The sequence below is a fragment of the Phacochoerus africanus genome, chromosome 2 (genome assembly GCF_016906955.1).
Source record: "Phacochoerus africanus isolate WHEZ1 chromosome 2, ROS_Pafr_v1, whole genome shotgun sequence".
Taxonomy (NCBI): Eukaryota; Metazoa; Chordata; class Mammalia; order Artiodactyla; family Suidae; genus Phacochoerus; species Phacochoerus africanus.
Window position 1 is genome coordinate 98392972 of NC_062545.1, and position 107320 is coordinate 98500291.

The following is a 107320-nucleotide window of genomic DNA, read 5'->3' on the forward strand; positions in this document are numbered from 1 at the left end:
CGCGAAGACAGAGATCCTTACTCCCTTTATTTGTCATCATGTCTTTCCAAGCCCAGCCCCAAACCAAAGCAGCATAGGCTTCTGGAAATGCTTATGGGAGAGAGGGGAGAAAGGAGGAAGGAAAGAAGGGTGAGGGGAAGGAGAGGGAGGAGGGAGGTGGCTCAAGATCCTCTAGCACTAACATTCCTACGATTTTGCAAAGCTAAGTTCTAAGGCAATTCACCAATGGTGCGTACTAGGCATAGCCGCAACCATGATGGAAATACCACGGGGGAAGCAAAGGGATGTGAGATGACACGTGCACTCCTTTCAGCCTTGGCACAGCTAACTTCCCAAAGCACAGGCCCTGTGGGTCCATAAGTGCAAAGGCTACCAGGCTGCGCACTGTGGGAAGCCCTGCCTTTACAGTAGAACCTCAGTGGTGCTGGTGTCGGAGACCATGGCTCACTATCATCAGCTAAGCTCACCCACCAGTCAGTCACATGTCAGCGCTCTCCAGTCTGGAGCCTTACAGTTCCAAATCAGGAACACGATACAGCAAGATTCTGCAGTATTTAGGAACATACAGAGGGATGGATTTTATAAATAACTCCTGGTTAAAACAGAGCTCAAAATAAGGAGACAAAAGAGGAAGCAAGTCGCTAAGCACTTATTGAGTTGATAACACTGGCTTGAAAACCTTAGTGCAAATGGCTGGTCTGGTTTATTTCCTTCTCATCAAAAGATCAAACGCAGGATTGAACCTGGAGGCACCAAGACTTGTGTGTGCATCTGAGGACGTGTTTGCAGGGTGTGGCTCTCCTCTGCCAGTGGTGTTTCAGCAAAGATCCAAACACACAGGCCTTGTATCAGATCTCACAGCGCCACTTAATGGCCTCAGTGGGTTAGTTAGTTATAGTTGGTTGATAATCTCTGGACCTGTCGGAGCCGCTGTACCCACAGAAAGCTCTGGCCACTGGTTTGGCCTCTAAGCTCTGAGATTCCAGATAACAATGCATGGCTGAGGCCTGGGAATAAGACACAGGAACCCAAAAGTCTGGGTTAAATCTTAGCCATGCTCTTATGTCCTGTCCCCCTCTTTTCAGTTCCTCCTTTGGTTTCCTTTAGCTGCAAAGAGACCATACAGTTTGTGCTCTCTCAGATGCTAAAACTGGAGAAGAAATGTGCTTGATTCAGGTGCAGGTCCCCAGGGCCCTGATCTCGAGGTGTGGCCCAGGAGCGTGCTACCCATGGGCAGGGCAGCCGCTCAGCAAGGGGCTGACTCTGCCCCGCCCCCACCCTTGCCTCCTGGCCTGCAGGACCCAAGCCCGAAGCTGAACATCCCAGGGAAGGCCAATTTGAGCGCCCAGGCCCTCGCCGTGCCCTGCCCGCGGGCGAGGACCGGCAAGGTTCCACGTACTGGGCAGGCAGGCGGGCGGGTGAGTGGCCTGCGCTAGCCTCAGCAGCAGCTGCAGGTGCCCGTGTGCACGCGCAGGATGCCGCGGCTGTGCAGGTGTAGGAAGTTGAAGATCTCGGAGGGCATGGCATGGAAGCCCGGGCGGGGCTTGACGTTGTCGTAGTAGTGGTGAGTGATATAGAGGCCCGAGGGGTTCATAGGGAAAGCCCAGAAGCCGAACAGGTGCACCTCCTCGCACAGCTCCAGCGCCGCGGTGGCCAGGATAAGGCCGGTGCTGATGCGCTTGGCGCGCACCCCCAGGCTGAGCCAGTAGCGCGACACGTTGACCAGGTACTGCGGGTGGAAGTAGTAGACCGCCTGCGGCGACTCGAAGTCATCCAGCACGTACTTGACGCGGATGGACACGTCGGTGTTGCGCGTGTTGTAGAAGGCAGGCAGCAGTACGGACGCGTTCTCGTACACCTGCAGCACCCGGTAGAAGGGCCGCCGCCACTTCTCCAGCTTGTGGAACCTGGTGGAGGGCTCAGGGTGAGAGGAAGAGTACCCGGGGCCCTGGCTCCCCCATCCCCACCCCCCCTTTGCACCCTGGAGTCTTTTCAAAGGACGAAAGGGACTCTCAAGGCCAGCCCCACCTCCCTTCATCTCACTCAACAAATGAATCTCCACCTTCCTCTGGGACGGTTATATTTTGCTAAGTGGGAGCAGGAGAGGGCAATCTAGACCCTCGTAGATTGTCCGCAAAGGGACAGGTATCTAAGTGTGTGGCTGCAGGGGGAGGGTAAGATGAGAGAGGAAGTGGGGAGGGGGGGAGTGGTGTCTTTCCCTGGAGCCCTCAGGGTGCTCACCTGTACTGCCTTCCCCAAGGTCAAAGTGAAGGACACCAAACCATCTGCCTGTCCTGTGGGTTCTTCCTCCCCTGCAGCCCCTCACTTATCTTTCCCTTAATGTTAAAAAGACCTCGGGAGTTCCTGTGGTGGCTTGGCGTTAATGAACCCGACTAGGATCCATGAGGACACAGGTTCGATCCCTGGCCTCACTCAGTGAGTTAAGGATCCGCCCTTGCCATGAGCTGTGGCATAGGTCACAGATCCAGCTCAGATCTGGCCTTATTGCAACTGTGGCATAGGGTGGCAGCTGTAGCTCCATTCAGCCCCTAGCCTGGGAACTTCCTTATGCCCTGGTTAAGGAGGACCCTAAAAAAAACCCAACAAAACCAACATTAAACAGCCCTCCCAGTTGGCTCACCTCTCCTAATGCTCCCTCACTCTGCTGACTCTGTAAATGTTCCTAGGCTTCTGGCATGATTTAACAGCTCTCCCTGCTCCTACCCTTCCTCTGACCCCAAGGTGTCAGGTCAGGTTGGAGTTTTAATGCATTAACCTGCTCCCCCAGGCCTCCCAGACAGACCCCGTAGGGGGTAGGTTGTTGACATCTTTGCACAAGGCTTTTCCCCAAAGCAAATTGGATACACTGTGTAGGAAGCAATCCCCCATTCACTCCTACCCCCCACGCTTCATCACACACTGGAAAGCTCTCTGCCTCATCTCTAGGGAAAGACAATCTAGACCAGCACTGTCCAAAAGAAATATAATGCAGGCCACAAATGTAATTTTCAATGCTCTAGGAAGCACATTTAAATAGTAGAAAGAAGCTGATGAAATTAATTTTTACAATTTTTTTAACCTCATGTACCCCAATACTGTACTTTTAATAGGTATTTGATATAAAAGCTTAATGAGGTATGGTCCAGCCTCTGTTTCATATTAAGTCTTTGAAATCAAGTGTATGTTTTGTACTTATATTTGGCACATCTCAGCCTGGATAGTGCCCAGTGGTCACATGTGATGAATGCCTGTCATCCTGGACAGCATAAGTCTAGAAAGAGGACTACTGACCTCTCTGTGATGATACTGGGGTTCACGGTGACCACATCTGTCTTCACTCCTACATCCATGGTGTACTTCTCCGAGATGGGGGGTAGGTTGCACCTGCAGAAGAGACAAGGCAGCCTAGCATTCTAGATGGAGCTGGGGAGCTGAGGCACAGGGAAGAGAGGGATGGTGATCATATAGGCAGAAGGACACAGAAGAAACCAAGGGGGTGGAATTTGTGGCCCGGGCTGAGAAGGGCAAGTTCAACCCCTTCCCTCACCAACCCTGAGTGACCCAATGGCTATAGATCCCCATGAGATCCCACTGCAGCCTCAACCTAAGTTTCTCTGCTTTAAGCTCTCATTTTCAACACATCCTCTTTAGCCAGGCTAAAGAGGTAAGCAAGGCACCCCAGAGACATGAGAGGGGGCTCTACAAAAGGAAGAAGAAATACGAGGGCCAGTGTCTAGCTTAGGTAAGGCCAGGATGAAGCTCATACTGGTTGCAGCCACAAGGATACCCCTACTCCCAGGAGAGTAGAACCCAACCAGAGAGGTGGCTGCCCAATTGACTTCACCAATGGATCTGCATGGCCCCCTTGAGTCCTCAATGTTTTCACATCCATTATGCTATTTGCTCCCATTCTGCAGATGTGGAGACTGAGGACCTGACAGATTCAACCCCTGGCCAGAGACAGAGCTGGAGGGGGAAGGAACAACCCAGAGCATGAGGGTCTGCAGGGGCAGGGAAGAATCATGTAAAGGTCAGCATTAGCAGGATGGGGCACCACTTAGGGGGACAGGCCCGGAGGGGGAGGGCTGTGGGGGTAGAAGCCGCAGGTGCAGACGCAGGGCGATTCCTACCGGAAGACAAAGTCAGCGCTGTTGATCTCCCTCCCGCAGCGGCTGTTCTTTAAGATGCCACCATTGCCCACCACTGCACACTTCTTAAACTGGGACCGGTAGTAGGGCATATCCTGAGGACACAAAGGCACAGCTGTCAGAGGCAGTGCCACCCCTGCCTTTATCTCTCTCCTCCGTGCCTGAGTTCCCCTCCACTCCCTGTGGTCTCATGAGACAGTCTGGTAGGGAATGCAGGAGAAAAGTGGCTATTCCACTTTGCAGATGAGAAGAGAGGTCAAAAGTCTCATTCTGAGTTCCATTGGCAATCAGGAAGTGCTGGAACTGGAAGCCGGGTCCCACAGCCTTTTTCAGATGCCTCTGGTTTCCATTGTGGCTCAGCAGAAACAAATCCAACTAATATCCATGAGGATGCGGGTTTGATCCCTGGCCTCATTCAGTGAGTCAAGGATCCGGTGTTGCCGTGAGCTGTGGTGTAGGTCACAGTCACAGCTTGGATCCTGCACTGTTGTGCCTGTGGTATAGGCTGGCAGCTACAGCTCCAATTCAACCCTTAGCCTGGGATAGGAACTTCCATATGCCAAGGGTGTGGCCCTAAAAACCAAAAAAAAAAAGAGAGAGAGAGAGTAACTGAGTCTGGTTGCCTCTCTGGTTTTCCCAATGTCTGGAGGCTCAGCTTCTTTGAGACGTCAAGGACACAGATTTTAATGGTTAATGCAGACATTCTGGGCACTGACAGTAGCAGAGGAAGGCAGAGGACCACCAGGGAGCAGGGCCCTAAACCTAGTTCTCACCACTTTCAGCTCAGGGTGAGCTGCAAATGCACACCCTCCCTCCACTCTACAGGAGGGCACAAGCCTAGGACAGATGCCAGGAGTTGGCAGCAAGAGGGACAAGAGACCAGGATTGAGCAAGCAAGGTCACATCAGGCAAGCAGGCTGGGACACTGGGATCTCTGCCAAGAAAGGGCGCTGGGGGCCAGGGAGCCCAGGACTACCTGATGAGGATGGCACCCATAGGCACTGGGGGTAAGCACCCACAGCTCTCTGACCAGGTACCTTGGGCTGGGCACTGGCTGCCCCTAAAGGCTCCTGAGCATGCTTTGCAGGTGATGATAGGCAAGTAAGCAGGCAAAAGCAAATGCTGGCCTGATTAGGAGAACTAGTTCTGCCATGTCCCCAGTCTAGGCCCTGAGAGCAACCTGAGGCAGGCGGGACCGGACAAGGTGACCAATCATCCCACTTTGCCGAGGATGCAGGACTTACATTTGGCCAAACAGGGAAAGTCTAGGACCCACCAGGATTGGGCACCTTCATCAAGAGACTCAATCAATCCTCGTTTTGCCCCATAATGACATGAAGGAACCATGGACAAGTTTTTTTACCTCTCAGTGACTTGGTTTTATAAATTTTGTAAAATTTGTTACAAATTAAAATTTTGTAACTTGCAAAAAAAGGATTGTAATGTGTTATTTCCTGTGATTCAATGAGATGATGTAAAGCAGAGCTTCTCAACTTGGCATTCTTGATATTTTGGACCAGATCATTCCCTTGTTGTGGGGGGCTGACTGTACACTACAGAATGTTCAGCAGCATCCCTGGCCTCTTCCCACTAGATGGCAAGAGTACCCCCTGCCCTGCCATCACCATGACGACCAAAAGCATGTCCAGATATTGCTGAATGTCCCCCACGTTGAGAACCACTGATGTAAATGAAAGGCTCACCCACTGCATTACTTGGCCCAGAGGTGTCTCCACAAGGGCACTGGGTGGTTATTACTGGATGGCCTTGAAGGTCCCCTCCATTCTCTGACACCTGGAGGCTACAGAACAGCTTTCGTCCTAGCTCTCACCAGCTGGCCAGCCCTACATGACAGCAGCCCGGGTCAGCTTCTGAGGCTTGTGCTGGGACCAACCACCAGACGAGCATCGTGGAAAATCCCACTGCAATGGGATCATCAGGAATTAGGCTAAATCTAAAGAAGATGCTGTACCCTCATGTGGAAGACTGTCATTTATGGCACATTTTCCCTGGAGGGATGGGCCACCGGGGACCAGGATCGGGAAAAACAAGGGCATCTCATGGCCAGTGGGGGAAAGTGCACCGTTTGATTTTTACCAGAGAAAGAGAAAAAAAGAAAAAACAAAGTCCCCTTTGGAGAGAGCATCAAAGGTGTTTTCTGTCCTGTGTCAGTCTTTCTTTCCCACTTCCAAAACTACCTGGGTACTTTTGGAATATATAAATTCTTGGGCTCCATCCCCAAACCACAGATTCAGAATCTTCAGGCTGAGTGTAGCAGCCTAATAAGATGCATTTTTTTTTAAACAAACCCCCAAAAATACTCACCTTAGGGAAGTTTGAGAAATACTTCTATGTCACATGCTCTAATTTGGGGGGTGGTGAATTATAGCCTGCAAGCACATCTGACCCACCATCTATTCCTGTACAGCCAGCAGGCTAAGAATGGATTTTCTATTTTTTTTTTTAAGAGTCAGAAAAAAAAATCAAAAGAATATTGTGTGATGTGTAAAATATATAAAATTCAAATTTCAGTGTCTAAGAGGAACTCAAGTGTTATTAGGACTCAGCCACACTTGTTTGCTTACTTGTGTCTGTGGCTGCTTCTTGCTAGAACTATAAAGGGGAGAAGCTGTGACAGAGACCATATGGTCTGCACATTTGGCAACCCCTCTCTCCTTCCCTGGGTCTCAGTGGTCCTTACCCAGGGCCCTCCTTGGATCCATATGTCATAACGGAGCTGTGTGTCACCCAAGGATGCATGTTCACCTGCTTGTCATCAGCCTCTCGTTCCAGGCCTTGCAAGACCCATCTTGCAAAACTGGCTTGAACTCTGTCGCCCTCCAGCACTGTTCTGGGAGGGTAGGTGTGACACCACGCCTCCTCCAGCTCCTCCCTGGCACCCCCCACCCACCCACCCCAGCCCAAGCCGAATCATACCAGTGCACTCTGGTTTGAATAAGAGGAATGCAGGGACCCCTGGGCTTGTTTCCTTAGCACTCCCCCTAAGCACAGAGGTCCAAGCCCTCACATTCCATCCAGAAAGACCTGAACACGCTCCCTCCTTCAGCAGTTCTGCAAACTGGACACACTAAGCCCTGCCCTGGGCTGGCACCCTCCAGGAGATGCTTAGGAACCCGGTGCATGGAACCTCCCTCCTCTTCCGGTGGTAACCATGACAATCAGCTGAGCATACAGGCTCCCAGGTCCCTTCTCTGCAGGTCTGATGCAGCGATCCGGCCAGAAGTGAATACCTGTGCCTGAGCTCTGTGATCTGAGCACTTTGTTTCTGGGGGTCACTCATTCCATGGCCCACCCGGACCTGGGAGCCACGTGCTGGCCCGGAATGAATGGCCTACCTCCAGACTTCTTACATGCGAAGGAAAAAATAATAATAAATGTCTCGCTTGTTGAAGTCTCTGATATTTTAGATTTTCTGTTCTAAGCAGCTTAACCTCTTCCTAATCCAAAACTCCTATGTGACAGACAGGGAAACACAAAACAAGGACTGCCCAAGTTCATCCAATATGAGATCAATCTTTCAGGGTCTTGCTTTGTACAGTTTGTGATTTCTTGTACACACAAGCCTTGCATGTACATTTTTGCACCTGTGCCTCCTTCGGGTGGGGTACAAATGCTTAATCACCCTCCCAGATCATCTTTAGGAGGCTCTTTGCAAACAAGGCAATAGCCAAAACTTTACAACCTCTTTCTTGCCAAAAGGCATTCAAATAACAGCTAGTTGGCTTCACCGTGCTCAGACAGAGCCACCACCCAGAGGACATTCTACTGAGCCTAAGAGAATGGCCAGTCAGGATCCAGACAACTGGGTGCAGGGCCACCGCAGAGTGATGCCAAGCTGCACGGTCATGGGTGAGGAGGGCCCCACTGGGTTGGCTGCACTTGGCCCCGCCCTCACCCAGAGGCCACCCAGCCCAAAGCATCACCTTGGGAAACATGCGGAAGATCTCCTGGTTGATGTGGTAGATGCCGCTGGTGTCCACCTCATACTTGAGCTTCGTCCCCAGGGGCGTGTTCTTCTGAGTGGTGAAGAGGAAGGAGGGAGCATTGCAGCACCTGGACAGAGTGGACCTGCCGAGCAGGGGACAGACAGGGAGAGACTAGTGACACGGGGCCGAGCAGAGCTTCTTAGAGAACAGAGGGGTCGTGGAATTGCAACCCCTCGGGGGAGGCCCAGGAGCACCATCCTTTCCCACCCATCCCTCCCCATCCTGCACCTCTGCCCATGCATCCCCTATGTTCCATACTCCTCCCAATGCCAGAGCCTCTCAAGGTCCAACCACGTCTCCCTCCATGAGCTCCCAGCTGCCCCCTCCCCACTGGCCACACTGGCCTCTGAAGGCCTGGAGCACTGACTGGGTATCACTCACTTCACCATCTGCAACTCCCTCCCTGCTTCTCCAAACCCTGCACGGCAAGCACAACCAGGTCCTGCCTCATGTGAGTTTTCACGAGAGCCCATAATCCTTCTAGCACTCCCCAGGAACATGCTCCTTGTCCAGCTTGACAGAAAACCCAAGGATGAGAGTTCTTCCTTGGCTTTTGGCCCCATATCTGGCTCTAGACAAGGCCAACCCTGCCTGATGGGGTCAAAAAGCAAGACACACACAGTCAACAGAAATGTGCCATTTAGGTGATTCAGAAACTATCCTAAGGATAGAGGGTCAGGAATCAGGATGGTGGGTTGACATTGGGTGATTTCCTGCAGAAAGTGAAAACTGGTTTCCAAAAGAAGTTTTTCAGGAGGTGTCTTTTCTTTTCTTTTCTTTTCTTTTCTTTTCTTTTCTTTTCTTTTCTTTTCTTTTCTTTTCTTTTCTTTTAAGGGCTGCATCCACGGCATATGGAACTTCCCAGACCAAGGGTCAAATCAGAGCTGCAGCTGCCAGCCTATACCACAGCCATAGCAACACCAGATCCAAGCCATGTCTGTGACCCATACCACAGGTCATGGCAACACCAGGTCTTTAACCCACTGAGTGATGCCAGGGATTATACCTGCATCTTCATGGATACTAATCGAGTTCATTTCCGCTGAGCCACAATGGGAACTCCAGGAGTTCATTATTAAAAAAAAAAAACAAAAACCCTGTAGTTTCCACTGACAGAAACATTCAAACATGAGCTACAGCAGGGCTAAAGCTTGGACAACATAAGCAGACTTTAAAAAAACAGCCTCTAAGGGAGAGCATGGCCGATGATGCAGGCTTGGGAGCCAGCCAGGCTGGAGAAGCCTGATATTCTCTTCTCGGCAGCTGGTGTTCTGCTCCAGTGCATTCTGTGAGGTGTGCCTGTGAGGCTTGGTGATGGAGTCAGATCCTAGGCACATCCTGCTCCCCTACGGGGGAGGGGGGGGGACCCAAAGCCCCACCATGACTGCAGAGGGGCCGGACTTGACAAAGGGTGCCAGCTGCCACCCTTACACATGGGGGCTGTGGCTTTCTCCAAAAACAGCAGCAGTGGGCCAAGTACATACTGGCCTTCTCCCCCCAGCCCTCCAGGCACAGTTATATCCACCTCCGGGCTGCCCTGAGAGGCATGGAACACCTTCTCCATGGAGCCCGGATGAGGACCAGCTGAGGACGGGTTTCTGGAAAGTCCACACCTAAGGAACAGGATGGAAACTTGGGCTGCCAACCTGGTGTCAAGAGGCCTGGCTTCTAGTTTCTGCTCTGTCCCCACCAGCTGTGGGGTTCTGGGCAGGTCCTGTCTCCTCCCCGGCCTCTGTTTCCTCATCTGTAGAATGCAGGGCAGGCTCTTCCAACCCTCTGTAATTCTGGACTCCAGGTTACCAAAGCCAGGAAGGTTATACACAGTATTTTTTGTGACTTTATCTCTTGCAGAAACTTCACTGGGGAGCTCAGTTGGCTGTTGGCCATAGAGAGCAACCCACCCTGGGGAAAGATGGGTTTTAAAATGTGACTGAGTCTTCCCGGAGACAAGGCCCGAGGCTGGCCAGGGAGGGGTCATAGGTCAGTATTACAAACCAGCACCTGGCAGATCCAGAAACTCCATCTTGTCAGTCCAATGGCAAATACCCTATTAAGACAGACTGACTCAGGAGTTCCCGTCGTGGCACAGTGGTTAATGAATCCGACTAGGAACCATGAGGTTGTGGGTTCAATCCCTGGCCTTGCTCAGTGGGTTAAGGATCCAGCGTTACCGTGAGCTGTGGTGCAGGTTGCAGACGCAGCTCAGATCCCGCGTTGCTGTGGTTCTGGCGTAGGCCAGCAGCTGCAGCTACTATTAGACCCCTAGCCTGGGAATCTCCATATGCCACAGGAGTGGCCCTAGAAAAGGCAAAAAGACAAAAAAAAAAAAAGAGAGAGAGAGAGAGTCGCACTAACCAAGCTCACACGCAACTGATATATAAACCAGAATGTTGGTGTGTCCATTTGCAAGCAGAAGGGGAGGGGAGGGCCTATGTTACAGGATTCCTTTCTTCTAACTGGAATGCTCATGCCTATTCTAGCACATTCCCTCAACCCACCCCACTTGACTGCACCAAATTCTTAAATTAAGAATCTCATCATCATTCAATGAGCTTGTAATGAGAGCAAAGGGTTGGGGGGCAACCAACTGGCCTTGAAAACCTTTCTCATCTACAGCATGGCAAGACCCAATGTCACTTCTCTTTCCCATACCTGAAACCATCCCTCCACCCTCAGAAGGGTCTCAGCTCCCCCAGAACCTCTCCCTGGAGAGCACTGGCTGATCCCTGCCAAAGGCTCCCACGCACACCCCAGTTTTCTCTTGCTACATCATCTTCCCGTTGCTTCATTAGTTCCTTAGATATGTGAATCCCACTGATGAAGCTTCTGTCTAGCTTTCAGCCTGGACAACATCCTATGGCATCTCATTAACCAAGTCTATGCAGAGCACTTATCAGCTGCACCCTTGGTGGGCTCAGGTAGCCCTGCCGCGCACTCCCCACAGGCTTCTCTCTACAGGCAGATTTGGGGCTGTGTTCATAGCACAGATCTTGGACCTGTTCCCCACATTCTACTTGTATGAGGGTTAGGTTTTTGCGGTCTTACAGAGACCTGGCACCTGCAGCACATCTCCAAAACATACCACTTAAATCAACTCTCTGCCTCTAGACTTGGCCCAGAACTGCAACTGGAACAAACGACTTATAAAGAAAATACAAAATACTTAGTGTTCTTTGCTTTTCACAGCTTCCCATGCAGGATTCCTGCATGCAGATGGCTCCACAGAACATTCAAATTACGAACTAAATTGCTGACATCCAGTTTATTTATTTTGTTTTTATTTTGTTCCCCTGTTATGGCCACACCTGTGGCATATGGAAGTTCCCAGGCTAGGGGTCAAATCAGAGCTACAGCTGCAGGCCTACGCCACGGCCACAGCAACACTGGATCCGAGCCGCATCTGTGACCTACGCCAAAACTCGCAGCAACACTGGACCCTTAGCCCACAGATGGAGGCTAGGGACCAAACCTACATCCTCATGGGGACACTATGTCTCATTCTTAACCCGCTGAACCACAATAGGAGCTCCTGAAATACACACTAGACACACATTCCCAGGATCCTGTCCATTCCATTCAATGAGGTTTACCTGCATGAAAGTCATACCATAAACTCACAGAATTTTAGCAGACACTACAGGTCACCACTAATCACAGAGACTGGACTTTGCTCTCAAAGACAGATTCAGCTTTTGCCTCCTGGGAGCTTATACTCCGTCCATTTCATTTAGAGAGCAATTAGAGAATCACCTACGGCAGGGCTCAAACACCTGGTCTGGGCTGTAGGAACCCAAGTGCTCCAAGCAGGAGAGGTGAGTTAGAGCAACTGCCCCAGGAACTGGCCTGGGATGGGGGAAGGCCATGCAGGATGCTGAAGGTGCTTAATGCCCCAGACCTTGAGCACCTCACCTCACCATCAGGGGCTGCACTAGAGACAACAGCACCGGCCATGCAGGGCTGCTGCCAGGATTAAGGGCGGGAGTGTGGGGAACAGCACCCAGCAAGGTGCCCGCCTCAGCCTGCATGCTGGGCCAGAACCTTCCCGCTCCCCGATTCCAAAGCCCAATCAGGGCCAGCTCCAGGGAAGATGCCCCAAGGGGCTGGCCTTGCAGGATGAGGAGGATCTGAAGAGGTGGCTGGGAGAACCACACAGGCAGAAGGGCTGGGGAGGGCACACGAGTCATAGATACTTGAACTGGTTGGCTTCGGAGATGTTCATCGCCCATTTGCACATCTGGAGGCTCTTCCACCTGTCGAACAGCTCCGACTGCTTCACCCTTGGAAGCGAAGGACAGAGAGGGCATGAAAGGGCCAGGCTGAACAAAGGGTCATCATCCCCAAACAGGCTCCCTTCCCAGTCATCCCTAAGCCAAATTCTGGGCTGGTCCTTCATATTAACTAACTGTCTAATTTGCTACATTCTCTCTCTCTCTCTCCTTTTTTTTTTTTTCCGCTTTATAGGGCCACACCCGCACAGCATATGGAAGTTCTCGGGCTAGGGGTTAAATCGGAGTTACAGCCATTGGCCTGCCTATGCCACAACCACAGCAACCCAGGATCTGAGCCAAGCCTATGACCCATACCACAGCTCACAGCAACACCGGGTCTCCAACCAGGGATCAAACCTGCATCCTCATGGATACTAGTCAGATTCATTTCTGCTGCACTACAATGGGAGCTCCTAATTTGCTAAATTCTTGATGCTCTGTCATCTGGGACCTTGTCAATTAATTCCTAGAGAGAGCAAATCACTCCCCTGAAAGCATGCTTTCCATATACATAAGAGCCCCACACCTTCAAACACCTCTTGTTTATTGTTTTTGTTTTTGCTTTTTAGGGCTGCACCTGTGGCATATGGAGGTTCCCAGGCTAGGGGTCTAATCAGAGCTACAGCTGCCAGCCTATGCCACAGCCATAGCAATGCCAGATCCAAGCCACATCTGCAACCTACACCACAGCTCATGGCAACACCGAATCCTTAACCCACTGAGCGAGGCCAGGGATCAAACCCACAACCTCAGGACAAACACTTCTTTAATGGCACTAGCCACCTGCACTTCTCAGCCCAGGGCCAGGGATCAAATAACAAGGGCTCAATGCCTCTGAGCCCACCATAAGTATTCAAACTGGCCAACCCTAAATCTTTTTACCCCAAAAAAGCCACAAAAAAGGATCTCATCTGTGCTTTCCCCTCTCCCCACCTGCCCCCTGACCAACCCTGGAGCTTCCCTGTGTGTCCCTGCGTGATGTGCCATGCCTCCTGTCTCTACGGATCTGTGAGCCTAAGAACATCTTTTTTCACAACAGTCATTTGCATGGCTGTGTGTCTTACCATATTTGATCAAAACAAATCCTAGTACCTTTGAAAACATCCTTCCTCACGTGCCCACCTCCAAAGGCCTGCATGGTTCTCCCAGGAACATCTTCCACAGAGGGTGTAAGACCACTTCCCTGACAGAAGGTTTGTGGATCTCCCCTCATTGTGCTCGGCACACAGTAGGGCTCGCTGCAAGGGCATGATGCCCATCTCTTTCTCTTCTCAAGGGCAGATCACAATTTCCAGTGACAGAGAGGAAGACATGAGAAGCCTCTGGTCTGAACCACCATCTGCAATGCTTTATTCCAGTTGGGACTGGATGTCTCAGCACTGTGCTATCCCAAAGCACTCCCTAGAAAGGGAATGTCTACATCATGTAGTATTCTTTTTTTTTTTTTTTTTTGCCTTTTTAGGGCCACACCTGCAGCATATGGAGGTTCCCAGGCTAGGGGTCATATCAGAGCTGTGGTACCAGCCTACACCAAAGCCACAGCAACGCCAGATCCGAGCCTCATCTGCCACCTACACCACAGCTCACGGCAATGCCGGATCCTTAACCCACTGAGCAAGGCCAGGGATCAAACCTGCATCCTCATGGATGCTAGTCAGATTCGTTTTGCTGTGCCATGACAGGAACTCAGTAGCATTCTCCTCTGAAACCAACAAAAAGAATTGGATCATGGGACGCTTTTCCCTTTGAGCAGTGCCTCTGGCTGGAGTTCTCAGCAATACTGGGAGATACTGGATGATCATAAATTCCTCAAAGGCACAGCCATGACTTTTTGCTCCTGACCTCACACAGACCCTAACCCATGGTCAAACATTTTTGCAGCTGTCCTGGGTCACGTGGCTGTGGTTCAGTTCAGAAGCTGGCTGATCTTGGGCAGTGATGCCGAAGGGAGTCTTTGAAAGGGGGTCATTTCAGGAGTTCTTGTTGTGGCTCAGTGGTAACAAACCCAATTGGTGTCCATGATGATGCAGGTTTGATCCCTGGCCTTGCTCAGTGGGTTAAAGATCTGGCGTTGCCATGAGCAGTGGTGCAGGTCACAGAAGCGGCTCGGATCTCTCATTGCTGTGGCTGCGGCATAGGCCAGCAGCTGCAGCTCCGATTCAACCCTTAGCCCAAGAACTTCCATGTGCTGTGAGTGAGGCCCTATAAAGAAAAATAAGAAAAAAGAAAGGAGCTCATTCTGGTTTGGTCATGAATGGGGACATGACCAGCCCCCAGAAGCTAGGTATTATCAAAAAACTACAGTAATTATGGTTCTACCCTCAGGTCCACCAAAGATCATAAGGGAACCCATGCATCTCCTGAATTATAGGCAAAAGCCTATGTCTGTTCACCCATATGCACAACTTAGGGAAAATCTGAAGCTTTCATCAGCTTCCCAAAAAGATGCATGATTCCAAAAAAAGATGAACACTCATTTAACTATAAAGTAAAAAATAGGTCCATTCTGTCCCCCTGTGTTTAACTAGAAAGGTAAGTAGTTGTTCCCAAACAGAGAAAGCCTCATCTATGGAGAGAATACATGACTGTGCCACAGGGAGGGGGTGATGTAGACAAAGTCATACAGGATAGTGACTAAGAACATAGATTTTGGAACCAGAAGGGGACTTGGGCATCAGACCCAATTTAGACACTTCCTAACTATGAGATCTCAGGCAGGCTATATGACTTCCCTGGGTCTCAGTTTTCTCATCTATAAAATGAGCACAACACTTGGAGTTTCTGTCATGGCTCAGTGGTTAACAAATACGTCTAGCATCCATGAAGACGCAGGTTCAATCCCTGTGGGATTAAGGATCCCACTCAGTGGGTTAAGGATCTGACATTGCTATGGCTGTGGTGTAGGCCAGCAGCTGCAACTCCGATTCAACCCTTAGCCTAGGAACCTCCATATGTTGCCAGCGCGGCCCTAAAAAGCAAAAAAATAATAATAATAAAAATAAAATAAAATGAGCATAACATTAGATTATTGCTTACCCTACTCAAGTTTGTTAACACTTAATAAGATGATGCAATAAATGACTAAGCGTGGTACCTAACACATGGATAGTACTCGGCAGGAGTAAGATAGTTACCATTGTTGTTAAACTGACCTGCCTTGATGATGCTTACTCACAGCCCCTGTACCTTCCCCTTCTGCAAAACCCATAACCTGTTGTTACCTATGCCTGATCTTTCTCACTAAATTATAAATATCCTGGGGCAGGGGATCATGCCTGAGTTCACTAGTGTGACTGCAGTACTAAGGTACAGAGCAGATGAGTGGTAAATATTTGTTGACTGTATCAATAAATGAATGAATCAATTAATCAGTAAGTCTGAGTTCAAATAAATCCTGTAACTACTCTTTGAATTCCTTGATGCGGCAGGAACTGGAGATACAGTGGTAAAAAAAAACACTTCCTGCCCATAGTAGTGACAACATTGGTTTAAGGCTCCAACATTGTCACTGTTGCAGCTCAGGTTCAATCCCTGGATCCTTAAACCGCTAAGCCACCAGGAAACTCCCTGAGCAATCTATTCTTATTTTAAGGATGTAAAGTCTTATTTAAGGATGACTATTTTAATCTCTCTGGGAGATGTATAGAACATTTTTAAGTTCTAATTTATTCCTCTAGCAGTTTTTTACTGTGGCCATTTTCTGATGGTTTATCTTGGCCTGTTTCCTGCAGGTTGACCAGGTAATCCTTGGCTATCTATTCATATTTAAACTTAAAACAAGAAAAAGCTGATAGGAACTCTGTGTCTGAGAGCAGACATTACCTGAAAATAGTTCAATCCCATGAATGGCAAAAAAAAAAAAAAAAAAAGGAAGAAAAAGAAAAAAAGAACAGATGGTTCTTGGAGAAAAAAGTTCATTAGAAAAGTTGGAAGGTAAAGTCAAGGAATTTTCTCAGAAAGTAGAAGCAAAGGGCAAAGAAATGGGAAAGATGAAATTAAAAGATATGAGAGTTAGAGTTCCTGTTGTGGCTCCGCTGTAACAAACCTGACTAGTATCCATGAGGATGCAGGTTCAATCCCTGGCCTTGCTCAGTGGGTTAAGGATCTGGCGTTGCCATAAGCTGTGGTGTAGGTTGAAGATGAAGCTTGGATCTGGCATTGCTGTGGTATGGGCCTTTGACTGTGGCTCCTACTTGATCTCCAGCCAGGGAACTTCCATATGCAGCAGGTGTGGTCCTAAAAAAAGAAAAAGAAAAAGACTACATAAATAAATGAGAAGCAATCCATAAGTATTCAACTCTTAGGAACAGGAAGTGGAAAAAAATGGAGAATAAGAAATACAAAGAAATACAAGAGAAAGTTCAAGAGTTTTGAGTGGGCTCCATGATTAAGAGGTCTCCATGGGTATGTATACTGAGGCACACCATCAGAACATTCCAGAACTCTCACAGTCTGGAAAGACTGCAGACAGAAGAAAACAGATGCCTTCCAAAGGAACGAGGAGTACCATGCCATTCAGCCCTGGGCAGCAGAAGATGATGAGAAGGTCTTTAGCATTCTGGGGGTAAATGAGTTTCACCTAGAATAAAAATCCCATCAAACCAAGAATTAAGAGAAGAATTAGGTCATTTAGAAACAGAAAGACTCAAAACCTTACTTTCTAACCTTCATTTTGGGGACATTTACTTGAAGATGGCTGGAAGCAAAATGAAGGAGTAAACCGAGAAAGGAGCAGCTGTGGGTGAATCCAATGAAAGGAGGCAGAGAAGGGAAGTCCCAGGACGGGGGCATGTCACCAAGAGGGCAGCCTGTCCAGGGTCAAGCAAGAGGATGACAGGAAACCCTGGAGAGAATGCCTGGTCAACAAAGAAACAGGAAAAAAAAGGGGGCATGATAGAGACAACGAGAGGGAAAAGATTAGAAGCTTTGGGAAAAAGCGTCGGGGGAATGTACAAGAAATGAGATGAGAATCACTATTTTCTGATCTTTGCATTTTATCTTTTTTTTAGGGCCGCACCCACAGCACATGGAGGTTCCCAGGCTAGGGGTCTAATCAGAGCTGTAGCAGCCAGTCTATGCCACAGCCACAGCAATGCCAGATTCAAGCCGCATCTGCAACCTACACCACAGCTCACAGCCACGCCAGATCCTTAAGCCACTGAGCGAGGCCAGGGATCAAACCCGTGTCCTCATAGATGCTAGTCAGGTTCACTAACTGCTGAGCCACGACAGGAACTCGTGATCTTCGCTTATAGAGAAAACCAAAAAGAAGGCTAAAATAGAATGTAAATGTTATCAGCCCAGACATTTTAAAGGTCACCTCACAGATGACTGAAGCCAGAGGCTAGAACTAAAAAGCTGCAGTAATTTGAATAGCCTCATCTTCCCAAGCACAAGGTTGAAAGATCCTACCAATATTTGGTGGAACAAGAAATAGGTTACTTAGGCAATCCATAGATAGAAGAACTAAAAACAGCAGTACCCCTCAGCCGGGAAAAGCAGTGAGGGGTTGGGGTGGGAGAAGAGAGAGCTGAATCCTCACTCACCAGAGCAGGATGTCAGTGAACACTAATGTGACATATGCAGTTCTGAGAGGCTCGGACGTAATGACCACAAGAAACAGGCAAGAAGCAGGGCTGGGTGTGGGGCAGGGGACTATCACTTTTTTTTTTAATTGTTATTTATTTTTGGTTTTATTATTTTATTATTTTTTTATTACAAACTTTTTGTTTTTAATGGCTGCATATGGAAGTTCCTGGACCAGAGACTGAATCCGAGCCACAGCTGTGACCTACTCGGAAGCATGGCAATACTGGATCCTTTAACCCACTGCATCAGGCTGGGGATCAAACCTGAGTCTCCAGATTGACCTGAGCCAATGTAGTAGGATGCTTAACCCACTGAGCCATGGCGAGAACTTCTAAGCTGTTTTGAGTTGTGTTTGTTTGGTTTTGTTTTGTTTGCTTTTTTTGGCTGCACCCTTGGCATATGGAAGTTCCTGGGCCAGGGACTGAATCTGAGCCGTAATTGTGACCCATGCCACAGCTGCAGCAGTGACAACATGGGATCTTTAACCCACCGTGCTGGGCCAGGGGTTGAGCCCTCAATGCCACAGAGATGAGCCAAATCATTAGCCCACTGTCCCACAAAGGGAACTCCGAAGTCCTAAACTTTTGTATTCTGCTCGATTCTTCTAGCCGAGTACGAGATGATCACCATCATCTCACTCTCCTTCTTTCTCCCCCTTTTCTTCCATGGCCTCTTCAGTTCCCACCCAGATCTCATTCACTTTCTCATTCATTTCACAAACGTGTCCTGAGCCTGGAGGGTCAGACAAGACTCAGAGAAGCTTGGGCACCAAGAGGGCTCCCAGGCCCCAGAGCCCTGCCCAGCCAGCCCTGGCTCCCGGCCCCTCCCCTGGTCTCAGGAGGGAGCTCTGTGCAGGGTTTTCCACCCTAGAAAGATGGAAAAACAGTACCAGGAGAGGATCCAAGATAAAGTTCCAGGCATGGCCCCCATCAGGGTGTGAGCACAAGCAGCAACTGATTTAAAAATAAAGAGGCCCTGGGTTAACAGATGCAAACTATTGCCTTTGGAATGGATAAGCAATGAGCTCCTGCTCTATAGCACTAGGAACTATATCTAGTCACTTATGGTGGAGCATGATAATGTGAGAAAAATAATGTATATATGTATGCGTGACTGGGCCACCTTGCTGTACAGTAGAAAATAGACAGCACACTGTAAACCAGCTATAATGGAAAAAATAAAAATCACTTTTAAAAAATTAAATTAAAATAAAGAGGCCCTGGAATGGCTAAAATTAAAGCATAAATAATTGTTACAAGTATTAGGGACAATGTGATTTCATGACAAATCATCACAGAGTGATTCCTCATTGTATCTGACATTGCCTGGGAACAAGACCTTTACCATGTGGGAATTTTCCAGCTGACTTCTTTTTACCACTGATTGGAGCAATTCTGGATCAGACTCAGTGCCAGATGAATCACGCACACCCCTGTCTCCTTGGACAGAATGCCAGCTGACATTCATGTACCAGAAGGGCCTCTGGCCACATGCATCCAGCTCCCTCCCTTCACAGATGGAGATTTAACCTTTTCCCGATGACTCAGGTTCTCCACAGCTCTGAGCCAGAGCACAGGGAAGCCCACAGGTGCCCACGAGGCATCAGAACCACTTGGATCAGAGACCAGCCTCTGGCCATTCCCATTTCAGCCCTGGGGGAGCCCACTGACCCTCAGCTCGAGGACTCAGGAAAGGAACCACGGGGCTCACTGCTCCCTGATGACCCAGCAGCTCACATGCCCCATGAAGAGCCCAGCCTTTTCTCTCCTCTCCGACCCCCAGTACCACCAGCGCCCAGACTCCCAGGATCAGGGGACCAGGGGAGGGCAACTGACATAGAAGAGACAGTTGGTGCAAGGCTGAGGGGTCACCAGATGGGATGGCTGCTCAGCTCAGAAGATCAGAGGGGGTGCCCCAAAGGCAGAGAAGAGAAGTAGAGCCAAACACACAGAGGACTCACTGCCACCAACACGAGTCTTTGACAAGAGACAAAGGGACGGGCACAGATGATGAGGGAAATGAGGTTACCATCACACCCCACAAGGTTTGAGACTTAGGCTGAAACAAAGGGCCCAGGTAACTTCTAATACGGACCCTAAATGGAAGCTGTGATAAAGGCTATTAAGGCTAAATTGTATTTCCCTCAAAATGCATGTGTTGAAGACCTAAACCCCCAAATCTCAGAATGTGACTCTCGGGAGTTCCCTTCGTGGCACAGCAGAAATGAATCCGACTAGCATCCATGACGACGAGGGCTCAATCCCTGGCCTCAGTCAGTGGCTTGGGGATCCAGAGTAGCCATGAGCTGTGGTATAGGTTGCAGGTGGGGCTTGGATCCCACCGTTGCTGTGGTTGTGGTGTAGGCCGGCAGCTATAGCTCTGATTCAACCCCTAGTCTGAGAACTTCCGTATGTCGCAGGTGCAGCCCTAAAAAGCAAAAAACAAAACAAAACAAAATAAGAATGTGACTCTCTTTGGAGACAAGCCCTTTAAAGAGGTGGTTAATCTAAAATGACATCACTAGGATGGGCCCCATCCAATATGACCGATGTCCTTATAAGAAGAGGAAACTAGGATACAAACAGGTACAGAGGGAAGACCCCGGGAAGACAGAGGGAGAAGATGGCCACATACCAGCCAAAGAGAGAGGCCTCAGGAGAAACTAATCCTGCTGACTCCTTGACCCCAGAACTCTAGCCTCCAGACTGAGAAAGTAGGAGTTTCCGTTGTGGCTCAGCAGTATCGAATCTGACTAGTATCCATGAGGATGAAGGTTCAAACCCTGGCCTTAATCAGTGGGTTGGGGTTCTGGCATTGCTGTGGCTGTGGTGTAGGCTGGCAGCTGCAGCTCCCATTCGACCCCTAGCCTGGAAACTTCCAAATGCCACAGGCGCGGCCCTGAAAAGCAAAATAAAATGAAAAAATAAAATAAAATAAATAAAATAAGTGACAAAAAAAGAAAAGAGAGCTCTGTTGTTTAAGCCCCCCAGTCTGTGGCGCTTTGTTACTGCAGCCGCTCCTGCCCCTCCTGCATAGCGACATGGCTTCTGTTTCCCCTCAGGCCAGCATGCAGAGCCTGAGACACGAGCCTCTGCGCCATCCCCTCTGTCTGGAATCCTCTTGGCCCGGTTAACCCCTCCACGGTGTGGTCAGGCCAGGGCTCAATGACGCTGATGAAGGGTGAGCTGTCTCCCATGTCCCCTCCAGAGAAGCTACACTGACCACCAGTCAGAACAGGGACCAAAAACAACACTGCTGATCCCAGCTCGACGTTTGACCTTATCCCCAGAGCTTTCCTGCACTACTAAGCTTAGGAGTCTATGAATGACAGCCCAGAAAAGCTGCTGCTGCTGGTTCCAGAAAGGAAAGAAAGAGGAGGGGAAGGGGCACAGTAACATATATTGAGCACCTACTACATGTGCTACCGTAGATGGGGACTGCTGCCGGGCTGTCTACTTTTATATAGGTTACTTCAGCTAGTCTTTATGGAAGCCCTTAAAAGTGGGTAAGAGTGGGAGTTCAGTGGGTTAAGAACCCAACTAGTATCCATGAGGGTACAGGTTTGATCCCTGGCCTCGCTCGGTGGGTTAAGGATGCAGTGTTGCCGAAAGCCTAGGAACCTCCATAAGCCGAAGGTAGGGCCCTGAAAAGATGAACATTTAAAAAGTAGCTAATACAGATGGCCAACAAGCTCATGAAAAAATGCTCAACATCATTGATTATTAGAGAAATGCAAATCAAAACTACCATGAGGTACCACCTCACACCTGTCAGAACGGCCATCATTAATAAGTCCACAAATAATAAATGGTGGAGGGGGTGTGGAGAAAAGGGAACCCTCCTGCACTCTTGGTCAGAATGTAAGCTGGTACAACCACTGAGGACAACAGTATGGAGGTACCTTAGAAAACTATATATAGAGGAGTTCCCATCGTGGCTCAGTGATTAGCGAATCCGACTAGGAACCATGAGGTTGCGGGTTCAATCCCTGGCCTTGCTCAGTGGTTTAAGGATTGGGCGTTGCCGTGAGCTGTGGTGTAGGCTGCAGACTCAGCTCAGATCTGGAGTTGCTGTGGCTCTGGCATAGGCCGGCGGCTACAGCTCTGATTTGACCCCTGGCCTGGGAACCTCCATATGCCGTGGGATCGGCCCAAGAAATGGCAAAAAGACAAAAAAGAAAAAAGAAAACTATACATAGAACTATCACATTACCCAGCAATCCCACTCTTGGGCATATATCCAGACAAAACTCTTCTTGAAAAAGATAGATGCACCCACATGTTCACTGCAGCACTATTCACAATAGCCAAGACATGGAAACAACCTAAATATCCAACAACAGATGAATGGATTAGGAAGATGTGGTATATATACACAATGGAATTCTACTCAGCCATAAAAAAGAACAAAATAATGCCATTTGCAAGCAACATGGATGGAACTAGAGACTCTCATACTAAGTGAAGTAAGTCAAAAAGAGAAAGACAAGTACCATATGATATCACTTATATCTGGAATTTAATATATGGCACAAATGAACCTTTCCACAGAAAAGAAAATCATGGACTTGGAGAACAGACTTGTGGTTGCCACGGGGAGAAGGGGACAGAGTGGGATGGACTGGGAATTTGGGGTTAATAGATGCAAACTATTGCCTTTGAAATGGATAAGCAATGAGATCCTGCTGTATAGCACTGAGAACTATGTCTGGTCACTTATGATGGAGCATGACAATGTGAGAAAAAAGAATGTATACATATATGTGTAACTGGGTTACCTTGCTCTACAGTAGCAAATTGACAGAACACTATAAACCACCAGCTATAATGGAAAAAATAAAAATCATTATAAATAAAAAAACAAATATACTGTAGAACACTTGGAAAATAAATATGATTTTATAGTAAAAAAAAACACTATTTTAAAAATAGAATCAAATATCTGAGTTTATTAGCCATTTGAGATCCAGGCAGATTCTTTCAGAGAGGAGAGAAACACTATTCCGCTGATTTATAATTTATATATAGTAGTTCAATTACAAAGGAAATATAGCTAAAAAAAGAAAAAAATTAAAAGTAGCTAATAGTAATAGGTAAAAATGTCCCCATTTTTATTTAAAGAAAGGCTCAGAGAGGTTAAGAAGTTTATATAAAGATGCAGAGCTGCTAAGGCCCAAAGTTGGCTTCAGATCCCAAGTCTGCCCGACCCCCAAGGCCCATGCTCTTTGAAAAATGACCACATGATCTGGAAATCACATCAGATGGCTGGAGGAGCAGCGGTTCCTGCCTGTGGGCTGTGGACGGTGATCCCGGGATCTTATCAGGGGCCCAGGCATCCACAAAAGCACCCCCCACCCCCTGGCTCCAAATCAACTGTATTTCTTCCACATCCAGATACACTGCTGTCCCTTGAAGAGCACAGGGCTTGTGGTCCACCCTCCCCATCCGCAGTTCCTCTGCATCCACAGATTCACCCAACCTCAGACGGAGCAGCACTGCAGTATTTACTCTCGAAAAACCCTGCATATAAGGGGACACTCACAATTCAAGCCTGGTAACTGGGTTCAGTGTTCAAGGGTCAATGGTAACTGTTTTAAAATAAACATAGGAGTTCCTGTCGTGGCTCAGTGGTGAACAAATCCAACTAGGAACCATGAGGTTGCGGGTTTGATCCCTGGCCTCGCTCAGTGGGTTAAGGATCTGGTATTTATGTGAGTTGTAGTGTAGGTCACAGATGCAGCTCGGATCCTGAGTTGCTGTGGCTCTGGCGTAGGCCAGCGGCTACCGCTCTGATTAGATCCCTAGCCTGGGAACCTCCATATGCAGTGGGTGCGGCCCTAGTAAGACAAAATAAATAAATAAATAAATACAAATAAAATAAAATAAACATACATCCTATCATGAGAAATGCAACACAAATTCTTCTCCATTCACGGCAGTCCTAGGAGGTAGGCACACACACTAAAGTGTTCAGCATGAAATGTGCTTTCCTTCCATAGCTTGTAAAAGAGCCACAGGATGTTTACTTTTGAGTGGGGAGGGGTCAACACAGTTCTTGTGCTTTTTTTTTTTTTTTAAGGTAAAAGATGTCCACCCATAGGTGCTGGTTTATGCAGACTCTCTGGAAGGATGCACGAGGATACATGGGTTACCTCTGAGGAGAAAACCAGTGTGCAGGTCTGTGGGAAGAGGACTTCTACCTTTGTGTATCACTTGAATGCTATAGCCTTTAATTTTAAAAAAAATTTATTAAATATATTTCTATAGTCACACCTGAGGCATATGGGAAGTTCCCAGGCTGGGGACTGAATCTGAGCTGCAGCTATGACCTACACCACAGCTGTGGCAACACCAGATCCTTTAACCCACTGCACCAGGCCAGGGATCGAACCTATGCCTCTGCAGCAACCCAAGCTGCTGCAATCGGATTCTTAACCCACCACACCACAGCGAGAACTCCACAAATGTAAAATTTTCAAAAGGCAACAGGAAGAGGGCAATGCTTGAGCCACGAAGTACTGAATGTCAGGTTAGATGCTCCTGTGCCCTCTTCGATTTCTATACAATAGGAGCCCAGTGCTGATAATCGTGGAGACTGGTAATTGAGCCCAGGACTGGAATGCCCAGTTAGCAGAGGGGACCTTGCAAACTCGCAAACTTCGCATTTTTCATGAAACACACACAATCATTTCTGTGTCTGGTCCTCCAGGGCTCCCCACATGCCAGAGGCCCCGGGGGAAGCAGACTGAATTCTTGCTCTGTCGTGATCCATCAAGTTTCCTGTTTCCTAGGGTCATGGTCCCTGCTCCCCGCCCTGCCCAGCCCACCCGGCCATGCACCACCCCCACCCCCAAAGCCACCACCAGGCCAGCCACACTCACATGGAGAGCACCTTCACTTCCAAGATCTCGTGCCTCAGCTCCAGGCATCTTGTGGAGTTATACTCAAAAGGGCCCTCGTAAAATTCAAAGTACCTGGGAACCAATAGGGACAGAGGTTACCATGCAGAGAAGCAACCAGACTTTCAGGGACCCGTCAGGGTAGGGGCGGGGAGCAGGGGGTGGTGTCTGTACAAGTTAATAGGTGATTGGGGTCTGTCTCCAAGACCTCTGATGCCCTCTGGTTTGATAACTGGGTGGGTGATTACTCACAGCACTCCCACTGCCCTGGATTTCAGTAAATCACGCCATTTCTTTTTCTTTTTTCTTTTTTTAGGGCCGCACGTGGAGTTTCCCAGGCTAGGGGTCTAATTGGAGCTATAGATGCCAGCCTACACCACAGCCACATCAACTCGAGATCCAAGACGAGTCTGCAACCTACACCACAGGTCACAGCAATGCCGGATCCCTAACCCGCAGGGATCGAACCTGCAACCTCATGGTTCCTAGTCGGATTCATTTCCACTGCGCCACGACAGGAATTCCACATCATGCCATTTCTAAGCAGGCGTGGTTCCACGTAGTGGCTTTGAAGGGGAGAGGATGCTCTGGGCACGTTCTCCTCCGAGTTCTTCCTACAACTGGTCTTTGATGGAGGCAGCCCTGGGAGTCGGGGCAGCGAGGCTACAGACCTTCAGCCTGGAAGGCTGCCAGTCCTCCCCTTTCCTGCTCTTTTCTCCTTTCTCCTCCTCTTGGGAAAAGTGTCACACAATGACAGCCACAAGCAGAGGTGAAAAAAAGCACAAGGTGCTTTTTCTACCATAAAAAGCATTTGTTCCCATATTCTCATTGACACTCACACTCACGCTGTGACTAGGTGGAACTCTTTCTTTCTCCCCATTCAGCAGTTAAGGAAACTGAGGCTAAACAGATGGTGCCCCAGGTCACGCAGTCAGTGTGGAGGTGCCAGTTCCCTCCAGAAGCTGGCTCTAGGCACATCAGAGCCACTCACAGTTCCTTCTGCAGCTTCACACAGAATAACACTATCGATTTCAGCCAATACCACTGAGTCCTTGTCATGGGCCAAGTTCAGGGCCTAGTGCTCTATGTGGAAGCATTCACTTTTTTTTCTTTTTTTAATTGAAGTATAGAGATTTACAGTCAGTTTCAGGTATACAGCGGGTGGTTCAGTATTTTTGCAGATTATATTCCATTATAGGTTATTACAAGGCAATGGGTACAATTCCCTGTGCTATATATCCTTGCTGCTTATCTAATTTTTTTTTTTTTTGTCTTTTTAGGGCTGAACCCGCAGCATAGGGAGGTTCCCAGGCTAGAGGTCAAATCAGAGCTGTAGCCACTAGCCTACACCACAGCCATAGCAATGCCACATACGAGTCGTGTCTGTAACCCACACCACAGCTCACGGCAACACTGGATCCTTAACTGCTGATCGAGGCCATGGATCGAACCCTCATCCTCATGGATGCTAGTCGGGTTTGTTAACCACTGAGCCACGATGGGAACTCCTGGTTATCTATTTTATACATAGTAATTTGTATCTATGAATCTCATATTCCTAATTTATCCCTCCCCCTCCCCCCCCTCCTCTGATAACCACGGGTTTGTTTTTTAAGTCTGTGAGTCTGTTTCTGCTGTACATGTACAATCATTTGTATTATTTTTTAGGTTCCACATATAAGTGATATCAAAGAGTATATGTCTTTCTCTGTCTGACCTATTTCATTAAGCATAGGAGTCCCTTTCAATCTTTACCATGAGTCTTCCAGCACCCTGGTCATCACAAGCATCCAGAACAAGCTCTGGGAATTAACTGACTTTCCCAGAGCCATGTAGGTGGCAGGTGGCAGAGCTGGGTCAATGACCAGAGTGTACACTCAAGACAGCTCTTGTCCATCCATTTACGAGGACAGCTGGTATTCCCTGGACAGGGCCTTCTAGCCTCCCACAGCTTTCCTGACAGTTCACACCAGTCCAGGAAACAGTCGCCTGATTGGGATGGGGGTAGGGGAGGGGGTATGCAGAATTCCCTCCAAGACAAAACAGAGTAGTTCACGGCTAGACTTGGCCATGGAGGCAGAAGGGTCCTCCAGGGCAGAGGCCAGGTGCACCCTCCCCCCATGGCCTCTCTTTCTGGAGGTTGTCAAAAGACACTGGAGCAGGTTAAGCTGGGAAGGTAAGATCCCAGGACAGCACAGATTCAAGAAGCCTTCAGGGTTAAGACTCTCTAAACTTGGGTTACTGGCCTCCTGACAGGTAGCCCTAGAGAATCAGAAGTATGGATGGTGCCCAGAGCTATTACTGGACCCCACGAGCCACAACCAAGGTTTCAAAATACAGTCCTGGGATTTCCCATTGTGGCACAGCAGAAACAAATCCAACTAGTATCCATAAGGACACAGGTTCGATCCCTGGCCTCATTCAATGGGTTAAGGAGCTAGTGTTGCTGTGAGCTGTGGTGTAGGTCTCAGATGTGGCTTGGATCTGGTGCTGCTGTGGTTGTGGGGTAGACCAGCAGCTGCAGCTCTGATTCGACCACTAGCCTGGGAACTTCCATGTACCACAGGGTTGGCCGTAAAAAGAGAAATGAATGGAGTGGAATGGAACGAAATAGAACGGAAAGGAACGGAATGGTATGGAATGAAATGAAATGAAATGAAATGAAAAAATAAAATGTCAGTCCTTAAGCATTTCCCACAAACCTTCCCAACATGTGATGGAAGCTGTTTCACATACATTCTCACACACCTAACTTACATGTACAAATTTGTGTCTGTGCTGCTCTAGAAATACTGATATTTATCCAATAAATCGGCTTCTTTTCAAAATATTTGTATAGAAGTTCCTACCATGGTGCAGTGGGTTAAGAATCTAACTGCAATGGCTCAGGTAGCTGAAGAGATGTGGGTTCAATCTCCAGCCCAGCACAGTGGGTTAAAGTATCTGGCATTGCCACAGCAGCAGACCCAGGAACTTCCATATGCCATGGATGTAGCCATAAAATTTTTAAAATATATATTTTAAATAATTTTAAATTATTTCTTAATTTCATATTTAAATTTTATTTAAACAACTTAAAATATGTTATTTAAATTATAACTTCATACGTAATACTTTAAACCACTATATTTGTAAATATTTGTTTTTACAACTATAAAATCATTAGTTTTTTAATATCATATTTCAGAAATTTAAAATAATATTTTAGAATATTAAAATATATACAACAAATTGGTTCCTATTTATTTACAAAATAAGTCAGATCCTTCACACATCTTAAAAGAATTTAAGCAGATTTCATAAGAACTAGGCATTTAGGATCTTCCAAATATCACACTCACCTTTTTCTGTTTCCCTTGTGTTTTGGAATTCCTTTCTGTTTTTCTCACCTGGAAAACTCATATTGATTCTTCAATACCCAACTCAAATACCCCCACTTCTGGTAAGCCTTTTCTGATGTTTACTCTCAAGGTCCCTTTATACATAGTTTCTTAATTACAGCAATAGTCTGTATATAATAGTCTGTTTATATATCTATTTCTCCTTCCAAATGAAGAGTTATCTCAAACATGGGGAATTTGACTTTGCTATCTCTGTGCCTCTTGCACTACAGGGACAGGAACGCTAAAAACATTTCCCAGACTCCCTTGTAGGTAGGGTTCTAGATGCAAGTTAGATTCCACCAATCAGTAGCATGAGACAGATTCAGAGTCATGTTCTAGAAGAATGTCATGGCTCAGGGCATTGTTTGGCTGGTGCAGACTGTGACAGAGGTGGCATGGCTCTTGGAAATTGCAGTGGTGGCAGCACTTTCATGATTATATCAGAGACAGCAGCTTCCACGGTGGCCCAATTTCACAATGCAGTTCAGAGAGGTGTTCCTGGAAGCTAGCCTAGACTCCTTCTTCAGGTTTCCCAATGATTCTGTGCTAGCTCTACCCTTAACTCCCTTTCTGCTCTAGCTAAAATGAATTCTGTTATCTGCAACTAAGAACGAGGTGTCAACCTCAGGTCACAAAGAAGTCCATGACCTTCGCTCTAACTCACATCATTTTTCCAGTCACACAAGAGTAAGTGAGGTCTGGTGTCTTATCATGAAGATCATCATTTGTACCTAGAACCAGTGGCACTAAGCCCTTTGGAACCCACTGGGTCATCTGAAGCCATGAGCTCAGGCTGCTACTAAGGAAAGCTTCAGGTTCTAATGATGTAGAAAATAATCAGGAGGAGACTTATCCTAGGGTTCTCAGGGGGTTGGGAGAGTTGCACACACATCTGGGATATCCCTCTAAACCAGCTGTGTGACTTTGGGTAAATCACTTCTCTCTGGGCCTCTTTTTTCACCTCCTTAAGTCACTCTGTTTGAACCAGGTGACATCTAAAGACCCACCCAGCACTAATACAATCCCAAGGTTCCTTCAGTGTATTCCAATTACTATCTAAGCCAGAACAATCCTATGAATTAATAACCCATGAACAGGAGAAACTCTCAAAGGAAGTTAACCCAAGTAGCACCTCCCTTTGGTCAGCCAGTCTCTCCACCTCCTTCACAAAGCATCCCATCCTCACCTCTGCCAGCCTCCACTCAGCCTCCCTTTCTCCTGACTCCCTAACATCACTCATTTACACATCACTAGGCAGTTCAATGACTCCAAATGGTCTTGTGTGGTGTGTTTGGTGGCTATTAGGCAGAAAGGATTTCATAATAGGGTTCACATCCTTCTTGGCGCCTTACTACCCACCTTAAGGTCAAGATGTTCCTGAGCCTTGGTTTCCTCATTTGCAAAATCAGCATAAAAATGCAGCATCCTTGATGGGGTTGAGAAGAGATACTGATGAGCATTTCAGAGAAAGCACTAGCACAGTGCCTGGCACGCAAGAAGTGCCCAAGAAATGTCCACTCCCCTTCTTCCCTTTTCTCCTGCCATTAAAGGGCAAGAGCTACCTGTGGATGCCCAGGGAGTCAGAGACATGCTTACAGCCCCTCAGCTGGTCGATGGCAGAGCTGAGTCGGAGATAGATAACTCAGGAAGTTCTCCACCATCTGGACTGGCTGCCATCCTTCTTCTGCTGCCATTAGGAAACCTCTCTCCTGCCTCCCTGAGGGTAAAGCCCAGGCTGAGTTCTACTTGGATGTGGGGATGTCCTCAATCACCCATCTCTGCTGCAGATTAACTATCTGTTTCTCATGCTTTCAAAAACATCTGGGGCCTTGCTGGTCCCAGAGAGACTGTCTCTCCCAGAGCTAACCAATTCCTAGAGATGGTAAACAGCCTGTGAACACACCTTTCTTATGCAAACCAACCAACACAGAGCTTATCCTCCACCACCAGCACCACCACACATCTCCTCCTCTCACACTTAGGGCCACTTATCCCCCTGCTCTAATCACCCTGGGGTCAGCTACCAGACAGCCAGGGACAGCCTTCTGCCTCAGAACCCACTGAAATTATTCAAACTGGTTGATCTTAAGCCTGCATACCCTGCCACATCTGTTCCTTCCGTAGAAACTACTAGGGGTTCTGGCCCACTTTTCCCCTTCACTTCTCCTGCTTCTTCCTCTTTTTTTTTTTTTTTTTTTTTTTGGTCTGCACTTGAGGCATATGGAAATTCCCAGGCTAGAGGTCCAATTGGAGCTGTAGCCGCTGGCCTATGCCACAGCCACAACAATACAGGATCTGAGCCTGTCTGTGACCTACACCACAGCTCATGGTGATGCCATATCCTTAACCCACTGAGAGAGGCCAGGGATCAAACCTGCATCCTCATGGATGCTAGTCGGGTTCGCTAACCTCTGAGCCATGACAAGAACACCTCTTTCTGCCTCTTGACTGGTTCTGATGCTTCCCCATGTGGCCCTACATAGCCATTGGTGCTTTCTGTTTCTAGGGATCTGTAAATACAAAAACCTCTTCCTTCATGACAGTCATTTCCATGTCTATGTGTCTTACAAACCTGATAACAAATCCAAGGTACCCTGAAAACACTCCAGGTGGTACCTCAGCCAAATCATCAAAATCATCCCAGGCTTATATCAAAAAGCCTCCGTTTTCTGTCTAAAGAATGGAGCCAGTAGCCCTTGCTTCTTTCTCCACCTTATCTGGTCTTTGCTTTTGGGAGACTGTGCTGCTCCATCACAGTATCTAAAGGTGAATGACTTGAGAATTAAGACTTTGAGAAGCACTGGCACACCGGGTCATGCCTAGATTCACCTTCTGACAGGAGGTACAAGGACAGCATTCTGGAGGAAACCATAGAAACCCCTGTTGGGTCTGGGCACAGACCATTATGCAGATGTCATTAACAATGCTGAAATTTTTCTGTGTAATGACATGTTTATATGACAATGCTGAGTGAAGAAAGCAAGATGAAAAACTGTGATCTCCAAAAAGAATTATATATATATGTAAGTGAACATGTTGGCAAAGAAGGGAAGGACTGTAGCAAAATATTAATATTAGGTTTCTCTGACTAATGGAATGATGGGTGATTTAAAAAATACTTTTCTAGGGAGTTCACTTTATGCCTCAGTGGTTAACAAACCTGACTAGGCTGCATGAGGATGTGAATTCAATCCTTGGTCTCACTCAATGGGTTAAGGATCTGGTGTTGCTGTGAGCTGTGGCGTAGGTCACTGACACAGCTCAGATCCCAAGTTGCTGTGGCTGTGAGGGAGGCCAGGGGCTGTAGCCCCAATTCAACCCCTAACCTGGGGACTTCCATATGCCATGACTGCAGGCCTAAAAAGAAAAAAAAGAAAAAAAAAAAGAAGAAGAAGAAGAAAAGAAAAAAAACTTTTCTAGATTTTCATAAGTTTTCTGTAATAGGGTTATGACCCTTATTATTGGAAATCACTAACAAATGCCCTTTTAAGTCACAGATCTTTCTCTAAATATCTCAAGCTGTCCCTTGAGCTGCTAGATGATTGAAAGAAGCAATTTCTCCAACTTCCTTAACCCCATTAGCCTGTTAAGGTGAGTTAGTCACCGTCTCTTCTTGCAACTCCGGAAAGACAAACTCTACCCAGCTCAAAGGGGAGGGGTCGCTGGCATCACATTTGGGGTATAAATAGTCCCAGTCGGTCAGATCAGGAGCCTAGCTCTTCTCAGATGCCACTTGGCTTCCGGCAGCCAAGTCTGATGCTGGCACCAGGCTGCATCCATCCTGCCCCCGTCTCTGTGCCCTCAGGGATATGGGGGCAGGGCTGGGCAGTGGTGGCTGCCTGATCAGCAGGCGATGACCTCCACTTAGCGGGAAGACAAATGCAGATGTGACCAAAATGTTTCTGAACATTGGTTTTCCTCCTCCCATGCGGACTTGAGCTCCAGCTTTGCAGGTCAAGGAGGCCTCATTTCAGCAGGCCCAGGGTCCAGTGTACAGAGTCTGGCTCCCAGCCCTTCCCTATAAGCCGGCCCAACAAAGGGCTCCCCTGTTGGCCTGATCCCACCTCCAGAGCTCCTTCAGGACCATGGGAATCTTCCTAGGGGGCCCCGACAGGCTCTGGCTGATATAAGATGTAGCCCATGCATTCAGCTTTCTACTTAGCATGCCCCTTCATCCCCAGATACAGATGGTATCCAAGAAAACAGGAGCCCAGGGAGGTCCCTGGGTCATGCAAGAGCATACCTGTTAGACCTCCACCAGCCCCGAGGAGCAGGGAATTTTGCCCCAGTTCAGCATTTCAAACTCCTGGACAGAGCTGCAGAGAACCACAGAGTGGTTTAATTATTCCACACTAAGTAGGAACAGTGGCATGTTTGTACAAATGAGGAAAAAGCACCTTTTCCTCCAGGTGAATTGGGCCACATTCCAGGCACATGGCTAGTCAAGTGAGAGTGAGCTGGATTTCAGCCCCACCCAGCTAGATACCTTAGGGCAGTGCCCACCTTGCACAACTGTATGTGGCTGCCTGATACTAATCCTTTAACTTTGCCTCATTTAATCTTCCCAACAGCCTTATGAAGTGGACATTATTTTCCCATTTTATACCAGAGACTCAGGCTATAAGAGGTAAAGCAACTTGCCCAAAGTCATTTAATCAGTAGACAGAGAGGCACTAGAAAAGGAAGTTCAGGCTTTCAAGAGCCCAGACCCTCTCCCTAATTCAGACAAGTCAAGGTCACTGGGGGCTTCTCAGCGAGCAGACCCCTCCCCAAGTCCAACAGCCCTTCAGTGAGTTCAGGGCTATTTTAGAGCCAGAACAGCTGCCTTCTCGAGATAGCCCACTTACTGTCAGAGCAAACACACAGAAACCCAAGTCTGAAAATTGCAGCCTGACACACAAAGGACTGGAGTGTCTTCTCAAATAGTTGCAGGGAGAGGCAAGAAGGGCTGTTAACAGTGGCAGGCCCCAGCTACCAGGAGACATTGCCCTGGGAGGGTTTGGGGGGAGGTGCTGCACCTGCAGCACATGGAGGTTCCCCAGGCCAGGGGTTGAATTGGAGCTGCAGGTGTTGGGCTACATCACAGCCATGGAAACACCAGATCCTTAACCCATTGAGTGAGGGATCGAACCCAAATCCTCACAGACACCACGGTCAGATTCTTAACCTGCCGAGGCACAACCAGAACACCCCCAGAGCTGTTGTGAGAAATCAGAACCAAAAACTCCACAGCCTGATACCCTGAGTGTAACCCTTGAGAGTCTTTTGATAAATGCGCTTCTGGTGTGAATTTCTTTTTTTTTCTTCCTTTCTTTTTTTTTTTTTTTTTTTTTTTGCTTTTTAGGGCTGCACCCGCAGCATATGGAGGCTCCCAGGCTAGGGGTCCAATCAGAGCTACAGCTATCTACACCACAGCCACAACAACACTGGATCTTAGCCGCATCTATGACCTACACCACAGCTCACGGCATCGCCGGATTCCCGGCCCAGTGATGGAGGCCAGGGATGGAACCAGCATCCTCATGGATCCTAGTCAGGTTCATTAACCGCTGAGCCATGAAGGGAACTCCTCGGTGTGAATTTCAATGGAGTGTCATTCATGGAGGGGATTGGGGGTCAGAGGCAAAAAAGCCACATGCAGACACTCCTCCTCCCCAGCCAGTAGATCTGCAGAACTCCAGATCCAGCATCTAGCACATTCCTTGCAAAAGTACATATGCTATGGCCTTATTTTCTAAGCCAGACCAGGGAGCCCTAAAGAGCTCCCCTTTGCCAAATTCTGCTCAGCAGTGTGGAGTCTTCCTGGAGCCTCCGAAACCAGCACTGGTCAATCTTCCACAGGCGCACTGTCCCACTGCTCCTGGTTGGCATGGGCCACCTCCACCAGGTCCCCAAGCCAGGAGCTGCTCCTAGTAGCCTCCTCCCACTTCGTCTTACCCCCAGTCTCTCCACTTCTCCCTCCAAGGGGACCCCTTCTCCATCCCAGGAGACGGATGTGAGTCAATCTTCTTTTCTCTCCACCTGGAATATGCTTCCTCACTCACTGTGTGTTCCGCGTTTCTTCCTGCTCATCCATCAGAGGTCAGCTTGGCTGGCAGCTTCCTCTGGCAGACTCCCCTGCCCTCCCTCCTCTGTGCCCACAGCTCCCGTGCACATCTCCAGTGCAGCCCTTGTTACACTGAATTTCATGTAGCGCCGCCACTGCCTGTCTGTACCCCTCAGTGGACGAATTTCTCCTCTTTCACTCACCAAAGGCTTACTGGTCCACTACCATGTGCCAGGTACCATTTGAGGCCAGGATCCAGTGAAGACCAAGCCAGACAAATCCCCAACTCTCGTGGACTTCAGTGAGAAGTGACAAAACATTAATTCAACACAGCGCCATGAGCTCTATAAAGGCAGGAGTTCCTGTTGCAGCGCAGTGGTAACACCCGACAACTATCCATGAGGACTCGGGTTCGATCCCTGGCCTCACTCAGTGGGTTAAGGATCTGGCATTGCCGTGAACTATGGTGTAGGTTGCAGACGCGGCTCAGATCTTGTGTTGCTGTGGCTGTGGTGTAGGCTGGCAGCTGCAACTCCAACTTGACCCCTAGCCTGAGAACCTCCATATGCTGCAGGTGCAGCACTAAAAAGCAAAAAGAAAAAGAAAGGAAGGAAGAAGGAAAGAAAGAGGAGTTCCCATAGTGGTGCATTGGAAATGAATCCGACTAGGACCCATGAGGTTGCCGGTTCTATCCCTGGCCTCGCTCAGTGGGTTAAGGATCCGGCATTGCCATGAGCTGTGGTGTAGGTGGCAGATGAGGCTCAGATCTGGCGTGGCTGTGGCTGTGGTGTAGGTCGGCAGCTGTAGCTCCAATTAGACCCCTAGCCTGGGAACCTCCACATGCCAGGGGTGCAGCCCTCAAAAAAGACATAAAATAAAAAAGAAAAGAAAAGAAAAGAAAAGAAAAGAAAGAAAGAAAGAAAGAAAGAAAGAAAGAAAAAGAAAGAAAGAAAGAAAGAAAGAAAGAAAGAAAGAAAGAAAGAAAGAAAAGAAAAAAGAAAGTGAAAGAGAAGGAGAGAAAGCAATACTAAGTCCTAGGATTTTAGCTTGGCCAACAGATTAGATCATGGAGCCACTGAAGGAGGTTAGGAATGAAGGAGAATTGCTTTGGGCCACTTCATACTTGCTAGGACTCTCCAACACCCAAGAGGAGATACAATAGGCAGGCGGATATACACATGCAGCTCAGCACAGAGGACAGGGATACCGATGCATGTCACAGAGTCAAGGGACAAAGGACTCAAGAAGATCTCTAGGACAGAGAAGCAACAAAAGAAAGAGGATGGCAGAGGCTGAGCTCATGGTCAGCGCCTACATTCCCATGGTGGCAGAGGAAAAGGAGACTGCAAAGGAGGCCTGTGGGAGGGAAGAGAACTGGGAGAGCTAGGATGTGGATGCCCAGAGCAGAGACGGTTTCTGGAACAGAAGGGTCAGCTTCATCCAGGGCTAATGGAGCTCAAAGAAGAGGGGCACGGAGAAGGTCCCACTGATCTCACAACCAGGAGGTCATCAGTGACCTTGAGAAGAAGAGCTTCAGGGTAGCAGGGCAGCAGAAGGTAGAAATAGGAGATGCTGGAGGCAGAGGCTGCGGAGGCTCAACATGAAGGAGAGAATGTGTGCAATGGATGGAATGTGTCCCCCCCGGCCCCAAAGTCATGGGCTGGAATCCTAACCCCCAAGTGATGGTATCAGGAGGTGGTACCTTTGGGAGGTAATGAAATCATGAGGGTAGGACCCCAGAAACAAGATTAGTGCCCTTATAAAAGAGGCCCCAGAGAGCTCTTTAGCCGCTGTGAAGACACAGCGAGATAACAGCCTGCCATCTAGATAGAAGAGGGTCCTCACCAGAACCTGAGAACACTGGTACCCAGGCAGGCTCAGGCTTCCAGCCTCCAAACTGTGAGAAGCTCTTGCTAATGAGCCTCTTTGCCTGTAGTATTTCAACAGAGCAGTCCGCTTGGACTGTATATAAAGAGCTGGTCTCGGGTGACAAGGAGAATATAGGGTTCCTGGTGTGTGAAGGAACAGCTGGAGGAAGAACAGACTAAAGTGTTCTATGATGCTCTGAAAGGTAAACCCAGGCACCCCCGCTGAGTGGGAGGGAGGACAGGTTTTCAATCCACCCCAGGAATCCAGCAGTGGAGGATGGCCTCTTTTTTTGTTGTTGTTGTTTTGTTTTTTAGGGCTGTGCCCGTGGCATATGGAAGTTCCCAGGCTAGGGGCTGAATTGGAGCTACGGCTGCCAGCCATAACCACAGCCACAGCAATGAGGGATCCAAACCACATCTGCAACCTATACCACTCCCAACCCACTGAGCAAGGCCAGGGATCAAACACACGTCCTCACGTATACTAGTCAAATACTTTTCCGCTGCACCACAGTGGGAACTCCTGGAGGACTGACTCTTTGAGAGGCTCTGGGAGCAGAGTCTTCATGGCCATCGAAGAAGGGGGCTTGAGCTATGCATAACTACATGGCATGGACAACTGGTCAGTCTTGGTGTCTTTCTTACCTCCTAAGTACATCCCAGCCAGCCCCCAGCCCTCTTGTCCCTTCCACTCTCCATTTCTTTCCATTCTCACTCCTTTCTGTGGCCTCTTGCCCTCACTAAATGACTGACATAAAAATCTTGACCATGATCCAAGGAGGCAGGAAACATGGGAGCCATGAAGAAGGAGAAGGGAGAACAGGCCACTCTGGGGAAACAGAGGGTTTGGGGAGCTGACCTTGGGTGAAGAAAGCGTGAAGCCCACGATCATCTGATGTGGGAACCAGCCCCCGAGAGGGAGCACCTCCTGCCCAGCAGTGAGCCCACCCAGGGGACCCACCAGCGACTGAGCAAGGTGGGAGTTTCACAGAGGAGGGAACCAAGGCACAGAGGGGCTCAAGTAAGTGGCTATCTGCCCAGGATACTCAGTTCAGACTCAATTCAGGGCCCCAAAGCTCAGAGGTCAGGGGAGCTCATGGAATGACACCACCCGAGGAATCTCAGGGCACCAACCATCCCACTTCCAAGATGGCCTCCCCTGTCTGTCCTCCACCAGAGGCCCACAGCTCGTGCATGGCAGGAAAAGAGGGAGCTGTACCATCATGGATGGAGCGCCAAAGCTCCGGCTATTTATTTATATCCTTTTCACTTCTGAAGTGAAAACCGGCCATAGTGAAATTTTACACTAAAACCAACCTGCACCCACAATGCAGGCATGCAGAAACCACCCCCCATCCCATATACACATACAGCTGTCCCCACACCTATAAGTCCGCCATGGAAAAGTCTTTCCCTTGGGCTCATCTTGCTACCAAGGGCTCCTCTTTGAAATGCAGCATCCACAGGAGCAGGGGGAAGGGAGCACTTTTCCTGATAAAATCAGAAAAGCACAAAGCGTAGAGGCTGGGATGGGGGGGAAGAGAACACAGAAGATAAAAAGTGGGAAAGAGGTAGCAGAAGAGGATGATGGCACTAAAGACCATCTCGTCCGTGGTGCTAATGGCAATACTGGGGTGGAAATTGCACGTAATTACCTACGTAGAGCAATGTGGTCGTTTTATTCTAGTCTAACAGCCAGGAGCTGAGGGTAGGAATAGATGGTATAAGAGGACTTGGCAAGGACAGCCGAGAAAAGCCAACCCTGGAGTCTGTCCACAGCCCAGAAAGAAGAATCCCTTGGTCATGTATGGCCCATCAGTGCTCTGACTCAGAGTCACACTGCATGGGGGTGTGTTCCAGCTCTACCACACAGCACCATCTGGAAGTGGGGACTCAGTTCCTCATCTATAAAGTGGGGGCAATGACAGTACCCACCTCAAAGGTCAGAGGGTGAGGATTAAATGCAGCAATGCATGTCTGGTGCCCAGCACTATGTCTGGCACACTGTCAGCCCCTAGTAGCCCCTAGTAGCATTGGGCCACTGGCATTGCCCATCCACAGGCTAGCCGAGTTTCGTACCTCCAAGGAAGTACCTCTGACTTCTACACTAGGCTCTTGGAACACTCGTCATCACACAATTTGTGCCCTAATTATACACTGTCTTAAAACAATGAGGGGAAGTTCCTTGGGGGCCTAGCACTGGGGACTCGGCTTGTCACTGCTGTGGTTCAAGTTACTGCCGGGGCTTGGGTTCGACCTCTGGCCCAGGAATTGCCACATGCCTCAGACAAGGTCAAAAATAAATAGATGATTGATGATAGACAGATAGATAGATGGAAATAAATAATAGATTTCTCTGATGAAATGTAAAAAGTGTCACCAAATTCTTTTTAAAAAAAATTAGGGGACAATTCCATATAGCATAATAAAGTGCTAAACTGATTGCAGTCTGGTTCCCTCCAGCTCTGAAATAAGATGATTCTACACTTCATATTGCACAGTACATTCTACACACACACTGACCTTGACCCAAAGAGAAGGGCTCTGGCCTTGACACTCACTTGGCACAGGGAGAATGCTATTCTGGAACAGGCAGATCGGGCCAGCTCCATCCTAGACCTCAGAGAGAAGTGTTCCTTGGGTCGTCTTTTCAAACCGCCTCCTGCCATCCTGTCTTGTCTGGGACCAGGAGGGTCAAGGCTGTGTGGAGCCTGGCAGGAGGGGTCGATGAGACCGGCCAGCCAGGCCACCTATGGGCTGTGTCTGAAGCTGGAGGGTCCAGAGGGCCTTGAAGTTGCATACACAGGCAGTCCAGCCGGTTCTCCAGGAAGAGGCTCCTCAGGGTGTGAGGAGTGCCCAAGCAAACACAGAGGGCCCCGGCTGGAAAGTTCTCTGTGTGTGTTTAATGACAGAAATAGCCCTCCATTCAGAACGCAGAGTTAATGGGGCTATCAGGGAAGGCTTCAAGGAGGAGGCGGAGTGGGAGGTGGATACTAGCGGGAGGTCAGGAACTGGGATATGAAGCAGGATCCATTTTGCAGAAGGTAAGTGAAGCCCTTTGCGCTGCGCCCACTGTGCAGAAAAGCAATCACCACAGGGGCTGTGCCCCTGCTGCCTTATAGGCAGTCATCGAGCAGGCAGGCAGCTGGCCAGGCTGGAGGCCCAAAGCAATGAGCTGACATGACAAGTGTCCGTCCTCCCCCTCCCTTCTCCCCCTCCCAGAATGACCATGCTGGTGAGGGGTGGGGGGTGGGAAAGTTGTCTCAATCGGTTATTGCAAAAGAATATCATTCCCCTTCCTTGCCTTCTATTTTTCTACATCCTTCTCCCCCAGCTTCAGTCTCTCCTTTTCCATCCTGCCACCCAGAACTCTCGAACTACCTTACTACCTGCCCTTCTCAAGAGAAAAAAGTTTCTGATCATTCCAAACTATGAACAAGTTTCTGATTCCAAAGTGTTGTCCCTTTCCGGGGATTATTTTGCAAAGATTGTGCCAGAAGAGGACAAGATTTAACCGAAAGGAATAAAACTCTAAGGGAGAATTCGGGGACACTGACATTGGCTTTACTGTGTCCTTGCTTAATTCGTTTTTGTATTCAATTAACAGTCACTGAACAGGTGCCATGTTGGGGGCTGGAAATTCAAAGATACAGAAGCACAATCACGGTCTAGGTAGCAAGACAGAAACATAAACACGTAATTTGAACATGATGAGAACTGTCTTCAAAGACCTTCCTGCTCATTCAAAGCACCCACTTAAACGGAAGCATTTGTTGATGAACAATTATTCCCATCCGCTCACGACAGCAGTTCTCCTAAGGACGCTCACCATACGACACTTTCAGAGCCAGACTTGAAATGAATAAAGCTCTACGTCAACATATATTTTATATCTCACACACTTTCCACCTGGGCTTGGACCTCCCCCAGCTCATGTCCAAAGTGAACTGGCCACAGCATTTATGAGCACCATCTGGCCTAGATTTTCTTTGTGGTTCTGTTTAGAGTGTTCCTGACCAATCATTTGGACCTGCTCCTTGTGGCTCTGGGTTCAGTATACAATTTATGAGTCATTGCTTTTTTTGCCCCTCTTTATTATGTCCTCTGTTATAAATGGGACCACCTGACTTCCCTTCCAACAGTGTTAATAATAAATGACATCAGGTGTACCACACTTGAACACACCACACAGCTATGGATTGCAAAACATGGCATGCGCTGAATTATTTAGTAGGTGAATAACATCTCAGAGCTCATCCCGTATTCCAGGCACAGAGAGGTGTCTGTTGAGATGATATACTTTCACTCTGCAGAGCCCTTTCCACAGTGTCATTAGGTCCCTCCCCACCAACCTTGCCCATCTGCTGCCAGGAGGTGTCCTGCCCATTTTAAAGAAAACAGAAGAAGCTGCTCCCACGCCAAAGAAAACAATCTCCAACATACAGGTCAGTTCTAATTGCATTAACCATTCTTTCCTACATGTGGGAAATATGTATTGTGTTTTCTCACATCTATGGGAGGTTTAGGGGTCAACAGGAAACTGGGAACTGAGTTGGAATGTCCGGGAAGAACTTGAGCTATACGGTCATCATGTGTTATTTCACAGCTACGGGAACTCTTGGTCAAATGACAGCTCTCCAAAAAGAAATCAACTCAGCTGGTGACGGCGTTGAATAAAGGGTGCCTGACAGAGGCCAGTGGCGTCTCTGACCCTGAGGGACCCCAGGAGACAGGGAAGGGGAGGCTGGCCTGGGTCACAGAGAGAGGGAGAAAGGATAAGAGGGAAAGGAGATGAGAGGGCAGGGAACAGGGACAAGAGAGAAAAGTGGCCCAAGAAAGCATGGCAGAAAGAAAGGGAAAAGAGGCGATCGGTAGGGCAAGAGAGGTAGAGAGATTAGAAACACAATTACAGGAAAAGGGCGGAGAGACTAAAGCTGCTGGCAGCTGGAGTTCCTATCATGGTGCAGCGGAAACAAACCCAACTAGGAACCACGAGGTTGCAGGTCTGATCCCTGGCCTTGCTCACTGGGTTAAGGATCCGGCATTGCCGTGAGCTGTGGTATAGGTCAGATCTGATGTGGCTGTGGCTGTGGTGTAGGCTGGCAGCTGTAGCTCCAATTAGACCCCTAGCCTGGAAACCTCCACCCACAGCGAGTGCAGCCCTAAAAAGCCCAAAAAAAAAAAAAAAAAGCTGCCAGCAGTAGGAAAAGTTAGAAATAGAATTCATTCAGTGGCCTCAGCCCCTGCCCAGGGCATCTGCCCAGAATGGCTTCCCAGGGCCTGCTCTGTCTTGCTCAGTTGATGAGCATTTTCTAGCCAAAATCTCTCAGTAAACCCTTCAGGGAATCCTTCCCATGGAGACAGAAACCTGCAGCCTTACCTGGACCATGCCACATCTGTGTGGGCAGGTCACATAGCAGGAGGGCCAACACAGGAGGGTCAACATAAGGAATGGACAATTCCGGACTTGTCAGCCTCACTGAGTGACACCCCAGGGTCCAACCGGCAGATCAGGCTCCCACCACACATATATGGAAAGAACTGGGCTCCTAAAAAGCCAGAATGGAACCCTGATCCCAAGCCACCCCCATACCCCAAGGCCCACCTGTGGACACCTCCCCAGTTGGCTTCTGACATTGGTGCTGCATCTTTTCCTTTTCAAAGTTTTGAACAAAATCATATGTCTTGAGGTCCCTGAAAAGCATACTACCTTTCTGCAGAGTCAATTTGATGTTTTTGGTGTCAAAATAAACAGCAATGAAAATTCAGACCTCTTTCCTGGGGAAATTGATAAAGAGATTGACTGTACTTAAAAATGCAAAAATTGGAGTTCTTGTTGTGGCTCAGTGGGTTAAGAACCCAACATAGTGTCTGTAAGGATGCAGGTTCGATCCCTGGCCTTGCTCAGTGGGTTAAGGATCTGACGTTGCTGCAAGCTGTGGCACAGTCGCAGATGTGGCTCAGATCCTGAGTGGCTGTAGCTGTGGCACAGGCTCCAGCTACAGCTCCGTTGCACCGCTAGCCTGGGAATTTCCATATGCTGCATGATGAACATAAAAATGAAAAAAATGCAAAAATTAAGGAGCCAAACAACTTAGTCCCAGGAAACCCTTAGCTGGTGGGTTCTAGCCACACCCAGCTCAAAGCAGAGAGAGTATCCTGCCTTGTCTAAAAAAAAATTCCCCACAATGAGTGTGCCCCACCTGAGAATACTCTATTTTCATCCATTCTCCAAATATTTCCTGAACTCCTCCTCCTGAATATACAGAGTACCCTTCATGACTGTTTTTAGCTCCAAACACTACAGCAGAGCAAGAAGAAATAACCACGTGACGGTATGAATGTCAATTCTCAGCATCGGGTCTTGATGAAAGTAGTTCTTCCCCAGCCCAGGTCAGCCTCACCAAGTGGGCAGAGTAGGGACAGCCTGAGCAACAGAACTTCAGAGGGCAGGGAGCCCATGGCCCTGGCCCACTCCAGTGTCACCTCTCCTCACACCTACACACATCTGCAAGCTGGTGTCCAAAATCCCTGCAGCAGGGGGGGAATGCTGCCACCACCTCACATGGAGGCCTGAGATCCAGACTCCCCCTCCAGAGCCCCCTCCCCAAAGAGAGGGCCCGGGGAGTCCCTGCTTTTGCTCTGGTTGGATCCTAGCCCTCACCTCTCCTGCGGGAGGAGACAAGGCAGTGTCCCAAAGTGCACTGAGCTCTGGGCCTCTGTGCTGTTACTGCTGCTCCCCTGAGGGCAGCTCGAGGTGGGTGAGGGCACAGGGCAGGGGCTGCCGGGTCACCCTGGGAGGTGCTTCCCCCCTCCTCCCTGGTCATTCACTGGGGTCTGTACCTGGAGCTGGAGTCATTGCCGCTCTGCACTGCTGGGTCTTCCGTGACATTTAAGAGCCCAGTCCAATTGGCCAGCGGGTCGCCACTCTGCCAACCAAACTGGAGGCCTCTGGCAAGAGAACGAGGCAGTCAATCGGTACTCACGCTCACGTGCTGGGTAAGCCCATCACCAGAGAGCCATTTTCCGGCATGTGCCAAGTGACACGTGGCCTTGATCACGCTTAGTGGAGACGAGGGTGACGTCCAGCCAGGAGGATGACAGTAATAAACATGGCCCTTTGCAGTGTTCTCTGCTGTCTATATCCGTGCCCTTAGTTCGCCTTTATCAGCGTGGGGTTATACATACTACACACAGGGAAAGTGAGGCTTAGCAAGATCAAGGTCACGGACCTCTCCTACCCCATCTGGTGCCTCCTTCAATTCCCACCTCTAGAGACTTAGACCAGAAGAGCTCCAGCTCGCCAGCACCTTGGCATCCCCAGAGGCCAGAGGCACAGCAATGCTTTTAATGAAATCTAGTTTCCCAACACATAAGGACACCCCTCCGGATTTAAGATGATGGACTCAGCACTTGGTTCTTTCTCATCCCTCCCCCAACATCACTAAAATGGCAGCAAAGGCATAAATAAGGGGCCTGAGCATGAAGAGGAGGCCTATAAGGGTCTCATGACAACGTTTTGCAGGACAAAGCAGATGGGTAATTGCCAGAGACTGGAGCCCTGACCACCTGTAAAAAGCAAATTTATTCTCCAGGCACAGCTCAGGAAGGCTGGGAATTCGCAGTGCCAGGGGCAATTGAAGGCACCAGTGCAGAATGGAGCTGTGGGCAGGACTGTCTTAAGTTGTATAAGAAGCATTAGACACCCCCCACCTCCACACGCCCAGGTTCCCTTCCTTAAGCCCAAGCAGCCTGGGTCCTCTGCCTGCTCACCCTGCAGATGTCAGGAGGCTTGACCCAGAGAAACTCTGCACTCTTGTCAGAACAGCTGGGCTGGGAGTTCCCTGGTGGCTTAGGGGGTTAAGGACCTGGCATTGTCACTGATGCAGCACAGGCCACTTCTGTGGCTCAGGTTCAATCCCTGGCCCAGGAGCTTCCATATGCCTCAGGTACATACACACACACACACACACACACACACACACACACAGAAATAGCTGGGCTGACCTGAAAGTGCCCTTACTGAGCATGTCTGGTCCCAGCCACCCTGCCCCATGGGTAGGTTTCTGGGAGGGAACCTGATCAGGTCAAAAGAAAAGGCTGCAATGGAAAGGACTGGTGCCACCGCATCACCCAAGCACAGGGTTTCTCAACCTGGCACCACCGACATTTGGGGACGCACCTTCCTTGTTAGGGACTGTCCTGTACACCCCTGGTTGAGCAGCACCCTTGGTTCTACCCTCTGAGGCCAGCAGAACTCCATCCCCTACTCTCCTGCCATGATGACCAAAAATATCTCCAGACATTGCCAAGTGTGTCCCCTGTGGAGACAGTCATCCCAGATGAACCACTGCCCAACATACTGAGCTCCAGTGTAATTCTAGAGGCCGGCTTGCTCTTACAAATAAATGTTAAAGTACCTTAAAAACCTTGGCACATGAGGTAAGTTTAACTTCAAAGCAGAGAATAAAACCAACAAAAATAAACCCCTAAAAATAACATCCTTTAATAATGAATAGCCTCTACGCTAAAGGAACCAGGCCACCCAGATCAGCCACTAAGGAGCTGAGGGGCCTTAGTGAAGTTGCCACATCTCTCTTGGCCTCTATTCCCATCTTTGAAGTCAAGAGAACTGTCTCAATGTCTCCAAAATTCTTGACAGAAAGTATCACAGGACTGAGCTATGTCCTCGATGGGCAGGCACACCACCTCCCACCTGTGAGCCAGCCCCATTGCCAGCCAGACGCTGAGTGGAGGGGGCCCTCAGGAGAAGGGTGCACACGTGAGGTGCTCAAGCGATGCTCTGCCAAGTGACTCCGACTCTTTTTCTCACGCTCTCCAACCTCCCAAGGAGTGCAGAGCCGGCCTGGAAGAGGAAAAGGCACAACGCCCAGGACAGAGGCTGAAGCCACAGCAAAACACCCCTCCAGTTCTTAGCGCATTAGGGGAACAGCCGCGTTCCACTCTCTTCTGGCTCAAATTCTTTGTATCTATCTCTAGTACAAACAGTACATCCTTATCTATCATATCTGCACTTTTAAATATTTGTACACATCTCTAATATAAATGCATTTATTCATCTGTTGATTTATTCGAAGGTGTTACATTTCCTTTCAAAATTTTGAGGTAATATTGAGGCAGTTCCTAGGGAGAATTTGGGCTTGGCAAACATCTGTGGAACCATCCTATGGTGAACAGGCCTTTTGCATACATGATTTCAATTCCAACAACAGCCTACTGTGGAAAGTCCATTTTCTGCATTTAGAGTTGATGAAATGAGCAGCTCCGAGAGGTCTGATAACCTGTCCAGGGTCACACGGCTAACAAGGTTTAAACCCAATGCCTTCTGACTCTAAAAACCTTTCCCAGAAAACAGCAGTTCTTCCACCTGGGATTTTGCAAATCAGCTGGTTCAGAAACATATTTAGGCAATTCCCTGCCCAGCAGTCAGCGATGAAACTCACGGGCTCCTTAGAAGGAGTCTTGCGAGCGACCCGCTTATCCACCAAGTGCACAAGGGGTCATCCAGCAGCCCAGCCAGTTCCCACCCAGCCTGGCCCTAGGAGACCCCGGATGTCCCTTCACAAGACAATCCCTCCCAAAGCTGTAGAAATGAGAGACTACTAAGAAGACACCAATTACCAATATTTTAGCAGGACCTATGACACAGAAAAGTGTAAATAATAAAGTGAAATATGCAAGTTACAAAAGGGAATATGCATTGGTATCCCATTTTCATACGGTTGTTTTTGTCTTTTGCCGAAGTGCGTAGAAGACTGATTTGGGATCTCAGTTCCCAGACCAGGGATTGAACCCGGGATGCAGCAGTGAATGCGCCAAATCCTAACTGCAAGACCACCAGGGCACTCCCTTTTGTACAGTTTTAAACTATAAAGCTGGTAATCTTTGAAAGGTGGGATTCAAGATTATTCCTTCTTTCAGTTTAGCAACATCTTCTAAATTATCTCAAAGAAAATCTGATTGCATAATTTTCAAAACCAAAATATTTTATATAGTAATTTAAATTTCATTCCCAGAGTTTCCATCATGGCTCAGCAGTTAATGAACCTGACTAGGATCCATGAGGATGCAGGTTTGATCCCTGGCCTTGTTCAGTGGATTAAGAATCCGGTGTTGCTGTGAGCTGTGGTGCAGGTTGCAGAAGCGGCTTGGATCTGGCATTGCTGTGGCTGTGGCGTAGGCCAGTGGCTACAGCTCCAATTTGACCCATAGCCTGGGAACCTCCATATGCCGTGGGTGCGGCCCTAAAAAGCCAAAAAAAAAAAAAAAAGATTTGAAGTACATATGGCAGAATCTTGACATTTGTTAACATTGGGAATTCTCAGTCATGACTATGTGGCTGTTGGTTACCTCGTTCTCCACCTTCTTCTTTACTCAATTTTTTTCATAATAAAAGTATGTTAAAATACTTTTTAAAAAACTAAGTGCTAAAGTCATAATCACTAACAGGCCTTAAAGTTGCTGCAGGCAACTTCCTGGGCTTCGCACAGCAGCCTCGAGGAATCTTTGCATCTTGCAGGTGAGCTAACGTTAAATGTTGCCTTAAACCCAGGGAAAACGTGACATATAAAGAATTATTTAAACTGAATTATTCAAGAGTGGATTTAGATATGTTAAGGCCCTGAGCACTGAAAACCTTAGGGAGCCCCCTCACACCTAAAGTTACTCAAAAGTTACGTGCCTATTAAAATGGCTCCCTTCTAGATTTTCTGATTATGAAATCTGAAATAGGCTCATTGAGGCTCAGCTTTTCTCTCTTGTCACTGACAACAACCCTGCTTAGCTAGGTCTCCTGCCATGTAACTCACAGGCATGTATGTTAACCCCTGACTCTCAGGGCAGTAAATCCTGCAGATGTCCAAGGGTAGCAAAAGTGGCCAAGGCTTCCAAGAGTAAACTATTGGGGAATTTCAGGGCAAAAGACACAATTATACATTGGAGAAGCAATTTAAAAACAGACAGAATTGCCCATGAGGTTGGCATTACTTCCATTAATAATTTCTCCCCAAATTATGAAAAGTTATTAAAATGTATACCAGTGGGTTAAAAAACATATGGTCCAAAAGTTCCCATCGTGGCTCAGTGAGTTAAGAACCCAGCGTAGTTTCCGTGAGAATGCAGGTTCAATCTCTGGCTTCACTCAGCAGGTTAGGATCTGGCATTGCCGCAAGCCATGGCGTAGGTCACAGATACGGCTCAGATCCAGTGTTGCCATGGCTGTGGTGTAGGCCAGCAGCTGCAGCTCCAATTTAACCCCTGGTCTGGGAACTTCCAGATGCTGTAGGTGCAGCCCTAAAATTTTTTTTCATTATATATATAATTTTTTAGTTTTATATACTATTATTATATGTTATAAACAATATGTAATATTTTTATTTTCTATATATATATAAATACATATATTCCAGACATTGTGATGGGTTTTTGAATCTTCTCAACAGCTTGGAGGCAGGTATTATTTTTTTTTTCTCCTTTTTTGGGAGGTGGGGGGCTTTTCAGGGCTGCATTCACAGCATACGGAAGTTCTTAGGCTAGGGGTCGGATCGGAACTACAGCTGCCAGTCTACACCACAGCTCACAGCAACGCCATATCCCTAACTCATAAGCAAGGCCAGGGATCAAACCCGCATCCTCATGGATCCTAGTTGGGTTCGTTAACCACGGAGCCATGAAGGGAACTCCCAGGGTGGGTATTATTATCCCCATTTCACAGATGAGGAAGTTGAGTCTCAAGGAGATTAGATTCACCGCCTGCACAGACCCTGGAAGGAGCAGAGTCAGTATTCAAGTCCACATCTGACCCCAGGGCCCTTGTTTCTCCCTTCCTTTTCTGTCCCATGCTCTTTCCACATACACAGAAGACTTGGCCAATATTTTTAATATTATTAGAGCTACCGCCTTTACTGTGGATCATTTAGTGATGTCGTTTTAATATAAAGCCCATCACAGACTACAGTAAAATGAAGGGGTGTGCCTAAATATTCTCCGAGATCTTCCTCCATTTTGATCGGAGACCCAAAATCACAGATTTCTAACGTGGGGCTTCCAGGACTGGAGGAGACCAGTGGGGACAATATGGGTGATGAGGGAAGGAGGTATCCACAGCTCTCCACTCAAGGAGTGTGGCTAACTGCACCACAGGCCTTTGCGCATGGTGGGCCCTGGGGCCAAGAATCAGGAAGCTCCCAGTTAGATGTCTGAATCACCAGGGAGGCTAAACCAAAGCAGGCTGAATTTGTGGGGCACAGGGAACTGGACACTGTGGACACTTGGGTTCCCTGAGAAAGCTGCACTCCTGGCACCAGAGCCCAGAACTTCAGGACTGAGTGCTCAACCCAGTGTGGCACTGCGTGTGCAGCCCAGATTACCCAAAGGCTGGCCAGGTGCCTCAGGTTGAAATGGCATCTGCATTCTGTCCCCGAGAACCACCTCTACTGAAGGTCATGCTTCTGGCCGTGGCTCCCTCCAGCTCTGCCGGGGGAGACTGAAGCCACTGTCATTGCTACATTCCTCAGGTCAGCAGAGGCCAGGAAGGCAGCCTCTTCCGAGCTCATCTCCGGTCTCCATGCATCCCCATGCTCCATCAGAGTGGACTTCCTAAGGACTATGCCGGTAGCACCCCTCCCCTGCTGGAGAACCTTCCAAGAATCTCCATACCAAAGGATAAGTTCCAAACCCTCAACTAAGGGGCCATTCCAGCAGCTACCCTGCAGCTTTACCTGCACCCTAGGCAAACCTCAGCCTCATGACCCACCGTGCATCTCGTGACTTTGCCCTTGGCGTTCCCACTAACCCTTACTTACCTGAATCCCATCCAAACTTCCAAATCCAGCTGAAATGCCTTCTCTTCCTTGAGCCCCCAGCCCACTCAACACTTTCTCTGGTAAACCCTCTGGCATTCTGCCCTGAGTCACTGGTCCCCTTTGCCTGCCTCTCTGTTGTGTTTTGTCATCCCCGTACACTTGTAGTCCTTTTTAGGGAAGAGACTTATATATAAATCTGATGTATATAAAGCTGATGTCTTACTCAAGATCCCTTGAGCAAGTAGAGTGGGGAAATGGGGCTGACCTGAGTATCTTAGGTTCTAGAACTCCAGGATCCTGAATCCCCCTCTGCCTCTGAGGAAAATTAGAGCAGGAGGTTTTCACTCATCCTAAGAAAATGGAAGAAACAGGGTGGAGGTGGAGGGAATGTTCCAGATGGCTCACCGGGTCCAGCACTCAGGGCGTGGGGGGTGGAGTTGTGAACACAGCACAGAGGTGTTTCCAAACTCTCACCCCAAGAGATGAGTTTTAGGACAGATAATTGGAGGAATGGTAGAAATGAGTACCAGGCAGGAAGGGGCAGCGTTTGAAGGATGACAGGCCAGGAGGCCTGAACTAACTTGGCCAGGGCTCAGCTATCTGCCCCGTGCAATGCAGAAACTGCAGGTTCCCAGTGAGAAGCAAATGGCCCCAGTTACTAACCAGCCTTTGGCAGGATTTCGGGCAGTTTGATGAGGTAGATATTTCTAGGTAAGAAGGCATTCCCAGTGCCTCTTCCAGTGTCACACATATCTACAGCTGCTGCCTTCCTTTCACACTGGCCCTGAAAGTAGGCACTTTCTTCAGAGTTTTGATCAGCATCCAGGCAGGTGCTTCCCCCCACCCCCAAGATTCTGAGGCACACCTGTTAGGAATCATTGACCCAAACTGCCCACCTTGGCCAGGCACAATAATAACCACTTACATGAGTTGTCTCATAGCAGGAGGTCCCAATAAGGAATACGGTGCTGCCATCAAAAACTGACTGGGAGAATTCAGGAGAGGCCAAAAAGAGGGAGGAGATGCCAGCCCATTATATGTCCTACCAACCTCCCAGAATCCTTCAGGCTGGAATCCATCTTGGCTGAGAGATGAACCTTCAGTAAGGACCCTGAATCAGACCAAATATGGGCCGAGCAAGATGACTGGCCAGAAACTAACTCCATTACCATAAAACTACATGGCAGAGGAGTTCTCCTGGGCTCCCTTACCCTGCTGCTCTCTGCCTGAGAACCCCTTTCCAATAAAGACTTTTGCTCTGTCAGCATGTGTGTCTCCTTGGGCAATCCATTTGCAAATGTTAGACAAGAACCCACTCTCAGACTCTAGGAAGGGTCCCCCTTCTTGCAACACCCTGGAATCCACGTTTTACCTTTTGCTAATGATGTGAATCCTAGCATTTCATCTCTTGAAGCCTCAGTTTCCTTGCCAGTCAAAGGGGAGGAATAAAAATAATCCTCAACCTAAGGATATAAACAGTCCACAAAAGCAGACATATAAATGCTAACAAATGTATGAGTTTAAATCTAATAACATGCAACATAAATGCATGTAACTCAGCGTTCTCTTCCAGAAAGACCAGAAAGTGCCTGGAAGACTGGGTGAGAAGAAATCTTACTTTCCAGGGCCATACCCTTTTGTGTGCTTTTTGATTATGACGTATGCAAAATAAAGGTAAATTGTGGCATGCGTTTAATCTCACCAGTAACCAAAGACACATGAATGAAGCAATACAATCTTTTTAAAAAAAATTAAAATATGAATGTTCACATCTAGGGTGGTCATTTGTGTCAATCACTGTTCTGGAGGAGAATCTGGGAATATGTATCAAAGGTTTATGGTTTTGGTCCCAGTGATACCCCTTCTAGGAAATGATCCTTAGCAAATGATCAAAATTTGATCAAAGGGGTTTCATGGTTGTCTGGAGTCTTTATTAATCAGGAAACATCCTAAATGCCCAACACTAGGAAAAGGCCTTGTGGGGCTGCTACAAGCCGGGAGGAGGAGGGAGTGGGATGGACGGGGAATTTGGGGTTAACAGATGCAAACTATTGCCTTTGGAATGGATAAGCAATGAGATCCTGCTCTATAGCACTGGGAACCATATCTAGTCACTTATGATGGAGCATGGTGGAGGATAATGTGAGATAAAGGAATGTATATGTGTATGTGTGACTGGGTCACCTCGCTGTGCAGTAGAAAATTGACAGAACACTGTAAACTAGCTATAGTGGAAAAAAAATAAAAATCATTAAAAATTTTTTAAATTAAAAAAAAAAGAATTGTGGGGTTGCTAAGTGACAGGTGGTCATATGGCCCCTGATACATCCTATCTATGAAGTCACTTTAAATGATATATTTAAAAATTTTTTATTATAGCTGATTTGTAATGTTCTGTCAATTTCTGCTGTACTGCAAAGTGACCCAGCTATACATCTATATACATTCTTTTTCTCACATTATCCTCCATCATTTCCATCACAAGTGATTAGACACAGTTTCCTATGCTATATACAGCGGGATCTCATTGCTTATCCACTCCAAACGCAGCAGTTTGCATCTACTAACCCCAAACTCCCCATCCATCCCACTCCCTCCCCCTCCCTCTCCCCCTTGGCAACCACAAGTCTGTTCTCCTTGTCTATGAGTTTGTTTCTTTTCTGTAGATAGGTGCATATTAGATTCCAGATATGTGATATCATACGGTATCTGTCCATCTCAAAATCAAATTTAGTAGCATTAAATTTGAGCAAAAAAAAACAGAATATATATGTGGGTTCACTATGATCTCATTTCTTTAAAAAAATGCTTAGAGGAAAGCCCAAAAGAAAACATTCCCTAAATCTAATATGTGTCTGAGTGTAGTACGATGGAAGATTTTTTCCCCCTGCTTAGTTATACTTTTCCGTCATTTCTATAGCTTTAAAGCAAGTATTATTTTTATAATCACATTTAAAAAGCAGAAACAATGTAAACTCAGAGCAATACATTAATAGTAAATAACAATAGTCACGGACAACTTTAGATACTGTTTGGAGGCACTTAGGGGCTACTCACAAAACAATGCACGGACTTTCTCAAATAAGAAAAAGCAGATGAAAAGCCTTCTGGTAACTTTTTTTTTTATGGCTGCACCTGTGACATATGGAGTTTCAAGCCTATATTGCAGCTGCAGCAATGACAGGTCCTTTAAGCCACTGCATTGGGCAGGGATTCTTAACTCACTGTGCCACGGCAGGAACTCCAGCTTCTGGTAACTCTTTTCATGTTGCACAAACAGGAGGGATGGTGATGAGGACAGTTGGTATTAATAGAAAGTGGAAAAATGGGGACAAGAAAGCAGGGGCAGGGAGTTCCCCTGGTGACTCAGAGGTAACAACCCAACTAGTATCTGTGAGGACATGGGTTTGATCCCTGGCCTCGCTCAGTGGATTAAGGATCTGGTGTTGCCATTAGTTGTGGCGTAGGTCACAGATGCGGTTCGAATCCCGCGTTGCTGTGGCTGTGGTGTTGGCCAGCAGCTGCAGCTCTGATGTAACCTCTAGCCTGAGGATTCCATACGCCAGGGGTACAGCCCCAAAAAAAACAAAAAGAAAGAAAGGAAGGAAAGAAGAGGAAGGGAGGCAGGCAGGCAAGCAGGCAAGCTTTTTTTTTTTTTTTTTTTTTGGCACCACTGCATCCAGAAGTTCCTGGGCCAGAGATCAAAACCCACACCACAGCAGTGACAACACCAGATCCTTAACCTGCTGAGCCACCAGGGAACTCAAGGGGCAGTTTTTCATGCTGAGGTTGGAGAGGAGTTCCTCCAGAGATTTTTATGCTTTTCTCCTGAGTTATCACCCAAGCCCCTTAGGGACCAGTGACCTGCTGTGTGGGTCACCATCCTATGGCCCCTTGTCCTCCCCTTACCCCATGAGGACAGTGACACTCAGGGACACTCAGGATCAGCAATCAGAAGTGGCAGGAGCAGCTGAGCTAAAAGCCTTTCTTGACCAAGATCTTGACCTTGAGTCTCAGATCTTGACCAAGAACAGAGCCAAATCTACCTCTTCCTTGAGTCACCTCAGTCTCAAGCTGGTAGGCCACTAAAAACATGGTGCCCTTCCCTTCCTGAAAGACCCCATGGTGAACAAGACGGCCACTCTCACTCCACAACATTACTCTTAAGCTTAGGGATGGTCCCATTGCCCCTTGCTCCCCATTAACAATCATTACGGAATTCCCCTTGTGGCTCAGTGGAAACAAATCCAACTAGTCACCTGAGGACGCAGGTTCGATCCCTGGCCTCGCTCAGTGGGTTAAGGATCTGACACTGACGTGACCTGTGTGTAGATCACAAATGCGGCTCAGATCTGGCATTAATGTGGCTGTGGTGTAGGCCAGCAGGTGTAGCTCCAGTTGGACCCCTAGCCCGGGAACTTCCATATGCCATGGGTATAACCCTTAAAAAAAAAAAAAAAAAAAAAGCAGTATCTTTGCTCTTCCTGGACCATTTTGACTATAATACAGCCTGGATAAAACAGCTGATAAAAACCCAATTGTCCCTCAATACTTTATATCCCCACAAAATGCTTCACTTCCACCAGGGAGCAAAGTCAAGTCTCTGGGGAGGCAGACAGTGAATGGAGTGAATAGTGAAGTGCAGGCAGCAGGACGGGGAGTGAGCCCCAGCCTACTGCTGCCATATGCAAATATAGGTCCTGTGTTGCCACTTTGTTCATTTTCCCAAGAGATGCTGGAAATGCAGACTTTTCTTTTTAATTTCTCAGTTGTTAAATGCTGTGCAGACCAAATAACCAATGCTACAGGCTGCATGCAGCCTGGGACCCCCACAGGTGACCCCTGACTTCTATCCTCTTGTTCCTCGGATGTTACCTTTCAGGCAGCTGGAGGCAAAGCTAGGCCTGGAAGGAGTCCCAACTTCCAGTTCAGTCTACTTGCCACCAAAGTGCTAGACTCTATCTCAGGAATTAGCACACCTTGGGGTCTTTCATCTTGGAGGCTGGGTCGGTGACCCTTAGCCTTTGCCTCCTGAACAATGGACAGGCTTCACCATCACAGAAGGCACCCACAGGGGAAGCTCCAGGGGTGTAGCTCCAGAGCCCTGCTTGTACCTGCCCTTTCCCTCCCACTGGACAAAGCATAGATTAGGAATGCAAATAACTGAACTGCTGTTATTACCAGAAAACTTGAGTTGGCTCTGTTTGAAAATAAAAAAAAGAAAGACGAGTTCCCATTGTGGCTCAGAGGTTAAGAACCCAACTAGTTTCTAAGAGGATGTGGGTTTGATCCCTGGCTTCCACTCAGTGGGTTGAGGATCGAGCATTGCCGTGATCACGCATTTTCAGCTGTGGTGTAGGCTGAAAATGTGGCTCAGATCCATTGTTGCCATGGCTGTGGTGCATGCTAGCAGCTGCAGCTCTGATTCGACCCCTAGCCTGGGGACTTCCATATGCCATGGGTATAGCAAAGAAAAGAAGAGAAAAGAAAAGAATTCATAAGACATCAGTAGTTAACTCTTGTGGAGAATAACCTATTGAATTATTCATTTGTATTTTCCCTTCTCCTCCAAGAAGGTAGCTTGGCTTTTCAACCTCTTATTTTAGGGCATGTGGGTCATGGGGGCTGAAAGCTTCCCAGCTCACTGAAGAAACGGCAAGTCCATCGCAGAGGGCAAAGAGAGGGCCTTTAGGTCTGGGGACAGGTGGGTGGAAGTGGCGAGACCATGGCTGAGCAGCAGATTCCTCAAGTCCAGGAAGCCTGCTATGGTGGTTTGGGGCTCCTCCCCAGTGTCTGCCTCTAAGTGGACAGCAGGGCCTCAGAAAGACAACTGCTTGGGGCACCTCAGGAGACTGGACCCAGGGCCCCAGAGGCCTCCAGGGTGGGTAGTGAGTAGACAGGTTGAGGCTGAGGTGTCCCAAGAAGCGCCCCCTCAGCTGTTTTGTTCCACACAAGCTTCCAGGAGACTCACATGACCCTGTGGGGTCAGAGGGAAGGCACCTCGATAGGGAGAGACTAAATTTCCCACTAGCTGGTGGATACGGTTTAGTCTTTTTTTTCTTTCTTTCTTTCTTTTTAGGGAAGCACCCACAGCATATGGAGGTTCCCAGGCTAGGGGTTAAATAGGAGCTGCAGCTGCCGGCCTACACCACAGCCACAGCAATGCCAGATCCGAGCCACATCTGTCAACCTACACCGCAGCTCATGGCAACACGAGATACTTAACCCACTGAGCAGGGCCAGGGATTGAACCAGCAGCCTCGTGGATAGTCAGGTTCATTACCGCTGAGCAGCAATGGGAACTCCTAGTCTTTTTTTTTTTTAATTAAAAGAAAATGAGGCAATGAGCCATTTCTTTCACATCAAGCTTGTGAAAAAAAATATATAACCACCCTTCTGTTATGAATCAGCAAATCACTTACGTTGTACCTCACAACTGACACGGTATCTTTCCTTTAGCCATTCATGCTATTTTTACTTCATTGTATATGTACACAGATCAAACATTTATTTTACTATTCTGTATTTATTGAACATCCATGTCAGGATGGGGTTCACCAGGGAGCAGCCTAACAAAAGCCCTGCCCCAGCAACACAGTTTTGACTAGAGGGAGACAGATAAGCTAACAGGCAACATAACATAACATGTAACGTGTCAGATGGTAAGAAGTGCTGTGGGAACCAAAACAGGGTGGACAGGGATACAGAGTTGGGGGGTGAGGAACTATCCCTCATGGGGTGGGCTTCTCTCTGAGAATATGACGTCTGAGCAGGACAGGAAGTAGGTGATAAGGGAACAAATGGACCCCAGAGACGAATGTTCCAGAAGAGGACTGGCATCTGCAGGGGCCGGAGGCCTGAGCACCGTGGCTTGTTCTGAGGCTGGCAAGGAATCCAGGGCAGGTGGCAGGTGACAAAGCATGAGTTCAGAGAAGCAGTGTCACCTTTCCTTTTTTGCTTTTCAGGGCTGCACCCACAGCATATGGAAGTTCCCAGGCTAGTGGTCCAATCAGAGCTGTAGCTACTGGCCTACATCACAGCCACAGCAATGCCAGATCCAAGCCGTGCCTGCGACCTACACCACAGCTCACGGCAACGCTGGCTCCTTAACCCACTGAGCGTGGCCAGGGATTGAATCCGCAACCTCATGGTTACTAGTCGGATTCATTTCCACTGAGCCACGATGGAACTCCATCTTTCTGTGGCCCCTCAAAGCCATCTAAGAGTGAGGTGACTAATGTACCTTCTGAGCAAAGAACTCAGCTTGGCCCCCCAGATTGCCCTTACACACCTCCCACAGTCCCTCACTGTCCCCAGGTCCACAGAAGGAGCTGGGGGAGGGGCATGGTCAGGAAGATGCTCTTGGAGAAGATGCGGGACCTTCCCGCCCAGATCAGAGCGGAAGCATCTGCCAGCTGGGAAGCCTTTTCAGAGGGATCAATGGACATAATTACCAGGTTCCACAAATTCCCTCGCCCGCCCATTCTCCGTCCTGACTCACTAGTGACTCACATTATTTCCTTCATGGTCACACTCCCCCAACCCCCACCCAGAGAAGAGCCTCAGGGGAAAGGGAAGTGGGTTGCTTCCCCAGGCTTTTCCTGTGGAGCCTTTCATTAGGGGCAACAGAAAAGATGCTGTAGGTGGAAACATCCCGAGGGAGGACAAGAATGCAGGGCACCTCCCAGGCTGACGCCCCATGTTCTCCATCCCAGGGGGAACGAGGAGGCTGGTGCGGCAAGTGGTGGGCACTGGAGTGAGTGAGAATCTGCAGGCAGATGCCAGAGGGTTGGTGTCTTTGAAAGTGCCCAGGCCTGGGACTCCTGGTGCCAGAGAGCATCCTGGATTCTAAGGCCATCTGTGGTTCTTCAGGGGCCTCTGGCTAAGGAGTGGCCCAGGGTGAGTCCAAGGACTTCCAGTGCCAAGAGAGGGCAGGGGAGGGTGTGCACATGGGCACCAGCCATGGCAGGGGTCCAGAGACAGAAACCAGACAAGCTCTGGGCACAACTCTGGGGCAGCCTCCCCGCCCCTACCCTAGCTTTTGCCCCACAGAGAAGTCCGGCTCCCTGGCACCAGTCCTGGCCTGGCATTCCACACCTCCACTGTCAGGGCCAGACCCACAAGAGTAGGCACCTTAGGTTCCTCAAAAAACTAAAAATAGAACTACCATATGATATAGCAATCCCATTTCTGGGCATCTGTCCAGAGAAAACCATAATTCAAAAAGATACATGCACCCCAATGTTCATTACAGCACTATTTACAATAGCCAAGACATGGAAGCAACCTAAGTATCCATCAACAGGGGAATGGATAAAGATGTGGTACATACATACAATGGAATATTACTCAGCCATAAAAAAAAGAATTAAATAATGCCATTCATTTGAATCTTAAAAAGGACACAAATGGACTTATTTGCAGAACAGAAATAGACTCATAGATTTTGAAAACAAAGAGGACAGATGGCAGGGGGAAAATGGGCTGGGGGTTTGGGACTGGCATTTGTACACTGTGGTATATGAAATGATGGCCAACAGGGACCCACTGTACAGCACAGGAAACTCCACCTAACATTCTGGGATAATCTACATGGGAAAAGAATCTGAAAAAGAATGGATGTGTGTCTATGTATAACTGAATCACTTTGTTGTACAGCAGAAATTATCACAACCTTGTAAATCAATTATACTTCAATAAAACAAACAAACAAAAAATGGAGTGGGCACCCTAGGCCATTCAAAAATGTCACACCCCTTCCAACTACTTGTTTAATATCTGGTCAACATTTATTTCAAGTTGGGGGGAGCCACCTGCAAGAGAAGCATGAGGGGTCATAGGGGTGCACCCAGGCCCCAAACAGTGCACCGCAGTGAGCAAAGTGGGGATCCCCTCCCTCCTTGGGTGGCAGTGGAGTGATGAGGACATGGGGGGAGGTCCCCTCAGACACTCGTCCAAGCATTCTTTCTAACCACTCTCTCTGTCAGGAGTTCCCACTAATTCTTTTTTTGTTTGTTTGTTTGTTTTAGGGCTGCACCTGCAACATATAGAAGTTCCCAGGCTAGGGGTCGAATTGGAGCCACAGCTACATGGGATCTGAGCTGCATCTTTGACCTTCACTGCAGCTGGCAGAAACATAAGGTCTTTAACCTACTCATTGAGGCCAGGGATTGAACTCAAGGCCTCAGGGACACTGTGTTGGATTCTTAACCCACTGAGCCACAACAGGAATGCCAAGCTCCCATGAATTCTATATTCTCCATCCTATGACAGGGCCCTGATTCTACATGTGGAGGTGCCTCTGAGGTTAGCACCCCACACTGCTCCCCCCAAACCTGTGGAACCCAGTCCAGCTCAACTTTTCCAGTCATTTCATTCCCACTCTGGCCATCACTCATGTTAGTTCCTTTAACTGTTATGCATTGAATTGTATACCCTTCTCAGAAAAATTTGTATGTTAAGAGTTCCTGCTGTGGCACAATGGGATCGGTGGCAACTCTGAAGCCCTGGCTTGCAAGCTTGATCTTTGGCCAGGCACAGTTAGGGATCCAGGGATCCAGCATTGCTGCACCTGTGGTGTAGGTCACAACTATGGCTCAGGTATGATTCCTGTCCTGGGAAGTCCATATGCTGTGGGGTAGCCAGAAAAAATAATAATAATAATTAAATTAAAATTTTAAAACAATGTGTTATGTTAAAATTCTAATTTCAGAGTGAACTTATTTGGATATAGGGGTGTTGCAGATGTAATTAGCTAAATTAAGATAAGGTCATACTGGAGTACAGTAGACCCCTAATCCAACATGACTGGTGTTATAAAAAAGGGAAATTTGGACACAGACACGTACACAGGGAGAGAGCCATGTTAAGATGAAGGCAGAGATCTACAAAGCAAGGAATGCCAAAAATTACCAGAAAACCACCAGAAGTAATAGGAGAGGCATGGAACATACGCTCCCTTACCGCTGTCAGAGGAACCTACCCTAGGGAATTCCCATCGTGGCTCAGTGGGTTAAGAACCAGACTAGTATCCATGAGGACGTGGGTTCAATCCCTGGCCTCATTCAGTGGGTTAAGGATCCAGCATTGCTGTGGCTGTGGCATAAGCCTGCAGCTCCAGCTCTGATCAGACCCCTAGCCTGGGAACGTCCATGTGCCACAGGTGCAGCCCTAAAAAGACAAAAAAAAAAAGAAGAAGAAGAAGGAACCCACCCTACCAGAACCTTGATCTTAGAGACTTCAGCCAAAACTGTGACAAGAGCACTCTGTTGTTTAAACCCCCAGACTGTGGTCCAGCCAGCCCTCCACATGGGCTGGTTCTGCATCTGCGAATGGTTGAAGCTATGGGTATCGAAGCCACAGATGTGGCGGGCTGACTGTAAGGAGCCTAAGCATCTGCAGATTTGGGTATATTTTCCCCCCAATAACATCATCCCCTTCTATGTGGCACGTCGCACACACACACCTCCTGGCTTACCTGCCTCACTTCCACCTGCCACAGTCCAGGGCCTCTGCAGGACTTGTGCACCCCACTCAAAGGAGATGGCAGAGCCTGGCCTTGGACCAAAGTCATCAGAGTGGGAAGAAAAGAGAGCATTTTGGCCACACATGCACACTGCATAAAACTGGACCAAGACCGGAGAGGCCATGGTCTCAGAGCACCAAGGAATGAAGAAAAATGAAAAAGCCATCAGTGGTTTCCTGCACCTGCTCCTCCAGCCTCATCCCAGCCTGCCTTCCCCACCAGAGTCACCCCAAATTGAGTCTCTGAAACCCATGACTTCTCTGAGGGCCACCTGGCTACGCACCACCCTGATTGCTGTCTCCTCCGAAACCTTCAAGATTCACAGTCTATGCCACACAGTTAGGAATTTATTCACATACCACCTGACCTATTTTTTTGTGTTTGTCTCTTTCACTGTTCTGGAAGTTTCTTAAGGACATGTATTGTACCTAATAATTCTTTAGTCCCCTCTCCCCAGCACAAAGCTGAATGAGCGTCTAATAGACATCAATGACTGTTGGGGAAAAGTTTTGGGATTCCCTTTGTGTGTGTCATTCACTCAGTAATTAATGTCAGGCACTGTGCCAGGTCCCAGGAATCCAGAGATAAATAAAGTATTTCTTACAAGGGTCTTACAAGCTGGGTGAACTTACATTAAGTTACTAATCTTGTCTGAGTATTAAATGAAGATGACTGTATCTGTATAACAGGACTATTGTGAGGATTCAATGCAATAATCCTCCTGGAAGATTATCTGCTTAGGTTAGAGCCTGGCTCATGAGTCCTTAACGATGTCAATAATTCATAGAATTACCTGATGAATCCATCACTTGTAGGTGTATGTGTGGGGGATGGAGGGAGAGTCCCTATACATAGGTTTAAGAGCTAAACTAGAGGATTATTGGCTGAGAGGTTATTAGATGAGAAAACTGTACTCTGTAAACTATAAAACGTTGTTGAAAGAAACTGAAGCTGACACAAACAGATGGAAAGATATATCATGTTCTTGGATTGGAAGAATCAATATTATCAAAATGACTCTACTATTAGCAAGGCAATCTACAGATTCAATGCAATCCCTACCAAATTACCAATGGCATTTTTCAAAGAACAAGAACAAAATATTTTAAAATGTGTATGGAAACACCAAAGACTCCAAATGGCCAAAAAGCAATCCTTAAAAAAAATAATGATGATGAAAAATAAATGGGCCTGGATAAGTCAAAGAGGAGAAACTAGATACTCTAAGAGGTAAAATGTTCCTGGAAAGTACAAATGTAAAAAAAAAAAAAAAATAGAGAGATGAGCAAGGGTGAGGAGTGAGAGGGCAGCCCTGTGTCCCTGAGGGACATTTGGGGAAGGGACAGGAGGCTCATCAATACGGACCACCTGCAGGTGCAGGCTGGGCACAGAGAGCCCTCAACCAGGACTAGCGTGAGGCAAGCAAGGCCCCCAGGGCACAATATCAAGGGCGACCCCACCCTCCAGCTCATGCAAGCACAGGGTCGACACCTGAGAGGGAGCCTCCTTAAACTTTGACCCCTGGGTGCCTTGCTTGCCTCCTTCCAGTCCCAGCCTTACAGCAGGTGCTCCATCAAAACTTGCTCTGACCAGCAAAACTGTAGTTATTCTGCTAGTGAAGCACAGACCCCAGGCGGCAGTCCGCTCAGCCCTTTCCCCTTCTCTGGGGTGCCCTCCACCTCCATCCTGTCCCCACTAGGCACCCTCCCCTTCCAGGATCACCCCAGGAAGATCTTCTGGTTCCCAAGGACCCCATCTCCTGGAGCTGCACCTGTTTCTCCAGGCAATAGTTCCCCGGCGACTTAGCAAGTTAAGGATCTGGCATTGTCACAGCTATGGCTGTGGTGTGTGTTCAGTCCCTGGCCTGGGAACTTCCACATGCTGTGGGTACGTTCGGAAAAAAAAGAGAGAGCGAGCAAGGACTTGTCCCCCAGTAGAGGGAGAGTTGATCAGTGGTGAGAACCTTCAAATGCACACTTGAGATAGAGAACAAAGTGACTGTACTTTTCCTTGACCCAGTTTCATATCCTCAAGTCTTGGGCCTGCACCAGCCACATGCAGGCAGCCCAGATCTGCATGCTCACGGCATAGGAGAGAGAAAGGCTGGAGGAAAGACAGCATATAGAGGAGGCCAATCTATGGGAGGCAGGACAAGGCAAGCACAGCCTGGGCTCCTGCCTGCTGTGCAGTCACACAGAAAGCAGCAGCACAGCACTGGGCAGACTGGGCTGAGTATAGGCAGCGCTAGAGTTGTGAATTCAGAGCAGGGGAAGCACACTGTGGGCTGAGAACAGAAGGAGAAGCAGGATTTGGACTGGCAGAGAGACAGCCTTAAAGGCACAGCAGGTGGGGACACAGTGTGGGTAAAGGCACAGAGTCAAGGATCTTGGCTGGCAGGGGTAATGTTCTGCTTTAAGAGTAGGGCTTCAGGCACAGGCTGATCATGAGGGTTAGACTTTTGTTTAGGGAGCACAATCTGGATGGAGACATTCGAGGACTTCCATTTCTAGCAAAATGGCAGACTGAAAATCTCTCTACGGCAGGTGCTCCTTCAGGGATGAAGGATTTCTTCCCTCCCTGCTGGGGGTGCCGAGAACTGACAGCCTTCCAGCTCTCTGGGATTCAGTGATATTCCCAGTCATATTCTCATATTCCCAAGGATCCAGCATTGCTGTGAGCTGTGGCGTAGGCCGACAGCTGCAGTTCTGATTCAGTTCCTAGCCTGGGAACTTCCATATGCCTCAAGAGCGGCACTTAAAAAAAAAAAAAAAAAAAAAGCGAGCAAGCAAGCAAGAAACCTCCTCCTACAGCCAGGAAAATGCAAATAACCCAAAGGCAGGACAGGAAAAAAAGCAACGTAAAACACATATATATATTTTTTTAATGATAGAAATTACATTCTACCATTCAATGGTAATCATTGGTAATCACCTTAAATGTAGATACACTAAATTTTGCAGGTAAAACATAAAAGATTGTTGGACTAGATATAAAAATTGTAACTATATGCTGGTTACAGAGACATGGGAAGAAAGACATGGAAATGTTGGGAGAAAAGGATAAAGACAGTTATGACAAGCAAATACTAACCAAATGAAAGCTGTCTCACTATATTAATATTAGGCAACATCAACTTTAAGGCTCAAAGTATTACTAGAAAGTCACTACACTGTAATAATTGATTCAGTTCACTAGGAAGACTATATATCTAAACTAGTATGCATCCAATAACATCACTGCACAATGCACAAGGTAAAGGTTGGTAAGTAAATAGTGGGAAACAGAGATAAATCCACTATCACAGAGGAACACTTCAATATACATCTTTTAGAAATTGAAACAACATGTGAGCAACCACAAAAACCCAACAAGGATGCAGAAAATTAAAAAATACAAAATGACTTGATCAAAAAGACATGGAAGAATACCATACCTCACAAGGACAGAATTCCATTTTTTTCAGTACACACATAATATTCACGAAAGTCAACCACAGAGACCATAAAGAAAAATCTCAACAAATTTCAAAGAATCAAGCACTACAAATACCATGTTCTCTTATCACAATGCATTTAGGTTAAAAGTTCAAAAAGATAAGCAAACAACCACAAATAAACAACTTTCCAAATCAAAGTATTTGGAAATTTTAAAACATTTCTAACTTTACGAGCAAAAATAAATCATGACAGCAACTATAAAATATAAAATACTTGTCATTGAAAATATTTCTGCTAGTTACAAGCTGTATGACCTTGAACAAATTACTTAACCTCACTATGCCTCAGTTTCTTCATCTATTAAATGAGAACATTAATCATATGTATTACTTCTTGTTAGAATTCAGTGTGGTAACTTAAACTGGTACCTGGAACATGGTAAATACAAAACAATACTGGATTGCTGTTATCACCATCACCATCATTCCAAAACATATGGATATAACTAGAGAATTTCTTAGAGGAAGTTTTTTTTGTTTTTGTTTTTGTTTTTTGTCTTTTGTCTTTTGAGGGCAACATATGGAAGTTCCCAGGCTAGAGTCAAATTGGAGCTACAGCTGCTGGCCTACGCAACAGTCACAGCAACTCGGGATCTGAGCCGAGTCTGCAACCTACACCACAGCTCACAGCAACACCTGATCTTAACCCACTGAGCGAAGCCAGGGATCGAACCTGAAACCTCGTGGCTACTAGTCAGGCTCGTTAACCACTGAGCCACGACAGGAACTCCAAAGTTTTATAACCTTAAAAGTTTAACACTGGAAGATACTACAGACTGAAAATTAAAGAGACAGGCACCAAACTTAAGAAGTTAGAAAAAGAATAGTAGAATAAAACCAAAGCATAAAAATTAATGAAATAGAAAGCAAAGATACAAGACAAAAACCAACAAAACCCAAAGCTGGTCACTTAATAATATTTATTTTAAAATAGAAAATAAATAAATGATATTAGGAATAAAAAAGGGCTAAAACACAAGATGTAACAGAGAATATTATGGATTTTGTATGAATAAATCTGAAATGTTTTGAAATTTTTCTGGAAAAAACATAATTTACAAAAAATTGATTGAGGAAATAAAAAAATTTAAATAGTCTTGAACCATTAAAGAAAAATAATTAGTAATTTAAAGTATTCCCATGAGGAAAACATTAGCTGCAGGTGTCTTTATAAATGAATTCTACTAAGCTTTCAAAAAATAGATGTCAAATTTGCATAAACCATTCCAGAGAATAAAGAGGAAACATTTCCAACTCATTATACAAAACTGGTTTTAAAACAAGACAAAGACAGCTTTTAAAAAAGAAAATGACATGGCAATATCATTCAAGAACACAAGATACAGGAGCTCTCTTGTGGCACAATGGACTAAGAATCCAGCACTGTAAATGCAGTGGCTTGGGTTTCTGCTGTGGCATGGGTTTGATCCCTAGCCCGGGAACTTCCATATATCGCTGGTGCAAAAACAAACAAACAAACAAAAAAGAACATGAGATACAATATCCTAAATAAAAATATCAGTCAACAAAATCTCACATCATATAAAATAAATGATGCGGAGTTCCCATTGTGGTTCAGTGGGTTACAAACCCGACTAGTGTATGTGACAATGCAGGTTTGACTCCTGGCCCTGCTCAAGGGGTAAGGATCCGGCGTTGCCATGAGCTGTGATGTAGGTTGCAGACCACCTCAGATCCCGTGTTGCTTTGGCTATAGCGTAGGCTGGCAGCTGCAGCTCTGATTTGATCCCTTCCATATGCCGCGGGTGCAGCCCTACAAAGTAAGAAAAATGAAATGAAATGAATAAAATAAAATAAATGATGTACCATGAACAAGTTGGGCTTATCTCTATAAGTTTAACATCTATTAATATAATTACCACATCAAAAAAGTAAAGAAGAAGATACACATCATCCAATAAATGCAGAAAAAGCACCTGATTAAGATTAATATCCAAACACAGTAAAACAATAAAATAAAGCAAAACTTTTTAGCACACTCCACAAGAGGATCTTCTTTTCCCTAGTAGAAGATATCTACAAAACAACAACAAAAACAAAACAACTAAGCAGACAGACTCAGTGGTGACACCTTACCACCATTCACTTTAAAATCAGGATTAACGACACCATATACAAAAATTAATTCAGAATGGATCAAAGGACACAATATAAGAGCTAGAACTATACCAACTCTTAGAAAAAAATAGGGATAAATCTTTGTGACATTGTATATTGGAAACAAACAATGGTTTTTAGATATGACTCCTAAAGCACAAGTATGCAGTGAAAAAAGGTAGATGAATTGGAGTTCATCAGGATTAAAACTTTCATGCTGTAAAGGACATCTTCGTGAAAATGAAAGACAATCTATAAAATGGGAGAAATGTTTTTCAAATCATACATCTGACGAGGGACTTATACTTGGAACCTATAAAGAACACTTAAAACTCAGTAACAGAGACAAATCATGCAATTTAACAGTGGGCAAAGAATCTGAATAGACATTTCTCCAAAGAGAATATTCTATACAAATATTCTAACACAGAAGGATGCTCCACATTCCCAGCCATCAGGGAAATGCAAAATCAAACCCACAATGAAATACCACTTCAAAACCACTAAGATGACTATGATCAAAAGGACGGATAATAGCAAGTGTTTCCAATTGGCATCCTCATACACTGCTGGAGGGCATGTAACATGGTGCAACCACTTTGGAAAGCAGTCTGGCAATTCCTCAAAGGGTAAAACAAAGTTACCACATGACCCAGCAATTCTACTTGTAGGTATATACCTACCTACCAGGAGAAATGAAAACACATGTCCACACAAAAACTTGTACACAAATGCTCACAGCAACCTGATTCATAATAGCAAAAATACGGAAAACACCCAAATTCCATCATTAATTCATTAACAAAATGTGGCATATCCATAAATGGAATAGTATTTGTAAATAGAAAGAAATGATGTATTGACACAGGCTGTAACATGGATGGACCTGGAAAATATTATGATTAGTGAGCGAAAGATGCCAGTCACACAGGACCACATACTGTACATTTATATATATGTATATTTTTTTTGTCTTTTTGCTATTTCTTAAGCTGCTCCCGCGGCATATGGAGATTCCCAGGCTAGGGGTCTAATCAGAGCCGTAGCCACCGGCCTACGCCAGAGCCACAGCAACGCTGGATCTGAGCCGCGTCTGCAACCTACACCACAGCTCACGGCAACGCCGGATCGTTAACCCACTGAGCAAGGGCAGGGACCGAACCTGCAACCTCATGGTTCCTAGTCGGATTCGTTAACCACTGCGCCACGACGGGAACTCCTGTACATTTATATTTATATGAAATGTCCAAAATAGACAAATCTATAGAGACAGACACTAGATTAGTGCATTTATTCCTTCCTAGTGTTGGAAGGAACAGGGGTACTAGGGCGTGAAGGCTAAGGGGTACAGGGCTTTTGGGGGGCAGTAAGGAAAATATTCTACAATTGATTGTGGTGATGGAGGCCATGTGAATATATTAAACTGCGTGAATATACTATAAACCATTTAATTATATACCGTGAAAGGGTGACGTCTATGAATTTATGGATGGGTGGATTTTATGGGTATATTCCAATAAAGCCATTCTTTAAAAAAATGTAAGGGAGTTCCCGTCGTGGCGCAGTGGAAATGAATCCCACTAGGAAACATGAGGTTGCGGGTTCAATCCCTGGCCTCGCTCAGTGGGTTAAGGGTCTGGCGTTGCCATGAGCTGTGGTGCAGGTCGCAGATGTGGCTCAGATCCTGCATGGCTGTGGCTGTAACGCAGGCTGGCAGCAACAGCTCCGATTTGACCCCTGGCCTGGGAACCTCCATATGCCATGGGTGCAGCCCTCAAAAGACAAAAAGACAAAAAAATTAAAAATAAAATAAAAATTTTTAAATTTAAGAAAAAAGTCAAGTTTAAGGCCAGGATATTCACTGTGACATTTTAATTGAATATGATATCAAAGGTCCTAGCCAGAACAGTAAGGTAAGAAAAATAAATTAAGGTATAAGTGTTGTAATGAAAGGAAAAAAAAGGTCTACATAGAAATCCCAGAAGACTCTACAGATAAATTATCATCATTATGTGTTGATTATTATTATCACCCTCAAGCTTGCTGATTACAAAATCAATATACAAAAAAACCTGTATTTCTATATACGAGCTACATATGATTAGAAAATACAATCTTTTTTTTTTTTTTTGGTCTTTTTTTAGGGCAGCACCCGTGGCATATGGAGGTTCCCAGGTTGGGGGTTGAATCAGAACTGTAACAGTTTACCACAGCCACAGCCACATCAGATCAGAGCCACAACTGGCCACAGCTTGTGGCAACGCTGGATCCTTAACCCACTCAGCAAGGCCAGGGATTGAACCTGCGTCCTCAAGGATGCTGGTAGATTCGTTTTCTGCTAAGGTGCAACAGGAACTCCGAAAATAGAATCTTTTAAAGATGCTTTTTACCACAGCAGTAACAACTATGCAGCTAGAAATAAATCTAACAAAAATTTTCAAATTCTTTATAGAGAATGATAAAGCTCCACTAAGAGCCATTGAAGGGGGACACTTCAAGGCCCATGCCTATCTGATCATCCTCTGAGATTAAGTTTAAATGGCAGGTTGAGCCCAGCTCACACAATGTCCTTTCTACCTTTAAAAAAAAAAAAAATTGAAACACTGCCCTTTCCCCACCCCTGTTAAAGTACCAATGATGCCCTTGACCCTCTAGGGATATGAGTCCATGTGAATATTTTAACACCAACAAATGAGATTTTGAGTAGCAGAGGGATCAAAGGAAGAGAGGACAACTTCCATGCCCTTAATTCTAGAAAATCCTTCTATCGATTCTTGTCCCCAACATTCATCCCCAAACTGCCACTTCCTACCCAATCCCTCTGTCATGGTTGCCCACTCTCAGCCCGGTGCCTTATTCATTGTCTCCTTAACTTCTTCCTTCCACCTCCCTGCAGCCTCAGCTCCCATGCCAGCTCTTCTCTCTCAAGTCCTTGGGTGCAGGCAGCCCTCAAGGCTCTCCTGCGTGGCCCTGCTCATCATCATCTTTCACTCTGCTCTCTCTTGGGTGACATCATCCAATTCCATCACATGGGACATGTTTCAACCAATAGGTTATACAATAAATTCAGTGGTTTTCCCCCAGAATTGTTTTTAATGTGTAAAAGTACACATAACATAAAATTTACCATTGTAACCATTTTTAAGTGTTCTGTTCAGTGATATTCAGCACAGCCACATTGGTGTGCAACTATTATTATTATTGTTATTGTCTTTTTAGGGCTGAACCCGAAGCATATGGAGGTTCCCAGGCTAGGAGTCGAATTGGAGCTGTAGCTGCTGGCCTACACCAGAGGCACAGCAATGCCAGATACTTAACCCACTGAGTGAGGTCAGGGAGTGAACCTGCGTCTTCATGGATGCTAGTCAGATTTGTCTTCATTTGATGCTAGTGGAACCATTAGGGGAACTCCTGTGCAACTATCATCATTATCATCATCATCTATTTTATCTTCCCAAACTGAAACTCTATCCCTATTAAACAGTGACTTCCTGTTCCTTCGCCCTGCAGCCCCTGGCAACCATTCTACTTTCTGCCATTATGAATCTGACTACTCATATAAGGGGAACCATACACTATTAGTCCTTTTGTGACTGGCTTATTTCACTTAGTATAATGTGTTCAAGGTTCACCCATGTTGCAGCAAGCATCAGAATTTCCTTCCTTTTAAGGCTGAATTTGTTTTTTTAATGACATAAAACAGGATTTTTTTTTCTGTCTGTTTTTTTGGTGGGGGTGGGGCCAGTGGCAGCAAACCGGCAGTATATGGAAGTTCCCAGGCTAGGGACTAAACAGAGCTGCAGCTGCCAGCCACACACAGCAATGCAGGATCCAAGCCTTGTCTGCAACCTACACCACAGGTCATGGCAACACTGGATCCTTAACCCACTGAGAGAGGCCAAGATCAAACCCGCATCCTCATGAATACTAGTTAGGTTTGTTACTGCTGAGCCACAATGGAAACTCCCAAAACAGGCTTTTTTTTAATGAAGTACAATAGAAAATATAAAGTGAATTTCTGATAATAAGGCCAAATATTGTCTCCACAAAATGTTTGTTTCAGACAGATGTGTATGTGTGTTCTGGCTCCCTGGGTATGACACATTTCCTACTGTGGATAATAATCATAAAAGTTGGAAAACTGCTGATGGAAGTTCCCCGGGTCAGGGATTGAATCTGAGCTGCAGCTGTGACCTATGCAACAGATCCTTTAACCTACTGCATAGGGCCAGGGATTGAACTCTCGCCTCTGCAGCAACCTGAGCTGCTGCTGATTCTTAACCCACTGTGCCACAGCGGGAACTCAGGCTGATTCTCATGCTCAGTGACTCCAAAATCTCCAATGTGGGTCTGGCTCTTGTCCACCCACAGCTCCTGAGCTCCCTTCCAACGAGATGCTGGATAGCTCCAGGTAGACTGACTTGAAGAGTCCAAGCAGTTTTAATCTCGATCTGCCCTCTTTCCTCCAGACAAACTCCTTCTCACATATTTCCCACTTAGTACTCCACAATCCAGCCCCCAGCTACACACGAGTCTCCCCTGAACTTTTTTTTTTTTGGCCTTTTTAGGGCCACACCCGCGGCATATGGAGGTTCCCAGGCTAGAGGTCCAATGGGAGCTACAGCTGCCAGCCTACACCACAGCCACAGCAACCTACACCACAGCTCACAGCAATGCCAGATCCTTAACCCACTGAGCAAGGCCAGGGATTGAACCCGCAACCTCATGGTTCCTAGTCAGATTCGTTTCCACTGCACCATGATGGGAACTACCTCCCCTGAACTTTCAAACCCTTGTTCAAACAGGGTTTCAACCCCCTCCCTTCCACCTTTTTCCACATCTGCAGCTTATAGAAGTTCTCGGGCCAAGGATCGAATCTGAGCCACAGCTTCAACCTACACCACAGCTGTGGCAACATCAGATGCTTAACCCACTGTGTCACAGTGGGAACTCCTTAGCTCCCTATAATCTTTTGGGTCATTCCCCTTTCCTTATATTCCCTTCAAACGCCCCCATTCACACTAAAGACATCCTGATTCAATAGGGCTCCCTCCACATCCTTGTCCACACCTTCAGAGTGGCTTATGTATGTGTTATATACCTTTCTGTCTTCCCCATAGACTGTGACCTCCCGAGGACCCTGGACTGTCTGTCTTGCACACCCTTGTAGCATTCAGAGGGGAAGAAATCTTCATTAAGCATTTGTTCAATCAAGAACAGACACGAGATGTTCCCATCGTGGCACAGCCGAAAAAAATCCGACTAGTAACCATGAGGATGCGGGTTCAATCCCTGGCCTCGCTCAGTGGGTTAAGGATCCAGCGTTGCTGTGAGCTGTGGTGTAGGTTGCAGACACAGCTTGGATCTGGCGTTGCTGTGGCCGTGGTGTAAGCCGGCAGCTGCAGTTCTGATGCAACCTCCATGTGCCACGGGTGTGGCCCTAAAAAGCAAAAAAAAAAAAACAAAAAAAAAACAGACATGAAGCCAGGAAACATTAGGAACACACTTCACAGCTTTGTTTCTTTCTTCATTTATTTATTTTTTTATTGTTATTTCCCCAACACAATTCACAGCTTTGTTTCTTGCGCACCTTCTTCAGGAGAGATCCTGAGCCCGCTGAGCCACCTGCACTGCCCCAGCCGCTCCCTCCTCCTGCACCCGCTTCCTCAAAGTGCCTACTGTACAGCACAGGAGAGGCCAGGGCCCAGAAGAAAGAAGGCACACTGACTCACACCCCCACCTCCTTCCAGCAATCTGTCCCTGAATCTCACTGCAACAGCTGGCCCTCTTTGTGTCCCTGGGCTCTTTGTATCATGTCAAACAATGAAGGCTCTGGACCCAGCTCAACACAGAAGCAGAGAATGGCCGCCTGCATGAATCCCTGGCTCCAAAGTGGACCTGCCCCCAGTGCCATGTTCTCCTGACTTTTGACTCAGCTGTGACAACAGCTCCTGCCTCTCCTCTTTTCTAACCCTTCCTTACAAGGCCCAGAGAGCCTTTCTTCTAGTGGCTTTAATCACACCACTACTCTACTCAAGGATCACATGTGGCTCCCTATGGCCTAAAGAACCAAATTCAAATTGTCCTCCCTAACCCACAAGGCATTTCACTGAAGCCACTGACCCAGTGTCACATCTGTCCCCTCCTTCCCTACAGTCCCCCTTACACCAGTGGGATCCACGTCTTCACTGAGTCTCCTGCAATTCCTACCCCTGTGGGCGGGCACGCACACACCCCTTTCATTCACTTCCTCACTATCGAATATTTGAGAATTTGCTATGTGCCAGGCACCATATTGGGTGCTCGGGGCACAGCTGGGCACAAAACAGAGAAACCCTACCTCATGGAGCTTTCCTCTAGAGCAGGGTTTCTCCCCCTCAGTGCTGCTGACATGTCTGGGGCTGGAAAAGATGTTCTCATGGTGGGCAGGCTCTTAGGGCAGCATCCTGAGCCATCTCCCTGGCCTCTGCCCTCTGCCCTCAAGATGTCAGATGCTCTTCTCTCCCACTGTGACAACCATTGCCCAGGGCACAACTCTGCCCTTGATTGAGAACCAGAGGCCTAGAGCAGCAGATGGAGCCTCTTACAAATCATCTGCGGAGCTTGTTAAAAAGCCAGAGTACGGGATCCCACCCCCGGGCAGGGGCCGGATAACCTGCATTTTAAGGGCCATGCAGGTAACTCTGAGGCAGGCTGTTCCAGGACATCTGCTGGAGGAACACTCAAGTGTTGAGTGTTGCTAGACAGGAGATAGACCAATAATCTCGTCAAGTCAATTCATTACAATTAGGAGATGTACAGGAAACTAGGTGGGTAAACAGGTGCTCTTCATGCACCAGTGTGGCAGCCACAACTTGGCCCAGGGTCAGGGCAGCCTCCAGGAACAACTAACCAATGATTAAGCCAATGATTTACAGCACAGATAGGACCAGACCAGGAGAGGTGAGAGGAGTTGGTGCCAAATCTCTGCACCTTTGCTCCTGCCCGCTTCAGTCTGGATGTGTGCGTCCCCTCCATCTACCCAAATCTTCTTTCTTCATGGACCCACTCAGTCCCACCTCCTCCAGGCAGTCTTCCATAACAACTCCAGCCCAGTGGTGCCTCCCTCCTCAAATATTCTCACACTCACTTCCTATCTCATCTGTGGCCATCTTGCCTCCCCAAGGAGAGGTCAAGCCCCTTGAACACCAGAACCACATCATCTTTTTTAAAGACCCCACAGTGTCCCTCCAGGATGGAGTATGTGCAAGTTTTGCTTGCTTGATGGGATTCACCTAGTTCTTGGAGGAAGGCCAGGCTCTGAGACTGAGTGGGTCAGGGTCTCTGAGAGAGAGTAGGAAACAACTGGTATACCCGTGAACTCCAGGCAGCCGGCCCATCAACCCAGGATCAGGAAGGGCATGCCAGGGCAAGCACTTAGAAGCTGAGCAGCCGTTTGTCACAGGGTCAAATATTCTCCCACTGTTGACAAGGCAGCGGGGATCCCGGACAGCCGGGACAGCGCCGGCAGCTCTGGGTAGGTGTCAGCAGGGGGCAGGAACCCAGAGCCACCCTGCTGAGGAGCAAGTGCAGCAGACAGTGGCCGGTGGGGCTGCAGCAAGCAGGTCATTTGGGGCCCAGCTGTCCTAGCACAGGGTCATTTGGGAGTGGCAGGAACCAAAAGAGGCAGACCCAGTGGGCTCTAGCAAGCCAGGCGACACCCAGAGCTCGTCAGCTGCCCTCAACCCGAGAAGAAAGCTCTCTGGGAAGGTCAGAAGCAGTGGTGGGTTGGAAACAAATGTCCTGGCTCAGGGGCCTCATCCTGCTCAGCTCTGGGCCGTGGAGCAGGAAATGGCCCAACCACTGGCCTTTCCTTCTCGGAGCTGAGACCCAGCAGCAATGTCACTCTCCCATCCCTGGGTGCAGCCCAGAGTAGGGGCACAAATGACTGATGTGGTATCCAAAGGATGAAAAGAGAACAACTGCTTTATTATCTGGAAGTTCAGAGAAGAGGCTGGGATGTTTATGCTGCCAGCCAGGCATTTTGTTTTCTATCAGCCTGGGGGGAGGGACATCGAGAGTCGGAGACGATGAAAGCAAAAGAAAAACCCCCCAGCAGAAAAGAAAGGTGGGCTCTTTCCCAAAGAGGCTCCGAAATGGGATGATCCTAGGGCAGCCCCCTCCCCAGGCTCTGGAACCAGGCAGAGTGACCCAAAGCATCTCCCCCTCAGCCAGCAGGGAGGGCCAAAGAAAACAGTTGATATCTCTTACACTTTGTGCAGACACAGGGACTGAGGCTGCGCCTGAGTTTCTGTTCCTTCTCTTAAAGGAGTTTGCCTGTGGATAAGGTGGGTTGGGAGCAGAGCCCAGGAGGGGAGGGTTAACTTTTGCTGCAGATCTGACCTTCTGCAGAAGGATGGGAAAGAACCAGCTGTTTCAGAAGTAACCAGGTTGTGAGTTTCACAGATCCAGGGGTTACTGGTTTATAAGAATTCACTACCTCTGTCGCATCGTCCTGGCCCACTAGCCCCCAGCTAGTGTGGCACTCGTGGGGGGGGTGGGGCGGATATGCTTTTTTCCCCAAGGGCCCCCACAAAAGTTCAAGAGCCAAGAGCTAAACCTATCCGGTTTTGAACCTTCCACCCCCAGCAGCCAACCATAATGGCCATGGCTCTATGGATTGAGGGACACCGATCTGACCCCTGCGCCGTTCGCGGCATTCGAATGGATTTATTGTCAGCTTGGCCGCTCGGAATTCCAACCTATTCCCTATTTTTCACGGCAGAACAAAGTTGTCGGGCCCCTCAGGTCAGCGCTGGGCAGGCGTTCTCTTCCGGCTGAGAGAAGAGACGCGCTTCGGAGCATGGTGACCCGAACCTAACGCGGCGGTGCTCGAGCCTAAGTGCAGACCCCACGGCAGCTCACCCTGGGGACGCCGTGATGGACGCTGCGGCCGCCACCTAAGGGCTAGTCCTCAGGTTCTGCGCACCCGCACCTGCGCTCGGACTTTCTTACCTCTTGATGTAGTTCCTGCCATACAAGATCTGTTGCAGCAAGGTCACCAAGGCGAAGGCGCAGATGAAAATGAAGAGCAAAGTTCGGTTCCCCAACAAATCCCGACTCGCCGAAGGGTCCGCGTAGCGCATCCTGGCGGCTGCTCTCGCACCGCGAGGCGCGGCGGGCGCCGGACGCCTGGGGGTCCCCGCAATCACGCGCCGGGCTGCGGGGCCCCCGGGGGCGCGCGGCCCACCAGGCGCCTCTGGCGCGGTCAAGCGGGTGAGAGACTTCTCCCCGCAAAGTTTCCGGCTGGCAAAGCCGGCGCAGGGGCATCAGAGCGTCGCCTGCGCCGGGGCGGCTGTCCAAACAGGGCCGGCCTCTGGGAGCTCGACTGCAGCCCCTGGCCTTCCGTCCGTAAGCCTTTATCTCCCGGCGCTGGTGCCCGGCAGCCTCCGGTTTCCCTGCGGAGGGGCGACGCCAGGTGCCCGATCCCGGGCGGCCCCTCCTGCCGAGGTGGCAGCCAATGGGGAGCTGGGCCCCGGCAAGGTCCGCCTGTGCGCCCGAGAGAGCCGCGCACCGCCCCCTCCGGTCCGGCTCAGGAATCGGTCGCCCTGCGCTGTGCCTGGCCCGGGCGGGCCACGTCTGATCCCCGGGCCCGCAGCGAGGGAGCGCGACGGTCGGCCTTCAGTTCTACAGATGGGAAGTGGGGGACAAAACACCGGGACAATCTGGCTAACCGCAGGCGAGCGATGGAGAGGGGGAGGGGTGGAGAGGAAAACGCCGGGTTTGAAGCATGGAATTTAAAAAGGAGGCAGGAAGGGAAGCCGAGGTTGCGGAGCCCGGCTGGCTGAAAGGGAGCATTTGCATGCGGGGCGGAGGGCACTGAGTCACCGCTGTGGCCGCGTCCTTGCGCTCTCAGATTTCTCCGGAGAAAGCGGAGCAAGGTCAGCCGGGCAACCCTTCAAGGACGGAGGACTCAGCTCTGCATGCTGATGGCCTGCGGGGCTGCCCGCCCGCGCCCCGGGCGCCCAGCTCTTGCGAGGAGGCGATTCAGGGTCTCTCCGTCCCTGCCACAGGACTCCTCCCCCGCCCCAACCGCAGCTCTCGGCTCTTCGTCAAAGACCTTGTTGTCACTGAGACACTGGGACCTTGTCTCATCCTTGGAACCACTCGTAAATCTTAGGTCAGGCAGCTGGCCGCCTTTGGGCACCACAGTCCCCCAAAGCTTTAATCACTAAGTCTAGAAACGTCTGCGTGTCAAGAGTGCGCATCAGGGAAAATAAACACCGAAATGCAATGCTGAAGTCGTGCCTCTTCAGAAATCCTAGCCCCTAACTGTGCTTCCATCCTCCCCTTCACCCCTCACCCGCCCCCCGCACGCCCAGCGACAGCCCTGGGAGCCTGGCACCGCAGAGTGTCCTGCCGCCCGAGAGTCACGTGCCCTCGGCAGTCACCACGGAGCCCTCACCGGATGAGTCTAGGGCGCCCCCTCCCAGGGCCCTCCAGCCAGTCCAACACGCTGGTCTCCGCATTGAGTTGTTTGCCCGTTGAACTGGAAAGACCCAGGAACCCACGGTTAAATCTCATAATTCAGTTTCCACCAATATCTTGGAATCTGTGTCCATTCACAAGTTGAGCCCCGTGGACCCTGTGCTATCTATGTATCAAATAAATATTATCCATAAGATTGCCAATAGGCTTTTTAGCCAACTAAAGAAATAACACAAAAACATTTCGATGGCACTTTTTTTTTGTTTTTAGTTTCTTGTGGGTTCTTCTACCCCTTTAATTATTTTTTAATAGTTATTTCCCCAATACAATTTTTTTCTACTGTACAGCATGGTGACCCAGTTACACATACATGTACACATTCTATTTTCTCATATTATCATGCTCCATCATTAGTGACTAGACATAGTTCCCAGTGCTACACAGCAGGATCTCATTGCTAACCCATTCCAAAAGCAATAGTTCGTATCTATTAAGCCCAAGACCATTATTATTATAATCTCCACGTTTGGTGTCTTGCACATCAAAGTGCTTGCTCTTGCATATATTAATGAGTTAGCACCTCCTAGCCTCTGGTTGACCCATTTTACAATCATTAGGTTCAAAACTCTAGTTGCCCAGAGTAGCTCACCTAGCAAGAAGTCTGGCATCTGAGAGGTCGCTCTTTCTCCCATACACACAAGCAGGGCTGGCTTCCAGGGAGTGGAACCAGTGCTGTACACCCCACTTGCAGCCTTGGCTTCATGTTCCACTCTTGCTGTCTCGAATTCTTATTTTTTGAACAAGGATTCCAGTATTTCACTTTGCAATGGGCCACATAAATTATGTAGCAGGTCTGGCACATGGACTCAAGTTAACAGTGTTCTAGTTCTTCATCTAGTTGGCTTTCACTTTGCAAAGTTCCTAAGGTCCATCACCATCTCCAGGCAACTCACTCTTCTATTTCCTTTCCTATCTTGCTTATTCTCCACACCCCTCAGGTACCGGCTCTGACAGCTGTCTTTGGATGCACATTTCTTTGGGAAAACCAAACGAGTCTATTTTAAAATAATAAATCCAAATTCTTCTAAAAATGTACAGCTTGCTGAGTTTTCACAAGGTGCACATGCCACGTGACCAGTGCACATAGATCAAGAAACAAAAACACTGGGAATTCCCGTGGTGGCTCAGCAGTAACCAACCTGACCAGTGTCTATGAAGACTCAGGTTCCATCCCTGGCCTCACTCAGTGGGTTAAGGATCCGGTGTTGCCATGAGCTGTGGTGTAGGTCGAAGATGTGACTCAGCTCCTATGTTGCTGTGACTGTGGCATAGGCTGGCAGCTGTAGATGCAATTCAACCCCTAGCCTGGAAACTTGCATATGACTTGGGTGCGGCCTAAAGAGAAGGGGGAAAAAAAAAAAAAGAAGAAGAAACAAAAACATGGAGTTCCTGATGTGGCTACAGGAAGGGACCCAAAGTTAAGGACCCAAAGTTTTCTCTATGAGGATGCATATTTGATCCCCGGCCTCGCTCAGCAGGTTAAGGATCTGGCGTTGCCATAAGCATGGTGTAGTTTACAGATGTGGCTCAGATCGTGTTGCAATGGTTGTGCCGTAGGCCTCAGCTGCAGGTCCATTTTGACCACTGGCTGGGAACTTCCATTTGCCACAGGTACAACCATTAAAAAAAAAAAAAAAAAGGAGTTCCCGTCGTGGCGCAGTGGTTAACGAATCTGACTAGGAACCATGAGGTTGCGGGTTCGATCCCTGGCCTTGCTCAGTGGGTTAAGGATCCGGCGTTGCCGTGAGCTGTGGTGTAGGTCACAGACGTGGCTTGGATCTCACGTTGCTGTGGCTCTGGCGTAGGCCGGTGGCTACAGCTCCGATTGGACCCCTAGCCTGGGAACCTCCATATGCCGCGGGAGCGGCCCAAGAAATAGCAAAAAGACAAAAAAAAAAAAGTTCATTATCAGTCCCCCCATGACCCTTTCCTGCTCCTTTCCAGTTACTACCCTCTCAAGAGGAACTACTGTGTGACTTGTAACACCAAAGTACAGTGCTTCCTGTTCTTGCTTTTTGTACAAATGGAATCCTACATTACATGTTCTTTCATGTCTGTCTTTGCCCACCATCGACTAAGAGATTCGTCCACGTTATCGTGTAGTTGGCAGACTTCTAAGATGGTCCCAAGGTTCCTCATCCTCTCTTGCCCTTACAGCCTCTCCCAGCTTCTCAACTGAACATTAATCTACATGCTGCTATAAAGGCATGTCGCCAATGTAGTAAAGCTCAGATCAGCTGGCTTTAAGATACGGAGTTCATTCTCAGTAGGCCTGATCACATGGGCCCTAAAAGCAGATGAGAAGAAGTATGAGAAGAAGAGGAAGAATGAGCTGTGAGAGGGACTGACACGAGGGAACGTCCTCATTGTTGGTTTTGAAGTCCAAGAGGTCCATCCACACGTCAAAGCCTGCAGATGCCCCTAAGAGCTGAGATTGGCTCCTGGGGACTTCAGTCCTCCAATTGCAAAGAAGAGCCTGAATTCTGCCAACAACGCAAGTGAACTTGGAAGAGGATCCTGAGCTCCACCATCTACACCTCTGCTTCAGCCTGTGATGCCCCCAGCAGAGAACCCAGCTACACTGTGCCCAGATTTAAGACCCACATGGTTGTGAGCTGGTAAGCGTGTGTCGTGTACAGCTGCTAAGTTTGTGATAATTCGTTTCACAGCAATGGAAAACTAATGTCTTGCATGTCATAGTTAGTTTATAGATATAGTTTAGAGTATACCATTGTTGAAATGAGGCACAACTTATTTATCCATTATGTTTTGTTTTGTTTTGTTTTGTTTTGGTCTGGTTTAGTTTTAGTTTTTTGTCTTTTTTAGGGCTGTACCCATGGCAGATAGAAGTTCCCAGGCCAGGGGTCGAATTGGAGCCACAGCCACAGCCACCAGCCTACACCACAGCCATGGCAACGCAGGATCTGAGCCTCATCTTCGACGTGTGCTGCAGTTTGTGGCAAGGCTGGGTCCTTCATCCAGTGAGTAGGACTAGGCATGGAAGCCCCATCCTGATAGATACTAGTCAGGTTCTTTACTCACTGAGCCACAACGGAAACTCCTCTATTCTCCTGTTGATGGACATCTGCGTAGCTGCCATCAGGAAACTTCCATGCATGTCTTTTGGTGAATATGTGCATATCTGTGGTGTATCAGGATTAGAAGTGAATCTGCTGGGCGATGGATTACTTATGTTCAACTTTAAAAGTTTTCCAAAGGAGTAAGTTATTTCTTCATAGGTAATTTATTCAGAATTGCCATGAGAACTGGTCCCCACCCTAGCTGACACTAACTAGCTCATGTAATAGCAAAAAGCCCACTAAGCCAAGAGCCAAAATAGTCAATAGGAAATAACAGCCTTAAACCCTGGTACTGACTCTCCCCAGTGGCTGGTCACCCACATGAATCAGCAGCGAAGAAGACTGATGCCAGCATTAATCACAGATAGCACTCTGTGGCAGTACAGTTGGCCCTCCATATCTGCAGGTTCCACAAACTCGAATTCAACCAACCAGGCCTAGAAAATGTTTGGGGGGAAAAAACCCTCAAATTCCAGAAAGTTCCAAAAAGCAAAATTTGAATTTGCTGTGCATCCGCCATTACTTACATTTATTTACCTTGTATTTAGAACTATTTAATAGCATTTACATTATAGTAGGTAATATGAGTGATCTAGAGATGTGCATAGGTTTTATGCAAACACTATGCCATTTTATTTATTTATTTATGTCCTTTTAGGGCTGCACCTGAGGCATATGGGAAGTTCCCAGGCTGGGGGTCGAAGTGGAGCTGAAGGTGCTGGCCTATACCACAGCCACACCAATGCCAGATCTGAGCTGCATCTGCGGCCTATGCTGCAGCTTGCAGCAATTCCAGATCCTTAACTCACTGATGAGGCCAGGGATCGAACCTGCGTCCTCATGGATACTATTTGGGTTCTTAACCCACTGAGCCACAACAGGAACTCCAGACTATGCCATTTTGCATAAGGGACTTGAGCATTGGCAGATTTTGGTGTCCATGAGGGTCCTGGAACCAATCCTAAAGATACAGAGGGATGGTCCTATCCTTTTTTTTTTTTTGCTTTTTAGGGCCATACCTGCGGCACATGGAAGTTCCCAGGCTATGGGTCCAATCAGAGATACAGCTGCTGGCCACAGCCACAGTCACAGCAACACCAGATCCTTAACCCACTGAACGAGGCCAGGAGTCGAACCCATCAACCTCATGGTTCCACTGGATTCGTTTCCACTGCCCCACGATGGGAACTCCGGGATGACCCTGTTCTAAATGGGAGGTATTTCGATCGCTTGATTCTTTGCAAACAATTAGCAAATCGTCCAGAGCGAGTCTGCCGACGCTGCTCTTTGGATCCTAGTGGCGTCTTAAACCTGTCTCCACAGGAAGTCAAAGAAATCTCTTTCACATGCCCACGATCACAAGCATCTGTGATGGAGATCTGGCAACGTGGAGGTCTGTGGTCCCTGTTGTTTCTATTAATAGGGAACCAGGTTCCATTTTGAGCCAAATTGATATTCTGATTGTAGAACTGCAGCAAACACTCAGAAGTCCTTGCACACAAAAGAGTAAACACATGGAGAACTGATCGCTCTGCCAGATTCCGCGAACACCATTTTTATAGCCTAATTGCCAGGGATGGGGACAGCTGCCTCATTGTTTAAAACACACACTCACGCACAGTTAAGCCGAGAACAAATGTCAACACTGGCACAGTCTGCTAAATGACTGATAACTGATGGGCATTACTCATGTTGTGAGCATTGTCTCCAATATAGAATGGAAAGATTCCTATTTTTGAAAGATCTTAGAGGTTTCTACTGGTTTAAGAAAGCTGGGTTTTCTATCATATGGCACAACTGCAACCTGCCATATTATGTAAGTGACATTCCACCCATGTGCTCAAGGAGTTTGTGATAAGTACATGCTGTTTTTGTGCCTCTTTGTGTTTGTGGGAACAAGGAGGCTGACTCCTGGTTTGGAGACACTTTGCCTGTTATGAGGGGGGTCTTGTAAACGCTGAGCAGAAATGCCCAGGGATGCTAGAGTTTGTCATTTGCATGGGTAGCTGCAGACACTGGATTCTACGCCATTGGTCTCATTTCCAAAAAATTATTGTTATAGACTAGAACTATAATTTAAACCCCAGAATGCCCATGTGGTTCAGTGGTTAACAAACCTGGCTAGTATCCATGAGGAGGCAGGTTCGATCCTTGGCCTCGCCCAGTAGGTGAAGGATCTGGTGTTGCCGTGAGCTGTGGTGTAGGTTGCAGACACAGTTCGGATCTGTGTTGCTGTGTCTGTGACCTAGGCTGGCAGCTGCCGCTCCAATTGGACCCCTAGCCTGAGAACTTCCATATGTGGTGGGTGCAGCCCTAAAAAGCAAAAAAAGAAAGAAAGAAAGAAAGAAAGAAAGAAAGAAAGAAAGAAAGAAAGAAAGAAAGAAAGAAAGAAAGAAAGAAAGAAAGAAAGAAAGAAAGAAAGAAAGAAAAGAAAAGAAAAGAAAAATTAAACCCCTCGTCAGTTCCCTTATGAAGTTCCAGTTTCTTTCTAAATAACTGATCAAATAGTCTTGAACATGGATATGAAGTCACCTTTTGACCTTCACATCTCCAACCTGAGAAACATCCTCCTTCTGTCTTAGTGTTAGAGTAGGCAGATAGTTAGGCATGAGCAGAGAAGGGGGCACAGGGCCAGGTGGCAGGAAGCCACACATCACACAAACAGCAGAGTCCATGGGCAGATACAGAACAGCCAGAACCTCCAGCCTGATAGGAAACCCTACCTTTTGGGGTGATAGGTGCCCTGGAGGGAGACAAAGAAAAATGGGAAAGGGGCGAATCTCCAATGTCTGAATGTAACCTGTTGCTCATTACGCCCTCATTATAATACAATTATAATAAAATTAGCTATGCAAATAAGAAGGAGCCATCCTACACCAATGCCATGACACTGCCAATAAAACCAAATAAGAACAAAAATGCCTCCTCCCTTGGAGAAGGTGGAGCTGGGATGAAAATTAAGGCATATGACTCCCAAACCCAACCTACCCAGTGAACATCCTGCCCTGCCCTTAAAATTGGATGCCCTATATAACTGGGGTGCCAAAAAACGCAGGGCAGCTACTCGCCTCTCTGCCTGTCTCTCCCTAAGTGGTGTATTTCTCACTTAAATAAATCCTCACTTTTCTTTCTCATTTTCCATCTTGTTTCTAATTCCTTCCGCAACAAGACAAGAACTTAACCTTCAGGAATATCAACACCACTTCCCAGGTGTCAACTGACAGAAAAGCGCACAACGTAAAATGTGAGTTAAGTTTTATTCGGGGACCCTACTGAGGACTACAGCCCAGGAGACAGCCTCTCAGATGGTTCTGAGGAGCTGCTCCAAAAAGGGAAGGGAGGAGCCAGGATACAAGTGAACTCCTTCGCTGGGAAAAACGTAGTCAAGTATAAAAAGATGACTGCGAATCACCAAGAACAGACATCTCAAGCTAATTATTTTATTTTATTATTTTATTTTTGTCTTTTTGCCTTTTTTAGGGCTGCTCCCGTGGCATATGGAGGTTCCCAGGCTAGGGGTCAAATCGGAGCTACAAGCTGCCAACCTACACCATAGCCACAGCAACGCCAGATCTGAGCCATGTCTGCAACCTACACCACAGCTCATGGCAACGCCGGATCCTTAACCCACTGAGTGAGGCCAGGGATCGAACCTGCAACCTCATGGTTCCTAGTCAGATTCGTTTCCACTGCACCACAACAGGAACTCCTCAAGTTAATGATTTTAGTGCTTTTCTATGGATGGGAAGAGGCAAGAATCTGGGGTCATTTGAATTTTTTTCTTAGACGTGCATCTTAGCTAGCTAGGGGCCAGTATGTCCAAAGCACAGAATGCTTTCTGGTTTTCTCCATTCTGAAGATTCCTCAGGGTGCACTGCTGGTGACTGGAGTGATTAATGGATTTATCCTTATAGAACGGGAATGGCAGGTGACATTTTTCATTTATACAGGTATTTCTCTCATGCATTTGCCCCAGTTTATCTAGTTCGTTTCAAAGGGTAAAGACAAAAAAAAAACACACACACACACACAAAAAAAAACAAGAGTTCCCATTGTGGCTCAGTGCCTTATGAGCACAACCAGCATCCATGAGGACGCGAGTTTGATCTTTGGCCTCGATCAGTGGGTTAAGGGTCCAGCATTGCTGAGGGCTGCAGTGTAGGTCACAGAGTTGGCCCAGACCTGGCATTGCTATGGCTGTGGCATAGGCCAGTAGCTCTAGCTCTGATTCCACCCCTAGTCTGGGAACTTCTGCATGTTGCAGGTACAGTCGTAAAAAAGAAAAAAAAAAAACACACAACACATAAAAGGTAGAGACAGCATCATAGTGTATATGCATCCAGTGCATTGCAGAAAGACTCATTTCCACCTTGAGTATGTCATACCCCCAGAGATAGTCAGAAACAGCTACATAGTTTATAATAAGTTCACTCACAACACATTTAGATGACATGGTGGCCCCAAAGGACCTGGGATCTCCTTTGCTCACCTTCCAGGCTGAGCCCTGGGGTAGAAACACTAGGATCAGGTCCTGCCTTTAAGGAAAGGCACTGATGGATTTAGCCGAATATTTCAACCCAGCACCAGCCCCGAGACACATTTTACTGCTGGTCGGTATAATGTCACCATTTCAAAAGAACGCCTATAAATATAGCTGCTAGAAATGTCTAATGTTCCTTGAGTACCTGAGAAATGGAAAGACATGAATGCTCCCCTGTGAGCATCCATTTCTAAAGCACTTGGGGAAGTTCCCAACCCTGACGCCATGGGCACAGCAGAGTATGTCATTTACCTGCCATCCTGGGTCCTAAATGCTCCAGGCGATTGGTAGCTGTGGTGGAGGTTCCAGCATGTGTTTGGTATTATATGATGTGCCAGGGAAACAAGGATCAATAAGTCGTAGTCTGTGCCCTTAAAGCAGCTCATGGCACAGTGAAGAAAACAGGTACAATGCCCCAGAATAGGATAAGTGTGCTTCTAACCAGGTTGGGGTGGCAGGGGTGGGGAGGTGGGCAGGGGGCAGAATGGCTAGGAAGGTGTCCAGAGGAGGGCGGCATTTGACCTGAACTGTGACAGGTAAGGAGGTTGGCTAGGTAGAGTAGTGGGATGAGGTGTGCTGGGCAGAGGGAGCCACGTGGGCAGAGGCAGACCTGGCATAGCCGGCTCAGTGTGGCTGGAGATGATGCTGGAGATGACAGAGGCCAGAGCACAGGGATCTGGGACTTTATCCATGAATGTATCATAAGAGTTTGAGAGGACTGATCTGATCAGATTTGCATTTTAGATAAATCAGTCTCCAGGTTTGCAGAGAACAGTTTAAGGGAGAAACTCCTGCAAAGGCGTGGATGTGACAGCTTATCTTCCTGCCAGCACTGGACCCCTCCCCACTGTTGCAGCACCCTGCCCCCGCCCCCACATGGCAGGCAGCCCCACCATTGATCTCTCACTGTTGTACCAACTGGAGGGGAGCTGGTAAGGGGTCAGGGCATAGGTCATCATTTTTTGTTGGTTTGTTTTTTTGTTTGTTTTTGTTTTTGTTTTTGTTTTGCTTTTTTTTTTTTTAGGGCTGCACCAGCAGCATATGGAAGTTCCCAGGCTAGGGGTCAAATCAGAGCTGTAGCTGCCAACCTACACCACAGCTCATGACAATGCCAGATCCCCGACCCACTGAGTGAGGCCAGGGATTGAACCCGCATCCTCATGAATATTCGATTTGTTTCTACTGTGCCACAACGGGAACTCCCTGTCACCATATTAAGTGCCTCACTCTCCAGCTCATTGGATATTCATGGAAATCAGTAAGGCTGTTCGGGGCACGTCCACCTCACACTGGCACTACTGCTGTGTCTCTGATACACCCTTTTTTTCCCCACTTTCCAGGGTTCCCTCTGGTTCCTGGTGCAAAATCATTCTCTTATAAACTATAACAGAAAAAAATTAAAATCATTTTTAAAACATCACCCTCTTCACCCTCCCCCTTTTAAAAGCGTGCTCTGATAGCTTTCTCGTAGTGCTCCTGATGGAGAGAAATTTAACGTGAAGTATCATCTGTGCCTATAATAAAGGCCTGTCCCAGGAGAGCTAGACGCAGAGCAGTAGAAAGAAACCTGCAGGCAAGCAGCACTTTGACCATATCCTTCCTTGTTTTCAATCCAATCTCATGGGAAGAGATTTTCTAGAGGAAAACATATTTGATGCTATTATAGAATTCGTAGAGATAGGGCTCATTTTAAAGAAAAAGTCCTATAAAGTTTTCTTGTCAATACTTGTGTATGAAAAATAACAAGACTGGAGTTCCCTTATGCCTCAGGGGGTTAAGGATTTGGCATGGTCACTGCAGCAACTCAGGTCGCTACTGTGGCATGGGTTGGATCCCTGGCCCGGGAATTTCCATATGTCTCAAGCGTGGCCAAGAAACAAACAAAGAAAAACAACAAGATTGATGTATTCTGCCTGAGCAACCTGAAAACAGATCTTTGTCCACAAGTATAGTCACCAGTAGGATGGTAGGATAGCCTGGCCTTGCTGTGTGTTGGCTTTACCCAGGTCGTCACTATTTACAGGCCAAGCAGTCGGTGCTATCCACCCAGGGTGAGCAAACTTTTTCTGACAAGGCCAGTAGTAAGTTCTGTAGGCTTTGTGGGCTATGCACCTCCTGCTGCAGGAGCTCTGCTGTTGCCTGATGCAGAGAGGAATGGGTGGGACCAGAGTTGGCCCACAGACTGGTAATTGGCTGCTCTTGGTCTATATTATATGTTGTACAGAGCTTTGTGCAAAACATCCTACTCCATTGACCTAACAAATCCCTGGAAAAGGCATCCTGCAGTGTTCAGGCATTATGTCTACAAAGGCCTGATAGATTATAGCATGTTAACCCCTTATCCCAACATGTGTCAGCATGTTAGCCCAGATTCACTTATCCTTGAAGTGCAACCTGGAGATCTCAGGATGACATTGCCACGCATAAAGTGCCCCCTAACTTTGACCCTGGTCATCAGGCACTATTGAGAATGATGACTACGGGGTGCTTGCTCCATCTTACTTCTGGAGATAATAAATCGTGTGTTTTGGAGTTCCCACTGGGGCGTGACGAGATCTGTGGCATCTCTACAGCACCAGAACACAGGTTCAATCCATGGCTCAGCACATTGGGTTAAGGGCATTGAAGCAGCTGCAGCATAGGCCAAAACTGTGGTTCAGATCTGATCCCTGGCCCAGGAACTCCATATGCTATGGGCGGTCAAAAAAGAACACGTAAATAAATAAATAAATAAATAAATAAATAAATAAATAAATAATTGCACATCTTGAAGGTCAGCGTGTCGGTTAAGATTTTTTGACTAAAACAACAGGCGCCATAGGGACATTTATGATTCCACATATTAGAAAAACTAGAGATAAAGTAGGAGCCATCATCAGCTAACCAATATTTCTAGAACCAAGGTTCTTTCTAACTTTAGCTCTGCCATCTAAAGTATGATAACAGCATGGCTGTCCTCATGGTCATGTGATGGCTTCCAGCAATAACTAGCAGGACAGAGAGAGAAAGACACTCTCCCCTAACCTGAACCAACAGTAATCACCAGAGGAATGCCACATAAGGGAGTGGTTTATGCCTGGGTCCCCGAACCAATCATTGACAAGGCACTGGTGTTATCATAGTCGGCTTAGTCTACAAAGAACTCTCCCCAGGATCCAGGGTCAATTCCAGACACCACACTGCTGTTACACAGTTGGAGATGGAATGAATGTTGGAGAGTCAACCTCCGTGTCCACCATCATCAAGAGCAACACTTTTTCCCACTTAGGTTTCCCTTTCCCTCCTTTTAACTGTTGCTGTGACTGAGGAGTGTTGATGGAAGAGAAACGAGAGTGGGGAGCTGTGCCTCTCCCACATCCCAGAAACATCATTTCAGAACCATGTACAGCATCACCCGTGGCCCTGTCTCCTGCCTATCCCCCCATCCCCCACCAAAAGTTACTGGTGTCCCGGTGCTAGGACCTATGGCCATAATCACCCAGCTCACAGGAAAAGAGAGAAGCCAGCAACAGGTTGACCAACTTAACAAGTGAGGAAACAGACTATGTTTGTTGTCTGAGCGCCTTGGTGTTTGGCTGCCAAGGCTGCCAGGCTGGAGAAAGTGGCTGACAGCGTCCTGGAGTGTGGGAGGTGCTATAGGATGGCGGGAAAGAACTCAGATGGGGAGTCAGAAGGTGACAGGCTTTAGGTCCCCACTCTGTGAGCTCTGAAGAGACACCTACCTTCTCTAGCCTACTGGTATCCTCACATGTAAACTGGAAAATAGAAAACCTACCCCTCCAAGTAGGAGGTTGTGAAAATTAAAGCCTAAGAGCATTGTGTAAACTTTAAAGCTGTCCAACTCTAAACAACGGGATTCACTATGGCGAGAGACAGAGGGAGAGACTGCACACATGTTGAGTTCTAACAAATTTGTGAAGGTGCTCAGGTGTCCCTGGTGGCTTTTCTCTTCTCCCATCAGCTCTTTTTTTTTTTTTTTTTTTTTTCCACAAGTGGCCGCACCTGCGGCATATGGAAGTTCCCAGGCTAGGGGTCGAGCCACAGCCACTGTAGAAGCAACGCCGAGTAGTTATGTTGTGAGCCACATGGGAAGTCCCTCCCATCAGCTCTTGACTACACCCAGTGCCCAGAACCGCCTGCTGGCTATGACACCCCAGCATCTCCACTGGAGCCCAGACCAGGATCTGGCCCTTCACTCTCTTCCCACCAAAGCTTACCTGTCTTGAGTCTCACTATCTCATCTCTTCAGTACACACCTGAAGATGACCTAAGGAAATATAGAATCATGGAAAGAGGGTGGTCCTAAGAGTCAAAAACCCGAATTCTAGAAGTTCCCTGGTGGCTAGCTCAGCAGGTTAAAGATCCAGCGACGTCACTGCCTTGACTCATGTCACTGTTGCAGTGCGGATTAAATCTCTGGCCTAGGAACTTTTATATGCCTTGGTCATGGCCAAAAAACAAACAAACAACTCTGAATTCTAGGTCTGGCTCTGCCACTAACTGGCTATCTGAATTCAGGCTTTGCTGACCTATTGGCAACCTTGGATTTTAGCCTATAAAAGAAAAGAGAACTGGAGTTCCCTTCATGACTCAGTGGTTAACGAATCTGACTAGTATCCATGAGGACGTGGGTTCGATCCCTGGCCTCACTCAGTGGGTCAAGGATCCGGTGTTGCCATGAGCTGTGGTGTAGGCCGGCAGCCATAGCTCCAATTTGACCCCTAGTCTGGGAACATCCATATGCTGTGGGTGCAACTCTAAAAAGAGAAAGAAAAAAAAAGAATAAGAAAGAAAGAAATGAGAGCTATGGTTTTGAAAACTTTTTCCAGCATTGAGACCCTGGTTCAAGGCAAAAGATGCCCTGTGTTCTCTGTCTCCCTCCCCCCATGCCCCTAAATGGAGCCCCTAAACTCCCCTGTAGAAGCACACAGGCTTCCCGAAACACAGTTTGAAAACTCTGGGCTAAATGATCCTCCAAGTTCCCATTCATCTTTAAAACTCTCTTTTAAAGATAAATGACTTCATGCTAATGTGAGAGGTAATATAGTACCCTAGAATCATTTGTATTTGAGTAGGAATTCTCACTGCTGTATATATAACCTTATGAATTAATATATAAAGAAGGAATTTTAGGCACTATTTATGTGAAAGAGGTAGTGAGCTGTCCATTCGGCTTTCATGTAGGATCAAATCTTTTGAAGTGGTTAATGGCATTTTTTCAGGCTGGCGCGAGACCTCTTGGCTTCTCAATTTGAGATCTGTCAAAGGGTGGGTTCCCTTCATATCCTTGGTTAACTGTGAGGCCCAAGGAGGACAAGGAAAGTCCATTGTGTCTCCCATGGGGGGATATGAGTTAGAATCAGCCTCAGCTCTGAAGGACAGAAAAGCCCCAAATGATAAGACTTAAGATATACATTTATTTTCTAGTATATAACAGACATCCAACAGCAATCTAAGGCTAGAAGAGTGGCTCCATTCTAAAAAGTCTTTGAAGATTCAGGCTCTTTCTTGATCATCATGCTAATGTTCCAAGGATGTAGCTCTTGTCCTCGTTGTTCCAAAATGGACACCAGAGCTCCAGCCATCAGATCGAAGGTCTGGTTAACAAGATGGGGAAGAGATAAAGATAGATGAGTCTTTCTCCCTTTAAGAACATCCCTTGAAGTCTCACATAACACTTCTGCTCACATCTCATTGGTTAACCTGAGTCATGTAGTCAACTTAAACGCAAGGGAGGCTGGAGGAAATCATCGTCTAGCCCAGAAGAGAAGGAAAAGGGAACTATGACTGCTGGTGGTTTCCATATCAGGAGCTAGTTAGCAATAAGGAGGGGTCAATGCAATGACCCCCAGAATTTCAGTGCTGGGATCTATACATTGATTAGTGGATAATTTACTTGGATATATTCTTTTATTTATTTATTTTTTAAGACTTTCAGGGCCACACTTGCAGCATATGGAATTTACCAGGCTAGGGGTTGAATAGGATCTGCAGTTGCCATAGCAATGCCAGATCCAAGACACATCTGCGACCTACACCACAGCCACAGCAACGCTGGATCCTTAACGCACTGAGCGAGGCCAAGGATCGAACCCACGTCCTCATGGATACTAGTCAGGTTCATTACCACTGAGCCATGACAGGAACTCTCTACTTGAATATATTCTTAAGCATAGCTTTTAGTGTCGTTAGAATATATGCAGATAAGAGCTGCATAAGTAATAATGAATGTGAACTTTAAAGATACATTTATACTCAACTCTATGCCACAAGTTCCTGTTTTCTTTTTAACCTTTTAAAAATATATAGCATATGTACAGAAAAGTACATAGCATAAGTCATGGGGTACAGCTCCATAAATTATCACAAAGTAAAGACACTCAGGTCACTACCACTAAGAAAAAAAGAAAGAAACCACCAGCCCACAGAGCCCTTCTAACTCTTCCCAATCTGATCTGCTCATCTGGAATCCTTTTTTTTTTTTTTTTTTGGTCTTTTGTCTTTTTTCTAGGGCCGCACCCATGGCATATGGAGGTTCCCAGGCTAGGTGTCTAATCAGAGCTACACCACAGCCACAGAAACGCCAGATCCTGAACCCACTGAGTGAGGCCAGGGATCGAACCCGCAACCTCATGGTTCCTAGTCAGATGGAATCCTTTCTTTTTCTCCACTTTTCTTCCCAACTCCATCCCAGTCCTGTCTTTTCTTCTGCTCACCTCCTTTTCCAGGCCTCCCAGAAACCCCGAGATGGGGAGTGGGGGTCATTTTTTGAGGCCATTGTGCCTTCTGGGGCAGTGGAAATAGTATGACCTTTGGAGCCAGACTCACCAAGATCTAGATCTCAGCTCATCTGCCCACAGGCTCTGTGCATCTGGACAAGAGAAGTAACTTCTCACATCCTTACCCAAGCACGGTCCTGAGGGTCAGATCCACTGGCTCCTGCACTCCCCATGGTAGCTGTGCGTCCTGGCACCCTACACATGGTGGACCCGCATGGCATAGGTTGCAACTGCGGCTCATATTTGAGAGTTCACTACACTTCCATTTTTATTCTTTTGATTGGGCCTTTTAAGAGCCCTGGGAGGGGAGTTCCCTGGTAGCCTAGTGGTTAAGGACATAGCATTATACCTGGCGTTGTACCTGCTGTGGTGCAGAGTTGATACCTGGCTTGGGAACTTCCGCCTGCCATGGCCATGGCCCAAAAAAACCCTTGGGAGATGACACTCATTTCCATTTCACAGGCAATACTGTGATGCCTATTAAGGCAAATGACTTGCCCTGTGTCACACAGCAGGTCAGTAGCACAGGGAAGGTCTGGGCCACAACCTGGAGCTGCAGCCCTTCTGACCCAGAGGTGCTGAGACCAGGGAGGGAATTCAGACCTGCCCACAGTCCCATGACCATCCAGATGCCTTTTTGGCCCAGGGGGTGTCTGGTTCTTCAACATCCTCATGTTAGTATTAACTCGTCTCAGCCTCACCAGAAGGTTTCCTAAACAGACACACAAATGCCAACTTTACGACACTTGCTAATAAAAACAGTTCCCTCAGTAGGATTGGGTTCCAGCGGTGCCTAATAATAACTGTGGGCATGAGTGAGGAAATCATTCGCTGTGCAGAGGGTGCGAGATACTCTAGGACCAGACAGAACGTGGAGGAGTCAAGGCCAAGACTGTTTGCAGCCAGGACAAGGACAGGGCTGGAAACTGGGCACCTGGCTGGGTGAAGAGAGCAGTGGACTAAAGCCAAGCCCTATCCTGGCCATGTCAGCAAAGGTGGCAGCTCATGCCATCATCTGAAAAACACCACTGGACAGTAACCCTGATAAGAGTGTTGGGTGGCCCATGGGTGTGTGTTTGGAAACACATGGGAGTTTCAGAGGAAAACTCCTCGCTCTTTCCAAGATGTTCAGATATTTATTTGGAAGGAGTTGGGTCTTTCCTCATATTATAAACATGAGATTGACAAGCAAGTAACCCAGGAGAGGAGGCCCAGGGAGGTGTCCATGGTTATATGCAGAGGACAAGGACCAGGGCCTTCCCTGAGAGATGGTTTGGCCAAGCCCTGTGGTTTTTCTGTGTCTGCTCTAAAAGCCTCTCACTGTGTCCTCCTCACCTTGACTGGCTCTGTCCCAGCCTCTTACCCTCTCCATGAGACGCTATGAAACAGCAGCATCACAGTACTGAGAGCTTAGAATTCCCTCTGTGGTGCAATGGAATCGGCAGGGTCTCAGGACCACCGAGATGCAGGTTGGATCCTCGGCCGGGTACAGCAGGTTAAGGATCCAGGGTTGCCATAGCAGTGGTGTAGGGTGCAATTGTAGCTCATGTTTGAGAGTTCACTGTGTGCTGGGCAATGTTCAGAGGCCTTCCCTGGTGTTAATTCATTTCATCTGCACCGTCTTCCGAGCTAGGAACTATTATTATGCCCATACACATGGGGAACACTGAGGCACAAAAGGTTAAGTAACTTGGCCAAGATGACTCAGCAAATAAGAGGTGGGGTGGAATGTGACCCCAGGCCATCTGGCTCTAGAGCCCACCCTTCTGCTTGAGCTGAAATCTAGCTCACACTGCAGGGTGCCGGCTCCCTAGACTCCTGTCTTGTCTTCCAAGCCCTCAGAGTCCCAGGGCTCAGGGGCAGGGGTCGATTCAACACCTGATACTGTGGCTCAGTACCACATCTGCCACCATGCTGGAAAATCTGAACACCCATCCAGAAGATACAGTCACAGGCCAGGCTCACAGGCCATCACCTTTCTGGACTCACACACTTCTTTCCCCTCTGCCTGTTGGTCCCCAGTGACAGGCAAGGCAGAAGAGAGGGCTGGCTAAGAGCCTGGACCCGAGTCACATTGATGGGCTCTACTGCCAACCCAGCCAGTAACCAGTTTTGTTCCCTCAGATAAGTTTCTTGACCTCTCTGAGCCTTAGTTTCTTTATTGATGAAATGAGCTAATAAACAAACTACCTTCCAGAAGTTTCCACTGTGGCTCAGTGGGTTATGAAACTGACTGGTATCCATCAGGATTCAGATTCGATCCCTGGTCTCACTCAGTGGGTTAAGGATCCAGCATTGCCAAGAGCTGTAGGTTGCAGACGCAGCTCGGATCCTATGTTGCTGTGGCTGTGGCGTTGGCCAGCAGCTGTAGCTCTGATTAGACCCTAGCCTGGGAACCTCCATATGCCATGTGCGGCCCTAAAAAAGGGAAAAAAAAAAAAAAGAAAAGAAAAGAAAGAAAGAAACTACCTTCCAGACCTATGGAGAGGAGTGAAAGTAAGCACAATTACTTAAAAGGGAGCTTTAGGAAATCTTAGTGCTTAAAATGATCCCATCTTGTCACACAGACTCTGAAAACATAAAATCAGAAATTCTGCTTTCTAATCACGACTTCCTGTTTTCCATCCTTAAAGATCGCCTGCCCCAATATCCTACTCTGCTGTGTTAGTGCCCAGAGGGCTGGGAACCTCATTCTCCAGCGTATCAGCCACCTCCTGGTTTCTTTCCAACTTTGTTCACTTCATGGTCAATCACTTCACTGACATCCTTATACTTACCCACAACTTTCTCATACTTGGCCTGTGTCTGTCAGGATTAGTTAGGTTCTGTGGCCTATAACAGAAAACCCAAAATAACAGTTTTTAAAATCATTAGGGTTTATTTCTCTCTCATAAAAGGAATCCAGGGTAGCTAGCCCAGAGGTGGGATGGTAGCTCTAAATGGATAAGGGATTCATGCTCTTCTTTTTGCTGTTCAAACATTGTCTCATGGTCCAAGATGGCTGTTTAAGCGCCAGCCATAATGCCTACATTCCAGACAGCACAACAGATGAAGGAAGAGGAGGGGAGAACAATAGGAGAGCCCCAGCAGTCTGTCCTCATGCTCCAGAGCCTTTCCATCCAATGCCTTCCACTTCTCATCAGCCTCAACCCAGTCACATAGCTGCACCTAGCTGCTGCTTGCTTCCTGCTCCAAATAAAAGGGAGAAGGGGCAGGATGGTCCTACTGCTGTACTTGTCTGGCCAATGCACAGCCAGTGATAACTTCACCATCCCGTTCTGCTTTCCGCTCTCCTTGCTGCTGGAAAAAAAACACCATCTTGCTGACAGGCAACTCATCGGACTTGTGGCTTCCAGCCCACTGAGCCCCCACATTCCAGGAAAAGGACATGACCTTCTCTCTTGCATGCCTCATGGCAATTATTCCAAGTATTCGATCACTCTCCTGAAACTCTTCTTCCCACCCCTGTTCCTGGCAGAAGGTCTGCTCCCTCTCATTCTCCGGAAGCTGCTCCAGCTCCAACCAGGGGTGACTACCTGCCTGGTGAGAGCAGGCCTGCTCTTCCTGAATCCCACGATGGCATCAGCACAGAGCCGAGCACACAATCAATAGAAACAAACAATGAGAGCGAAAGCATTCAGAGCTCACGGCTTAATCTGTACACGCTCCCGAGATGCTCATTAACCAGTGCTTCCAGGGTTCCATCCATAGGAGGTCCCAAGCCAGCTGATTAGGACGCTCCCAGGCACAGGGTCCTCCAGCAGCCATTCAACACCTCATCTCAGTCCCTGGTGGATCTCGGAATGGAGAGAATCCCTCCCCCTCTGTGGGATGCTCAGAGTCTGGCTGCTCGGAGTCTGGCTCCATCCACCAGGACACTTCTGACAGCCCCCTTGGGTACGTGGGCTCCGGGCACACCCTCCGCCTTTCAAAAGGGGGAAGTGCCTCCAGAGAGAATGTCTGTATGTCCCCACCTTCCAGGCGCAGGGTCCATATTCTTATGAAAACGATGCCCCCACCCAACACCCCCCACCCCCACCTTCTTGGCTGCTGGTGAGGGGACATCTGGGTGTGGATGGCCATCCCTGGGTTTGGGGACTGATGGAGGTCGCCACCCCACTCTGAAGCAAGAAAAGAACTGGCATTGGAAACCCTCCCACCCCCTCCAGCAGAGCCTGGCTCTGGGGCAGGGGTGCTGCTCTAAGGCCCGCCCTGTTCCCCGGGCCCCCAGCAGTGCCCACCCTCCTTGGATCCCATCAGGGCTCATGAGTGCTTGGGTCAGGAAATCGCTCAGCCAGCAGCTAAGAGTTCCTACTTAGTGTGAAAAGTCTGACTTAGAGGTTGCTATAAAAAGGAACAAAAATAACAGATGTGCCTCCTCGTCTGTCTTTATGTTCCCTGTTTCATTTATCACACGCATCTTGCAATAGCTACTCATTTTCACATTTTCCTCAGTCACTTCCTCCCTCCACAGTGGATTACTCAAAATAACAGCCGCCACTCGGGGTCAGCCTCCTAGTCAAGCAGAACTGGCAGCTGCTCCAGGATGCAGACTGCGTCCGGGAGAAGCCTCAGGTGACCTTCCCCCATCGCCATCCCTGCTGCCTGTCTAGGCCATCAGCAGCACCATGGCCTTTCTGCAGCCAGAGGCCTGGGGACTCCCTTTCCACTGCAGAGTCTGGGATGGCTCTGGAAACTGCCTGAGGACAGGTTGGCTGGGAGAGCAAGAGAGAGCGGAACAGACCATCTGGCAAGGAAGGACCATGTGACCAGAGTTAGGACCTGGGTTCCAGTCTAATATTTGTTCAGCGTATTGTGTGGCCATGGGCAAGTTGCCTGCCCTCTCTGGCTCTCGGGCTCCCCATCTGTAAAACCAGGGCAGATGGGCCCTGTGCTGGGTCCATGTCTAGAGCCTCTCTAACATTTAGTCCTACCTCCTAGATCTCCCAAATTAGACCTGTCAACGCCTTCGCTAGCTGCCTATTTATGTCATGCCTGGTCTAGAGCAGTAGACTCTAGATTATTCTTCCAGCCTCCCCTGTCAGCCCCCACAGTCTGTTCTTCTCATAGTCACCAGACTTCTCCACGCTGGTGGCATGTGCTGTTTAAAATCTACCAGTCACTCTCCATTGCCTTCAGCTCTTCAGCCAGGCCTGCAGTGACCCATCTGACACTACCTCGATGTCTATGGCTTTCAACTTCATTCACAAATACTTGTTGAGCACCTGCCACATACCAAGCATTGTTCTAGATGCTCAGTAGTAAACCTTCAAGACTTGGTTCAATTGTCACTTCCCTTCCCCTCACTCCTTCACACCCACCTGCAAGCCAAGTTCATTGCCTCCTTCCCAGTGTGAAGTTGCCCTACCTGGTCAGGCTATGAGAGGGCTGAGGACAGAAACCTCTCTCTCCTTCATTACTGTATCACCAATAGGCATACCTAGGGAAGTGATGTCCAGTCAGTGTCTGCTGAATGTGATGGTTCATTTTATGTGATAACTGGGCTAGGCCATAGTACCCAGATATTTGGGTTTTCAGTGAAGGTATTTTTTAGATGAGGTTAGCATTTAAATCAGTAGACTTGGAGTTATAGCCATGGCTCAGCAGAAACAAATCTGACTAGTATCCATGAGGATGCAGGTTCGAGCCCTGGCCTCTCTCAGTGGGTTAAAGATCTGGCACTGCGGTGAGCTGTGGTATAGGTCACAGAGGCAGCTTGGATCTGGCATTTCTGTGGCTGTGGCGTAGGCAGGCAGCTACATCTCCTCTAGCCTGGGAACCTCCATATGCCACAGGTGCAGCCCTAAAAAGAAAAAAAAAGTTAAAAGATAAAATAAATCAGTAGACTTTGTGTAAAGCAGATTATTCTTCATAATGCAGGTGGGCCTCATCCAATCAGTTGAAGGCCTTAAGAGAAAAGATTGACCTCCCCTGAGAAAGAGGGAATTCCACCTCCAGATGGCCTTCAGACTTGAGCTGCAATATCAGCTCTTCTCTGGGCCTCCACCCTGCCAGCCTGCCCTCTCACAAATATGAGAGAAAATTTCTTAATCTGTCTTTTTCTTTAAACACACACATACCCTATTGGTTCTATTTTTCTGGAAACCATAATATGTTGAGTGAATGATTCTATCTGCCACCCCACACACACTTTCTGATACCTGTGGCTAGAGAAGGTGCAGGAGGAAAAATAAGAGAAATTGATAGCTTTCCCACATGCTCATTAACTACTTTTTTGTAACTTCCTTTATGAAGAGCCCGTTTAAGTCTTTTGCCCTTTCCATAATGCTGTCATTTGTTTTTGTTTTTTGATTTTTGACTTTTTAGGGCTATACCCCCAGCACAGGAAAGTTCCCAGGCTAGGAGTTGAATCAGAGCTGCAGATGCCAGCCTACGCCACAGCAACGCCAGATCCAAGTCACATCTGTGACCTATACCACAGCTCACAGCAACACCAGATCCTTAACCCACTAAGCAAGGCCAGGGATCGAACCCACGTCCTCATGGATACTAGTTAGTTTCGTTACCACTGAGCCACAACAGGAACTCCAGCTGTCATTTCTTTTTTCACATCTGTAAAACCACTCAGGAATGTGCATCAGATACTGTTAACTATGTACTACTTGTTTTTTATTATTGATTTGTAAGAGGTTTTCAAAATACATTCTGGATACACCCGCTTTGTCAGATATATTCGGCTTGTGAATATTTCCCACCAGCACACAATCTGTTTACATTTTTAATATTGTGTTTTGATTATTAGAAATTTTAAATTTTTGATGAAGTCAAAGCTCTCTGTTTTTTCTTTCATGATTAGAGACTTTTGTGTTTTAAGAATTCTTTTTCCATCCCAAGTTTGCAAAAGCATTTCCCTCTGTTTTCTTCTAGAAGCTTTATAGGCTTAGTTTTTGCACTTAAATTTATAATCCATCTTGAATTAATCTTTGTTCATGGTGTGAGGTAGAGGTCAAAGTTCATTTTTTTTTTCCATAAGGGCATTCAATTATTCCAATACCATTTATTGAAAAGATATTATTTTCCCATTTGAAATGCATTAGGGCTTTTATAGAAAATCAAGTTATACTACATGTATCAGCTTACTTCTGGATCTGACATTCTATTCCATTGATCTATTTAATTATCCATATGCCAAATGCATATTGTCTCATTTATTGTAACTATTGTATTTCTAGAAATCCAACTGTATAAATCCTCCAACTCCAATCTTTGTTTTGCTTATTCTAGGTCCTTTTGCAATTTCATATACAATTTTAGAATCAGCTTATCGATTTCTACAAAGATTCTGATGGAATTATAATTGGATATCATCTACAGATGGCCAACAGGCACATGAAAAGATGAGCCACATTGCTTATTAGAAAGACGCAATTCAAAACCATAATGAGGGATCACCTCACACTGGTCAGAATGGCCATCATCAAAAAGTCTACAAATAATAAATGCTGGAGAAGGTGTAGAGAAAAGGGACCCCCTCCCCAACCTCCACACTGCTGGTAGAAAAGTAAATTGGTACAGCCACAATGGAAAACAGTATGGAAGTTCCTTAAAAAGCTAAAATTAGAGCTACCATATGATCCAGCAATCCCATTCCTGGGAATATAAACAAAAAAGACAAAAACTCTAATTCAAAAAGATACATGCATCCCAATGTTCATAGCAGCACTGTTTACAACAGCATGGAAGCAGCCTAAGTGTCCATTGACAAATAATGGACAAAGAAGATGTGAGGTGATGTGTGTTTGTGTGTGTGTTGATTTATATTGTACATCAACTATAATGGAATATTACTCAGCCATAAAAAGAATAAAATAATGTCATTTGCAGCAACAGAGATGAATGAGAGATTATCATACTAAGTGAAGTCAGAGAAAGACAAATACCATATTATGTGTGGAATCTACAAAAATAATACAAATGAACTTATTTATAAAACAGAAACAGATTCAGGGAATTATATTCGATATTTTATAATAAATCATAGTGGGAAAGAATCTGAAAACGATTATGTATGTACATACATATACCTATATACATACATATACACACACAAAAATATAACTGAATCACTTTGTTGTACAACTGAAGCTAACACTATGTTGTTATACTATACTTCAATTTTTAAAAAGATTCAAATTAAAACAAAAACAAAAAAATTGCTATGTCATATTAATAATATGACATCTGAAATATATTGCCTTCCAACCTATGAACAGAGAATACATCTTCGTTTGTTCATACTTTGAGTTTTTTCCCCAACATTATTTTGTAGTTTTCAGCACAGAGGGCTTCCACAGCTTTTTTTTTTAAGGGCTTCACGTGCGGCATGTAGAGGTTCCCATGCTAGGGGTTGAATCGGAGCTACAGCTGTCCACATACACCACAGCCACAGCAATGCCAGATCCGAGCCACATCTGCGACCTACACCACAGCTCCCTAATTGTGAACCCTTGAGTTTTACAAATTTCCTTAGCCTTTAAATAAAATCCTTTTTATTTTCCAGGATCCCATCCAGGACACATTACATCTAGTCACCATGTTTCCTTAGGCTCCTCTGGGCTGTGACAGTTTCTCAGATTTTCCTTGTTTGTGATGATCTTGATAATTTTGAGGAGTACTGTGCAGGTATTTTGTAGGATGCCCCTCAGGGTTTGTCTGATTTTTTCTCATGATAATTCTGGAGTTATGGGTTTTTGGCAAGAACACCACAAGGATAAAGTACCATTTCATCATAACATAGCAAAGGTACCTGCCATCACCATGACTAGTCACTCTTGATTTTGACCTTCCTTGATCACCTGGCTGAGGCAGTGCTGTCTGCCTTCTCCACTGTAAGGATACTTTTTCCCCCTCTCTGTACTATTCGTCATACGTACAAAGTCACTGTGGTCAGCCACATTTCAGGAGTGTGGTAGTGTATCTACATAAATTATCTGGAATTTTTCTGCATGGCTGATCTGTCCTCTCCCATCTATTTCTTTATTCAGTCATTTGTTTATAATAGTATAGACTCATGGGTGTTTATTATATACTTTGGATGATAATCTAATACTACTTTATTTTGTGCACTAATTGATCCAGCTTTGAGCTTTTGGAAGCACTTTCAGTTTCCTTTGTTGCTTTAATACACCTCCAACAAAGTGGTTTTTGGTTTTGTTTGCTTGCTCATCTTAGCACTTGCTTTCCGGCTCTGTAGGATTCTCCAGGTCCCTTGTGTACGTTTCCTGCCCCATTCCTAGAATCAGCCATTTCACCACAGAGCCCTGATTCTATTCATCGGAGAATGGTTTTAGAAACCAAGATCTGGCCACTGGATGTGCTCACTGCTACTGAGGAGTTATTGCCTTTAAAATGGTATCTTTTCCTGCTCTATAGAAACTGGGAACTATATCTAGTCACTTATGATGGAGCATGATAATGTGATAAAAAGAATGTATACAGGAGTTCCCGTGGTGGCGCAGTGGTTAACGAATCCAACTAGGAACCATGAGGTTGAGGGTTCGGTCCCTGCCCTTGCTCAGTGGGTTAAGGATCTGGCGTTGCCGTGAGCTGTGGTGTAGGTTGCAGACGAGGCTCGGATCCCGCGTTGCTGTGGCTCTGGCATAGGCCGGTGGCTACAGCTCCGATTCAACCCCTAGCCTGGGAACCTCCATATGCTGCGGGAGCAGCCCAAGAAATAGCAACAACAACAACAACAACAACAACAAAAGAATGTATACATATGTGTGACTGGGTCACCTCGCTGTGCAGTAGAAAATTGACAGAACACTGTAAACCAGCCATGATGGAAAAAATAAAAATCATTTTAAAAATAAATAAAAAATAAAATGGTATATTTTAAACCTCATTTTTCAATTGTTTGTCACTTAGTATATAGAAATAGAAATAATTTTGAACATTGATCTTGTGCTCTATAGTATGACGTGCTTAATTCTAGAAGGTTCTTTATTGCTTCCTTTGGTTTTGTATATACACAATCATATTTGTGCATACAAAATTGTATTTTTTCCTTTGTAACTCTGTTCTTTTTCTTCTTTTTAGGGTTGCACCTGTGGCATATGGATGTTCCCAGGCTAAGGGTTGAATTGGAGATGCAGCTGCCAGCCTATGCCACAGCCACAACAATGCCAGATGCAAGGTGCATCTGCAACCTGTGCTTCAGCTTACAGCAACATTGGACCCTTAATCCATCGAGCAAGGCTAGGAATTGAATCCACATCCTCATGGACACTATGTGGGGTTCTTAACCCACTGAGTCACAGTGGGAACTTCAACTCTACAATTTTCTTTTTCTTGCCTTTCTGTATGCTAGTGCTTCCAGAATAATGTTGAATAACATGAGAGAATGGCTATCCTTGTCTTTTTCCCATTTTAGAGGAAAATTGTTCATTATCTCACCATCAATTATATTATCCATAGGTTTTTTATTGATATGCTTTATCAAAATGAGGAAGTTGCCTTTTATGCCTAGTTTGTTGAGCATGTTTATCATGAATAAGTGTTTTTAATGGATTTTCAAATACATATTTCTGCATCTATTGAGATGATTATATGATTACTCTGTCAGTAATGGATTTTTCATTTAGAAGGGTTAGGTTTATTGATATATAATTTCTGTATTAGTCAGGGTTCTCCAGAGAACCAAGATCAATAGTAGATAGATAGATAGATAATAGATGATAGAGAGAGATAGGTAAATAGATAATAGATAATAGATGATAGATAAAGAGACAGACAGATGTTTATTATTGGCTCATGTGACTTTGAAGGCCAAGAAGTCCCACGATCTGCTGTCTGCAAGCTGGAGAATCAGGAACGCTGGTGGTGTAATTCAGAGTCTGGAGGCCTGAGAACCAGGGAAGCTGATGTAAGTCCAAGTCCAAAGACCTGTGAATTGGAGAGCTGATGGTAAAATTTCCAATCTGAGTCCAAAAGCCCAAGTACCAGAAGCACAGATGTCTGAGAGCAGGAGCTCCCACCGGGCCTCAGCAATAATGAACCCGACTAGTATCCATGAGGACTTGGGTTTGGTGTCTGGGCTCACTCATTGGGTTAAGAATCCAGCTCTGCCGTGAGCTGTGCTGTAGGTCACAGATGAGGCTCGGATCCTGGGTTGCTGTGGCTGTGGTGTAGGCCAGAGGCTACAGCTCCAATTAGACCCCTAGCCTGGGAACCTCCATATGCTGCCAGCGCAGCCCTAGAAAAGACAAAAAAAAAAAAAAAAGTTGGAGTCCCTGTCGAGGCGCAGTGGTTAAAAAAAAAAAAATTCATTCACCCTTCCTCTGCCCTTTTGGGCCTAAACAACAGACTGGATGATGCCTCCCTACATTGGAAGGGCAATTTTCTTTACTCGGTCTACCCATTCAAATGCTTATTTCTTCTGGAAATATCCTTATAAACCCAGATACAATATTTAAACCACTCTCTGGGCATCTCTTAGCCCAATCAAGTTGACACATAAAATTAACCATCACATTTACCTACATTAGGATCCCCCATTTTAACAACACAAGTTTTTTGTTTTGGGTTGTTTTTTTTTTTTTTTTTGTCTTTTTGCCTTTTCTAGGGCCGCTCCCGTGGCATATGGAGGTTCCCAGGCTAGGGGTCAAATTGGAGCCATAGCCACCGGCCTACGCCAGAGAGACACAGCACCTCGGGATCCGAGCCGCGTCTGTAACCTACACCACAGCTCATGGCAATGCCCGATCCTTAACCCACTGAGCAAGGCCAGGGATTGAACCTGCAACCTCATGGTTCCTAGTTGGATTCGTTAACCACTGCGCCATGACGGGAACTCCAACAACACAGTTTTATGAAATTTAACAAAAGCAAAGTTATGTAACTACCATAAAAATTAAAATAAGTAACAGTTCTATTCCCCCTCTGTAGTCAGTACCTCCTGCCATCCCCATTCCCTGGCAACTACGAATCTGTTTCCTGGCCCTATAGTTTTGCCCTTTCCAGAATGTCACCTAAAGCGCATCTCACATTATGTAATCTTTGAGTCTAGCTTCTTTCACTTAAAATGCATTTGAGATTCATCCATGTTATTGTGTATATCGGTGGCATTCCCTTTTTATTGGTAAGTATTCCATTGTATAGATGCATCACAGTTAATATTTATCTATTTTCCAGTTGAAAGACATTTGGGTTGTTCCCAGTTCGCAGTGTTTATGAATAAAAATGCCATAACTAGTTATATATAGGTTTTAGGGGAAATAGTGGTTTGGGTGGGAATAAGTATTCATTTATCTTAGGAGTGGAACTGCTTGATCATATTACAAGTGTATATTTAACAATACAAGAAACTCTCAAAATGTTTTCTAAAGGGCTATACCATTTGCATGCCTCTCAGCAATGTCTGAGAGCTGGACTTGCCAGCACTGGTGTTATCTTTAATTTTTTTCTGGCTATTCTAACAAGTATATAATGATGTCTCACTGTAGCTTTTAAAGTACATTTGCCTACTGACTAATCATGTTGAGCATTTTTTTTTTTCTTTTTGGGCTGAACCCAAGGCATATGGAAGTTTCTGGGCCAGGGATCAAATCTGAGCTGCACCTGTGACCTACACCATGGCTTTGGTGCACTGTACCACAGAGGGAACTCTTTTGAACATCTTTTCATGTGATTATTTGCTATCTGTATCTATTCTTTGGTGAAATTTCTTTCTTTCTTTTTTTTTTTTTTTGTCTTTTGCCCTTTTTAGGGCCACATATGGAGGTGTCCAAGCTAGGGGTCTAATTAGAGCTATAGCTGCCAGCCTAAGCCAGAGCCACAGCAATGTCAGATCCAAGCCGAATCTTCCACCTACACCACAGCTCACAGCAACACCAGTTCCTTAACCCACTGAGCGAGACCAGGGATTGAACCCGAAACCTCGTGGTTCCTAGTCAGATTCGTTTCTGCTGTGCCATGATGGGAACTCCTATTCTTTGGTGAAATTTCTGTTCAAAAATTTTGCTCATTTAATAAATGAGTTGCTTGTCTTCTTATTCTTGGTTTTATATATATATATAATATTCTATAGAAAAATATATTTTTTTTGCAAATATTTTCTCCCAGTCTATAACTCATCTTTTCATTTTTCCAACAATGTGTTTCAAAAATCAAGACTCGGAGTTCTCATCGTGGCTCAGTGGTTAACTAATCCGACTAGGAACCATGAGATTGCAGGTTCGATCCATGGCCTCGCTCAGGGGTTAAGGATACAGCGTCGCCATGAGCTGTGGTGTAGGTTGCACACGCAGCTCAGATCTGGTATTGCTGTGGCTGTGGCATAGGCCAGCAGCTACAGCTCCGATTAGACCTCTAGCCTGGGAACCTCCATATGCTGCAGGTGTGGCCCTAGAAAAAGACAAAAAGACAAAAAAAAAGAAAAAAGAAACATGTCAAGCAACTTAGTCAACAATGAAGATGGATTATAAGATAAAAGAAAAAAGCTGCTTTGAATTATTTATTTATTTAAGACCAGGGTTTGAATCCCAGCTGCAGCAACCTAAATAGCTGGGCCAAGGAACTAACCCTCGCCTCCGAAGAGACCCCAGCTGCTGCAGTTGGATTCTTAACCCGCCGCACCACAGCAGGAACTCCAGTTCCTCTGAATTATGAAATGATCCTTCTTAGGAAGACAAATGAAAAATCTCCCAATTCTTTGAGGAAGTTTTTACTTTTTCTCCTTTTACCCATGGTTTTGAGTCTGCCTGAGCTAAAATACAGCACTCTCTGTAATTGTGTGTTCCTTTCTAAATTCGGATGATCTGGGGCAGCTGGACAGCAGGCCAGGTTCTTGCTTCATTAAACCTCTGTTCACCAAAAATCTCTTCAAAGCCTCTTGCTCTGGCCTTCCTGCCTCGGGCCCCACATCCCTCCTACTTTGGGGCCTGCTGTTGCTGGGCAATGGTGCAGAACATATTCAAGGCCAGAGGCCTTCCCAACCCTCACCCAGGCCAAGGCCCAGATGTGCATTAGCAGAAAGTAGCTCTACATGTGGCTACCATTCTGCCTGGCTCTTTAGGCCCTGAATTCTGATTGGCTTGGAATGTGCCTTGGGCATCACAGGCTTTTTACCTTTTCTTTTTTGGGCCGCACCTGTGGCATATGGAGGTTCCCAGGCTAGGGGTCTAACCAGAGCTGCAGCTGAGGCCTATGCCACAGCCACAGCAACACCGAATCTAATCTGCATCTGTGACCACTGCTGCAGCTTAAGGCAACACCAGATCCTTAACCCACTGAGCAAGGCCAGGAATGGAACCTGCATCCTCCCAGACACTATGTCAGGTTCTTAACCTACTGAGCCACAAGAACTCCCAGACTTTTTAGGAGTTCCCGTAGCGGCACAGCAGAAACGAATCTGACTAGGAACCATGATGTTTTGGGTTTGATCCCTGGCTTCACTCAGTGGGTTAAGGATCTGGCATTGCCATGAGCTGTGGTGTGGGTCGCAGACGCAGCTTGGATCCCATGTTGCTGTGGCTGTGGCGTAGGCCAGCAGCTGTAGCTCCAATTAGACCCCTAGCCTGGGAACATCCATATGCCTCGAGTGCGGCCCTAAAAAGCAAAAAACAAAAAAACAAAAAACAAAGAACTCCCAGACTTTTAAAATTCCCCAGGTGTTTTGAATGTGCAGGTCTGATTCAGAATGGCCACCTTCAAGTTTAAGGTACCTTTCTTTCCACAAATTTTGGTAAATCAGTCTCTGACGATGCATATTAAATAAGAGAATATAAGTAAAAGTGCTGTTAAACTACAGTGCTACCTAAATGTTATCCATTGGTATCGTCAGCATAAGGACAACAGGGTGGATTTGATGAGGTTCTATCTCAGGAAGCTCTCGTTTTAGCTGCTCAGTTCACGGGGACATTTGCGCTAGGGAGCAGCGTGAGGCCCTTTGTTACAGATGTTGATCTCACACTGATCCACCTCCTCCAGGTTTCTTTCTAATAGCTCTACTGCTGCAGGTTGCAGAAGCTGTCACTCATCTGTCACGGTGGTAGTCTTACCAGAGCAGGTTCACCAGAAGAGCAGATTCCCTGCTGCCTGGCCTGAGTCTGAGGGTCCTAACTGCCTCTGTTGCCCTCCCCACAAGGAGCTCAGGGAGATGCTGCATGAATGGCCACCCATTCCATTTCTGTGTCCTAATGTTTAAAAACTCTGCTTAGTTGCTTATATTGTCTTGTGAATTACCTTTCAAAAAAATTTTTTTGTGGCCAGCTTTGTATTAAATATGTTGTAATTTCATACATTTTCTATTCAACTTTGTATTATTTAAACCTCATTTATTAAAAAATGTAAGCACTTTACATCTATTTTTCTTCGTTAGTTCATATATCAATGTTTTTTTAGTTAGCTTCATCATAACAGTAGCCTTTAGTTAACCACAGTTTGTCTCATTTACCCATTAAATATAAATAAACCAGTGTTCAATTTTACAATGAATGTTGCTTCAATCTTGCTTGAAATAATTTTGGTAAAAACAATCATACATGCTAGATGAAGGAGAAAGCCAGGTTTTGTATTTTACAAAATTCATTCTGTTAGTAATAAAGCAGTTTCCTGATTTGTTGCTTTACCAGTTATCTCCCAATGTGTCCTCTGATCCTAAGTAAGCCTGGGTCATAGTTAAATCAGATTTAGACCCTAGAACAAGGGAGCTGAAGGATAAAGCTTTGCAGACCTCCTGCTGTGTTTCCCGCCTCAATTCATGGGTTGAAACCTAAATGCCAAATGTGTTGGTATTGGGAGGGGACAAGGTCACGGGGGTGGATTAGGGCCCTTATAAGGGGCCCTTATAAAGTGGGTGGGATTAGGGCCCTTATAAGGGATATTGGGAGGGGACAAGGTCATGGGTGGGATTAAGGCCCTTATAAGGGGCTGAAGAAGTTCCTGTCATGGCTCAGCGGTAAAGAGCCCAACTAATATCCATGATGATGCAGGTTTGATCCCTGGCCTTGTTCAGGGGGGTGAAGGATCCAGCGTTGCTGTGAGCTGTGGTATAGGTCACAGATGTGGCTCAGATCCCACACTGCTGTGGCTATGGTGTAGGCCTCAGCTGTAGCTCCAATTGGACCCCTAGCCTGGGAACGTCCATATGCTGCGAGTGCTGCCCTAAAAAACAAAAACAAAAAAACCCAGGATGAGGAGATCAGAGCTCTCTCTTTTCACAACCTTAGGACAAAATGAGAAGTCAGCAGTCTGCAACCTGGAATCGAAGCGGGTCCTGACCAGAACCTGACCATGTTGGCACCCTGATCTCAGACTTCTAGCCTCCAAACTGTGAGAAATAAATTTCTGTTATTTATCAGCTACCAGATGCCCCCCCCCCCTTATTCTCCAGGGTTACGGCACAAGACCCCCAAGGGGTGCCTGAAACTGTAGGCAGCACAGAACCCTACATGAACCATGGTTTCTCCTGTATATATAGACAGACATACCTACGTAAAGTTTAATTTATGAATTAGGCACTGGAAGAGATTAACAACAATAACATTACAAAATAGAACAATTGTAACACCACATTGTAATAAAAGTTACAGAAATGTGGTCTCTCTCAGAATATATTACACAAAGTTCATGCCTCTTCCATCTTAACTAAATACTTAATCACTCACTTCGGCTGTAACTTTTTCAGTCTGAGGCACAACAGTAAAACTAGCATACATTTCTTCTTCCTCCTTCACAATTTCACAGATAGAAGATTCATTTTTACAGTAGATCTTAGTTATCTCAGTATACATTTTTTCTTCCCTCTCATAATTATTTGGAGAACTTTGCACCTTTTCAGTTAAAAGAAGCACTTCAGGGCTTTTCTCTGGCACATCCAAATTGCCAGCAACACTACCCTTGCCTTTTGGGATTATTATTATGATTATTTGCTTTTTAGGGCCGTACCCATGGCGTATGGAATGCAGGCTAGGGGTCGAATTGGAACTACAGCTTCTGGCCTACACCGCAGCCACAGTAACATGGGATCCAAGCAGTGTCTGTGACCTACACCACAGCTCATGGCAACAACAGATCCCCAACCCACTAAGCGAAGCCAGGGATCGAACCTGTATCTTCATGGATACAAATTCATTTCAGTTGCACCACGACAGGAACTCCAGGACCATTATTAAGCAAAGTACGAGCAATGTGAACCCCAGCACCCTCCCTGCTTCCCCTTTGCTGATTTTAATCTGTAGCCTTTCACTGCAATAAGCCTTCA

At 47.0% G+C, this 107320-nt stretch overlaps 1 protein-coding gene across 3 annotated transcripts; it reads right to left on the minus strand.

Moving 5' to 3' along the window:
- Positions 1-627: 627 nt before the first annotated feature.
- On the minus strand, positions 628-75211 carry ST8SIA5 (ST8 alpha-N-acetyl-neuraminide alpha-2,8-sialyltransferase 5). Of its 3 annotated transcripts, XM_047764192.1 has the most exons (8): positions 74165-75211; positions 43051-43158; positions 24893-24985; positions 12346-12432; positions 8093-8237; positions 4131-4243; positions 3292-3384; positions 628-1907 (listed from the first exon to the last, which is right to left on the minus strand). In XM_047764192.1, the coding sequence occupies exons 1-8, from the start codon at positions 74293-74295 to the stop codon at positions 1439-1441; spliced, it is 1239 nt and encodes a 412-aa protein (XP_047620148.1). In that variant the 5' UTR covers positions 74296-75211; the 3' UTR covers positions 628-1438. The 3 variants fall into 3 exon arrangements, with proteins under 3 accessions (XP_047620148.1, XP_047620154.1, XP_047620160.1); XM_047764198.1 differs by lacking the exon at positions 43051-43158 and having other exon boundaries at positions 74165-75205; XM_047764204.1 differs by lacking the exons at positions 43051-43158; positions 74165-75211 and adding an exon at positions 29653-29705.
- Positions 75212-107320: the final 32109 nt, after the last annotated feature.

Bases quoted from the DNA above. Each gene is read 5' to 3' on its own strand.
- ST8SIA5 (XM_047764192.1), bottom strand. From the start codon at position 74,295: ATGCGCTACGCGGACCCTTCGGCGAGTCGGGATTTGTTGGGGAACCGA. The intron at 24,986-43,050 runs GTACAGACCCCA...ATTGGTTCCCAG, and splicing joins GGCAATGACTCCAGCTCCAG to GTACTTTGAATTTTACGAGG. The intron at 3,385-4,130 runs GTAGGAATCGCC...TCTCTTCTGCAG, and splicing joins AGCGCTGACTTTGTCTTCCG to GTGCAACCTACCCCCCATCT.